The 144,179-nt window shown below is 42.9% G+C and overlaps 2 protein-coding genes across 3 annotated transcripts; both read right to left on the minus strand.

The window, feature by feature from the left end:
* Nucleotides 1-12,894: 12,894 nt before the first annotated feature.
* Nucleotides 12,895-82,556, minus strand: wnt6 (Wnt family member 6). 2 transcript variants are annotated; one of them, XM_062967295.1, is made up of 4 exons: nt 82,257-82,556; nt 29,638-29,853; nt 17,608-17,909; nt 12,895-13,961 (listed from the first exon to the last, which is right to left on the minus strand). In XM_062967295.1, exons 2-4 carry the CDS (start codon nt 29,834-29,836, stop codon nt 13,500-13,502), a joined length of 963 nt encoding a protein of 320 aa, XP_062823365.1. In that variant the 5' UTR covers nt 29,837-29,853; nt 82,257-82,556; the 3' UTR covers nt 12,895-13,499. The 2 variants fall into 2 exon arrangements, with proteins under 2 accessions (XP_062823365.1, XP_062823364.1); XM_062967294.1 differs by having other exon boundaries at nt 29,638-29,858; nt 82,257-82,442.
* A 31,785-nt stretch (nt 82,557-114,341) lies between these two features.
* On the minus strand, nt 114,342-116,808 carry LOC103278830 (A-kinase anchor protein 4-like). The gene has a single exon (XM_016994067.2). The coding sequence runs from the start codon at nt 116,446-116,448 to the stop codon at nt 114,886-114,888; it is 1,563 nt and encodes a 520-aa protein (XP_016849556.1). The 5' UTR covers nt 116,449-116,808; the 3' UTR covers nt 114,342-114,885.
* Nucleotides 116,809-144,179: the final 27,371 nt, after the last annotated feature.

The following is a 144,179-nucleotide window of genomic DNA, read 5'->3' on the forward strand; positions in this document are numbered from 1 at the left end:
TGGTTTCGTCAGTTTCCTTGCACAGTCTGCATTTTGGGTCATCATCTGACCTAATAATAATAATAATAATAATAATAATAATAATAATAATTATTATTATTATTATTATTATTATTGAAGGGGGAACGGCTGTGGGGTCTGCCTCGGAGAAGAGCTGCCTGGAGCAGAAGGGGGCCAAGGCCAGCAATGGCGTCTCCAGATTTCTCCACAGCAAAGTCGGAATCGGCGGCCATTTTGTGGTTGGATGAAGGCTCCAGTCTTAGACAAAGGACTTCGCTGGTCAGAAGGTTAGAGCTAAATTTTCTTGATTTCTATCTGCATCCAGAGACACTGGCCCACACCGACAATGGACCGGGACCAAACTTCGCACAGAGAAGCTGCATGACCAACTGAACATAATGCAGGGGTTTGTGGGAATGGGCCTTGATTTTGGGAGTTGTAGTTCGCCTGCATCCAAAGAGCATTGAACCCAGCCAACGACGGATCTGGACCAAACTTGGCACAAAGAGTCAACATAGCCTGCTGTGGATACTGACAGATATTTTGGGACAATTGCCCCAGGACTCTGGAAGTTGTAGTACTTCACCCCCATCCAGAGAGCACTGCAGCCAGGCGATGACCAGCCAACGACAGATCTGGACCACACTTGGTACACAGACCCAAAATGGCCAACTTCGAATACTGTCAGGGTTTGGGGAGGATTGACCCACAATTCTGGGAATTGTAGTTCACCCACTTCAAACTGAGAATACCTAACAATCAAAGACAAATACAGTAGAGTCTCACTTATCCAAGACTCGCTTATCCAAGGTGCTGGATTATCCAAGGCATTTTTGTAGTCAATGTTTTCAATATATCATGATATTTTGGTACTAAATTTGTAAATACAGTAATTACAACATAACATTACTGCAGGTTCTAACCCCGGGAGCAGCATGAGCGGCCGCTGTTAGCTCCAGCTCCTGCCAACCTAGCAGTTCGAAAACATGCCAATGTGAGTAGATCAATAGGTACCGCTCCGGCGGCAAGGTAACGGTGCCCAAGCAGTCATGCCGGCCACATGACCTTGGAGGTGTCTACAGACAATGCTGGTTCTTCGGCTTAGAAATGGAGATGAGCACCAACCCCCAGAGTTGGTAATGACTGGACTTAACATTACCTTTACCTAGTCAATGTTTATGTAGTCAATGTTTTCAATACATTGCAATATTTTGGTGCTAAATTCGTAAATACAGTAATTACTACATAATGTTACCGTGTATTGAGCTACTTTTTCTGTCAAATTTGTTGTATAACATAATGTTTTGGTGCTTAATTTGTAAAATCATAACCTAATTTGATGTTTAATAGGCTTTTCCTTAATCCCTCCTTATTATCCAACATATTCGCTTATCCAACGTTCTGCCGGCCCATTTATGTTGGATAAGTGAGACTCTACTGTAATGCCTTTTTCAAATAACCCGCGCATTGCCAGGTTCCCACGCTAGTCTTACATAAATGGTGAGCTAATTTTTGCAGACCTTTCTGTGACTGTGATTTTTTTTTTTCAGATGTAAAGAACGTTGGCTTTGGTTCTCCCTTTGGATTTTTTTGGGGGGCAGTGTCCTCTTTCCCCTTTTGGGGCGATTGGGGAGACCGATGCCATGCAGCATCCAGCAAGGAGAAAGGAGAGGGGAAGGCAATGTTACAGTTATTGCTGAACTGTGTAATGTTTATTCTTAAGCTGTGTCATGTTAGCCTTATGTTGTTTACTAGGCTTGATCGATCCACGAAAAATTTGATTCGAAACTCGTTGCAAAAGTAGAGGGGGGCAGCGTTTCGTTTTTGAAGGTATTTCCGAATTTTGCCCCCAAAAAATTTCGAAATTAACGAAAATTCGTTATTTTCTAAATTAATTCGTTAATGGCGGACGCGCATGCGCAATTCCCAAAAACAGCACAGAGGGAGAGGACTTTACAGGACTCTCCCACCCTCATTTTTTGAGTGATCTTCTTCAAACTTGGTACAGTGGTAGAACACATTTAACACTGATAGCTCACCAAAATTTGGAACGTTTCCCTTATCCTCTGATTTTTGGCGAATTTTCATAGCTTTTATAATAAACCATTTTTTAATAATTGCAGAAATCTGTTCCTGGTTTGAAAGTCTTATTTCCTGTTAAATTGGGTTGTCTTTACTGTGAAAGTCATTGTTCTACTTCAGAAACTTTGTTTTTGTGGCTGAAACTTTGTTAAATTGGTGTGTGTGTGATATATACTGTGTATATATATATAGTCCCTGCATATGTGTGTGTGTGTGTGTGTGTGTGTGTGTGTATAGGTAAAGGTAAAGGTATCCCTTGACGTTAAGTTCAGTCATGTCTGACTCTGGGGGTTGGTGCTCATCTCCATTTCTAAGCCCAAGAGCCAGTGTTGTCCATAGACACCTCCAAGGTCATGTGGCCGGCATGACTACATGGAGTGCCATTACCTTCCCGCCAGAGCGGTACCTATTGATCTACTCACATTGGAATGTTTTCAAGCTGCTAGGTTGGCAGAAGCTGGAGCTAACAGCAGGCACTCACTCTGCTCCCGGGATTTGAACCTGGGACCTTTCGGTCTGCAAGTTCAGCAGCTCAGTGCTTTAACACACTTCGCCATCGGGGCTCATGTATATATAATATACATACACATACACACAATGTGGAGAATATGTGGAAAGGTAGATAGATAGATAAGTTGGGAGCCACAGCGAAGGCACCTTCCTGGGAGCAAGGTCTAATAATAATAATAATAATAATAATAATAATAATAATAATAATAATAAATCCCTTACAATATCCAAGATGGCTCACTGCTACAGAATCTTGGGAGGTTTAGTTTGATATGGTACCATTATTGGCAGAGAAAGCTAAGCTGTAGGAGTTGAAATCCAATCATTTATCCTCCCTATAGAATCAATTTTATATGCATTTTTAGCTACAGAAAAGCTAAAATCAGGACAGTAAAAGAACAACACCCAGAAAATGGGAATTCCAGACAGGAAACAATCAGGGCCAGCTAATACCTCCCAACAAAGGATTCCCCCAGGTAGGAAGCAGCCAGGCTTTGAAGCTGCAAGGCTATTCAATGCTAATCAAGGTGACCAATTGCAACATTCACACTTGCCTCCCACAGACAAGAGTTCTTTCTCCCACCCTGGACCTTCCACAGATATATAAACCCCACTTGCCTAGCTTCGCACAGACGTCAAAACCTCACCGCCGGGCCCCTCTCTGTCTCTCTCGGTCTCTCCATTCCCGGCTCCATCCGCCGCCTTCCCGCCTCACAGAGAGACACCAGGCCTGAGCTGAGGCGAGGCGGCGGCGGCAGCGGCCATTTTCCCCCTCCGTCTTCCTCCTCCTCCTCGGCCTCCTTCCCCCTCGCCCCCTCCCATTGGCTGAGCCCGTGACGCCCCTTTTGCTGAGGGGCAAAAGGAAAGGGTCTGAATGGTGGGAGTTTGGGTGATTTGCAAAAGCTTTTTTTTCCTAACGAAAAAAACGACGACATAACGAAAAACGGCCTCTTGCGATTCGAAACCGCGATATCCAGACGTGTGGACAACCAATGCCATATATTGCTTCAAAACAAACGAAAATAACGAATTAATAACGGGTAACGGGGAAAACGAATTATTTGAGCAAGCCTACTGGAAACCTCTGTGGTGCATTACAGCTAGGCCCACCTGAAGAACACACTGCCCGGTCAGACCTACAGCCCATCCTGCCAGTGGGTGATCACAACAGCTGCTTTGAAAAGAGCAGATGTTTGTGTGGATCCTGAACACACACATCAATATCCAGTCAAATATGAAGGGAAGTGCTTTGATCTGTCTCCAAGCCTTAATGAGATAATTGGTTCCAAGTGAAGATATCCCCTTCCTGCTCCTGTTAAGTAGAGCCAAAGAACTGACTTCACAGTCACTCCAGCAACAAGTCAGCCTCCGTAGCACCATTCCTTTTAAAATTATTCCACCTTAAATAGTTCTTCTACCAAGCACTGACCAGTATAATTAATTTAACTAATTTAGCAGCACTACAAAGATGCAGCACTACAAAGAACACACCCTCACCTTCACATGGGCTCCCACCACAGAACTGTTTTTATGTCATTGTAATATCCTGGTATCCTCTGGTTATGGATATGTGATGTTGTACAGAACAAGTTTCTTTATTGGAAATAGACATCCCAGGATCACTCAGCTGATACAATTGGCATGTCCAAAAAGGAACATTTCTAAGTTCTGTTTTTTTTTATTCTGTGAATACAGACTAGTTTGTTGTTGTTGTTGTTGCTTTGTGCCTTCAAGTTGTCTCTGACTATGACGATCCTAGGGTGAACCCTTTATAACATTTTCTTGGCAAGATTTGTTCAGAAGGGGTTTGCCATTGCTTTCTCTGAGGCTGAGGGACTAACTTTCCTGAGGTTACCCAATGGGTTTCATGGATAAGCGGTGATTCAAACCCTGGTCTCCAGAGTTGAAGTGCTATATTCAAACCACTACACCAGACATGCGCAAACTTTGGCCCTCCGGGTGTTTTGGACTTTAACTCCCAGAACTTGCAGCATTAACATTTATGTTGAGTGAAAGGTCATGCTGTGTTACTGATCTACTGTGATTGTTATGTATTTTATATTGTTGTATTTTATATTGTGTATTTTATACTATTGTGCTTGTTATGTATTTTATATTGTTGTATTTTATATTGTGTATTTTATACTGTTGTATTTTATTGTATGTTGTTGGGCTTGGCCCCATGTGAGCCGCCCTGAGTCCCTTCGGGGAGATGGGGCGGGATATAAAAATAAACAACTTCTTCTTCTTCCTCTTCCTCTGGGTTCTGGCCAGCATTTAAAAATATTAAATAGTGCAGGCAGCATTTGCAAACTGTGCAAAAGGCAAATTGTTCCTTCTGGAGGCTTTCAGAAGAAGCAATTCACTCCAGGCTTTGGGTATATGAGGGAAAGAAAATTGCAATTTATGAAGACCAGGTTGGTCAAGGGCTGTAAAAATAGATGAACTGATCCACTGAACTGAAGTGATTGATGGTTCTGTAATTCCTGTGAAGAGATGACAAAACACCAGAAAGCAACAGCAAATAATTTTTCACAACTTGATCATTCAACACTTGTAACTGACTACTACGTGTCAGTATCACAGTGGTTCTCAACATATGGGTCCCCAGATGTTTTGGCCTTCAACTCCCAGGAATCCTAACAGCTGGTAAACTGGCTGGGTTTTCTGGGAGTTGTAGACCAAAACACCTGGGGACCCACAGGTGAGAAACACTGCAATATCAGATTGACCAGGTGTGGTCTCCCATACCTATTTTCAAATGGACTAACTCCCAGCCCATCCATGGATCAATGTGTATATGAAGTAGTGCAACTCGAAGTGCTTCTAGCCACTTGAACTGGACTTTTTGGCAGATCTTCACCAATTGTCTCTTTAAGGCCTGGTTCATTCTTTCTATTTATCCACCTGACTGAGGTCTCCATATAATTTCCAATTTATGCCCAATTGTTGGGAGACTTCTTTAGCTGTCCTTTTCATGAGAATCTTCAGAGCAAATGCATTCGATGCTGCATCTGCCCACTTATTTTCCTTGATGATACTTGAGTCTCCCTTTGAGGTGTATGACTGCTATCTGCTTAGGAAGTTTAACAGCTTCTAGAACTTCCAAAATCTGAAGTGTATGCTTGATAGCATTGTCTGCTGCATGAAGTGAGCCTTGTTCTTTCCAGAGAGCAACATAATCTTGAAGCACTCCAAATGCATACTTAGAATTGATATAGATCATAGAATCATAGAATCATAGAATCATAGAATAGTAGAGTTGGAAGAGACCACATGGGCCATCCAGTCCAACCCCCTGCTAAGAAGCAGGAAATCGCATTCAAAGCACCCCCGACAGATGGCCATCCAGCCTCTGCTTAAAAGCCTCCAAGGACGGAGCCTCCACCACAGCCCGGGGGAGAGAGTTCCACTGTCGAACAGCCCTCACAGTGAGGAAGTTCTTTCTGATGTTCAGGTGGAATCTCCTTTCCTGTAGTTTGAAGCCATTGTTCCGTGTCCTCGTCTGCAGGGCAGCAGAAAACAAGCTTGCTCCCTCCTCCCTATGACTTCCCTTCACGTATTTGTACATGGCTATCATGTCTCCTCTCAGCCTTCTCTTCTGCAGGCTAAACATGCCCAGCTCTTTAAGCCTCTCCTCATAGGGCTTGTTCTCCAGACCCTTAATCATTTTAGTCGCCCTCCTCTGGACGCTTTCCAGCTTGTCAACATCTCCCTTCAACTGTGGTGACCAAAATTGGACACAGTATTCCAGGTGTGGTCTGACCAAGGCAGAATAGAGGGGGAGCATAACTTCCCTGGATAGATAGATATTAACAGCCTGTCCTTTGGATACGATGAGGGCTCTTGTAAGGGCAGTCAGTTCAGACTTTTGGGCTGAGGTATTCACCACGCTAGTAGCAATCTTGCTTTCAGTATCTTCCACAAAGTAACATAATCAAATATGGAGGGTTGGAATCAACCTCAAGGAGCACGTATTGCCCACCCTTGCTCTAGGATAAAAATCGCTGCCAAAAACAACAGCTTGGTAAAGTAAAACACACAGAAGAGGAATGTTTTAAGTGCAAGTACCTGCCATTCCTTTGCATCTGTAGAAGTTTCCCCTGGTAGTTAAAATATTGTTATTTTGAAAGAAAAGTTGCACGCATCTGCATGGAACAAACATTTAGGATGGGAACTGAAGGATATACAGTATTCTGAGACAACGTATGGAAAGATTTAACAAGACTGAAGAGTGAATTTGAATGTTTTGTCACAAAGAACAGCTGCCTATCATTCCAAACCAAATATTGTAGCATTGCATGGATACCTCCTGCTCACACCTCCAGGCCAGATGGATTATTACTGGACATGTCATTGAACAGGTCAACCCTCTATATATTTGGAGATACTATATCAAGAGAAGTGCTCCTGGCTATCTCAGATTGCAGTTATTAAAGGCAAAGTTTAGAAAACATTAAGCAATAGCAAGCTTTACCTGGGGCAGAGGCGGAAACTTAATTTATCCAGCATCCAAAATATTCACAGGACAGATGACCTCTCAGCCCTGACATGAAGCCAAGATAAGTGGTCAAATGGGCATCTTTGAAATTCCTTCAAATTACCTTGTAAGATCTCTCTTCGGACACTATACTAGTTCATGTAAAAGGTGGAACAGCCTTCTGGTATGTGCTCTTAAAGCCCCCATTCTGTATTGAATTAAGTTCTGCCTTATGAAGGAGTCATTACTCCCTGAAATACACTTTCTGCTACACATACAAATGTGAACCAAATGCAGCAATCTGAACATTTAGATCAATATTGTAGCCTTAATTTGTATACTGACTTAAGCAAAAAAGTTTGATTGGGGATATGACAAAATTTGGTCAAAATATTTTCCATAGTGCCTTAGTAGATAACAGGATCTTATGTTGTAGAAACTCTTTTCCAGATTTTTAGAGCCTTTACCCCTCCTGGATTTTCAGAAAATGTCCTTTGTCCTTAATCAGTGTCGGTGTATATTAACCAAGTAAGCTTATTTTTCATTCTGTTTTGAGATGTTCCATTCATGCTTTGTGAGATCCCATGATTGACATTAAAAAATTAACATTTACTGAAATACCAAAATAAATATACATCATACAAAAAATGGTTTTATCTGAGAAACCTCACTATGTTACCCTAATCTGTTGAACTCATGATTTCTGTATATGTCCATTAGTTTTGTTTTATGTGTTGTTTTGTGTTTGTAATTACCTGTGGTTAGAAAAGCAAATACATTTGTACCCAAGGAGGCAAAAATAATGTTACAACTCTGGCATGCACGCCTAGGAAATATAAGTGATATTGGAAAAGAAGGAGCCACTCTACTTCCAGATTCAATGGCAAAAAGACAAAGCTAAATGCTAGTAAGCCCCTGCCTCAGATTTCATTGAATGGCCTTAGGCAAGTTGTCCACAATGTGGGGTTTCTATAGACCAGAATTATGTCATCATATATTTTGGACAGACAGTTGGTTATAACTACTATGTAAATCAGGGGTGGGCAGCTGCAGAAAGCCAGGGTCAATTGTTTGGCTCTTTGATCTCTCTATGCCTTGCAAGCCACTCTGTTATGTCCAGGCACAGTGTCACAGTGTACACTTTCCCAGTCCTGAGACCAGTAATAGTCCCAAACAGTTTACAGTATTATCCAAGCTGATTAAAAACCCCAAGAAGGTTGAAGATTTTGTCTCTATTCTTTCCAGTTTTATTTTGGAGATCCATACACATTTCATTTGCCTCATAATATTTTTGTAAGCTGCCCCAAGTCTCTTCGGGAAGATGGGGGCGGGATATAAGACTAAAGTTATTATTATTATTATTATTATTATTATTATTATTATTATTATTATTATTATTATTAATCTCCCAGTACATTCAGATATTTTTCATACCAGATCCCCAGGTCAGTTTATTTTAACCCAGTATACAACTGGAAAGAACTTTCAGTGTGCTTTTGGAGAATGAATAATGAATCCGCATGACAGGTTCCGTCTCAATGATAATTCATTATATATGCTGCACTTTATTATGTCCCATTAGTTTGTAAATAATTTCATTGTCTATCCCACACCAAGTCTCCCATTAAATACAGCACTTTATCCATCTTTCTCACCTATCAGGTTCACAATATAACCCCCCCCCCCCCGCCGCACTTTCGCCCAGTTTGTTCTAGTTAATTCTTGTTTTGGTTTTAAATTATGTTTTACCATGTATTGTTACTATTTTAGTATTTTATTATATTACTGTGTATAATTGTGTTTTTATCTTGACGTATTTTATCTGCTGATGATGTGTATTATGTATGCATTTTATTTTGGTTTGTTGTAATTAACTGGGCTTGGCCCCCTTTGGGGAGATGGAGGCGGGGTACAAAAATAAAGTTGTTGTTGTTGTTGTTGTTGTTGTTGTTGTTAACATGAGAAATATCTGGGATAGACCCTGTGTTGTTATTGTGGTGGCCCTTTTAATACAGTAGAGTCTCACTTATCCAACACTCGCTTATCCAATGTTCTGGATTATCCAACGCATTTTTGTAGTCAATGTTTTCAATATATCGTGATATTTTGGTGCTAAATTCGTAAATACAGTAATTACTACATAGCATTACTGCATATTGAACTGCTTTTTCTGTCAAATTTGTTGTATAACATGATGTTTTGGTGCTTAATTTGTAAAATCATAACCTAATTTGATGTTTAATAGGCTTTTCCTTAATCCCTCCTTATTATCCAACATATTCACTTATCCAACGTTCTGCCGGCCCGTTTATGTTAGATAAGTGAGACTCTACTGTATCTTTTAATAATGCTTGTTTAATGTGTTCCTGAATTCTACTGTTAGCTATCCAAGAATTCATTCTTATTCACCAGTAGTTATGTTAATCCAGTTGTTTCCTTATTTGGCAATCCTGTTGGCACACAACAGATGGGATTGCTATAGCTTCCTAGTCCATGTTCTACAAAAAGGCAAATATTTTGATCCAGGAATGGAGACCAATTTGCAAAAAGTAAACCAAATACACTTTCATTTTTACTTCATTGCATTCTCCCGTTCTCAATTTCCCCTTTCCTCCAATGGGCTTGAGTTGTCATTACTTAACTTACTAATAGGGTACACATAACTTGTCAGATTGCTGTTGTGGTTCCCTGACTTCACTGACACTGATAGGAAAAAATGTCAATTTTTGGAGCAACCGTATTGAGAGTGTCTCAAAGCAGGTTATCTTATAGATGTGGGCAGGGATGTGTTCCCCAAACCTCAAAGCCAGCTGCCTGCTATCTCTGCATAACCCTCCTGCCCAGTGCTAGGGAGTGGTCTGAAAGCCACAATCTAAGCCGGGTGAGGATGGTGGTAGGGGAGCTCCAGCATGACCTGCGGTGACCCCTCCAGTCATGACTGGGGCAGCAAGACCCAGAGGAACCCCCTTCTGCTGCACCCACCATGCGAGGAAGAAACCTCTCATTATCCTCCTGTGTTGTGGTGAGCCTGACACATGGCTTCACTTTGGGAGAATCAGGAATTCCTATCCTCGTCATGGTACACTGAGCTGTCCCCTCTGTGCAGCCCAGCTATAGCACACAGGAAGCAAAGAAGCAACCGAGGACAAGGAGAGGGCTAGGCATGTGTGCCTGCAGGCATGTACATATTTATGTGCAATTACACCCGTGCAGTCATGTGTAACTGTGAATCTCACATGAAGGCAGTCACAGTCTCCCATGATCCAATTAACAGCCGATCAAGAACTAAGGCATTTTGAGAGTTATTTTGGAAATATGACTTGAGCATCCCTTATTTGAAATTCCAGAATCTAAAAGATTCCCACATCAAAAATTGTCCATAAAGGTGACTAAGATAGTAATACTTTTGCTTTTTGAAGCTTCAAGATACACAAACTATTATTTTTTAAATTATATAAAATTGCCTTCATGCTATGTATAGAAGGTGTATATGAAACATAAATGAATTTTGTATTTCATCTAGGGTCCATCTCCAAAATATCTCATTATATGTATATATAATGGCATTTAAAAAAAAATCCAAGATCCAAAAGATTTCTGATCCCAAACATTTCAGATAAGGGATACTCAACTGTATCACAAATACACTGGTGTTACCTGTTGTTACTGGAAGGCTCAGAGGCTACTGAACAAACCAACATGCATTAGTGATTGTCTTTTGAAGGCCTGTGGTGCATTGAAATTAAAGTGCATATGGTTCTCATTGGAGCCCCCTGTGGCACAGTGGGTTAAACCGCTGAGCTGCTGAACTTGCTGACTGAAAAGTTGGCAGTTTGAATCCGGGGAGTGGGGTGAGCTCCTGCTTTTAGTCTCAGCTTCTGTCAATCTAGCAGTTCGAAAACATACAGAAGTGAGTAAATCAGTAGTTAAGAAGGTAACGGCACTCCATGCTGTCATGCTGGTCACATGACCTTGGAGGTGTCTATGGACAACACCGGCTCTTTGGCTTAGAAATGAAGATGGGCACCAACCCCCAGAGTCAGACATGATTAGACTTAATGTCAGGGAAAAACCTTTACTAGTGTTCTCATAGGTGTACAGATTCATTCTGTAATCTCGACTCACCCCACAGTATAAGGCTCTCTAAAACCAAAATTGGCATATACCCTTGCGTCTTCTTAGAAACCAGAACCCATGGAAACAACACAGGCATGGCTGCTCTCAATGACCAGGGACTATGTAACATTACTAAACATAAAAAGGATGCTTGAAGAAGTAGAGTTTACCAGAAGTGCAAGAGAGCTTTGATAATATTTAACTACATACATGGAGAGCTCTTTCGTTGATAGATCACAGTCTAGGCATCCAAGAGCAACAAAAAAGCTCTGCTGATCTCATCAAAAACAACACAAAGACTTTTAAGTGTAGCCATTTGCCAGATCTTAGCAACAAGGAACAATGTAGAATATTTGTGAAGAAAGGCGTAGGGATAGTACAGAATTTTGGGGTTGAGCAGCTAAAGTGTCTCTTACTTATAAGATGAAAGTAGAACATGGCTAAAGAAAGCATTAAATGATACATATGAATTTATCCTTTCTTTTTCTGGCACATACACCTGGGAAATCATTACAACAGAAATGTCACTGGCTGAGCTACTCAATTCGAGCTCTTCTCAGATGTGTGTGCAAAGTTATATTAAGTCCTTGGCGCCCTCTGCTGATGAGGAGAAAATTCTGTGCAAGTTGAGTAAGAAACAGAATGAAAATCAAAGGCCTGACATTAATTTATTCATATGAGGAAAATGACTAAAGTGGGAGGAAGAAGAATATTCAAGGAGAGATGATCCATGCTGACATTTTTAGAAGGAGACTGATGGAAGACAGTTCAACATTTGGGTATGCATTTGGGCATATTTCCCCAGTGGAGATGCTTCCAGGTGAAATGTTTTTTTCCCTGAAATAATATATCCAAATAATGTTGTCTTCAGTTTGTAATTCCACCAATTTTTTGCCTTTATTAAAGGTATCTTTTTTCAATCAGAGCAGCAAGGAAAGATGAAATAGCTATGCAATGCCTTTTTACTGCAAGCAGCAAGTATAGAGCAGGCATGGGCAAACTTCGCCTCTCCAGGTGTTTTGGACTTCAACTCCCACAATTCCTAACAGCCGGTAGGCTGTTAGGAATTGTGGGAGTTGGAGTCCAAAACACCTGGAGGGCCGAAGTTTGCCCATGCCTGCTCTAGAGTCTTTTCACATCTTATTGTGAGTTGTCTCTTACTACTTAAAGACATTGTGTTGAATTTAGCCTAAGAAGAGAAAATGCATGCATTTAGGTATTTATCCTTTTTTGCTGTGCTAATTTTAAGGAATCACACTGATCTGATTTTTTCTGTTATGAATTTAAAAGAAAATGCATAAAAAGAAACATACTTTTTGGACTATAGCTGCCAACCATCTTGGCCACTTGAATCTAAAAAAAAAAATAACCTTCCAAGCTCTGTACAAAACAAAGGTACAAAACTTACCATGGAGAGTAAGTTATCCCAAGCCCTATCCAGCCCTTCTTGACACTAAATACATCACCATTCAACCCCCCACGCCTGTGGCTCCATAGGAGTTAATTTCTGTTTGCAATAAACACTGTTATCTTAGTTACTAACAGAGATAATTTCCTCACACTTTAGGACATGCTCCCATGATTTTCTAAAGAACCTGTAATGGTAGGAAAACCCCACCTTTATATCACTCAGTGAGTAATTAAGTTACTAATGTTTATTTAATGCACTTAACACTCCATTTTTCAACAGTGGAAAAAGGCACTGCTAGTTTAAATAACTTTATTAATGTAGAGAGAAATGGCAGCCCAAGTTGATGGGAAGCAAGGCAACCATAGGAGTGAATAGTCTGGAAATCTCAGCTCCTCTCCCAGACACAGTAAAGGTCCATTAATACATGAGGCTCAACACATCCCTCCAGGCAATCTGTGCATGACCCATGGGCAGAGAAACCTACATACAGCCAAGCTACATGAGCCGGCAGTGAGAGAATATCAGGTGACATTGTTTCCATTTTTCTTTTCAGGAATTAATGTCTAAGTAAGCAGACAGGGTATGTGGGGCCTTTGGGGGCCCATAGCTTGGCAATGAAGGCCAAGGACCTGCCGTATGAGAGGCTATAACCAAGTGCTGGGAACTGTGCTGGACTCCAAGGACTTGGAGACAATCTTTTCTGAGGTTCCAAGGTGGCCTGCATCTGGGATCTGTTCCTGGGATGTCTTCTAGGCTGCTCTGTGGCTCCAAGCTAGGCCAGTTTTATTCCATTCATCCCCATGACAGCTCGATGACATTTCTGGGATTAGTGGCTGGTGGAGTACATTCTTCTTCTGTGCAACCTGTGCCATACCTGTCCAGTGTCTTTTCTTTGGTTTTTCAAATGCACAGGCTGAGCTCTTTGCGCACTGTGCACTTCCGGCATTGCACCACACAGCACCAGTGAAAGCGGCAAAGGCAATTCTCTTCCAGCAGTAGTGTCTCATCCCGGTGACCACGTCCACAGCACAGCAGGTCACATCCGCTCATGTCCAGGGCGGTGCTGTTACACACCCGCCCACGTGTGCCCAATGAACCTGTCTTGCGGTTAGCAACACAGAAATCAGGTGAGTCAGCAGAGTAGATGAGGTCCTGTCGGTCTGGTGGCTTGATGTTCCGGCCCACAGGAATGAGTGTTTTGCCATCATTACCCCCCATTACTTTGAAAGCCCCATTAAAACGTTCAAGCAAGCGGTCTCCCACCTCCCGGAAAGGGGGCATCTTTTTCCAGCAGGTGCGTAGGGCACAGGAGCCTGAAAGTCCATGACACTTGCACTCGGTCCTCATGTGGTCCTTCACTGCCTGCAAAGAGGAAAAGAAACAGCCACTGGCAAAATCAATTTGTATCTCCAATAATGTTTTGCTATTGGGAGATAATTAAAACATTCAATGCAATGAAGAAGTGAGAGCAAAATGCCAAAATGCCTAAAAGAGAGAGTTTGGAGGCATCCTGCTCCAAAGAGTGACAAGATCTGGTCTCTATTTGTCACCACTACCAAGACTCATCTAAGTATGGCAAGGAAATGTTTATAAGAGCTCAAGATGAGCGACACTAGTGGGATCAGATCAAAGGTGTATCCAGAGGAGCATTTTGTTCACAGTAGAGCTATTCAATTGCTGATGGAAAACTCACAAGAAGATATTATGCAACAGTACACACACATACTTGCACTCGATACGTACAAAGAAACAAGAAGGACTCTAAAGTAATACTTTAAAATTGATTCCCAGCTAAAACCTCTGGCATTTATGGCCTTAGACTATTATGGCCAACGAGCAGCCCTTCTGGCCAATTCTTTCTCCCAAAGGAATTTTATCTTGGCCACACTAAATCTTAACAATGATATGTGTTTTTTCTATCCTTAATTTTGATTTGAAGAAAAAGGAAAACCATGAATATGCTTTAAAATTGTATAAATAGATAATTATATTGCAATATAATTGCAAAAAGCTACCTTTTACAATGCATTTTTACTTCTTGGCCTCTTGATCTGAAAAGCTTCTAGTATTAATTCTATGTGTGTTTTGAAGCCTTTGAGTAGACTGCCAGATAGGCAATCCATGGGAGAAATTACATAAAACTGGTCTACAGAGCAATGTTTGGGGAATTAATTTTCCAAAAAATTATTAATTTTCAAAAAAGGTGTATGTGTATGTGTGTGTTGCTTCTGAAATCAGGTAATCAGGGGATTCATATGAGGAATGAAAAAGATGTCAGAACCATGCAAGTTGAGATATTCTATAAATTGTTGTCCACCCTGCTCAAAAAAAAATCATATTCTGTCATTTTTTTTCCATGTCAGGAGTGACTTGAGAAACTGCAAGTCGCTTCTGGTGTGAGAGAATTGGCCATCTGCAAGGACGTTGCCCAGGGGATGCCCGGATGTTTGATGTTTTACCATCCTTGTGGGAAGCTTCTCTCATGTCCCCGCATGGAGCGGGAGCTGATAGAGGGAGCTCATCTGCACTCTCCCCAGGTTGGATTCGAACCGGCAACCTTCAGGTCAGCAACTCAACCTTCAAGTCATCAGTCCTGTCGGCACAAGGGTTTAACCGACTGCGCCACCAGGAGCTGTCATGGAACATGGACCAGATAACTCTGGTTGGGTTAACATCTTCTGGAATTAACTTGCCATTAACTTGTTGCCTTCAAGGTTTAAAAAGATGGGAACATTTGGAATAGCAATAAAATGTAGCATTTATGTTGCAGTAGTAGAGGAGGCTTCATATTTATTATATTAAAAAGGCTTAACTTGGCCATATAAAGCAATGTTATTATTTTCATATTGTGATAATATACTTAGATATAGGCCAATTAACTAAATCTCCCTAGAGAGTTATCCTCCCACTCTCAGCTACTGCATCACACACATTCTTTATGCATGTAATCTCATAGATCTGCCTATTTTGGGCATCAGTTCATATATTTATTATCCCTTCTGGCTGTGTTTACTTATCTGCACAATTATCTATTGATGGAATGGAAGTGCTTGCTCTGCTGACAATCATGGAATCTTCTTGTTCTGGCAGCTAATATACTATTTGGTGGCAACTTCAGGATGTGTGCCAGGCTCGATTGTGGATATGGAAAAGACAGGCAGGGGCAGGAGTGAGAAGCTACCTCATGACTGCAGGGTAATTCAGGGAAAATTCAATACAAGCAAACTGGGAAAGGTGCCTATGGATGAAAAGAATATGGGCATCTATGGATGAACAAGGTAGTTATATTTATGCAAACTTGTAAGCAGGAAGAAGCAAGAATGAAAGCTGCATTCATAAACCAGAGTGCCAAATAAAGGTGAGGAATCAGTTTGAGAAAGCAAAACATGGGGAGCAGTTTGTACTCTGATGTGTGGCGCAGACATGATATCACTGGGCAGGAATTGTATGGTGGAAAAGTATCTCTCATTCTTTCAAAACATGTGTCAAATGATTTCATAGGTAGCCAAATAAATATACAACAGGTTACTGGGATGATAGATTTGACTACCTGGATCACAGAGGTGAGGGAAAGTGAGGTCAGGTTATGGCAACAAAAGGGTTGCAGTGACATCCTTGCCCTGTTTTGACCACTCACTGCCCTTGCAGTGATGTTCTCTTTGTATGCCAAATAAACTTTTACAAAAACGTGGGCATGTTCAGCTTTATACAAGAAAATGACAACTGTAAGAATTTCGCTGAAGAACAAGAGAAAGTATAGTTGCAATGGTGATACGATGTTCTGTCCCTTAGCATACAAAAACATACACAAGTGCCTACACTTGAATTACAGGTAATGCTCCTGATGTTCATGGATGGAAAATGAGTGGCCCGCCAGGTGCTGTTATACTATAATGCCCACTAGTTCTCACCAATGATGGCTACTTCAGCCCAACAAAACCTTGAGGGCCTCAATGCTTGTAGTAATGCCTGACCCAAGAATTGCAGTGGAATCAGGACTTCAGCTGTGGGTTACATTGGAGACATTACTCTGAGCATATGAAGTTGTCTGGAAAGGTGTGGTCACTCAGTGAAAAGGGAGAGAAAATGTGACAGGCAGCAAAGCAAGTTTGAGACACAAAAATACAAAAAAGCTAAAGGAATTTGTTGCATGCCATCAAGTCATTTCTGACTTATGGTGACCCTCAGGCGAACCTATCACAGAGTTTTCTTAGATTTGTTTGGGTTTGCCTTTAAGCTACAGGAAAATTTATTTCACCTAAACATTAGGAAAAACTTCCTGATGGTAAGAGCTGTTCAGCAGTGGAATACATTGCCTGGGAATACAATGGATGGTCATCTGATGGGGGTGCTTTGTGTTTTCTTGCATAGTACCACGTTTCCCCGAAAATAAGATAGTGTCTTATATTAATTTTTGCTCTTATTTTCAGGGGATGTCTTATTTTTCCATGAAGAAGAATTCACATTTATTGTTGAACAAAAAAATGAACATTTATTTTATACTTTACAGTAGTTCTCATCACAAACCAGCATAACCAGACAAACTGAATCCTATCAAGAATTTCTTGTTATTACTAATATTTCCATGTACAACTGGTATGTACATTTACCAATTCTACATGCTCTGGTGTTGTTTGGTAGGTGCTGGGCATGCTTCCAAACAAAACTTTGCTAGGTCTTACTTTTGGGGGAGGCCTTATATTTAGCAATTCAGCAAAACTTCTTCTAGGTCCTATTTTTGGGGGATGTCTTATTTTCAGGGAAACAGGGTAGGTGGCCTTTTTAGTCTCTTCCAACCTTTTGTTTCTATGAAACTGCATGTGACTTGCTCAAGTTCACCCAGTAGGTTTCTATGGCTGAGTGGGGCTTCAAAGCCTGGGCTCCAGAGTCATGGTCCAATGCTTAAACTATCACATCTCACTGTCTTATCAATAAAAAATGGGGATGGTTGTCTGTGGGGAAAGGATTCCTGATACTCAAACAGAAGGAGCTGGGAGTCAACCCTTACCAGACGTCCTGCTTCATTGTTGTGCAGGTCAATAAGGGTTCGGATGTCACTCTTGCCACGTTTGCGCTTAGCATCCATGAACTGGCGGGACTTCTCGTAGCCAAAGTCAACGTCGTCCCCACAGCCACCCCACTCCCAAGCAGAGCCTTCAGAGCCTGTCAGGGCAGGGGGCAGAGGAGGGCCTCGGCTCCGGGTTGCCTCGCAGCCGCACTGCAGCAGCTCGCCCATGCTGCAGGCCTGGGTCACCGCATGGCTCACACCAGCCGCCGTAATGGCATAGACAAAGGCTGTCTCACGGATATCTGTGTTGGATATGGAGAGAGAACCAGAGAGACAGCATTAGAGGCTGAGACAGGCTTTTAAACAATCACCGAACTACAATTGACAAGCAATAAGAAAGACCATACCATGGTTTGGGAGATTTCCTCTACTGTATTTCCACGTGGATTGCACCTGCTCATTTTCTGCCTCCTCCACTTCAGATTTTGTTACAGATGAGAGTGGACAGGAGAAAACCCTATAGCTTAGGGTGCATCTAAATTGTGGAATTAATGCAATTTGATACCACTTTATCTACCATGGCTCAATGCTACGGAATCCTTGGAGTTGTTGCTTGGTGAGGCATCAGCACACTTGGGCAGAAAGAGCTAAAGCCCTTGTAAAAACTAGAATTCCCATGATGTCAGAGCATTGAGGTATGGCAGTTAATGTGGTTTCAAACTACATTCATTAATGTGTAGATGTACTCTAAATAGATTTAGGAATCGCTCGAATCCCCTCCTCCCTCTGCAGTATCTGTGCTGAAAGGAGGCCCGGTTCTCCAGCCTTGACTTCACCCCTTTAGTGGGAGTTTGGCATTGTAGTCTTAATCACATTTACTTGTGCACGAAGCTCATTAAAGTAGGTTTTCTGTCAAAGGAAATGCAGGAGTGTTGTGAGGTTTCCAGGCTGTATGGCAGTGTTCTAGCAGTATTTTCTCCTGATGTTTCACCTGCATTTGTCGGTGGCATCTTCAGAAAATTCGACAACACAAAGAAAATACATATTTTAACAGGCTGGTTATTGTTGTTCTTGTGTGCCTTTAAATGGTTTCTTATTTATGGTGACTCTATTATGTAATAACTTTATTTTTTATAACCCACCTCCATCACTCTGAAGGGACTCGGGCGGCTTACATGGGGAACCAAGCCCAAGGGTACACAAAGTATAAAATCAAATAAAAACATAAAACTCAAAAACGTAACAACAAAATTAAAACAATAAATGATTAAAACCATAGAGTAAAGTTGTAGTACATTCATGGGTATCAAAACATGTAGGAGATAAATGGGGGGGGGGGGGATAGGGCTTGTGCAACCCACAGGACAATAGGACCAGGAGTGGGAATAAAGTGCTAAAAGCAAGACCTTAATCAATTCAAGCTAGGCAGAAATAAATTACAACTGACCTATTGTTCAAAAGCGCATTGACACATCCATATAGTTTTCTTGGCTAGATTTTTTCAGAGCCTTTGCCTTTCTCTGAAGCTGAGAGACAGTGGCCTCTTCTACACTGCCCTATATCCCAGGATCTCATCCCAGATGGTTTCATCCCAGATTATTTGGCAGTGAAGACTCATATAATCCATTTCAAAACAGATAACCTGGTATTAGATCCTGGGATATAAGGATAGTGTAGAAGTGGCCAGTGTTGGTTTTCAGGTAGCAGGGATTTATTTATTTATTTATTTACAGCATTTATATTCTGCCCTTCTCACCCCGAAGGGGACTCAGGGTGGATCACATTGCACACATAAAGGCAAACATTCAATGCCATAACATAGAACAGAGACAGAGACAAGACACAGTCACGGGCTGGCCTCGAACTCATGACCTCTTGGTCAGAGTGATTTGTTGCAGCTGGCTTGCTTTACAGCCTGTGCTACAGCCCAGATTCAAACCTTGGTGTCCACAGTGGTGATTCAACACTCAAACCACTTACACTGGCTCCAAACGGGCTATACAAAGACAATGTCACACTTAAAAAAATGAAGACCACTGGATACTTCCAGCCATGAAGAGGGGGCGAGATGACACAAAGGCATCTCTACAATGCAGAATTAATGCCATTTGGCAGCACCTGAACTTTTTTTTTCTTGTTTATTCATCCAGTCGCTTCCGACTCTTTGTGACCTCAGGGACCAGCCCAGGCCAGAGCTCCCTGTTGGCCGTCGCCACATTGCAGTTCCTTCAAGGTCAAGCCAGTTACTTCAAGGATACCATCCATCTATCTTACCCTTGGTCAGCCCCTCTTCCTTTTTCCTTCCATTCTCCCCAGCATCATTCTCTTCTCTAAGCTTTCCTGTCTTCTCATTATGTGGCCAAAGTACTTCATTTTTGCCTCTAATATCCTTCCCTCCAGTGAGACAGTGGGGCTTTATTTTCTGGAGTATGGACTGATTTGATCTTCTTGCAGTTTAAGGCACTCTCAGGATTTTCCTCCAACAGCGTAGTTCAAAAGTGTCTATCTTTCTTTGTTCAGCCTTCCTTATGTTCGAGCTCTCGCATCCATAGGCTGCTACAGGGAATACCATTGCTTTAACTATGTGGACCTTCGTTGTCAGTGTGCTGTCTCTACTCTTCACTATTTTATTGAGATTGGTCATTGCTCTCCTCCCAAGAAGGAAATGTCTTCTGATTTCCTGGCTGCAGTCTGCATAATTTTCATGCATAGAAATACAAAGTCTGTCACTGCCTCCACATTTTCTCCCTCTATTTGCCAATTATCAATCAGTATGGTTGTCATAATCTTGGGTTTTTCTATTTTTAACTGCAACCTAGCTTTTGCACTTTCTTCTCTCACCTTGGTTATCAAACATCAGACATCAAACATCTGGGTATCTCCTGGGTAATGTCCTTGCGGACAGCCAATTCTCTCACACCAGAAGCGACTTGCAGTTTCTCAAGTTGCTCCTGACAGGAAAAAAAGACCAGCTCCTCAGCTCCTCCTTGCTTTCAGCCATCAAAGTAGTATCATCTGCATGTCTAAGGTTGTTAATATTTCTTCCATCAATTTTGACTCCAGCCTTGGATTCATCAAGCCACGCAAGTCGCATGATGTGTTCTGCATACAAGTTGAATAGGGAGGGGGAGAATCTTGAACCTGTCTGTTGTTCCGTGAACTACCTTGATTCAATGTTGTGGAACCCTGGTAGTTGTAGTTTTACAAGGTCGTGAGCCTTCTCTGCCAAAGAGGGCTGGTGCCTGTCCAAACTGCAAATCTCAGGATTCCATAACATTGGGCACTAGCAGTACAATTGACATCGAACTGCATGTAGATGAAGCCTCAGACCGTGGATGAAAAGGCAGAGGAGTGAGCGACAACGGACAGAAGGACAGGACTCCACAACTAGTCGGGAATGGCCAGACGGAACGCTGCTCTTGATAATAATCGGGCATCGAGAGCGGTTTGATAAAGGGGAGACCCGCGATGAAACGCGGGAATGAATATGACAAAACCACTCAGCCCTTTGCCTGCCTTCCAAAGCCAGCAACGTCTAGGAGGGCAACTCCAGGCTGGAATGCCCCTTCCCTCCCTCCTTGCTTTCTGGATAATCTGGATGCTTCTTGACGGCGGGGCGCCAGTCTCCCCTCCGCCGCGGGACACGAGTTCCAGGCATCCCTGGCCGTGCTGGGACCTGCCACTGCCAAAGGGGGATTCTCCATTCTCCATTCCCCACTCTCTTCCCCCTTTCAATCTCTCTCTCTCTCTCCTCGCTCCGGTCTGCGGCGCCGCACCCGCCGAAGGCTCCGTCGCTCCTTCCCTTCCTTTGCCTTCCTGAGAAAAATCGGGGAAGCTGGCTGTGGATTCCGGGAGTTGCAATCTCAACCCCTTCCTTTCCCGGACTGCGACAGGCTATCGTTTCCCAGTAGTGCATTAATGTGCTCTGCATGTTGCACTCGGCGTCCCCTGTGAAGCTCTTCTGTGCTGAGCCTTTGCACACTACAGAAGGAGACCACTTTGGCTGGGTCTACATTGATATATATATATACAGTAGAGCAGGGGTCCTCAAACTTTTAAAGTGGAGGGCCGGTTCACGGTCCCTCAGATTGTTGAGGGGCCGAATTATCATTTGGAAAAAAAAAACCGAACAAATTCCTATGCACACTGCACATGTCTTATTTGTAGTGCAAAAAAAAAAAACACCCAACAACAATCATTTATTTATTTATTTATTTATTTGCTACATTTATACCCCACCCTCTCTCACCTCGAAGGGGACTCAGAGCGGCTTACAAGTTGTATGTACATACAATATATTATATTATTAGCATAGCACAACATTAGCATTATATATTACTGTATTGTACTATACCACTATACCGTATTATTATTAGTAATATTACATTTAATATATAATATATAATTAATATTATTATATTATACAATATTATTACATTGTATTATTATTATTATTATTATTAGCCGCCCTGAGTCCCCTACTGGGTGAGAAGGGCGGGGTAGAAAATACTGTACTAAATAAATAAATAAATAAATATTATATTGTATTACATTATAATATTATTATCAATATTATATGTATATACAATATATTCAATTATTGCCGTAGCACAATATTAGTAAATTAATGAACAATACAATATTTAAAAATAAAAACAATTTTAACCAACATAAACCTATCAGGATTTCAATGGGAAGTGTGGGCCTGCTTCTGCCCAATGAGATAGTCAAGTTAAGTAGGATTGTTGTTGTTGTTGTGCCTTCAAGTCATTTCAGACATTGGGGGAGCCTACATCTAAAACTGAGGGCGGGGGCCAGGTAAATGACCTTGGAGGGCCGCATCTGGCCCCCGGGCCTTAGTTTGGGGACCCCTGCAGTAGAGTCTCACTCATCCAAGCTAAACGGGCCAGCAGAAGCTTGGATAAGCGAATATCTTGGATAATAAGGAGGGATTAAGAAAAAGCCTATTAAACATCAAATTAGGTTATGATTTTACAAATTAAACACCAAAACATCATGTTAGACAACAAATTTGACAAAAAAAAAGTTCAATACGCAGTAATGTTATGTTGTAATTACTGTATTTATGAATTTAGCACCAAAATATCACGATATATTGAAAACATTGACTACAAAAATGGCTTGGATAATCCAGAGGCTTGGATAAGTGAGACTCTACTGTATATACAGTAGAGTCTCACTTATCCAACATAAACGGGCCAGCAGAATGTTGGATAAGCGAGTATCTTGGATAAGGAGGGATTAAGGAAAAGCCTACTAAACAACAAATTAGGTTATGATTTTACAAATTAAGCACCAAAACATCATGTTATACAACAAATTTGACAGAAAAAGTAGTTCAATACGCAGTAATGCTATGTAGTAATTACTGTATTTACAAATTTAGCACCAAAATATCACGATGTATTGAAAACATTGACTACAAAAATGTGTTGGATAATCCAGAACGTTGGAGAAGCGAGTGTTGGATAAGTGAGACTCTACAGTATTTGTATTTATAATTATTTACAGCATTTTACCCCACCTTTCTCACCCGAGGGGACTCAAGGCGGCTTACATCAACTGGCAAAATTCAATGCCCAAAACAATTCACTAAAATCAACAGCACATACAAATCAAATAACAATACAGAGTAAAAAACACATACAAAATTTAAAAACATATGTATATTTAAATCCATTCATCCGCGATCTGTATCCCAGGACGTGATCCCAGATTGTCTGCTTGATATGATATGAGTTTCCACTGCAAGACAGTCTGGGATAAGCAGATAATCTAGGATTATTATTATGTTTGTGTCAGGAGTGATTTGAGAAACTGCAAGTGGCTTCTGGCGTGAGAGAATTGGCCCTCTGCAAGGATGTTGCCCAGGGGACAGCCGAATGTTTTACCATCCTGTGGGAGGTTTCTCTCATGTCCCCGCATGAGAAGCTGGAACTGACAGACAGGAGCTCACCCTGTTCCCAGATTCAAACCTCCAATTTTGAGGTCAGCAGTCCTGCTGGGACAAGGGTTTAACCCAGTGGTTCTCAACCCGTGGGTCCCCAGGTATTTTGGCCTACAACTTCCAGAAATCCCAGCCAGTTTACCAGCTGTTAGAATTTCTGCGAATTGAGGGCCAAAACATCTGGGGACCCACAGGTTGAGAACCACTGGTTTAACCTATTGAGCCACTAGGGGCTCCTCTAGGATCAGATCCTGGGATATAGGGCAGTGTAGATCCAGCCTAAGATTCCACTTTAACTGCCATGGTTCTGTCCCATGGGATTCTGAGATTTGTGGTTTAAAGCAGGGCTTTTTCCATTTTTTCCGATCACAACCCCCTTTCCGCCAGAGAAATATTTACGTGACCCCAGGTATAAAGGTATATAAAATAGATATAAATAGCAAACATTTTCTGAAAATAAATCATTGGACCCCATATGGGGTTGTGCTCTATCTACATTTTAAGAAGCAGCAGTTTAGGGAGAGGCATTTAAAATTCTCAGACAGAAGGTTGGGTGCCTCTTCAAACTACAAATCCCAGGATTCCTTTTTTTAAAAAACTATTTTTATTCCAAAAAAGGAGAAATCATAGCAAAAGAACAATGAAAATACCAAGAGAAGCAAAATGTAAGTTCCTAAAATTAACTAAGTACTACAGCATAGCAAAAGGTCCCAGGTTCAAATCCCGGGAGCGGAATGAGCGCCCGCTGTTAGCCCCAGCTCCTGCCAACCTAGCAGTTCGAAAACTTGCAAATGTGAGTAGATCAATAGGTACTGCTCCGGTGGGAAGGTAACGGCACTCCATGCAGTCATGCCGGCCACATGACCTGGAGATGTCTACGGGCAACGTGGGCTCTTCGGCTTAGAAATGGAGAAGAGCACCAATCCCCAGAGTCGGACTGGACTTAACGTCAGGGGAAACCTTTACCTTTACTACAGCGTACTTATATACACAAACTATACTAACTTGCAAACAAAAAATGCAGAAACAAGTCACCGTTTGCTGATTTTTATCCCTTATTTTTCTACCCTGCCCCATCTCCCCGAAGGGACCTGAAAATCTGGATGTTCCAGCAAATTTTGAAGAAAGATTAAGTCCCTAGGCCCAGTCCCTAGGTAACTAAATAGCACTCCGTCCTGCACTTCGTCCACTTCCCCGGCCCTATGATACGTTGTTGCACTATCCTTAGCCCAGCCCTTTTATAGTTAGCCACATTCATCTTATAATCCTGGCCATTGGTTTGTTGAACATTTTACTGATGGAGCTACAATGAAATGGCGTTTTAATGTTTTATTTTTACTTTTAGCGTGTTTTAATAGGTTTTTGGCATTTTAGGATGCTGTTAGTTGTTATTTTGGTTGTTAAGTTAATTAGGTTGTGTTATATTGTTAAATGTGACTACTTCTATGTATTATCTGTATGGTTTTCTTTCTGGCAATTGAATGTTTGCCATACATGTTGGAAAACGCCCTGAGTCCCTTCGGGGAGATAGGGCGGTATACAAATAAATAGTATTTTTATTATTATGGTACAGTAGATTCTCACTTATCCAACATAAACGGGCCGGCAGAATGTTGGATAAGTGAATATGTTGGATAATAAGGAGGCATTAAGGAAAAGCCTATTAAACATCAAATTAGGTTATGATTTTACAAATTAAGCACCAAAACATCATTTTATACAACAAATTTGACAGAAAAAGTAGTTCAATACGCAGTAATGCTATGCAGTAATTGCTGTATTTACAAATTTAGCACCAAAATATGATGATGTATTGAAAACACTGACTACAAAAATGCGTTGGATAATCCAGAACGTTGGATAAGCGAGTGTTGGATAAGTGAGACTCTACTGTAGTTAAGTGGAATAAGTAAAGGTAAAGGTTTCCCCTGACATTAAGTCCAGTCGTGACCAACTCTGGGGGTTGGTGCTCATCTCCATTTCTAAGCCGAAGAGCCGGCGTTGTCCATAGACACCTCCAAGGTCATGTAGCTGGCATGACTGCATGGAGCCGCCGTTACCTTCCTGCCGGAGCGGTACCTATTGATCTACTCACATTTGCATGTTTTCGAACTGCTAGGTTGGCAGGAGCTGGGGCTAACAGCAGGCGCTCATTCCGCTCCTGGGATTTGAACCTAGCACCTTTTGGTCCGCAAGTTCAGCAGCTCGGCGCTTTAACACACTGTGCCACCAGGGGCCCCACAAAGTGGAACAGTAGTGTTATAATTGTGTAGTGTGGAAGGGCCTTTCTCTTTCTCCATACTACCTCTCTAGTGTTGCCCTGTGTCCCTTTACTCTGTTTCTGCTAAGGTGTTTATCCACCCATGGATTTAATTATTAACATAGTCATGTTAATGCTGAAGAATAAAAACAGTGTGTACTCCAGGGGCTCACTTGCAACTGGGCTATCACTTCTGCCCATCTCACTGCCTTGGGATTCCTCTTATTGGTGGGATAGCTGACAAGGAAGGATGGAGTCTTTGCTTCTTCCACCTGCCTGGCCCTTCTGAACCTGTTTTTCAGAGCTGTGTTGATTTGAAGGCCAAAAATATTCACTGGGAAAGGTGGCCTTACTTGGCCATTTTAGGAAATCATGGGATGACAATGGAAACACCTGCAGTTCTTGGAACATTATGAGATTTGACACCTCCATGTAGGTGTCCACAAATTCTGTTGATATTTCTTCATACACACTGATATTCATATAATACATTCATGTCCTAATAGGGGACACACATCTTGCCTCCAAAGGGACCTTTCTTGTTATTGTTATGAAGTTTCAAGTCAACTTCAGTTTTGTATGTTCCTTCAACTTATGTCAACCCCATGCATTTCATATTTCTTTTCTTAGGTAGAGAATACTCAGAGGTGGTTTTTCCAGTTCCTCTTATTCCAACGTATACTTCCCCTATCCTAGCATTTTCTTGACAAAATTTATTCAATGGAGATATGCCATAGCCTTCCTTTTGTGCTGAAAGATTTGCCCGAGGTCAATCAGGTTATTTCCATAGCTGAGTGAAGATTTGAGCTCTGGATATCTACAATCCTAGTGCAACCCTCAAACCACTACATCATATTGTCGATTTTTTTAAAACTGTTTGCAATTTGGCCTTTATGAGCCTGGCTAAATCCATCATACCTACAGTGAGTCCACTGGCACAAGAGCTTCAGAGGAGGAACCTTCCTGCCCTTTTGACCTCCCTTTTCCCTCTTGTTTGGGGTACAACTGTGGGGGGAGGAGGTGCCACCTTTCAGTATTATTATATGGCAAGGGGCCTTTCTGGGGGTCTGTATTATTTATTGCCCAGCTCCGTTCTTGTCAGGTTGCTGGGAAGCCTGGAGGAAACTATAAGGACATGTAGGAGCACAGTCTATGCGGAGGGTAGGTGGAGGGGTAGTAAATCACTCCCAGACAGGGATACATTCTTGGGCTTTATTAAAAGCTGCTGTGTTGTCTGGGAGCATCCATAATTGCTTCATTACAAGGACAAGGAGACATGTCACAGCAGTAAACCTTTGGCCTGTAGCAATAACCTGTGTCTTCCCCAAGGACCCAGCAATCCCTCTGCCTTACACTGGAGCAGCATTGGCTGTGCCTTTTGAAGGAAACAATGAAAACATTAATTAAAGTGTTAACGGAGGAGAGTGGAATGTGTGGTCAGTACAAATCTTGTGGCTGGACTGCAGTTCTCATCAGATCTATGTAGCATGTCCAATGGTGGCAGATCATTTGAGTTGTAGTCCAGAATGCAGAGAGCCACATGTTGCCCACTACTGTTGTGAAAGGAATGGTCAAGCAATGATTCCCTTTAAACAAAAGTAAAAGCAGTGCCAATTCTACTTGTTTTTAAGTGGGCAATCACTCCATTGAAGAAATTTTACTTAATTATAAATTTTATTAACATCATTAACTATTGAATTGAGTTGCTGTGAGTTTTCTAGGCTGTATGGCCATGTTCCAGAAGCATTCTCTCCTGACGTTTTACCCACATCTATCGCACGCATTCTCAGAGGTTGGGATGATGCCTGCCATAGATGTGAGAGTGAAACGTCAGGAGAGAATGCTTCTGGAACATGGCCATACAGCCTGGAAAACTCACAGCAATCCAGCGATTCCGTCCATGAAAGCCTTTGACAACTATTGAATTATTTACATGCACGTACATTTGAATGGGAACAAAACATCAATGATACAGGAAAATGTATTTGCTTGAGATGACCCATGACTGAGTCACAGGAAGAAGATCTCAAAAGGGCCGTTTCTTCTGTAGTGTAAGAGAAGGGGGAATGCATCTAATAACTTGTTATGTTCGTATTCATAAGTACTCTCAATTACAATAATTACAATTTGATTTAAAAATCGGATGCCTGGAGGAACTTTTTTTAATGGATCAAACGGTTTAAAAGCAATTAATCAACTAAATGTTGCAACCCTTAAATTCATATACATTCTCTTTCTCGATATGATCTAATATTTTCACTTGAAGGCTGTGGGCACAGAAAAACTTATTCGTACAGTTTCTTTGATGGAAAGCATTTGTTTGTAAGAAATAACCCAAAACTCACATGTAGTTCATTGTATGTGAAAATTGCACAGGTATATCCATTTTAGGATAGTTTACAGTGACAAGTGCAGTTCAGGGAGCTCAGGACTCAGAAATTTCAGCTGGCAGAAAGAGTTGAAAGCCAGACCATTCACTGGGACATATCACTCTCTTGTTACAATATGGCAGCAGCTACTAGTCCGTTTATGGGCAAAATTCAAAGTTCTCAATACAACCCATAAAGCCTTATGGCTTCATATAGCTTTTAGGGCTATAGCAGCAGGGTAACAAAATGAGGGCCTTGCCCTCAAATAAGGATTCTCTCCCCACACCAAATACAGTCTTCTAACAATTGCCAAATTGTTAGTATTGTAGTAACGTAAAATTTCAGTTGAGAGTGTAGCATTAGGGTTTAGATTTCTGTTTATTTATTTACTTTTATTTATTTAATTAATTCCTATTTTGCTTTCTCCTGGGGAAGAGCATTTAAAGAGAGGGGACAAATACGTTTATAAAGGGAATGTGAATACACCACATTTAAGTGGTTTATTGTGAACGAATGTCAGTGCCACTCTCTGCTATGTTGAAAAATTGGGGAATGAAGGGAAATGTCATGTGTGGGAGACACAGAAATATTATTTGGAGGGAATGCTCTGACGTCCAACATTTCACTGCCACTTCCAGTAGCTACTACTCGAGGCACTCGCCTTGCTACACCTAATGGTAGAGCCGCAGTAGCACAATGGGTTAAACCCTTGTGCTGGCTGAATGGCTGACCTGAAGGTTGGGTTGCTGACCTGAAGGTTGCCAGTTCTAATTCGGGAGACAGGGTGATCTCCCATCTGTCAGCTATAGCTTGCAAGGACACGAGAGAAGCCTCCCAGCAACACATCCGGGCATCCCTGGGCAACGTCTCTGTAGACGACCAATTCTCTCACCCCAGAAGTGACTTGTAGTCTGTTCTCAAGTCGCTTCTGACACCATTAAGAAAACCTAATGGTAATGCTCTGATCATATATTTGTGGAAAACATTTTCCTCCTAGAGGAGTCTGAGATAGCTATAAATTGATATCTAATGAGTAGTTATGAAAGGATTTCATGGTTCGGCTCAGAATAAGCTTCAGTTTGATAATGTCTTGCATATTAAGTAAAGCTGAGCTTTTCCCCAAGGCACCAAAACAATTCTACAGCTATCCAATGCTCCTATATTCCAGTGAAGCAAGCAATTTTTATCCTCCCACCATGCCTTGATATCTTGATAACTGAAAGGAGTTTTGTAGAATGCAATCTTCTAGGCCATTAGCACTGGCATTTCTGGAGCTTTTTTCTCATGTATGTGGCCCTCTCTTGAAGGATATTCCTTTTTCTTCTCTCTGTCGTTACAAGACCTCTTTTTGGATGAGCAGTTGTCTATCCTTAAGGCAAAAGGGAGAACTCTCAAGATAAAATTTGTCTCCTCAAGCAACATAATTAACTCACCTTGCTGCAAAATCTTGCCAAAATATTTGCTGTGACTGGTGCAGTTCCAGCGGCGAAAGCGGAATTGGTACTGGCATTCCCGCACACCCAGCTTGGCGCCTTTGGCCACCTCCTGTACAATCTCAGGCTCCGTCTGACAGAGCTCAGCCTGTTTGCCAGCCAGCCGCTTGGTCTTCCGGCAGATGCTGTTGGGATCCATGACCAATGGGCTGCCCACTGCCCTAGAGAGGTTGGAACAAAAAGGCAAGGAAACACTCGAGATGAAGTGATATGGTTAGCTCTAGGGGAAACAAGGCTTCCACTCTGCATTTTATTCCAAATTATTCCTTATTCCTGGTGCTGTTTGGGGGAGCAGGGACCATGGATGATGGGATTTGTAGTACTTTCATACGCTTCCGCTCCCACAGACCACTGTTACTCTAACTAATGACGAATCAGAGCCAAACTTGGCACACATACCCCTCATGACCCACTTTACACCCTGGTGCAATTTGGGGGAGGACAGACCAAGGATGATGGGACTTTCAGTACCTTCACTCACTTCCTGAGACCACTACAACTGCCACAAATGACTGATCAAGACCAAACTTGGCCCACAGAGCACCCATGACCCACTCTACACCTTGGTGTGGTTTGGAGGAGGATGGAACATGGATGATGGAACTTCTAATACCTTCACTCACATCCTGAGACCACTGCAACACCCACCAATGACTGATGAAGACCAAACTTGCCACACAGAGCCCCCATGACCCACTCTCCATCCTGGCACTGTTTGGAGGGGGGTGGACCACGGACAATGGGACTTGCATATGGGAGTTGTAATTCACCCGCACCCACTGAACCCAGCTGACCTTGGATTGAGACTACGCTTGGAACACCGGCAAACAATGCCTTTCTCAAATGACCCAGGCACTGCCGGATCCCCAAGCTAGTTCAGAATAAAAGCCAGAGTGGATACACAGTACTCTAAGCACCAAACACCCTGGCTCCACATGTAACTATCCACAGAAAGATCCAATGTTAATAATGATCAGCTGCCCAATGAACCCTTATATCTCATCTAGACCAGGGAATTTTCAGAAGAAAGAAGTACATGCTGTGTTGGCATGATATCTTTCCTCATTGTTGTGTAGATGTGTTATGTTGACTTCATGAGGTTTAGGTTTTCTCCCCAAAATGAGCAACCTCAACTAGGTCTAGGGGCATGTTTCTATCCTGGCATTCAGCCAAATGGACTGTCAAATATAACCAAACAAAAAAACTGAACCTAATAACAAAAACAAGGAGTATGAAACTCTATTTGTAGTTTGAAAACAGGGTATTTTAAAATGTAGTGGGGGGCACAACCTATTTAAAGTGAATTGCTGTTCCAGGAGGGTTGCAGGAAAAGATTAATTATTTTCACATGGAAGAGGGAGTGGGGAAAGGGCTGCTAGAACATTTTGAGAAGTTGAGACTCACATATACAGATCACTAAGGCTCCAGGACCTCACTGTGCCCACTCCTGTCCTACCCCCTCCAGGGCTTCAGAGAGCCTTGAGAGCTTTAGCTGAAGGCAGAAAAGTCTGGGACAGCCAGAAGCAGCCCAGGAAAAACTGAACCATTGAGTACTGTCTGCACGGGGTCTTCAGCTGCTGAACCAAAATAGGACAGGGCCCAGTAATACGAGGATTGAATGAAAAGTAATGCTTCCACTTTGTTACTTGGGTTTGGATGGGAATATTTTAATAAACACAGAAATTCACTTTTCCACATAATCACCAGACAATTGGATACATTTCTGCCAATGATGAACAAGTTTTCTGAAGCCGTCACAGAAGAAGTCGACACTCTGTTTCCACAACCAGCGTCTCACAGTACCCATCCTGCACAGATCTTCCGATAGCCAAGCAAAGCAATAATGTGACCCACACGTTCTTGTGAAATGCCGATTATGCTTGAAATTTCTCTCTGAGTGATACGATGATCATCCTGAATCAATCTGTCAAACTTTTTTTTGTGAAACTCGGTGGTTGCTGTCACAGGACGTCCAACTTTTTGCCACGCAAGTCAAATGTTCCCATCTCAACATCTTTAAACTTACTCTCCCAATGATGCACTGTACTCACATCAACACTATCACCATAAACAGCTTACATTCTCTGATGAATCTCCTTTGGGGTGACACCATCTGCTGTCAAGAATTCAATGACTGCACGTTACTTAAGTCGCATTGACCGACTGTCTGTGCAGGGTTCCATACTTCGCATTTTAACAACACAACCATTCAGTGCTAAGGCTTCCCGTCAAATGGAACTTTAGAGGAGAGTCTACTGAACAAGCCAGTACCTGCCGCATACCATCTGCTGAGGAGTTACGAAGGTGGAGGCATTACTTTTCATTCAACCCTTGTTCAACAAATTAGGTAGTGTTAAAGATTAGTGCCTTCCAATAGGTGGTTTTTTAAAGGAATGAAGGAGTCTTGTGGCATTTTTAAAACTAGTCCAATTTCTTCAGCATAATTTTAAATGGACAAGATTTGTCTTGTTGTATGTCTTTCGGGCTGTGTGGCCATGTTCCAGAAGCATTCTCTCCTGACGTTTCGCCCACATCTATGGCAGGCATCCTCAGAGGTTGTGAGGTATGGATAAACTAAGTCAGGAAAGGAAAGAATATATATCTGTGTAGAGTCCAAGGTGTGGCAAGAGTTCTTTGTCACTGGGGGCCAGCATTAATGTTTCAGTTAATCACCCTAATTGGCACTGGAAATGTTTTGTCCCTTGCCTGGGGGCATCCTTTGTTCAGTCAAGTCCTCATTGTGTTGGTTCCCATCTACTGTTTTGATTTTGGAGTTTTGTAATACTGGTAGCCAGATTTTGTTCATTTTCATGGTTTCTTCCTTTCTGTTGAAGTTGTCCACATGCTTGTGGATTTCAATGGCTTCTCTGTGTAGTCTGACATGATAGTTGTTAGAATGGTCCAGCATTTTTGTGTTCTCAAATAGTATTCTGTGTCCAGGCTGGTTCATCAAATGCTCTGCTATGGCTGATTTCTCTGGTTGAATTAGTCTGCAGTGCCTTTCATGTTCTTTGACTCTTGTTTGGGCGCTGCGTTTGGTGGTCCCTATGTAGACTTGTCCACAGCTGCATGGTATCCGGTAGACTCCTGCAGAAGAGAGAGGATCCCTCTTGTCCTTCGCTGACCGTAGCATTTGTTGGATTTTCTTCGTGGGTCTGTAGATAGTTTGTAGGTTGTGCTTCTTCATCAGCTTCCCTATGCGGTCAGTAGTTCCCTTGATGTATGGTAAGAACACCTTTCCTCTGGGTGGATCTTTGTCTTGACTCTCATGGCTTGTTCTTGGCCTTGCAGCTCTTCTGATGTCTGTGGTGGAGTATCCATTGGCCTGTAGAGCCCAGTTTAGGTGGTTGAGTTCACCTTGGAGGAGGTGAGGTTCGCAGATTCTTTGTGCACGGTCTGTCAGGGCTTTGATTGTGCTCCTTTTTTGACTTGGGTGATGGTTGGAGTTTTTATGAAGGTATCTATCTGTATGTGTAGATTTTCTGTAAACTGTGTGGCCCAATTGTTGATTGGGTTTGCGGATGACCAGAACATCTAGAAATGGCAGTTTTCCTTTTACAGAAAACCTACACATACAGATAGATACCTTCATAAAAACTCCAACCATCACCCAAGTCAAAAAAGGAGCACAATCAAAGCCCTGACAGACCGTGCACAAAGAATCTGCGAACCTCACCTCCTCCAAGGTGAACTCAACCACCTAAACTGGGCTCTACAGGCCAATGGATACTCCACCACAGACATCAGAAGAGCTGCAAGGCCAAGAACAAGCCATGAGAGTCAAGACAAAGATCCACCCAGAGGAAAGGTGTTCTTACCATACATCAAGGGAACTACTGACCGCATAGGGAAGCTGATGAAGAAGCACAACCTACAAACTATCTACAGACCCACGAAGAAAATCCAACAAATGCTACGGTCAGCGAAGGACAAGAGGGATCCTCTCTCTTCTGCAGGAGTCTACCGGATACCATGCAGCTGTGGACAAGTCTACATAGGGACCACCAAACGCAGCGCCCAAACAAGAGTCAAAGAACATGAAAGGCACTGCAGACTAATTCAACCAGAGAAATCAGCCATAGCAGAGCATTTGATGAACCAGCCTGGACACAGAATACTATTTGAGAACACAAAAATGCTGGACCATTCTAACAACTATCATGTCAGACTACACAGAGAAGCCATTGAAATCCACAAGCATGTGGACAACTTCAACAGAAAGGAAGAAACCATGAAAATGAACAAAATCTGGCTACCAGTATTACAAAACTCCAAAATCAAAACAGTAGATGGGAACCAACACAATGAGGACTTGACTGAACAAAGGATGCCCCCAGGCAAGGGACAAAACATTTCCAGTGCCAATTAGGGTGATTAACTGAAACATTAATGCTGGCCCCCAGTGACAAAGAACTCTTGCCACACCTTGGACTCTACACAGATATATATTCTTTCCTTTCCTGACTTAGTTTATCCATACCTCACAACCTCTGAGGATGCCTGCCATAGATGTGGGCGAAACGTCAGGAGAGAATGCTTCTGGAACATGGCCACACAGCCCGAAAGACATACAACAACCCTGTGATTCTGGCCATGAAAGCCTTCGACAACACAAGATTTGTCTTCTTTGGACACATCCGAAGAAGTGCATTTAAAGAAGCTGATTGGAGTCCAAACAAGTGCGTGATGGATTCTTAAAGGTGTCACCAGGCTCCCTCCTTTTTTCACAATGAGAAATATACTTGAGAACCATCAGTCACACAATATGTATGAATGCACACCAGTAATAATCCACATGTCGTCATGGGGTTATGCAGTAGGTAAATTTTTCCAACTTCACAATGCAAAAGTACAGGAAGATAAGCAGCTTGACTGACTGGAGACAAAAGAAATATGCTTCATTGTTGCCCCCTGCAGGATCTGCCTCCCTCCCTCGACTCTTGAGATTGAAGTGAGCTTGGCTCACTCGTCAAATTAGTGAGCCCTGGGCAACATCCTTGCAGACAGCCAATTCTCTCACACTAGAAGTGACTTGCGGTTTCTCAAGTCGCTCCTGACAGGAAAAAAGTGAGCACTCTCTTCTTTTTACTGGCTTTAATTTAAAAGCAATACAAAAACTTTGAGATCCAGCGGCCCACTATCCTTGCTGGCACATGTTTTTACTGAAGATGGTGATTGGGCCGGGCTGTGGCGCAGCTGGCTAGTAACCAGCTGCAATAAATCACTACTGACCAAGAGGTCATGAGTTCGAAGCCCGGGTCGGGTTAAGCCCCCGACCATTAAATATCCTGGCTTGCTGTTGACCTATGCAGACAGTTGCATCTGTCAATTAGGGAAATTTAGGTACGCTTTATGCGGGAGGCTAATTTAACTAATTTACAACATCATAAAACTGCCAACAAAACACGAGGAATGGAATGAGGAAGTACAGCCACTACTGGACAGTGAAGCAACAGCTCCCCCTGTGGCCGGAATCGTGAAGCTGGGAAAAAATGTTAAATGCCTCTGTGTCTGTCTATATATGTTGTTTGTCTGTTGGCATTGAATGTTTGCCATATATGTGTTCATTGTAATCCGCCCTGAGTCCCCTTCGGGGTGAGAAGGGCGGAATATAAATACTGTAAATAAATAAATAAATAAATTGGTGCATTTTGCTGGAGCCTCAAGAAGAAATTTATAGTAGACCTGTGGAATTTCCAGGGGATCTTTGTCCCAGAAGTAGCCACTTTTGGCTACTTGCGTTCTCATTTATGGCCATGTAAGGAGTCCTTGGTGATGCAGTGGATTAAACTGCTGATCTGCTGAACTTGTTGACTGAAAGGTCAGCGGTTCAAATCTGGGGAGTGGGGTGAGCCCCTGATGCTAGCCCCAGCAGTTTGAAAAAATGCAAATGTGAATAGATCAATTGGTACCGCTACAGCGGGAAAGTAATGGCGCTGCATGCAGTCATGCCATCCACATGACCTTGGAGGTGTCTATGGACAATGCCAGCTCTTCGGCTTAATAATGTAGATGAGCACCCCCCCCCCCCCAGAGTCGGACACATTAATATTAGGGGGAAATCTTTACCTTTACCTTTAAGTGCTCAGTGCTCACACACATTGAGCCATCTAATTTATGATATAGCAGGAGTTCATCAGTGCCCCACTTCAGAAAGGATCCAGTGGGATGCCAGGAAAGGTAGCTTTCAGGTCTCATTTCATTTTCTGGGATTTTTTTCCTCTGCATACTATAACCTCCACAATTTTTTACCCATTTTCTTATTGTGTAAATATTGAGAGAAATCAGTTCTGCCTAATGGTATGAACTGCCCCAATTGCCTTGCCTCCCTTTTGCCCTATGCAAGAACTAACTTGCATACTAGCTATTATTGAATACTCTCCCATATTTTAATGCAGGTAATAAACTTGAGCTGAGGGTTATACTAAATCCTTTCTCTAGGCATATACTCTCCCTCTCCCTCATTTCCATGTGGAATAGTATTTTTTTTAAAGTTCACACCTGCATCAACTGCAGTCTACGGTCTACATCAACTGCAGTCTACAGTCGATAAGCCAAAAACTTGCTCCTCTAAAGCCTCACTGTTATCTTTCTCTTGTCCTTAGACATAAACACTTCTATGGAATATTTTGGTAATATTGTCCCTCTGAAACAGGCAGTAAGGGCAGCTCAACACAGCATGGGAAAACAGGGGAGAGAATCACAGTCTGACCTTGGGAAATGATAAAGACTAGTAAGCAAATTCTGGGCCGATGCCAGCTTTCCTCCCTAGCTTCTAGGTGCCTCTTGGTGCAGGAGGAGTTTTTCCCTTGTGACTTGACTAAAAGAGAGATGAGTCCCAAGATGCATCCTCTAAGGCTAGAATCCAAGGACTGTTTTTGGAAAGCTATTTCATGACACCCACAACATTAGATTTTATCTCTCTATTCAACTGAATGTGTGATCACATGTAGAGCATCCCATTAATTGCATTTCTGAAAAAAAGTAGGGTTGGGCTTTTTGTTGATGTTTTGCTTCAGTTGTTACAGAAAAAGCCTGAAAGCATGCCAGAATCTGCTAAATTTCAAAGACTAAAGAAAGCTTTCTGGTAAATCTTCCTGGTGGGAGAACCTTGTGCAATCAACATGCATCCTTTCTAAAAAGAAGCTCAGTTCTACACCCCACTACTTCCATCCAAATTATTAACCTCCAGAGATCCATACAACTTCATCATTTGGCACTGCTAGCCCATATGTACATTGTACATTTTGCCTTGCTCTTAGATTAGATTAGATAACTTAGATTAGATAACCGACAAGACAATAATCCTGCCCTTGTCCACTTCCTGAATGGTGGAAAGTGGCTTAATAGGATGAAACCTTAAGCTAGAAGATTTTTGTGGCAAGGAAACTTCAGTATGGCAGCTCTTAAAATCCTGATGGCAGCTACCTTGTTCTGATGCCCAGGGGGTGCGGGAGATCATTTTTGAGCTGTGGAGTTTTCCCCTCCACTTTGATCTCTACCCATCTTGTTGAGTGATTGGCCATAGAATGGCTCCTTACTGCCTGCCACTAGAAGCTACAGGCAACAAGAGCTTTTCTTCTGTTTCTTCTGTTTCAGGCAGGTTTGGAAGCAATCAAAACAAATCAGATGAATCACTAGAGATATTGAGCCAGGGGATTCCCAACGACTGTTCGACCTGGCATTGAATTCCACAATACAGAAACCCATTGAGGGAGTTTAGAACCATGGCTGCACAGATGTGCTTTTGGGTGACTTTGTGCCTGTGATTGAAATTGATCAAAATGTATTTTTCTAACATTCTCACATTTATTTATATTTATGCAAAGAATTTTAAAATATTTGAAGCTGAGATAAAGTGAAACTGAGAAATTCATCCATCCAGGCTGTGTGTTGTGTGTTTAAAATCTTAACACTTTAGGTTTGGGTTCAAGTTTATTCTAATATATTAAAGCTGTCACCCCTGCTTTGTCTCCTGGAGGCTGAACTTTAACCCTATTGGGCACGCAGATCAGTAAGGTTTTTTTCTTCACAACCAAATATTTTGAAACTGGCCAGTGCAGCTTGGGAAGAATGTAGTCTTGGATTTATTTTTTTTTACAAGAATTTTCTAAAATTCAGGAAGTTGTTATTCTGCATAGTAGGAACTGAAAAGAGGTTTTAAAATAATACAAACAACCCCAAGAAAGACAAAAAGCAGCAAAATATCTAAACATAAATGTTAAAAACACTAACTATTGTTAGAATGATTACATACAACATATTTATTTAAAACAGTGGTTCCCAACCTATGGTCTGTGGACCACCAGTGGTCTGCAAGAACTAAAATATGGTGCACAGCCTCACCGTTACTACTACGGATAATAACACAGCCCAACCAAAAAAATTTTCTTGGTGTCTTTGTTTTTAGGCCTGTTCCTGGGGTTATTTGGAGTGCAGATTCAGAAAATTGCATTGGACAGACCACATCAGCTCTAGATTATTAAATATGGTTTTCTGTAGGTGACCAAATGGCAACTACTGGATAGCATATGTTCTGTATCAGAAACTAGATCTGGTGAGGTCTACCCAATGCAATTTTCTGAATCAGCACCGCAAATAACCAAACTGAATCTAAAGTTGACCAAAAACTGATTCGTAACCCTTTCGGTACAAATGTTGGATAGTGGTCCCTGGTCAATGTGGTCCCTGATGAAAGTGGTCCCTGGTAAAGCGGTCCCTAGTCAAAGCAGTCTCTGGTCAAAGTGGTCCCTGGTCAAGTGGTCCCTGGGTAAAAAAAAGATTGGGAACCATTGATTTAAAAAGACTGTTTTATGTAAGCATAAAATGGCCACTTGTTTTGTTTTATGGCATTTAAGTACCCAAGGAAGACTCTGCATAAAACAAGTGTAATATTGTGATTGCCACCATTTGTTTATATACTTTTGCCTGATAATAATTACTTAATGCACTTATTTCTTCTATTGTTCAGTATAGACATTTCTGTCTACTGGTAGTTACTTTGCTATAATGTATTGGGTAATGTATATTACAATAGTCTTTCTATGATGCTTGGTATATTTGTTAGTAACGTTTGCTACGTTTGGTTAGTTACCTAAGCATTTCACATTGCATTTTCTTTGGCTACATACATTAATTGCTTCTAGTTGTTGACTTGGACACAGTATATTTTCTAATATAGTAGAAGTTGATGTCCTGCTTTTGAATAACTTCACTGCATTTCATTGCCCTCTAAATTCCCTTAGTGCGTTTAGTGTTATATATTTTAAAAATCCAAAAACAAGATAAGTAGAATCTGATGGACCTTCTCATTCCTATCTTGTGAATTTTCATGAATCCCTGAAGAAGGCATTTAACTTTCTACCTAGACACCAATTTTTTTAAATCTTGGTATGAGCTGCTTCCTTCCAGCAATTGCTGGACTTGGAGAGCATTACTTTTGATGCTGAATACAGTACAAAATTATGATCAGATGGAACAAAACAAAGCTCCACCTAGTTCATCTTTCCATATGGGTTAGCCAGATTCCTCTATAAAACTGGTGAGCAGGGCACAAAGGTCATAGCTCTTCCCCCTACTATTGCAGAAGCTAACCAGAGATATCTTGCTTGCCTAGCCTCACACTAAAAGGACATATAAGTTAAATGAGTAAAATATAAAAGCATGCAGGGAGAATCATTTGTGCAGCACAAACATTCCAGATAGAATAATCACATGGCACAGTTCAATTGAAATCCAAGTTTAGTCTGCAGATGGAGACCGGAGACCAGGAAACACTTGCTAACTCACTCCAAGGACTAGTAGATTCATCCTTAAGGTCTTGAAAGTTCAACTAGAGCATCTTCCATCAATGATGAGCCGTAGGCTAAGAATAAATTAGCAAAGAGTGGTTGCCACGGGCATATGGGAATGACAGATACCCAAAAGCAGAGCTTCAGCTTGCTACCTCCCTATTATAATCACAAAAAGATATAACCAAACAAGCATGAATGGACATCATAAAAATATGGAAACCAGTCTCAAATCCCAGTCATGTTCCAACAGCAATGAGTCACCTCAGTGAAGTCTCATTTACTGATGATCCAGTAGATGGTACAGATCATATTGGAGATTTTAAAAAAAACAGGATCAAATGGACTTTTAAGCAAGAGCCCAGTTCATTCCAAAAACAAATCTCCCAGATGTCTGCTTTATGAGAGAAGAAGTGTTGCATGGGAAAGAGAAAAAGAAGAGAGGCAGAGATTGGATTCTGTACAAAGGACACCCACATTCTGCATCCAGAATAGAGAATATAAATCATGTGACTGTTACAAGTTGTTCCTTACTAGCAGAATTTGCAAGAGAAAGGCTGCATGGCCATAAAAAAGGGAGTCATGGGTACTGAAAAGTAGAGGGAAAGGAGCTAAATAAGCACCATGGAGAGAGGCACCCACCTGTTCAGGGCACTGAGGCTGCACTCCAGGAGGACTCAATGTATTGTCCAGCTTCCCTGGTACATCTGAAACACCTCTGGACCAACACTTTGCAAACATTTTCTTATAGCTTCCCCCATGATCAAGAGGACTAGAAAACACTATACCCAAAATCCTGCATTATGGACTACGTTACATAACTTGATTGTTGTTAGGCACTAAGAAACCCTGTCAGTCAATGGCAAAGACGTACTGTACAGTGGGACACTGGCAAGAGCGGTCCAATGCACACCAGTACTACCTAGTTGTTGTCCCAATGCAAAAAGGAAGCAACATAAAAAGGCCAATGCATTTCAGTCCCATATTACTTTTAAAAAATAGCAAAGAGATGAAATACCTACTACCTATTGAAAATTAAGGAAGAAATTCAAAAGCATGATTACAGTTTGTTACGAAAAACAGAACAATAATAACCACAGATGATTTACATAACTTTATGTATGCAAATGAAAACACTGAAATTGTTAATTATTTTCTGTATCTTGGCTTAATTATTCATCAAAATGGATATTGTAATCTAGAAATCAGAAGAAGACTAAGACGTGGAAGAGGAGCTGTAAAGAACTGATAAGATCTTCAAGAGTTAAAATAAAGCATTAAATATTAAAATCAGAATAATCCAGGCCGTTTGTTTAAAATGTGCTGGAAGAGAGTTTCTACAGATACTATGGATAGCTAAAAAGACAACTGAATGGGTATTAAACAAATCAAGCCTGAATTCTCATGAAAATCCAAGATGACTCAACTGAGCTTGTCATGTTTTGGACATATCATGACATGACATGACTCACTAGAAAAGGCAATAACTAGGGCATGCAAGAGTATACAGAAAGCTGAACACAATAGTCCATCTGGGTGAAAATCATCTCAGGCATGTAGAAGGCTATCTGCTTGTGGTTGTCCTCAATTATGAGGTGATCCGAGCAATCTGGTTCTTCCCCCACCTAAAGCACATTGCAATGGTCCAGGCTGCAAATTACCAGAATGTGAATTGCCAGTTGCAGTAATTCCTGGGATCACCTGACCACAGAAATCTAATCTCTCTATCTTCCTAGATGGATTACTACTACATGATATTTGGAGCTGGTCTGATAAATGAATCAGGAGCCCCACCCCAGGCAGAATTCAGTTGCTGGAATTTTAACCAGGACTGCCAAGTTGGTTCACATCAGGTCAACCCTAAAAGAACTCTATTGCATTTCTGGACCCAATTCAAAACTGTAATACTCCACTTTCAAGTTCCAAATGGCCTGGGACCCAAATAACTAGAGTGCCTCCTCTCATACCAGCCTGCCCATGCCTTAATATCTGCCTCTGGGGCATTACTCCAAGTTCCTTCCTTATCAGAAGTTGTGCCCTGGGTTTCTAAAGAAAAGGCAATCTCTGTAGCAAGACCCAAGCCCTAAAGAGGTACACCTGTTGCCTAATCTACAATTTTTTTAATGCCAGGAGAACATGGGCCTATTTATTGAAACATTCCAATGTGTTTGAGCGTCCTTTTATAACTGATCCCCTCCTGCCCCTTTAGTGTCTTTTGTGAATCCTGATAATGAAGAAAAAGGCAGGATACAAATATGGTGGATGATCATTATCACCATGTGCTATATTCTATTATTCTATAATTCTGTGTTTGTGTCTGTGTGTGCTTTCAAAGTGCTTGTTAAGTTATAGCAACCTATGAACTTTGCAGCATTTTCTGTGGCAAGGCATAGTTTTGTCGGTTTCTTATGCTGAAATGTAACCTACACCACCTGGAATTTGTTCCTGGTTTCCCATCCAAATACTAACTGGGACTAACTCTGTTTCACTTCCAAAATCAGGTGGCATCTGGTGATTTAAAAATGTACAAGAGTTGAATGAAAAGTAATGCCTTCACCTTCGTAACTCCTCAACAGATGGCAGTACTGCTATGCGGCAGGTACTGGCTTGTTCAGTAGACTCTCCACTATAGTTCAATTTGGTGGGAAGCCTTAGCATTGAACAATTGTGTTGTTAAAGTATGAAGTTTGGAACCCTGCGCAGACAGTCGGTCAATGTGACTTAAGCAACGTGCAGTCATTGAATTCTTGACAGCAGAAGGTATCACCCCAAAGGAGATTCATCAGAGAATGCAAGCTGTTTATGGTGATTGTGTTGATGTGAGTACTGTGCGTCGTTGGGTGAATAAGTTTAAAGTTGTTGAGGTGGAACATCTGACTTGTGTGACAAACAAAGAGTTGGATGGCCTGTGACAGCAACCACTGAGTTTCACAAGCAAAAGGTTGACAGATTGATTCAGGACGATTGTCATATCATTCAGAGAGAAATGTCAAGCATAATCGGCATTTCACAAGAATGTGTGGGTCACATTATTGCTTTGCTTGACTATTGGAAGATCTGTGCAAGATGGGTACTGTGAGAAGCTGGTTGTGGAAACAGAGTGTCAACTTCTGTGATGGCTTCAGAAAACTTGTTCATCGTTGGCAGAAATGTATCCAATTGTCTGGTGATTATGTGGGAAAGTGAATAGTGGTAGTTAAAGAGCACATTCTAAGGATCATTTCTGCGTTTGATTTATAAAAATATTCCCATCCAAACTGACGTAATGAAAGTGGAGGCATTACTTTTCATTCAACCCTCATATTATTCGTGTCACCAGTACATAGCAGCATGATCATTCAACCAGTGCCACTCCCCAAGCCATCTGATGCTGCTCCTTCCAGAACTTCCAGGAAACTAAAATGCAAATACAGCTGAGAGGAACATTTTGGAAAATGGCATTCATAACCTTTTGGAAAACACCATTTGGAGATCATAACTTTTTAGAAAAGCATGACCTTTCAGAGACCTTTCAGAGATGAGCCAAAAAACTTTGGAGTAGAATCTTCTCTTGTGGTATACCAGATATATTTGTGCAAGGCAATGTTTTCAGTTGTTAGACTGAATAACCTGTTGTCTCTGATCTGTTAGGAAAACAGAGATTTGCCAGTGCATATAAACAGCAGAGCTTTAGAAGTGTTTTTCAGTGCCCAAATATATATATACTCTCCCATAAAACAACTTATTTTATATCATGCACTCAAGGGACAAAAACGAAGTAGACTTTGATAAAAAAAAAATAACATATTCAGCATACACAGGTACAAAACTTATCAGTCCAGTTTCAGATATATTTGAGATAATTCCCTGTGCCATCCAGCCAGAACAAAATAGCTATCAACAGGACACATAGTCAAAAGGAGAGTTTGGGGGAGGGATGTGGTCTGCAGTCTGTCTGCAGTCTATAGTGATCATGTGGTCTGCAGCCCCTTTTACAACTTCTCAGGAACCATAAAGTAAAGAAAGCTGCATATCAGAACATACATACAAACAATAAGCAATAGTACCATAGAAGAAGGTTGTCATTTCCAACACAACAAACATGCCATGGACCTCTGGTACAATTGCAGCGAAGGAGCATAAATATAGAATGGACCCTTTGTATGTATTGGCACCCCACTTCACATAGCTTAAGAAACACTGATGCAGAGGCAGAGTGTTACAGACATAGAGGTCCTAATCCCATAGTAAGCCATGAAACTATTTGGGAATCTTGAACCCATAACTCAGCCTGACCTACCTGACAGCCTCATTGAACTCACTGGAAAAGCAAGATAACGAGCATAATAAATAAATGAATTGTACAATATACTGTGGAGAACTGGTATTATGTAGTGGTTTACATACTATGACTTTAGAGACCAGGACTCAGCCATGAAAACCCACTAGGCCATACACTCTCTAGCCCATAAAACCCTGCTTTAGGGTTGCCATATGTCTGAAACAACATCAGCAGAGTGAAATCATATGACTCTCAGAACACAATTATCTCATTAGACGTTAAAGAAGGGCTACATCAATCTTATGCTTGCCTTCAAATGGCTGTTTAGATTTTTAAAATGGTATACAGTAGAGCCTCATTTATCCAACACTCGCTTATCCAACGTTCTGGATTATCCAATGCATTTTTGTAGTCAATATTTTCAATACATCATGATATTTTGGTGCTAAATTCATAAATACAGTAATTCCTACATAGCATTACTGCATATTGAATTACTTTTTCTGTCAAATTTGTTGTATAACATGATGTTTTGATGCTTAATTTGTAAAATCATAACCTAATGTGATGTTGAATAGGCTTTTCCTTAATCTCTCCTTATTATCCAACATACTCACTTATCCAACATTCTGCCGGCCCGTTTATGTTGGATAAGTGAGACTCTACTGTAAATGTAACTATGTTGCCCTGGCATTGAAGGCCTTGCGGGTTCAAATGACAAGAAAGGAGATTCCACCTGAACATTAGAAAGGACTTCCTGACTGTAAGAGCTGTTTAGTAGTGGAACTCTCTGCCTCAGAGTGTCATGGGGGCTTCTTCTTTAGAGGCTTTTAAACAGAGGCTGGATGGCCACTTGGAATACTGTGTCCCGTTCTGGGCACCGTAATTTAAGGGGGATGTCGACAAGCTGGAATGTGTCCAGAGGAGGGTGACTAAAATGATCAAGGATCAAGTCCTATGAGGAGAGACTTAAAGAGCTGGGCATTTTTAGCCTGCAAGAGAGAAGTCTAAGAAGAGACATGATGTATAAATATGTGAGGGGAAGTCATAGGGAGGAGGGAGCAAGCTTGTTTTCTGCTGCCCTGGAGACTAGGACACGGAACAATGGCTTCAAACTACAGGAAAGGAGATTTCACTTTAACATTAGGAAAAACTTCCTAGCTGTGAGAGCTGTTCAGCAGAGGAACTCTCTATCCCGGAGTGTGGTGGAAGTTCCTTCTTTGGAGGCTTTTAAGCAGAGGCTGGGTGGCCATCTGTTTGGGGTGCTTTGAATGCGATCCTCCTGTTTCTTGGCAGATGGTTGGACAGGATGGCCCACGAGATCTCTTCCAACTCTAGGATTCTATCTGTCAGGACTACTTTGATTGTGCTTTTCCTGCATGGCAAGGGGTTGGACTAGATGGCCATTGTGGCCTCTTCCAACTCTATGAAAATTTCATAGTGGGCTTGATCTGGCCCATGGGCCTTGCGTTTGACATCTGTGTTTAAAATAATAGGCAAAGAGTGTGCATCTCACAGATGACCTCACCTTAAACTCTGTGGCTACCTTCTGCAGAATCCTGGGATTTGCAGTTTGGGGAGAGGCCTTTAAAATTCTTAGCCAGAGAGGTCCTGGGTGCCCCTAAACTAAAAAGTCCAGAATTCTGCATGAGGTAGCGACAGGATTTCAAGTGGGATGCACACTCTATATCAGGCATGGGCAAACTTGGGTCCTCCCTCCAGGTGTTTTGGAGTTCAACTCCCACCATTCCTCACAGCCTCAGGCTTCTCCCTCAGCCGCTTAAGCGGCTGAGGGAGAAAAGAAAAAGGCCTGAGGCTGTGAGGAATGGTGGGAGTTGAACTCCAAAACACCTGGAGGGCCCAAGTTTGCCCATGCTTGCTCTATACCTACCCTTTAAAGTGCAGTGTGATGAGATCCACCTTCAACCAACACATCCAGTTTGCCATGTAGTTTCCTGACCTGTGGAAGGGGTTTAATGTTCGGATGCAATGCAGCCCTGGTAGGTATCAACCAAGCCCAGAGGTGGGCTGGGCTTTTGGAGAGGCCTGTTCACCTCTCCGCGAGCATCCTGGCTTGAGACAGGGGTATCATTAAGCAGGGACAATTTGTCCTCCTTGAAACGCCACGACCAAGCCCCGGGGCAGAGGATCAAACGCTGAACTCCGCTTCACCCCGGCGAGATGCGACGGGGGAAGCGCTGGGCCGGGGGCCATCCTCGGGTGCCAGCCCCGGTGGTCCTTCTCACGGTCGCCTCTGCTGCTCGCTCGCCCGCCCGGCGCTTGTACCTAGAGGCAGCCGATGCCCATTCCACTCCTCTCCCCCTTCCTGCCCCTCCATCAACCCCAGCCCCCGGGAAGGAGGCGGCGGGGCTGGAAAAATGCTGCCAAACTGCTAGAGCTATTCCAAGGAGATGAGGGGAAAGGAGCCCTGCCTGAGCTTGTCCCAGGCGCACTCCGCCCGGCTTTGCTTTCACCGCGCCCTCGGCCCCGCCTGCCCAGAACCAGAGAGTGGGAAGGGACCCCAAGGACCATCCAGCCCAACCCCCTTCTGCCGGGAAAGGCACCCCCGACAGATGGCCATCCAGCCTCTGCGTAAGAAAACTCCAGAGAACGAGACGCCACCGCCCTCCCAGGCAGTAGATCCACCCCCGAACTGCTCCTCTGACCACAAACATGTAGACAATATCATCTGAAAGGAGGAAACCATAAAAATGAACCAAATCTGGCTACCAGATTTGTACAGTAGAGTCTCACTTATCCAACATAAACGGCCGGCAGAACGTTGGATAAGCGAAAATGTTGGATAATAAGGAGGGATTAAGAAAAAGCCTAGGTTTTCCCCTGACGTTAAGTCCAGTCATGTCTGACTGGGGATTGGTGCTCATCTCCATTTCTAAGCCGAAGAGCCGGCGTTGTCCGTAGACACCTCCAAGGTCATGTGGGCGGCATGACTGCCTGGAGCGCCGTTACATTCCCGCTGGAGCAGTACCTATTGATCTACTCACATTGGCATGTTTTCGAACTGCTAGGTTGGCAGAAGCTGGAGCTAACAGGGGCCGCTCACTCCGCTCCCGGGGTTTGAACCTGGGACCTTTTGGTCCGCAAGTTCAGCAGCTCAGTGCTTTAACACACTTCGCCACCGGGGCTCCAGAAAAAGCCTATTAAACGCCAAATTACATTATGATTTTACAAATTAAATACCAAAACATCATGTTTTACAAGAAATGGATAGAAAAAGCAGTTCAATACACGGTACCGTTATATAGTACTGTAATTAGTGTATTTACGAATTTAGCACCAGAACATCACAATGTATTGAAAACATTGACTACAAAAACACTGACTACTAAAAGGCAGACTGCGTTGGATAATCCAGAATGTTGGATAAGTGAAGGCTGGATAAGCAAAACTCTACTGTATATGTCAACTTTTATTTTAGGGCTTTGTTCCCATGTTTAGAAAAGGCAGAGGAACGAGAGACCGGGAGGCTGGATGGCCATCTGTCAGGGGTGCTTTGAATGCAATTTTCTGCTTCTTGGCAGGGGGTTGGACTGGATGGCCCATCAGGTCTCTTTCAACTCTATTATTCTATGATTCTATGTAAGCCGTCCCGAGGCCCCTTAAGGCTATGGAGATGGGATATAAGAAATGATGATGATGCTGATAATGATGATGATGACAATTACTACCAGTATTTAAAGAACTCTAAAATCAGGACAGTAAATAAAGAACACCACCCAGAAATCAGAGGAATTCCAGACATGATTCAATCAGGGCCAACTAACACCTCCTAACAAAGGATTCCTCCAGGCAGGAAGCAGCCAGACATTGAAGCTGAAATGGTATTCAATGTTAATCAAGGTGGCCAATTGAAACATTCGCACCTGCCTCAAACAGACAAGAGTTATTTCTCCTACCTTCCATTTGACTAGTTTCCAACAGATCTCACAACCTCTGAGGATACCTACCCTAGATGTGGGCAAAACGTCAGGAGAGAATGCTTCTGGAACATGGCCATACAGCCGGGAAAACTCACAGCAAGTGGGGTTTATATACTGTGGAAGGCCCAGGGTGGGAGAAAGAACTTTTGTCTGTCTGAGGCAAGTGTGAATGTTGCAATGGGCCATCTTGTTTTACCATTGAATAGCCTTTCAGCTTCAAGGTCTGCTGGGGGAACGTACTGCCTGGGGCAATCCTTTGTAGGGAGGTTCATTCAGCAAAGGACAAGAGGGATGCTCTCACCTCTGCAGGAGTCTACCGTATACCATGCAGCCGTGGACAAGTCTACATAGGGACCACCAAACGCAGCAGCATTGCTCAAACATGACTCAAGGAACAGAAAAGGCACTGCAGACTAACTCAACGAGAGTTAGCCATAGCAAAGCACCTGATGAACCAACCTGGGACAAGGCATATTATTTGAGAACACAGAAATGCTGGACCACTCTCGCAACCACCATGTCAGACTACACAGAGAAGCCATTGAAATCCACAAGTACAGTATGTGGACAATTTCAACAGAAAGAAAAAAACCTGAAAATGAAGAAAAGCTGCCTACCAGTATTTAAAAAACCTCTAAATTCAGGGCAGTAAATAAAGAACAACACTCTGAAAACAGGGGAATTCCGGACATTAATCAATCAGGGCCACCTAACACCTCCCAACAAAGGATTCACTCAAGCAGTAAGCAGCTATACCTTGAAGCTGAAAGGCTATTCAATGCTAATCAAGGAGGACAATTGCAACATTCACAGTTGCCTCAAGCAGACAAGAGTTCTTTCTCCCACTCTGGACATTCCACAGATATATAAACCCCACTTGTCTAGTTTCCAACAGACCTCAAAATCTCTGAGGATGCAGGCCATAGATGTGGGTGAAACGTCAGGGGAGAATGCTTCTGGAACATGGCCATCCAGCCTGGAAAACTCACAGCAACCCAGTTCTTTCTAATGTTTAGGTGGAATCTCTTTCCTGTAGTTTGAATCTATTGCTCTGTGTCCTAATCTCTAGAGCAGCAAAAAACAAGCTCATTCCCTCCTCAGTGTCACATCCTTTCGAATATTTCAACATGGCTGTCATGTCTCCTTCTCTCAGCCCTCTTTTCTCCAAGCTAAATATCCCGAATTCCCTCAGCCCTTCCTCACAGGGCTTGGCTTCCAACCTTTGATCATTTTTGTTGCTCTTCTCTGGACATATTCTAGCTTGTCAATATCCTTCTTGAAATGTGGTGCCCAGAATTGAACACTGTATTACTCCAAATGAGGTCTGTGTAAAGCAATATACTTCTCTTGATCTAGACTAGATACACTAAGCTCCTATTGATGTACCCTAGAATTGCATTGGCTTTTTAGCTGCTGCATCAGCCTTGGTGTGCAGCAATGGGGCTCCTATCATGATTACTTGTGAGGTAAAGACTTCATATTCTGCAAAAGTATCTCAGCACTTAAATTAGTCCTGGAAGCTTTTGGCAAAATTAGGAGGAATGGGGTTATGTATGTGCAGTAAGAGGCCATACACAAATCTCTACTTTGCATATCCCAAGGGTAAAGTGCATACTGAGCCAAAGCTAATTTTGCCTCAGAAATCTATACATTCCTCTTGAGGCTTGTGATAGGCTCCAGCAAAGAAAAATGTGCTGAAAATGAAACTTCACATGAACTAGACATTTGCACATTCCAAAGATGTGCACAAACATACACTTGCCAAAGGGAAATTTTGAAAATGTTGAAATAATTTCACAAAAATATGCACAAAGTTCTGCACAGGAAGGGTCATTTCTCATAATCTGACTTAAAACTAGTATAAGGCAAGAATATTGGTAAGATTTTGAGAATTACAATAAAACAAGACTACAAGTTTCCCATGTCCCCCAGTTCAGCAACATCTTCTTTTCAACTGAATTCATCCCAGAGCTAGGGAAAGATACTTTTTGAGCTACAACTTCTAGGATCTTCTTGTCAACATAGCCAATTGGTTATAGCTGAAAGGTGTGCACATATACAAATATTCACACATTCAAAAACAACATACACTAAAATGTAGAAAATTTATATTCCAGTGCAGGAGCAGAGAGGATATTATAAACAACTAGCTTTGCCTGGCCACACGTTGCTGTGGCATTGTCTGGTGGTGTTGGTGAGAAATTGTTGAGGTAGTGGTGGTATTGAATGTCTGTTGTATGGTTGTCTTTATGTTTAGTATGCACACTGAAGTGGATTATATGGCAGTGTGGAGTCAAGATAATCCAGCTCAAAGCAGATAATATAAGATTCTAAATGGGTTATATAGCTGTTTGGGAAGGGCCTTGAGTCTACACTGCCATATAATCCAGTTAAAATCTGATAATCTGTGGAAGAGGCCTAAGTGAGGCCTAACTGTGCCTGTCCCCTGGGCTGAGTAAGTTGCTAGGAGACCAAGTGGGTGGAGCTTAGCCTTCAAACTGGCAGCAATTGGATAAAAACTATTATTCCTCTCCCTGTAATTAGGACTTTATTTTTCTTTTCTTTTTGTTGTATCAACCTAGAGCCGTGAATGATGGGTTGTGTTGTCAAATTTTGAGGTTGGGGGGCCTGTAGTTTTGTTGTTTTGTCCGCTGCCCTGATGCCATCACTCTTTTATATATACTAGCTGTGCCCGGCCACGCGTTGCTGTGGCGAAGTATGGTGGTATGGGAAATAAAGTATTGAGGAATTGGTGGTAGTTAAGGTCAAGGGTAAAGGTTTTTCCCAGACATTAAGTCCAGTCGTGTCTGACTCTGGAGGTTGGTGCTCATCTCCATTTCTAAGCCGAAGAGCCGGCGTTGTCCGTAGACTCCTCCAAGGTCATGTGGGATGACTGCATGGAGCGGCGTTACCTTCCCGCCGGAGCAGTACCTATTGATGCACTCACATTTGCATGTTTTTGAACTTCTGGGTTGGCAGAAGCTGGGGCTAACAGTGGGGGCTCTCTCCGCTCCCCCAATTCAAACCTGTGGCCTTTCGGTCCAGAAGTTCAGCAGCTCAGCGCTTTAACACGCTGCGCCATCAGGGGATATTATTTCCTAAAGCTTGTGAATATACAATATTTCTGATTGGGTTTTTTTTGTTTGTTGGAGGCAAGTATGAATGCTGCAATTAGGAAAAATGATTAGGATGTAATGGCCTTGCAGCTTTAAAGCCTGGCTGTTTCCTCCCTGAGTGAATTTTTTGTTGGGAGGTGTTAGCTGGCCCTGATTGTTTCCTGTCTGGAATTCCCTTGTTTTCAGAGTGGTGTTGTTTGCAATATTTTATGTGCTTCTACTGTCTGTGGCCCTGAGAAAACAGAGGATTTGCCAGACTTTGATGATGGGAATACTTTGTTGGGAGGTGTTAGCTGGCCCTGATTGTTTCCTGTGTGGAATTCCCCTGTTTATTTACTGTCCTGGTTTTAGAGATTATATTGTTCTGCATTATTCTATCCCAGTAATTATTTCATATTAAAGAAGAATCTCACTTATCCAACATTCGCTTATACAATGTTCTGGATTATCCAACGCAGTCTGCCTTTTCATAATCAATGTTTTTGTAGTCAGTGTTTTAAATTCATTGTGATATTTTAGTGGTAAATTTGTAAATACAGTACAGTAGAGTCTCACTTATCCAACATAAACGGGCCGGCAGAACGTTGGATAAGCTAATATGTTGGATAATGAGGAATTAAGGATAACCCTATTAAACATCAAATTAAGTTATGATTTTACAAATTAAGCACCAAAACATCATGTTAGACAACAGATTTGTCAGAAAAAGTAGTTCAGTACACAGTAATGCTATATAGTAATTACTGTATTTATGAATTTAGCGCCAAAATATCACGATATATTGAAAGCATTGACTACAAAAATGCGTTGGATAATCCAGAACGTTGGATAAGTGAGACTCTACTGTAAATACTACATAGCATTACTGCGCATGGAGCTACTTTTTCTGTCAAATTTGTTGTATAATATGATGTTTTGGTGCTTAATTTGTATAACGATTACCTAATTTGATGTTTAATTGGCTTTTCCTGAATCCCTTCTTATTATCCAACATATTCACTTATCCTGCCGGCCTGTTTACGTTGGATAAGTGAGACTCTACTGTATATTTCTAATCTTATATTATCTGCTCAGAACTGGATTATCTGAGGCCCCTTCTTCACAGCTGTATAAAATGCCCACTGAAGTGGATTATATGGCAGTGTGGAGTCAAGATAATCCAGTGCAAAGCAGATAATATAAGATTATAAATGGGTTATATAGCTGTGTTGAAGGGCCTTGAGTCTACACTGCCATATAATCCAGTGCAAATTAGATAATCTGTGGAAGAAGTCTAAGTGAGGCCTAAATCTGCCTGTCCCCTAACTGAAACCTGGCTGTCCCTTGGTTGCTAGGCAACCAAGTGGGCAGAGATTAGCCCTGTAAACTGGCAGCAATTGGATAAAAAAAAATATTGCTTTCCCTCTAATTAGGACTTTATTTTTCTTTTCTTTTTGTTGTATCAACCTTGAGGCGTGGATGATGGGTTGTGTTGTCAAATTTTGAGGTTGGGGGGCCTGTACTTTTGTTGTTTTGTGAATTGCCGTGATGCCATCACTCTTTTATATATATAGATTTGCACTCAAGTGACTACTGTATTCCTGATTTCTGTGTATGGTTGCAAAAGACGATAGGAAAAGAATCAAATAATCTGAAATGTGAGGTTGGAGGAGAGTCCTAATGATGCCATGGACAGACAAAAAGAGAAATAAATGAGTCTGAAAGGAAATTTAGCCTGTACAGTGTTCCCTCACTTATCATGGGCCACCCGCAACAAGTGAAAATCCACGAAGTAGGGAGACTATATTTATTTTAATATTTATATATTATTTTAGTCATTACAGTAAAGTCTCACTTATCCAACTCTTGCTTATTCAACGTTCTGGATTATACAACACATTTTTGTAGTCAATGTTTTCAATATATCATGATATTTTGGTGCTAAATTCGTAAATACAGTAACTACAACATAACCTTACTGCATATTGAACTACTTTTTCTATCAAATTTGTTGTATAACATGATGCTTTGGTGCTTAATTTGTAAAATCATAACTTAATTTGATGTTTAATAGGCTTTTCCTTAATCTCTCCTTATTATCCAACATATTTACTTATCCAATGTTCTGCCGGTCCGTTTACGCTGGGTAGACTACTGTATACTCTACTTTAAGTCTTTATCAACCAATCATGTGTAGATAAACGGCCTCCTTCTCCTCCCGTTGCCACTTGGGCTCCTTTTCTCTCCCTTTGGCTTCTCCTTCCTCCCTTCCTTAGGCTGTAAATTGTAATTTTTTAATGATTTATAATAGTCTTTTAGAGTTTATTGAATAACTGCAAAACAGCAAATCTGCGAAAAGTGAACTGTGAAGTAGTGAGGGAACTACTATCTTTTTATGATAAAATGAGGCTATCATATTTTGACTATCTCAAAAGATGACATGATATTAGAAATAATGATAAAGCTCAATGAAGTGGAAGCAGTTGAGAAAGAGGAAAACCACATTACAGACAGAGAGACCTATTCATAAAGTTGCCATAAGATGAAGCTGATTTGACAGCATTTAATACTAACAAAGTTGTATTGTTGTGTACAGCTACACTGAATATATCCCATATGAGCCTGTCTGAAAGTAGATTCTCAAAAAAGCCCTGTTGCATGTCCCAGCACCTTGACTGGTTAGGCTGGTACGCACACATAGCAGGACTTTCTCTGTAACAAGACCTCAAAGTATAAAATTCTTTGCCAAAGTAAGTTAGGCCAGCATCATTTGTTTTGAGCTTCTGGCAGGCCGCTAAATTACTCTTCTTCCACATGGTCTGTGGCAGTTTGAAACTGCTATTTTAAAATTGTTTAACAATTATAGTTTTGGCTCATTTTACAACTTCTTTTAAGTTTTGAAATTGTATTTTAATTTTTTTTAATGTTTAGTTTTAACTTTTTTATGTCAGTAGTGACTTGAAAAATTGCAGGTCGCTTCTGGTGTGAGAGAATTGGCTGTCTGCAAGAATATTGCCCAGGGGATGCCCAGATGTTTTGATGTTTTACCACCCTTGTGGGAGGCTTCTCTCATGTCCCCGCATGGAGCTGGAGGTGATAGAGGGAGCTCATCCGCGCTCTCCCTGGGTTGGATTCAAACCAGCAACCTTCAGGTGAGCAACTCAACCTTCAAGTCAGCAGTCCTGCCAGCATAAGGGGGCTCCTTACAGTTTTAATGGGTTTTTTTTTAAATGTGGAGAGCCCTTGTGGGCTAGCAGACAATATATAAATATTTTGAACAGGCTAATTACCAGTATCTAATTGTACATAGCTATAAAGTGCTCTAATGAACATGAAAAAAACTGGACTTTAAACTCAGTTCTGCCCCTAATAATTTAAACCTATGCATATTTTTTCAACACTTTTCAGCTCAAAAGATGTAGCTCTCAGCTGAAATGCTCCATTTTCTACATAGTGGTTTGAGTGTTGCACTAAGACACTGAGAGACCAGGGTTCAAATCCCCACCTGGCCAAGCAAACCCATTGGTTGACTTGGGCCGTGTGGTACATTTTCAGTTTCAAAGGAAGGCAAAGGAAAACCCACTCTGACCAAACTTTGCCAAGAAAATCCTATGATAGGGTCACCTTAGATTCACCATAAGTCAAAAATGACATGAAGGCATACAACCACTACAATAACAACAGTTCAGTTCTCAGAGAACCAATGTGATGTGGTTGCTTTAGTGTTGAACTAAATCCTGTTGAATTCAGTGAGAAAAAACTTTCTGGCAATTGTTTCCTGATTTCTGTCTGGTTTCATCCCCTTGCATGTAACTACCCCCTCATCCAATACTCCCTTGTTTTGCAAGGTTAACAAAATCCTGGCATACCCTCCCCCAGCAAATCCCAAAATCCCTCCAGTCAACATAGCCAATGATCATACTGGTTGGGGCATCCTGGGAATTATAGTCCACCAAATAATATTTCCAAACTGTGCTCCCAGCATATCCGGTATGAATTAACATCTCCTTGCACCAAAGCAGAAAGCTAAATCCTGAATTACTTGGTAGTCAGCAGTGTGTAGTATGTGACTTGAAAATCACCTGCTGACTTAGGGCAATCCCTTTCTGAAGACACCAGATAGATTCCCTCTAATCTTTAAGCTAAGTAGGATCAGCCTGGTCAGTACTTGGATGGGAGACCACCAATGAATACCAGGTGTTATAGACTATACAGGCAGTCCACAAGTTACAAACAAGATAGATTATGTAGGTTTGTTCTTAAATTGAATGTGTACGTAAGTCAGAACAAGTACATTTTTAAAGTGTAACTTCAGTCATATGAGAAAGCTTTGGATAGCATAGGGAAGGGTTACCACCCCTGTGGTGTTTGTTTTGCTATCTGTGCCCCTGTTCAGAAGATTTCACTTCAATTTCTGTCTATGTGATAATTGTATTTTGAAAAATGTGGCTTGTTGTGGAAGCAAATATTGGTGATAAAGCCTCTGTTGAGATACACTTTTCCCATGATAACTCTTTCAGGAGTGAATTTTCCTTCCTAGGGCTAGATTTCTCTTACTTCATTTTGTCGCACCCCATTGTTAACTATGAGTCTTTTTTAAGTCCGATGTTTGTAACTGCCTGTATTTCAGATTAAGGAACTGGCAAAATCCCTCTGAGGATTCTTTGCCTAAGAAAACCTATGAAATTCATAAACTAGTAGGTGACTTCAACACACACACAGTGTAAACATCCCAGAGGCACCGGATCCCATTTTATCTTGGAAGTTAAGCAATTTCAGGCCCGGTTAGCACTTGGATGGACGACCACCATGTGTGCCAGGTGCCGTAGGCCATATTTGAGAGGAAGGAACTGACAAAACCACCTCTGAGTATTCCTTGCCTAAGAAAACACTCTGACAGCTGTGCGCAGAAACCGAGAGAAGCATTTTGTCTCCTGCTTGCCTTTGTGCCTCATTTCGTCCAACATTCCTCTCAAGAGCAGAGGGGGCTCAAGCCCAGACTTTGCATGCAAATGGGTTGGTATGCAAAATGAGAATACAGGGAGAGCAAAAGGCTAGAATGTGTGTGTGTGTGTGGAGAGGGAAATACCTTGAGAGAGAATTTTTTAAAAAAAATCACGCTTTTTAGTTTTGTTTTTGCACAATGGGTGGGTATTTCTATAAACACTGTGCCCTGAAGTTTCTGCTCAGCACTAGGAAGAAGTAATAGCCGCACCCCAGGAAGATGCGGGGCTCCTGGGCACAGGAAAATGACCGGGAGGCCCTCATGTTTGCATGTTCTGACCATGACTGAGAGTGTGATATATTTTCATTGGATGGGATTATGCAATTATGAACTGGGCACACCGTCAAAAAAGCTGTGCTAAGATTACATGTTGCAAACCCGACTTCAGTATTTGCTCCCTCGAGTGCTACCTTAATAAAGTATGCGGATATGTGCGTGTGTGCACTGCATACAATTACAGAGGAGGGGGGAAATCCAAATGTAATGTGAGTTGGGTGGAAGGAAAACAAACAAATTTTCAGATTTCATATAAATTACAGAAAGGCTTACAGCCTTCAGGATTTTGAGCAGCTGAAATCAACTCACACCCCTCCTCGCCCCCATGGTGTAGTTTAGATAGATAGGTTATGAATGCTTGTAGATTATTAAAGTTAGAGCTGGCCCTAGCATTGTGTAGAGCAGTGTTTCTCAAACTGTGCTCCTCCAGATGTTTTGGATTTCAGCGCCCAGAAATCCCAGCCAGTTTACTAGATGTAAGGAATTGTGGGAGCTGAGGTCCAAGACACCTGGAAGAGCACCATTTGAGAAACCCTGGTGTAATGTGAAGGACTGCTACATGTGGCAGATACTCAAGACAACATCAGCAACCCCCAATCATGTTTCCTTTTGCTAGTCTTAGAAGTTAGGATTGCATGTGTCCCACAAAACCTGTCCTCTGTGTAAAACTAGCCTGCTTCCCTTGGGATTGTAGAGTCCGGTGCTGAAGCAACATTCAACTAACAATCCAGTTGACTTCTGTATGTGGAATGAGGAAAGGGAGTTATTTTGTCCTTTGCCTCTGGCAACAAATGTCTTGCACTGGCTCTTATGAGAGTCATAGTTCAGATCCAATCCATCGAGAGGCCACCGGATTGGAAAAGGCTGAGTTGCAACAGCCTTGCCTTGACATGCAAGAGAAACAGCTAAGGGGTATTATTGAAGTAAATAATAGTACGGTTGAATTTAGAGATCAACAAATAACTGGCATCTCCTCCCACGTAGTTCTACAACTTAGGGTGGGGTTTCCTGATGAGTGACAGGTTTAAAGTCAACAAATGATCTCTCTGATCTTTCACACATATTTATTTCATGCAGCGTGTATCTAGAATGTGGAATTATTATTTGTGGGACTACTGATGATGACAGGATAAACAAACGGAAGACAAAAGATTGAAAGACCAAAATATTAATAGCTCCTAACTACAATTCTCAGTTGGTGTAATTAAGTACAGTGATTAAAATTTGACCATTGTAAAAACTGATATATTCATGCATTTCTTTTTGAATAACAAACAAAAATAAACTAAGCATTTTGGCAGCAAACCGGTTTTCATTTTATAAGGTTTATAGCAAGTCTCTTGTTGAACCAGAACAGACCCTGGAAATGTTACCTGCAAGCCACACTTTTTCCACCTAGTTTAATGCCATCTAAGCTAGCATCATCCCCATAACTTGTAGCACCAGATTCCACAAGTCCAAAGTTTGTGACTCTAGAACAGTGGTTCTCAACCTGTGGGTCCCCAGATGTTTTGGCCTTCAACTTCCAGAAATCCTAACAGCTGGTAAACTGACTGGAATTTCTTGGAGTTGTAGGCCAAAACACCTGGGGACCCACAGGTTGAGAACCACTGCTCTAGAAGCTATTTGTGTGCATAAAGAGACACAGACATTTGGTTTGCTAAGAGGACATCATGTATTCTATCACAATGGTTCTCTTACTTTTAATGTCCTCAGATATTTTTTTGAAATTTCACTTGTAGAAGTCACAGCATGGATAATGGACAAAGATTTTAGGAGTTGTGGTTCAAAACATAAGAAGGGTTGTCTAAGCATAAACTTTGAAGAAGGCCCTATAGAACTTGGTATGTTTATTTTCTAAGCAACCAAGCATTGGGTTGGTGTATAATGTATCCCTTTCAAAGTAGTGTGTTTTAAACCCCATTATCTTGTGAGAAAATAGTAGAATCTTTAGCAGTACTGAGAACAATATTTAAATAAGCATGGAATACAAGAACACTCAGAGTTTGGGACTGCAAACATATGATTTGCAACTGATGACTCTGATGGAGCAGAGGATCCAACAGCTCGAGCACCGTATTAAGACCCTTAAGGACATTCAGGCACTCGAGCTCTTCTTGGACACTGCACAACACGCTGCTGTAGATCAGCAGCCTGCATCACACCAACACCACCAAGACCATGATCAGGAACCTTATGGGGAGATCAACTCAAAGGTAGACAACCCTCAGGCTTGGAAGGAGGTCACCCATAGAAGGAGACCCAGGACCAGGCAGCCTCCACAGAACTCCTCTGCTCAGCTGCATTTACACAACAGATTTGAAATTCTTACATCATTAACATACAATCAGGAAACACATCTTGTGGAGGACCACAGTTTCTTAGATACCACTCAGTGGACCATCCTGGATCAATGCGCAGGGGATAGCCCTGACGGGGACAGTGCATCACCACAGTCACACTTATGTAATCATGCAAATGCTCCATCCCCAATCATAGACCAGGAGCAACAGGAACATCCTTGGGAGAGTAATGGGCTCTCGGATGTATCTCAATGGATTGTCATTGATGAATGCACTGGGGATGTTGAGGAGGAGGACAACACTTTACACCTACATGATTCACTTCAACAGGAACACTCTTCAGGGGACATACACACTGTCTTGCACAAAAGGGACCCTGTCAATCCTCAAAGGAAACAGGTCTTGGTAGTAGGTGACTCCCTCCTTAGAGGAACGGAAGCCATCATTTCCAGACCGGATGGGATGGCTCGAGAAACATGCTGCCTCCCGGGGGCAAAAATACACCATATCACTCAGAGGCTCAGCAGGCTCCTAAAGCCCCATCACCCTCCCCACCTTATGTTGATTCATGTAGGTACCAATGACACCGCTAGGCATACTTTTCAAAAGATCACAAATGATTTTCGAGCTCTGGGAACAAAGCTAAAACTGTATAATGTACATGTGATCTTTTCATCCCTCCTCCCCGTTGTAGGACATGGCTCTACAAGGGCCGGAAAAATAGTACAGGTCAATAACTGGCTCAGAAAATGGTGTCAAGAGGAGCATTTTGGCTTCCTTGACCATGGTCTACTCTTCCAAGAGGATGGACTACTGGCAAGCGATGGGGTGCATCTCACACAAGTAGGAAAACATCTTTTTGCACACAGACTCACAAACCTCATCAGGCGCACTTTAAACTAAATCCACTGGGGGAGGGGAACAACAGCCTGGCGAACACTATATTACCCACGACCACAGGGAACCGCCGTAAGGCTAAACGGAGGGCTGCACAAACACAGCAAGGACCAAGTACAGAGAGCACAATAATCCCAAATAAACAGTTCGAGGGGAGGTCACAGGGGCTTACATGTCTTTACACTAATGCTCAGAGCATGGGAAATAAGCAAGACGAACTCCAACTCCTAGCACAGCACCACACATACGATGTCATAGGCATCACTGAAACCTGGTGGGATGACTCCCATCACTGGAATTTAACCATTGAGGGCTATAACCTCTTTCACAGAAATAGAACAAAGGGGAGAGGAGGGGGAGTAGCTTTATATGTCAAAAACAGTTACGTTGCAGAAGAAATGCAAGACTGTAATCCGGGAAACCAGCTTGAAAGCATCTGGATAAGAATCAAGGGAACCGGGACTCAAAAAGATCTTGTCGTGGGTGTCTACTACAGACCTCCGAGTCAGGATGAAGGACTTGATGAAGCCTTCTGTCAACAGCTGACCAAACAGGCACAAAGAAGAGATATAGTAGTCATGGGCGATTTCAATTATCCCGATATCTGCTGGAAAACAAACTCAGCCAAGAGTACAAAGTCCAACAAATTCCTCACTTGCCTTGCAGATAATTTTATGGTCCAGAAGGTAGAAGAGGCAACAAGGGGATCAGCAACTCTTGATCTAATCTTAACAAATGTGGAAGACCTGATCAATACAGTTGAAGTGGTTGGATCCTTAGGGGCAAGTGACCATGTGCTCCTGCAGTTTGCAATACAAAGGAATGCTGAAACTAAGACAAGTCAAACACGCATTCTGGACTTTAAGAGAGCTGACTTCCAAAAAATGAAGGAATTACTGAGCGGCATTCCATGGACGCCGATATTAAAAAACAAGGGAGTTAAGGATGGATGGGAGTTTTTCAAAAGTGAAATACTCAAGGCGCAAATGCAAACAGTGCCAACAAAGAAGAAAAATAAGACAAGTGCAAAGAAGCCAGAATGGATGTCCAAAGAACTTCTAACTGAGCTAAAGCTCAAAAGTGACATGCACAAGAAGTGGAAAAGGGGAGAAATCACCAAAGAAGAATTCAAACGTATAGCCAACTCCTGTAGGGAAAAGGTTCGCAAGGCTAAAGCGCAAAATGAGCTCAGGCTTGCCAGGGACATAAAAAACAACAAAAAAGGTTTTTTTGCTTATGTTGGTAGAAAAAGGAAGAAAAAGGAGGCGATAGGGCCACTGCAAGGAGTAGATGGGGTGATGGTGACAGGGGATAGGGAAAAGGCAGAACTGCTTAATGCCTTCTTTGCCTCGGTCTTCTCACAAAAAGAAAGCCATCTTCAACCTCAGCAACATGGAATGGACGAAGGATTGGGGGAAATCCAACCCCAAATAGGGAAACAAGTTGTCCAGGAACACCTGGCCACTCTAAACGAATTCAAGTCCCCAGGGCCAGATCAGCTACATCCAAGAGTATTGAAGGAACTAGCGGAAGTTATTTCAGAACCACTGGCAATCATCTTCGAGAGTTCTTGGAGAACAGGAGAAGTCCCAGCAGATTGGAGGAGGGCGAATGTGGTCCCTATCTTCAAGAAGGGAAAAAAGAACGACCCAAACAATTACCGTCCGGTCAGCCTCACATCAATACCAGGCAGGGCCGGTTGTTACTAGGCGGCCGCTGACGCGGCCGCCTCGGGCGCTGGCTGCTAGGGGCGCTGTCGAGGCGTCGACAGCGACCCGTAGCGCCACCGACGCCTCCGGTGTTGGCGCGGGCCCGCGGGGCTTCAATCCCCGCGCCCGCGCCAAGCACCTAGGCCATTTTGCCCTTAGTAACAAACTAAGGGCAAAAATGGCCTATCTGTGCTGTGCGCATGCGCACAGCCAGATAAGCCATTTTTGCCCTTAGTTTGTTACTAAGGGCAAAATGGCCTAGCTGTGCTGTGCGCACACGCACAGCACAGCTAGGCCATTCGGGCCTGACTTCCTGGTCGCGGCCGGCGACCGCCCGGGCGATCGCCGGCCGCGACCAGGAAGTCAGGCCCGAATGGGCTATCTGCGCTGTGCGCACGGGCACAGCGCAGATAGCCCATTCGGGCCTGACTTCCTGGTCGCGGCCGGCGATCGCCCGGGCGGTCGCCGGCCGCGACCAGGAAGTCAGGCCCCCTTAGTAACAAACTAAGGGCAAATGGCCTAGCTGTGCTGTGCGCACGCGCACAGCACAGCTAGGCCATTCGGGCCTGACTTCCTGGTCGCGGCCGGCGACCGCCCGGGCGATCGCCGGCCGCGACCAGGAAGTCAGGCCCGAATGGGCTATCTGCGCTGTGCCATTTTTGCCCTTAGTATGCGCACAGCCTTAGTATGCGCATGCGCACAGCCAGATAAGCCATTTTTGCCCTTAGTAACAAACTAAGGGCAAATGGCCTAGCTGTGCTGTGCGCACGCGCACAGCACAGCTAGGCCATTCGGGCCTGACTTCCTGGTCGCGGCCGGCGACCGCCCGGGCGATCGCCGGCCGCGACCAGGAAGTCAGGCCCGAATGGGCTATCTGCGCTGTGCCCGTGCGCACAGCGCAGATAGCCCATTCGGGCCTGACTTCCTGGTCGTGGCCGGCGATCGCCCGGGCGGTCGCCGGCCGCGACCAGGAAGTCAGGTCCGAATGGCCTAGCTGTGCTGTGCGCGTGCGCACAGCACAGCTAGGCCATTTGCCCTTAGTAACAAACTAAGGGCAAAAATGGCTTATCTGGCTGTGCGCATGCGCACAGCCAGATAAGCCATTTTTGCCCTTAGTAACAAACTAAGGGCAAATGGCCTAGCTGTGCTGTGCGCACGCGCACAGCACAGCTAGGCCATTCGGGCCTGACTTCCTGGTCGCGGCCGGCGACCGCCCGGGCGATCGCCGGCCGCGACCAGGAAGTCAGGCCCGAATGGGCTATCTGCGCTGTGCCATTTTTGCCCTTAGTATGCGCACAGCCTTAGTATGCGCATGCGCACAGCCAGATAAGCCATTTTTGCCCTTAGTAACAAACTAAGGGCAAATGGCCTAGCTGTGCTGTGCGCACGCGCACAGCACAGCTAGGCCATTCGGGCCTGACTTCCTGGTCGCGGCCGGCGACCGCCCGGGCGATCGCCGGCCGCGACCAGGAAGTCAGGCCCGAATGGGCTATCTGCGCTGTGCCCGTGCGCACAGCGCAGATAGCCCATTCGGGCCTGACTTCCTGGTCGTGGCCGGCGATCGCCCGGGCGGTCGCCGGCCGCGACCAGGAAGTCAGGTCCGAATGGCCTAGCTGTGCTGTGCGCGTGCGCACAGCACAGCTAGGCCATTTGCCCTTAGTAACAAACTAAGGGCAAAAATGGCTTATCTGGCTGTGCGCATGCGCACAGCCAGATAAGCCATTTTTGCCCTTAGTAACAAACTAAGGGCAAATGGCCTAGCTGTGCTGTGCGCACGCGCACAGCACAGCTAGGCCATTCGGGCCTGACTTCCTGGTCGCGGCCGGCGACCGCCCGGGCGATCGCCGGCCGCGACCAGGAAGTCAGGCCCGAATGGGCTATCTGCGCTGTGCCATTTTTGCCCTTAGTATGCGCACAGCCTTAGTATGCGCATGCGCACAGCCAGATAAGCCATTTTTGCCCTTAGTAACAAACTAAGGGCAAATGGCCTAGCTGTGCTGTGCGCACGCGCACAGCACAGCTAGGCCATTCGGGCCTGACTTCCTGGTCGCGGCCGGCGACCGCCCGGGCGATCGCCGGCCGCGACCAGGAAGTCAGGCCCGAATGGGCTATCTGCGCTGTGCCCGTGCGCACAGCGCAGATAGCCCATTCGGGCCTGACTTCCTGGTCGCGGCCGGCGATCGCCCGGGCGGTCGCCGGCCGCGACCAGGAAGTCAGGTCCGAATGGCCTAGCTGTGCTGTGCGCGTGCGCACAGCACAGCTAGGCCATTTGCCCTTAGTAACAAACTAAGGGCAAAAATGGCTTATCTGGCTGTGCGCATGCGCACAGCCAGATAAGCCATTTTTGCCCTTAGTAACAAACTAAGGGCAAATGGCCTAGCTGTGCTGTGCGCACGCGCACAGCACAGCTAGGCCATTCGGGCCTGACTTCCTGGTCGCGGCCGGCGATCGCCCGGGCGGTCGCCGGCCGCGACCAGGAAGTCAGGCCCGAATGGCCTAGCTGTGCTGTGCGCGTGCGCACAGCACAGCTAGGCCATTTTGCCCTTAGTAACAAACTAAGGGCAAAAATGGCTTATCTGGCTGTGCGCATGCGCACTGCCAGATAGGCCATTTTTGCCCTTAGTTTGTTGACTAAGGGCAAAATGGCCTAGCTGTGCTGTGCGCATGCGCACAGCACAGCTAGGCCATTCGGGCCTTACTTCCTGGTCGCGGCCAGGGCACGGGGGGCGGGGCCAACTCTGGCCCCGCCCCCCGCACTATTCGCCCTGGCCCCGCCTCCCACACAGCGTGGGAGGCGGGGCCAGGGCACGCTGGGCGGGGCCAGGGCGTGGGAGGCGGGGCCGGTGGCGGGGGCGCTTTTTAGCCCCCCGCTTAACATTTAAAAATATCTCCGGCCGGCCCTGATACCAGGCAAGATTCTGGAAAAGATCATTAAGGAAGTGGTCTGCAAACACTTAGAAACAAATGCGGTCATTGCTAATAGTCAACACGGATTTACCAAAAACAAGTCATGCCAGACTAATCTGATCTCTTTTTTCGATAGAGTTACGAGTTGGGTCGATACAGGGAATGCCGTGGATGTAGCATATCTAGATTTCAGTAAGGCCTTCGACAAAGTCCCCCACGACCTTCTGGCAAACAAACTAGTAAAATGTGGGCTAGACAAAACTACGGTTAGGTGGATCTGTAATTGGCTAAGCGAACGAACCCAAAGGGTGCTCACCAATGCGTCGTCTTCATCATGGAAAGAAGTGACAAGTGGAGTGCCGCAGGGCTCCGTCCTGGGCCCGGTTCTGTTCAACATCTTTATTAACGACTTAGACGAAGGGTTAGAAGGCACGATCATCAAGTTTGCAGATGACACCAAACTCGGAGGGATAGCTAACACTCCAGAAGACAGGAGCAGAATTCAAAACGATCTTGACAGACTAGAGAGATGGGCCGAAACTAACAAAATGAAGTTCAACAGGGACAAATGCAAGATACTTCACTTCGGCAGAAAAAATGGAAATCAAAGATACAGAATGGGGGACGCCTGGCTTGACAGCAGTGTGTGCGAAAAAGATCTTGGAGTCCTCGTGGACAACAAGTTAAACATGAGCCTACAATGTGATGCGGCAGCTAAAAAAGCCAATGGGATTTTGGCCTGCATCAATAGGGGAATAACGTCTAGATCCAGGGAAGTCATGCTCCCCCTCTATTCTGCCTTGGTCAGACCACACCTGGAATACTGTGTCCAGTTTTGGGCACCGCAGATGAAGGGAGATGCTGACAAGCTGGAAAGCGTCCAGAGGAGGGCAACTAAAATGATTAAGGGTCTGGAGAACAAGCCCTATGAGGAGAGGCTTAAAGAGCTGGGCATGTTTAGCCTGCAGAAGAGAAGGCTGAGAGGAGACATGATAGCCATGTACAAATATGTGAGGGGAAGTCATAGGGAGGAGGGAGCAAGCTTATTTTCTGCTGCCCTGCAGACTAGGACACGGAACAATGGCTTCAAACTACAGGAAAGGAGATTCCACCTGAACATCAGGAAGAACTTCCTCACTGTGAGGGCTGTTCGGCAGTGGAACTCTCTCCCCCGGGCCGTGGTGGAGGCTCCTTCTTTGGAGGCTTTTAAGCAGAGGCTGGATGGCCATCTGTCGGGGGTGCTTTGAATGCGATTTCCTGCTTCTTAGCGGGGGGTTGGACTAGATGGCCCTTGAGGTCTCTTCCAACTCTACTATTCTATGATTCTATGATTCTATGATTCTATGATTTATCTAGAAAACAATACCTATATCAAAAGTCATCCTATATGCAGATTGCCAGATTGTTTAAACTAGGGCTTTACAAGCCCTTGAAAGATATGTGCTTAAGACAGATAGATAGGTTAAAGATAAATAGATAGATAGATAGATAGATAGATAGATAGATAGATAGATAGATAGATAGATAGACTGACAGCCAATAGATAAACTCTGCTAAGTGGCATCCTGTGTATTCATGCTTGATGCAAAAGATGAGAAACCTTGATTTTCACAGCCAGCATGGAGACATAGGACACTTGCTTGGTAGCAGAGTAATATCTGTCTGTCTGTCTTATCTGTCTGACAAATGTCTTTCATGGGGTTTTCAAGCTCAGAAACAGGAAAGCATGAAAACAGGTAAATTATTATAAACATCATATTTGGGCCTAGAGGAGATAAGATGGTGCTAGAATGGTCAGATACAAAAAAGGACAGGGTTCTGGTTTCTTTAATAGTTCTGTGATAGAGGTGATTTTCACAGGTAAAAGGCCCAGATCATGTCTGATATTGGATACTAACTTTTTTGAAGAGCCAAAATACCCTTGATCCCACCTGATATTCAGAGATAATCAAATTTTTGACTAAACACACAGCCATGGATTTAATGGGTCTACTTTAGCTGGGATTAGCAACTGAATTTTTACTAGGGATGCTTCTCATGTACACTGTATGGGACGTCTAGCATTTCTCACCATTGGGCACTATTGGGTCCAACAAAGACCCCTGATTTAGATGAAAGTATTCCTCTCACCAGCTGTAGACATTGTGAATGAATAACACAAGAGTGTTACATCTGCTTACATTTTTTCCTAGCATTCATTCAGTTATCCATTCATGAAAGTTCATGCAAATAAAACTGACCCTCTATTGGTTTTTAATACTGTATTGCTCTTGATAATATTAAACGCTTTTGGCACCTTGGGAAAAGATAAAAAATAATGTGTAAGAGCAGAATTTGGAGAATTTGCTACTTTGAACAATTCCCCATATTGGTCAAAAAATAACTGTTTTGAGCTTTCAACAGTTGCATGACAAACAGAAATTCAGCATGTAGTTTTCATGGTCCCTATCCATGCTGCAAACTAGTCTTTTAATTTCTGCTTCTCTGGGGGAAATGTGCTCAAAGGGCTAGCCATTTTGATGTACTCTCACAGTGCCATGTACCCTTATGCTTTTCTACCAACCTTCCCAGCCAGCCTTTCCAACCATATGAATTTGTTTCTCACTTTACATCATGTCTATTTCTACTTTTTTTTTCCAGAAACTGAGGTCTCAGATAAGACATACAATAAAGCAATAATGAAACCCACCAGTCAGAAGATAAGAGATCAAACTATTCCAAAAAATACAACATTCAGAATGACAAGTATAAACGAAGAGATAAATGCAGAATTCTCAAGGATTGTGAAAGCCTTAGTGGAAGAGATGATTTTCACTAATTGCCTTAAATGCACAACAGATTGGGTCACAAGAATCTCCCTTGGGGTAAATATTATCATAGCAGTGAATCTCACTTTTGAACCTGTTGTCCCTGAAGCTTATTCGGAGTCTCTGCCTTTACTTGGAAAAGTTACCTTTTTAGAGCTTCCAGAACTCTGCAACCAACATGGCTGCTTCTGGGAGTTGTAATCCAAAAAGAAACTTTATCAGTCTCTGTGCCTTTCACAAATAGTCGTTTTCCACAACTGCCCTGCTTTTCTTGGATATAATCCATTTGTTTCTTCCCAAGATCTGATTTATTTCAGATTGGATTCTACCAAAGACCCTGATCTTGTCAAGTTGCCAATGCCTGCCCAAACCAACCTCTGATACCTAGTTTTATTGCCAATCAATCTAGTCCTGAAGATGAGGGAACTGTCAAAACCATGAATTTAACTCAAGGCGGCTTGATCTTATTTTCTCAATCTCAATGAACTTTGAATGACTTTGAATAATTACATAGTTCTCTGTCATTAATATGTAACTTGGGGATGAATACTTTGCCATTAGTGGTAACATTTACAATGTGGCTGATTGTACTCAGAGTAGCCATTACAGTGTCACACTTGGTTTAAGACATTTGATTCACTCTCCTGAGGGGATTCTCTGTGACAGCAAACACAAAAAGGTGCCAAAGCCTGTATGCAATGCATCTGTGTGTGTGCGCGTGCTTAAGAATAAGGAAGAATGTGGGTTTTACGCACTGATGTAAGGCAACAATGTGGTTTGTATTTACGTAGTACCTTAAATTCTAGCTTTGTGTTGAATTATTTATAGGGAAATTATGCTGAAACTTGTGGACTCAGCTGAAGTTCTTGTCTGAATAATCCCCATCATCCCTGACTCTCAGATGTACTGTCTGGAGATGACGACAGTCGGATCCACCATTTGAAAGCGGGTTCTCCATTGTTGAATTACAGTAAGAAGGGGAAGAATATGTTAGGCCTTATTAGAAAACATGAATACATATTAAACTTTGTTTTATATGTGTGAAATGACCTTTCCAGAAACAATATAATATTCCTGGAAAGCAGCTTATGTAACAAAACATTCTTCTAGAGTATTAGAGTAAAATAATTATGGATACAGAACACTTTCTAAATCCAAAATACAACTGAATAATGTTGTCACCATCGATGTTCTACATTCAGATTGTTTACGCAGACGTTTTGATTTCTAGTTGCAAACTGGCTCATTAATGCCATAGTACTTGCTCTCTTGAGTGGTGTACTCAGCAGCCAATCTACATTTAAACCAGCTAGCCTGGACTTGAAAAAAATAAAGTACAACATTCTAATAAGAGGCTAGAAATGTCTTCCGATATTTCTGTGTCTCTGATTAAACACCAGGGATGGAAAAGTAAGGTCACGAGTAGCACCCAGATCCCTTTGTATGTGTTTGCTTTAACTTTGGAAACTACATTGTGTTTCAGTTTTGGAGAAAAGCGTGGATATAAATGAACAAGTACAACAAGTACAACGACTATTTATTATTAGAGTTCAACCCCTATATCTGCAGAAACAGTACCTATGATTTCATTTAACCACATCTGACAAAATATATTCTTTCTAGGTGCAGCATGTTAAAGTGCTGAGTTGCTGAACCTGCGGACCGAAAGGTCACAGCTTTGAATCCGGGGAGTGGAGTGAGCACCCGTTGTTAGTCCCAGCTTCTGGCAACCTAGCAGTTTGAAAACATGCAAATGTGAGTAGATTAATAGCTACTGCTCTGGTGGGAAAGTAACGGTGCTCCATGCAGTCATGCCAGCCACTTGACCTTGGAGGTGTCTACGGACAACACTGGCTCTTCGACTTAGAAATGGAGATGAGCACCAACCCCCAGTCGGACACGACTGGATTTAATGTCAGGGAAAAACCTTTACCTTTACCTTAAGGCATTTTCTAGGTCCACCAGCATGACTCTATCATATCCTGACACCAGAAGTCCTTCCTTTCAGTAGGGTTTACCATTATCCACAGCTTACATATCAACATGAAGTCAAGGACGCAGCAGTTGTACTGTATGATTATTACAACTACTGCTATTTTTAAGTGTCCCCTGTGAAACTATCTGAAGCCCCCAGACCATTCCAATTAATTAAACATCTTCTCATGTTCTAGTACCACCCAGGTACCCAGATTATCTTTTCCCCAAACTCTACAAATCTTTTTTTTTTAAAGCCTGAAAGAGAAATGCAAAATAATTCACTTCTACTCTATACTTCTACACTTCTACTCACCATGCCTTGCATCTTATGGATCTATACAAAGAACCATGGTGTAGGACAGTGGTTCTCAACCTATGGATCCCCAGATGTTTTGGCCTTCAGCTCCCAAAAATCCTAACAGCTAGTAAACTGGTTGGGATTTCTGGAAGTTGTAGGCCAAAACACCTTGAGAACTACTGGTATAGGAGTCTCACAGCTCAAAGGGAATCTTCCATTGCCTAGGATAATGACATATGCTCTCTGATGGGGCATTACAACAAACAAGAGATTAGTTCACCCAACCTCTCTGAGCAAAGCTGGGGATCCAAGGGAGGAAAACTTGTGGCTCCCCTAATGCTGGCAGACATACCGCAAATTCTAACGTCTGTACCTAACATAGCCAATGGTTAGGATTTTTTCAAAAAATTCAAAATACTAGTGGACTAGAACTTCCAGTATCCCTCACCAGTCATCCATCCTTGATCTAAGCATTCTTTACTGTTATTTCAAGCAGCTCTGGTTGCTTCTAGAGATGAAGGGTACTTGGCTCTCTACACAAAGGAACACTTCCTGCCTACGAGATGATCAGTTAAGATCTATGCCTGAAAAACTCAAATATGCATGACTAGTCAGTATTATAACCTCAGAATACACAAAGTATTCTTGTAATTCCTGGAATCAAAAATACTGCTTGTCATGAGTTTCTGTCCAATTCTAACAGTATTTTCAGGATCTGGGTGTAAACAGGCAGGAAAAAGGCAAACATTTATTTATAATGGGAATGATGGATGAACAAACACAAGCAGACAGGAAGTGTGTTACTCAAGATCCCCCGGAGAGTCACTGGCTAAGCTGGGAACCAAACCCAGATCTTTCACCAGCATCCTTGCCTTAGCCACAGGTTTCCCTCCTCCCAGTGTTTTGCAGTAGAAAGATGGCAAATAAATAAATGCAGGAACCACAAAAGCATTTCAGGTTCATCAGAAGAGTGTGGACATCAGCTAATCCACCGTGCTTGTAGGTGGCACAGGCAAAGTGACAAAGGAATGTGTGTCCAAAGGGGATGATTATAATCACACAAACGAACGATTGACAATCGTTCGTTTGTGTGTATAGATACTCTACAAGTATTCTGGGACTTTGTATAGTATGATTATAATCACACCACTAGACTCCAGCACCCTCGGGGCAAGGAGCCAGGCCTCCAGTACTTTGGGTTAAAGAGTTTCCTGGACGTCACTTGTGTGTTTGACTCATCCATGCCTTCGCAACAGAGTAATTAACTAGCCCAAATGTTGTACTGATAAAACCTCACTCCCACGATCCGGAACCCACAATTTGGGGCCAGCAGCTTGTACAATAAGAGATTCATTAAGCCCTGAACAGAACTTGGAAATGTTACTTTTGGGGTCTATAACCTCCCAAATCCTTCAACCAGTAGTGCCACTGAGGCCTTTCGTTTTGTAAAAAATAACTTCCCCAGATGCTATGTGGGTCATAATATTATCTCCAAAGCACCTATTTATTTGAGCTCTGAGGAAAAATGTAGTTATTCATTAAAGCCTTGGGGGCCTAACTGATACACTCTGAAATATCTGTGCACATGGTTCTAAATTGTTTTAGCCTTCTTAACCTGTTTTCACTTGTCAGTATAATTAAAATGTGTTCATTCTATTTCAACTATGTTCATGGTTTTAAAATGCTTGCATTTATTGCACTAGTATGCTGGCTTGGGATCCCATCCAATAGGGTGGGCGATAAATAAGTAAATAAATTAGCTTTTCCAGCATGCTGTAATTGGAATGGATAATACTTCCCAATATCCTCTGCCAGTGCTATACTGGTTAGGGATTAAAGAATGTTTAGCCCAATATAAGGTTACTAAATTGATGGAAATCGCTCTCACTGCAAGTAGGACTGCTTTGCACAACCAGTTGTTGGCATGGACCTCTGCTCTTCAAACAAACAAAGCATCCAGAGTAGATCTTCGTGGTTGGGGCATCAAGAAAAATGGTGTGACTTAAATATCACAGGATTTATGGACTGCAAGAACTCAAAGTAATTGTATGTTGCTACTCGTTGTTTCTTTGGCTGCCCTCTGCTGGCTATTTATCCCCTTTCAAAATGTTATCCCGCAGTGATGAAAGAAAGAGAACAGAACTTAGACCCCCTCTGAGGTCCAAAACAATCTCCTGGGGAACTGGCGATATTAAGTCTCAGTCTGTTTCCCACAAGTCCCAGTGTTGACTGTCAAAGGATTTATCTGTGTTGATAGAAATCCCCTCAAACTCAGATCAAGGAGGGAGTCCTCCTTTGCCAAGTTGTTTTTGTGGTGGGAATAAGTACATCTCCTTAGATCTGCAATGACGCCACTAGGCCTTTCTGGTCCCCCAAGGAGCAAGATGGTGATAATGTCAAAACCACTAGGATGAGATCAATCATATGTTCTGCCCAAAGACCATGGTAACTGGCCAATTCTTTTGAGTGATTAGATTACTCTTAGAAGGGCCAGCTCTCAAAGACCTAGCAAACAGTCCGGCCAGCGCTGTGCAAAAACCTCCTACGATTTTGCCCACTAGATCTAGTGAAATGAAATATATCCATCACTAACATACTTTGTGTCTTACTCCCTGGAACACAAAGGACATGTAGTGCGTGAGAGAATTGGCCTTGGGGCACATACTACATATTCAAGATTATTTGATTCAGATGAAGTTACATCGTCGCAATCTTCAAGTGGATGCCCTAACATGGGACTGGACAGAAGACAGATCAAGATAAAAAAATAACTGCCACTGTTCATCAGAGGGCTAAATTTCATTGCTGAAATCAGGAACGTTAGGACAACTAGGAGTGGGTTTTTGTGTGGGAGGAATGTATGGTTTGTTTAGTTATAGCACTCCAAAGCAAGGTTCAAAGTAAAACAGACTCATATCACACAAGACTCACATAATGCCTTCTATGTGCAGAATGCAGTAGCTAAAGTGTATCTTCAAGTTATGTACATATATTTCATAAGGCACTGGCTATGTATACATTATTGAACCATAGCCAGGGTTTTGTTATTGGCCTACAACACACTTGGCATCTCAAAACCAGGATACCCAGTAGATGGCCTGCCCCTATCTGGGCCAAATGAATCCTTCAGATCCTTAGCACAAGTCTTATTGGTTGTTCCACAGTCAATGTATTATGTTATACCATGGCCAGCCCTTCTCAATTTGACACCCACCCATTGGAATATTTTCCCCAATGTGAGCTGAGAGGTAGGCTCCATCTACACCGCCATATACAATCTAGATTGGATTATATGAGTCTACACTACCATATAATCCAGTTCAAAACAGATAATTTCAATTATTTGATTTGATAATCTGGATTATATGGCTGTGTAGAGCCATCTACAGAGACTGTATTCTGTTTTAATCATCTGCTGAAAACATACCTGTTTGTAAAGACTGACCTCAGTGTATCATACCTACTCTGTTTTTCTGTTGGTGTGTTTTAAAAATGTGTTGTTTTAAAATTGTTTTCATTTTTAAAATTTATATTACATCTGAATTTTAATATCAGGGTGGTTCCAGACTGTGTCAAAATGTGGGTTTAAAAAGTGGGGCAAAAAATCGTGGGTCTACACACAGCAAGTACACACAAGTCCTAACACCTTCCTTTGAAGCAGATCAAGATAGAGGCCAGACAGGGAACATCCAGCAGAAGTTGTTTTTTAATTCTCTCTGAGATGCACTGGACCTCATATGCGCAAATGTGGAGATCCCCATGTACTCACCACCAGATTTCTTATCTCTCTCTTTACCCAACTGTTAATTCAAGATCTGTTTAGTATTGTAAGAAAGAAAAGAATGGTTGCAGAGAGTTCTAATTGCTTTCCAATTGTGCTTCCCTTTAGCCACCTGGGTGTCCCTGACTCCATTTTTTGACAGCCCAATCAGCTGTTTCAGGATTTTAAAACATGTGTTATGGAGCAGTCCCCACAAGGGGATGGGAATGAATTCACATGTTTTTCATGACTGCAGGGATGTACATTCATGCAAAAGTGTGCATTTTTGGGGCAGACTTGGGTTTTAAGCACACCTTTTAAACACGTGTTTTTCAGCTGTTGATCTGATTCTGCCCACACTTTCCCCAACGTAGTTTAGCCACTTCCTTCTTTTATCCTGATTATGTCCAGGTTTTTACTGCATGTGTAGAAGAGCCCTCAGGTTTAATTGTTTGAATCAACCAGTTATTAACTTGAGCTATCCATCCATCCATTGGCTCAGAATTCTTTAATGCTATGTTTCTTCTTCTAGTCTCCAGTTGGTTAATCTTGAGGTGTGAGCTCAAAGCAAAAACTCAAAGTAGATTATCTCAGTCTGTCCAATGCAGCTTAAAACCTTATGAAAGCATTATATCACTGTATCCAGAACTGGTGATGCCCCCCTCCCCATCCTCCCTGGCAAAATTAGTCTTTCTTAAATTGCTTGCTATTCCTAGACACTTTTCAAAAATGCCTGCTGCAAGGCTATAAGGTGGGAAGGAACTGTTCAAGAAGATGAACAGAGGGCAGATGCTGCTGCTGTTGTGTCTGCTGCTGCCATCTCTCCCCCCCCCCCCCCCCACACACACAATTCTGTTCATTCTGCCAACCCGTAGGGCTGGCTTTGGCAGTTGTTCAGCACTAAAACACATGGCATTTTACAGCTGGTGTTACTATACTCATGTCCTATTTGTGGACTCTCCAAAGACAACTAAATGGTTGAGCACAATGTGAACAGAATGCAAGTTTAGATTGGCCTTTGATCTGACCCAGGAGGATTCCTCTTGTGTTCTAAAAGGCCACAGATCCAGCCTGTGGCATCAGCACTTAGGCTGGGCGAGACCCCTGTCTGAAATGGATCCTGCTTCATATAGAATATTGAGATTGATCGATCAATAGTCTGTTTCAATATAGCATAACATGTGCTCAATATTCTAAGATAATTGGGTAACACATGGGTTTGAATGTGAATACTGTCCAAAGTTGGGTCACATCCTTGCTAGCAGTACCTTCTTTGGATAATTCCATCAGGATCTTTTCATTGCTGAACTTCAGAGAACAAACAATGTCCTTTTAATTTAAGGACACCTATATTTCAATGATTAAAAAATATCCATCTCTTTATGGCCTAGATCCTATTGGTCAGTCCCAGCAAGAGTAGACCTGTCAAATAAATAGGCTTTATGTGTTCTATGACTCTACTTTATTTGGGAGTAGGAGCTCCTGGTGGCGCAGTGGATTAAACTCTTGTGCCGGCAGGACTGATGACCTCAAGGTTGGGTTGCTGTTCAAATCCAACCCGGGGAGAGTGCAGATGAGCTCCCTCTGTCAGCTCCAGCTTCATGTGGGGACATGAGAGAAGCCTCCCACAAGGATGATAAAAACATCAAAACATCCAGGCATCCCCTGAGCAACGTCCTTGCAGACAGCCAATTCTCTCACACCAGAAGCGACTTGCAGTCTCAAGTCACTCCTGACACAGAAAAAAATGGGAGTAATCAATAGGACTCAGGTTGAGTGCTTTTTAAAATGCCTATTTTAATTCTTGTGATGAACATTATCAAATCATATCTTTTCCATTCAGTGGTCTAATCCTTTTCATTTCCTTTGGGGATCTTCACCTCTTGCTTGAGCCCACAATGTGCATCATGGCACCAATTGCAGTGAATCAACAAATTGCATGCTTGTAATAAGCAATCACCAATACCATGGAGACAGAAGTATTACCAATCTGAGTTTAATTTTTAAAAAAATTAAATGTCCTTAATGTTGAAATATAAACAAACTGGGCAAAGGAAGCAAATGCGTATTCATTTGATTCTCCCGCATGACAATATCTTTCAGGACTCACAGCTAGCACATAGTCAAAGAGTTAGTGTGGCATCTATCAGATTCCCATCTTTTGATTATTGGTTACTCACAAAATTTCCAACATTTCTTCACTCTCTGAGCAAGTAGATGCCTTGGGGTTGTTGTATGGCAACTGGTGTTCTTGTGCCACTGAATTCAACACTTGCACTGTCCAACCTTTAAATGCCAGGCATTAATATTTCTTTCTTTCTTTCTTTTTCCATTATTTGGGCATCTAATCTCTTGGACCTTTTGGGATTCTGAATCACAAGCACATCCAAGCAACATGTACAAAAGTGTGATCCAGAGCTTGGAAGATGTCATTGTTTAGGGACAAGGGGCTACAACGCCCATAATCCCCCAGTCATGGCCACCCTGGTTGTAGATTACGGAAGCTGCAGTAAAATAAGTAATATGGTCATGTGCTGGATACGTACGTACCTGTTCTTTTGGCTGAAATGAGCTTTCCCATGCTACCACTGAGCTCAACAGGCAGAGCCTGGAGTGGCCGATTGTTCAGTCATATATATGCAGGGGGTTGTTTTCTTCTCTATTTTTCAGCTGAGTTATTTTTAAAAATCAATTTTAAAGAAAAGCCAGGAAGAAGCCAACCCAAGTTGAACCTCTGCCCTTCTCTGCATTATCCTTTTAAGCTTCCAGCCCCAGCTCTGCCAATACATACAAGACGATCCCAGCCTTTCTTCCAGATGAGGCTATAGTCCTCCTTTGCCATCCAAGATCTCAAGGCTTTAATCTTAAACATCCCAATTAAATTTCAGTTTTGTGTGTCCCTATCATATCCTTGTTGTTGTGTAGTTAAGTCCACTTCAGCCCTCCTCTGTCCTCAGGAACCAAATATTCCTGAAACCAGACCCAACTATACCCCAGAAACAGCTGCAATTTCAAACTAGTCTTCTGGAATGTCCATGTGTGTCTTAGAAGAGTATTAATATTTTGATAGGAAAGTGAAAGAAGTTCTAAGCCAAGCTCAGAAAGTTTACTTTTTGGACTAAAACTCCCCAGATTCCATACTCAGGATTGAGCTGGGTGGGGGATTTGGGGCACATTAAATTTCAAAGAAGTTAGTTTCTTCAGAGTGGAGCTACAAAGCGTGGCAACAAATGTTTAAATGTTGTTTGCAGTAAAACTTCTAACTTGTCAATTACAGAGAGAATGCTTAGCTCTAGAGAGTTAACTATTGTGCCTCTTGTTGACATATACCAAAGAACGCACAGAGAACCTCCTAGTCCCTTTGCTGACACAGACCCTCACATGCCAAAAAAAGAAATCCCAATCCCTTGATGTGTATTAAATTTGAAATTCATTCAGAAATCTCTCACAGCAGGAGGTCCTCAATCTTTGCTGTCATGAACCTGCCCGAAGTCAAGAAAACAATGGCCAAAGCCTTACCCACCACTTCTCACGAGAGGCCACCAGCCCAAGGAGGCTGCTTAATGCTAACTGCACACAGCACTTTTGAATGTTCTCATCTAACAGTTAGGTGAACTCTGTATTGCCATGATAATAGGTTTGGCAGCAAACAGAGCTTGGAGAAGTTACCTTTGGGGCTAATGCCACCAGACTTCCCTATACTGGCTGGAAATTGTCATGTTTCTAAGCTGTGGGATAAAGTGGTCTCCTTCAGAGGTATCATATTGAGCAGTGGCTGGGTAGCACTGTAGATAAATTAATTACTGATTCAGGCAGAGGGAGTGAAACTGTGTCTTATAGTCATATGGGCAAGTTTTGTCCAACTTGGAATGTGACCAAGAGAAACAAGAGTGGGAGACAAACAGATCTGACTAAAGAGCTTCAGGTTTGTGGGGCAGATACCTTCCTAAAAGCCACCAAGAATTTTGATTCCCCTTTTCAATGTTCCAGCATTGTTTGATTTGTACAAAAACTCAGTATTTTTTCAAAATCTGAAGTGAAATTTAGTTTCTTCTATTTTAAACTGAGGAAAGGGGAGATTTGTAGAGGTTTCCTGGTCAGAAACCTGGTCCTGGCCAACTAGAGTTACCCCGCTTCTGCTCCAGAGCAGCAGAGCAATGATAGTAAGGATCACAGAGATTTCTCCTTAATAATGTTCTGATCACAGTTGGGAGAGGGCAGATGGACAAGCAGGAAGAGGAAATAGGACCTAGATAAATCAGAAGACTCCATGCAGAAATGGACCCTTCATTGGCATGTGGTTCCTAGCAGTGATTTAACAATACCAATTCCTGGCCCCAGCATTACTGATGAGTTGGCTGGTCATCAATTGCCATTATTTTAAAACAATTATTATGACAGACACACGTATATATGTGCACACATGTATATGTCTCTATATAGTAAACACTATTTGCAGATGGAGCAGAAAGATGGGGTAGTCTTTAACAGAGCTTCTGAAACTTTTTCACTTGAGGTCCTTCCTGGGTTGAAATTTTTTATGTCACCCGAGATATATAGGTAAATAAAACATAGAAAAACAAACATTTGCTGATAAATCAGCATTTGCAAGCCCTGTAAAACAGGCTGATGTTCCCATTTTATGAAGTACGGCAGAAGCATCTTCTGCACAGTCCACTGTAGACACTGCGCAACAGAATCACTCAAATGTCTAAAACAGCCACTAGGTGACACTCAAAATACTTTTACTGTTGCCAAATTTTTCAGGACCTCACCATTGAGCTAAGGCAGTCATGGACAAACTTTGGCCCTCCGGGTGTTTTGGACTACAGCTCCCACAATTCTTAACAGCCAGTAGGCTGTTTTGGACTACAACTCCCACAATTCCTAACAGCCTACTGGCTGTTAGGAATTGTGGGAGTTGTAGTCCAAAACACCCGGAGGGCCAAAGTTTGCCTATGTCTGAGCTAAGGGGAGTCCATTTGAGGCCAGGGCCCACAGTTTAAGAACTAATGATTTAGGAGATATAGTCCAGTGAAACCAGAGGTAAAATACATGCAGAAAACAGTAACATTCGCAAGGATAATTACATTCTTAACATTGCCCACTGGGAAAAAAAATGTTTATAACCAATAATGTGAGCATCCCAGCACTAAGCAAGTCAACTGACACTTGTAGGGTGATAACAAATCTCTGGACAGACCAAAAGCTTTTAATGAACCAGAATTATGTGGCTGATATTTCCGTCTCCATCTCCACTAATGCACAAAAGTTGTGTTTTATGCCCACATTCTTCTGTGCAAGACCTTTTCAAGCAAACCCATGATTGTTTTCTAGCAGGATAGGATTGGTTTTCAGTATGAGTGGGACTTGTCCTGGCCTTTTCCTCTACAGTTGATGCTCTTGGAGTTTGTACATATGCAGTACATAACCCTCCATGGTCTGAGCCACCACAGCATACAAGCTCACTACTTGCTGGCTGAGACATCAAGGGACAACGTGTCCATGGGACCAGACCACCAGTGATCAAAGGGACACATGTGAATGGGCCACCAGGGATAACTTTGAGAAAGTTATGGAGAAACCAGACTCATGAGAGTGTTCGCATGGTCCAGCACCACATGAAATACTGCACTTTCTAAAGGTGTAAGTCCATTCACATTCTTAGCTGCCAGCGACCTATCACTGGGCCCTGAAGAACATGTGTATGTGAAATCCACCTTATGTATGTGGCAAACCTACCCTATGTTTTCTGGATGGATAATAATAATAATAATAATAATAATAATAATAATAATAATAATAATAACTTTATTTATATATATCTCTATCTCCCAGAAGAGAACTCAGGCCTGTTTCCAAAGAGTACAAATACAAATACAAATCAACATACAAACCCAAGTGATAAGTGATGGGGAAGAATAGGAAGCAGGAGCAATCAGGATATTGTTAGTTACGCCTCCTTCATATAGGTCTATCGCACGCCTCACAAAAGAGTTAGTATCTACCCTGGACACTGAGGCTAGACAGAACATGGGAGGGCATACTTGAGTCGGGGAACTCTATGCTTACCACCCCAAGAGCCTCAATCCAATCTCATAGAATCTTAGAGTTGGAAGAGACCTCATGGGCCATCCAGCCCAACCCCCTGCCAAGAAGCAGGAAAATCTCATTCAAAGCACCCCCAACAGATGTCCATCCAGCCTCTGTTTAAAAGTTCCAAAGAAGGAGCCTTCATCACACTCCAGAGCAGAGAGTTCCACTGCTGAACAGCTCTCACGATAAGGAAGTTCTCCCTAATGTTCAGGTGGAATCTCCTTTCCTGTAGTTTGAAGCCATTGTTCCACCTGCTAGTCTTCAGGACAGCAGAAAACAAGCTTGCTCCCTCCTCCCTATGACTTCCCCTCACATCTTGATACATAGCTCTCATCATGTCTCCTCTCAGCCTTCTCTTCTGCAGGCTAAACAAGCCCAACTTTTTAAGCCACTCCTCATAGGGCTTGTTCTCCAGACCTTTGATCATTTTAGTTGCCCTCCTCTGGACAGATTCCAGCTTGTCAACCTCTCTCTTCAATTGCCGTGCCCAAAAATGGACACAGTATTCCAGGTATGGCCTGGCCAAGGAAGAATAGAGGGGTAGCATGACTTCCCTGGACTCCTATTTATGCAGGCCAAAATCCCATTGGCTTTTTTAGCCACCATGTCACATTGTTGGCCCATGTTTAACTTGTTGTCCACCAGGACTCCAAGATCTTTTCACAGGGACTGCAGTCAAGCCAGGTGTCCCCCATTCTGTATCTTTGCATCTCATTTTTTTCTGCTTAGATGGAGGCTCTTGCATTTGTCTCCTGCTGGAGTTCTCATTCCAAACCACCTACATAGGTACAGCACTGGGGAGGGGAGGGCCCGGTGGAGTCTGGCTCTTTCCCAACCTGCTGCCGCCCTGTCCCATGGGCCCCATGGGGGTGCCAGGCCTGCCCATGGGGGTGGGAGGCAGAGGCAGGCCAGGGGTTGGCCCGGGCTTGATCGGGGAGGCCAGGCCAGCGTGTGTGACAAGGGCGGAGATGAATCACCTTCGCTAATGAATTATGTCCCGGATTGCAGGGAAGGAAGCGAGGCTGGAAGGGGGAAAGAAAGCACTTAAAAAGGGATCAAGACAGGTTGGGTGAAATTCTTAATAGATTTAAATAGGTCATGTTTCGACAGATACCTGGGCTCCCCCCCCCCCCCCAAGCGGGGCTGGTTGGTGTAATGAACCCTCTCTGGAGGCCTTGCTTCCCCCGCGCTGTTTGAGGAAGGGGCGCAGAAGGGGAGGGGGCGCTTCGGGAAGGGCTGGGCCTCGCACCCGATCTCCCCCCTTTTCTTCTTTTAATTAAAGTTGACTTACTGGATAAGGGGGGAGTCCAGGTGCCCCCGCCCGCCTCCCCAGAGGAGGGGTCTCTTTCACTCCCCCTCTTCCTTCCCTCTCCTTCTGGGAGGAATGTAGCCCCAGGACAGCTCAGCGCTCGCCGGCTCCCCATCCCGACGAGGAGCGCCTTTACCTGGCGGTCCCCGCGGGCTTGGGACGGGGCGGGGAGGGAGGGAGGGAGCCCAGGCTCAGGCTGAGCCAAGAAGGGGGCCGGGAAGGGAAGGCAAGGGAAGGAAGGGGACCTGCCTCTCCAGAGCCCCCGTGGTGTCCGGGGGGCGAAAATGGGGAGACAGGAGGAACCCAGTCCGTGCCATAAAGATCCCTGGTTTCAGGGAGGATCACAACCAGCTTCGGGAAAGGGCGGTGGGCATTTCGGGAAGACTCTGGGCACAAGGCGGGGTCACAGATGGAAGAGACCAAAGGGCCACCCAGTCCAAGGCCATTCTGCCATTCACACAGGCAAAGCTCTCCCGACGGAGCAGTGGTTCTCAACCTGGGGTGCTCAGGTGTTTTTGGCCTACATTTCCCAGAAACCAGTTTACCAGCTGTTAAAATTTCTGGGAGGTGAAGGCCAACCTGGGGACCCACAGGTTGAGAATCACTGTGGTAGAGGGCCATCCACCTTGTGCTTAAAGCAGTGGTTCTCATCCTGTGGGTCCCCAGATGTTTTGGCCTTCAACTCCCAGTAATCCTAACAGCTGGTAAACTGGCTGGGATTTCTGGGAGTTGTAGGCCAAATCACCTGGAGACCCGCAGGTGGAGAACCACTGGCTTAAGGGGAGAAGGAGACTCCACCCCATTCTGAGACAGTGCAGTTGTGCCTTGTTGGGTTTCATCCCTGGACTGCACAAGTTTTTGTGTCCATCAAGTTTCTAGTCCTCAATGAGTAGCTCGACCAGAGACAGGGCTAAGCTGAGGGATTCCTTTCCCCCACATTCCTATGCATGTTTTCCTGAAGGGCTTTGTCTTTACTTAGTTTATCCATACCTCACAACCTCTGAGGATGCCTGCCATAGATGTGGGCGAAACGTCTGGAGAGAATACTTCTGGAACATGGCCACACAGCCCGAAAGACATACAACAACCCTGTGATCCCGGCCATGAAAGCCTTCGACAAGGCTTTGTTCTTTCCTGCTAGCTAGCTCCAAGACCCTTTTCTATCAAGAATGTATTTCTTTTACTTTAATAAAAGTTTTTGAACTAAAGTTCTGACTCTGCAATCCTGAACCATCCTAAGGAATAGTAGCTTATCCTTTCGCATCACAGGGGCACTTCTGCCGGTGAAGGCGTTTAGTCCTAGTACTAAACTCTGCTATATTTTGGTGGAATTGCCCCGACTGAGGGTTATTTTTTAGCCTCACAGCTGGGGCCCCTTCCATACAGCTGAATAAAACCCCACATTATCGGTTTTGAACTGGAATATATGGCAGTGTTCACTCAGATAACCCAATTCAAATCAGATATTGTGGGATTTTCTGCCTTGATATTCTGAGTTATATGACTCTTTGGAAGGGCCCTGTGTGGACTAGCTCCAATGGTGATGAAGTTTTTCCTCGTGTTTAGGTGGAATCTTCTTCCCTGCTATTTGTACCCAGGGCTCCGGGTTCCAGTCTAGACTGGAGCAGTCGGAAACAAGTTCACCCCCGGAGGGTTGTTGTATGTTTTCCGGGCTGTAGGGCCATGTTCTAGAAGAATTCTCTCCTGACGTTTCGCCCACCTCTATGGCAGGCATCCTCAGAGGTTGAGAGGTATGGAGAAACTAAGCAAGGAAGGTTTATATATATCTGTGGAAAGTCCAGATGTGGGCGAAACGTCAGGAGAGAATTTTTCTAGAACATGGCCATACCGCCCGGAAAACATACAACAACCCTGTGATCCCGGCCATGAAAGCCTTCGACAACACATTTATCACCCCCGGAGAATTGCATGGGGAGCGGGAGCAAGAGGACCTGTGAGGTCCCTTCAAGGGTCTTCTCGTCGCCTTTCTTTCAAAAGGAAAAGACGGGACGGGACCTGTGGTCGGCCTCGGCCCCCCTCGCCCCTCGCCGCCCCCAAGGGGCCCCTGGGTGCTTTCCCCTCGACCCCTTCCCCACTTCCCTCCGCCGCGCCACGTGGGCTACTCACCACCAAAGCCCGATGATGTTGGCCGGGCAGAGCAAGATGAAGAAAAGCCCCAGCTGGGTGCGGGAGGGGGGCAACATCCTGCCCCGGGCCCGGGGAGGGGGGAGAGGAGGGGGAGGAGGAAGAGGAGGGGGAGGAAAAGGAGGAGGAGGAGGGGAGGAAGGGGGCGCGAGAGCCCGGCTCCAGCGCCGTCGGGGGCTCTTCGGGCGAGGGCGAGCCTCGAGGGTGGCTGCCGCCGCCGCCGCCGCTGCTGCTGCTCCGAGCCCCGTCCCGGGTTGAGGAGGCGAGGAGCCAGGAGGCAGGCGAAGCGAGAGGGAGGGAGGGAGGGACGAGGCTGACAGGCGGGGAGGGGACGCCGCCGAAAGAAGACACAGCGAGCGAGGGAGGGAGGGAGGGAGAGGGAAGAGGGGGCTGAGCCAGTGCCAAGCGGCGCATTCCCGGCGCACCGCGATTGCCATCTCCCTCCGGACAGAGGGACCGAGAGGGAAAGAGGAGGGAGGCCGCGAGGGATATATTGGGGGGGGGGGGCAGTCGCGTATATAGCGCCCCGTAGTTCCTAGGAAAGGAACGGAATGTCGCCCCCCCCCCCCCCACACACACACACCAAAACTCCAGCAGGAATGCAGTGGGTTGCTGTGAGTTTTCCGGGCTGTGTGGCCATGTTCCAGAGGCATTCTTCCTGACGTTTCGCTCACATCTATGGCGGCAGGCATCCTCAGAAGTTGTGAGGCGAAACATCAGGAGAGAATGCTTCTGGAACATGGCCATATCGCCCGAAAACTTAACAGCAACCTAGGCAAGGGAGGTTTCTATATCCGTGGGAGAAAGAACGATTGTCTGCCACATTCACGCTTGCCTCCAACAGTTATCATTGAAAAGCTTTGCAGCTTCTAGGCCTGGCTGATTTCTGCCCGGGGGGAAATCCTGAAAACCACTGCCGACTAGCTCAACCAGCGAAGTCAGCCATAGCAGAGCACTTGACGAACCAACCTGGACACAGCATATTATTTGAGAACACAGAAATGCTGGACCACTCTCACAACTATCCTTTTAGACGACACAGAGAAGTTATTGAAATCCACAAGCATGTAGACAATTTCAACAGAAAGGAGGAAACGATGAAAATAAATATAATCTGGCTACCAGTATTTAAAAAACTTTAAAATCAGGACAGTAATATAAATAAAGAGCAACATTCAGAAGAGAGGGGAATTCCAGACAAGAAACAATCAGGGCCAGCTAAAACTTCCCAATAAAGGATTCCGTCAGGCAGGAAGTAGGCAGGCTTTGTAAGGCCATTAAATCAAGGTGCTCAATTGCAACATTCACACTTGCCTCAGGCAGACAAGAGTTCTTTCTCCCACCCTGCACCTTCCACAAATGTTTGAACCCCACTTGCCTAGTTTCCAACAGACCTCACAACCTCTGAGGATGCCTGTCATAGATATGGGCGAAATGTCAGGAGAGAATGCTTCTGGGACATGGCCGTACAACTCGGAAAATTCACAGCAACCCAGTGATTCCAGCCATGAACGCCTTCGAGAAGAAATAAAAGTTTCTCCAGATACACAGCGCTCCGTCAGCTGTGTATCTTTCAAACCGGAGCAAAGGGGCTGATTCCGATCGTTGAGGCTTCGCCGGTTAGAGTTGGTTTGGGTTCCAGCTGCTCAAAAAGGGGCGAGAGGAACACTGGTTTCCCCTGCTTTGGACCCCAAAGCCTCGACGCCAGGCCTCTCCCACCTAGACTCTGCAAGTGAGTGCCCCACAGGCCCTCCTTCCTTTTCAAGGACCTACTTTCCCTGCTTCCTTACACAAAAAGCGAAAATTCTTCCTCGTCGATTTGAGGCATTACTTCAGGCGACATGTCATTTCGATAGATTCTGCTTAACTCGGAACTCAACCCAGTCGAGCTCCTGCATTTCTTTTCCATCCTAATAATGGAGGACTATGAACGGAGATACCAATAGCAGTCTGAGCATGTGCAGAGTGGGTCCTTGTCTAACCGAGGAATCCCACCAGCAAGTGTATCACTGGGTAGCTGTGAGTTTTCCGGGCTGTATGGCCATGTTCCAGAAGCATTCTCTCCTGACATTTCGCCCACATCTATGGCAGGCATCCTCAGAGGTTGTGAGTTCTGTTGGGAACTAGGCAAGTGGGGTTCATATATCTGTGAAAGGTTCAGGGTGGGAGAAAGAACTCTTCCCTGTTTGCAGCAAGTGTGAATGTTGCAGTTGGCCACCTTGATCAGCATTGAATGGCCTTGCAGCTTCAAAGCCTGGCTTCTTACTGCCTGGGGGAATCCTTTGTTGAGAGGTGTTAAATGGCCCTGAATGCTGGACCACTCTAACAACCATCATGTCAGACTACACAGAGAAGCCATTGAAATCCACAAGCATGTGGACAATTTCAACAGAAAGAAGGAAACAATGAAAATGAACAAAATCTGGCTGCCAGTATTAAAAACTCTAAAATCAGGACAGTAAATAAAGATCAAGAAGACAGGGGAATTCCAGACAAGTAACAATCAGGGCCATTTATCACTTCCCAACAAAGGATTCCCCTAGGCAGGAAGAAACCAGGCTTTGAAGCTACAAAGCCATTCCATGTTAATCAAGGTGGCCAATTGCAACATTGCCTCAAACAGACAAGAATTGTTTCTCCCACCCTGAACATTCCACAGATATATAAGCCCCACTTGCCTAGTTTCCAACAGACTTCCCAACTTCTGAGGATGTCTACCATAGATGTGGGCAAAATGCTTCTAGAACATGGTCATAATGTCCAGAAAACTCACAGCAACCCAGTGATTCCGGCCATGAAAGCCTTTGATAACAAATCGTATCACTACTATCCAAAACAAGAAGCAAAAGGCACACATCTAGATATTTCGAAAATTCTACTTTCTGCTCTTAATCCTCCATTGTCCTCAGCCTAAATACCCCAAAAGCACCGCAAATTTTCTGATCCTGGGAACTAAGCAGGATCAACCCCAGGTAATGCTTAAATGGGAGGCTGCCAACGAATATTATCACCAGGTTCTGCAGGTTGTCTGTCAGAGAGAGGAAATGACAAAATCTCCTCTGCTATTCCTTCCTAAGAAAACCCTATGAAGTCCATGGGTTTACCAGGCCACATGAAGGCAGATATAGAGATAGGTATACACACACTTACATACAGAAAGAACTTCCTGATGTGTTTCAGCCCTGGTAACCTAGCAATGATACAATCACCACCCCCAAAAGCCCATCCAAACTCCCTAGAAACTATACCCAGCTAGATAAAGTTTTAATGGACAACTTGTTCTGTTTTGCTCCAGTGCTTGGAACACTTAGAGTTTGGAACTACAGTTCCCAGAATCCCCTATACTTGATGGGGAATTGTGGGAATGATATCTAACAAGTAAGTTTATTAAGCTCTGCTTCTAAACTAGAATGACTGCATTCTGCCATCCTTATTATGGACTGTCTAACTGGTTCCTATATCACCCAGACTAGTTTTTTATCCCTGCCTCAGGATGCCCTTCAGCTTGTCAAATGCATGCTGAATTCCATCTCTTGCACCAATGGATTTACCACCCTCTTGCATTTCTAAGGCTGGATCTAGGTAAGGTAAAGGTTTTCCCCTGACATTAAGTCAGTCGTGTCTGACTGGAGGTTGGTTCTCATCTCCATTTCTAAGCCAAAGAGCCAGCGTTGTCCGTAGACACCTTCAAGCTCATGTGGCCGGCATGACTGCATGGAGCGTTGTTAGCTTCCCGCTGGAGCAGTACCTATTGATCTACTCATATTTGCATATTTCTGAACTGCAAGGTTGGCAGAAGCTGGGGCTAACAGCAGGCGCTCACTCTGCTCCCTGAATTCGAACCTGCAACCTTTTGGTCTGCAAGTTCAGCAGCTCAGCACCTCGGCACTTTAACACGCTGCGCCACCTGTGGCTCCTGCATAGGGCTGGATGTACAAAGCCCTAGATCTTGGGATCTGATCCCAGGTGATCTGTTTATCCCAGATTATCTGGCAATATAGACTCATATATTCCAGTTCAAAGTAGATAATCTGGGATCAGATCCTGAGATATAGGGCAGTGTTCAGCCTGAGAAGCAACTAGGACAATTTAGGCCTAATACTCAATAGCAATGACCTGCATTTCCAAAAGCCATGAACCCAAGCATTTCTCTCCAGCTGCCAATTCCTTGTAGCCATTGAATCTCTTGCTCACCTGGTTGCCAAATGCAAGTTTCAGCCTTTTATTTGTAATGTGCAGATGCTAATAATTATCTAGATTATATGTCACTCTGCAGTAGTTCTCAGCCTGTGGGTCCCCTGTTGTTTTGGCCTACAACTCTCAGAAGTCCTGGCCAGTTTACCAACTGTTAGGATTTCTGGGAGTTGAAGGCCAAAACATCTGGAGACCCACAGGTTCAGAACCACTGCGAAGAATGTATGTGAAGATTCATAGGCATGGTTTTGGGAAAAGGTGAGATGCCAGTAGAAGTTTAAAACAAAGAATGAAGCATCAATGAGCTTTCCTCAGATTTCCCTCCTTATAATATTATCTAGACTAAAAGTGAGGGGGGTTCTTCCTTTTCCTAAAAGGAACAGATATATTCTGGAAAGAGAAGTCTAAATCTGACATCTATTATTGCTAGAGCAGGCATCAGTAACATGCTGCATTCTTTTGTTGCTTCTGGGCAACTAATGCACATTTAACTTGCCACAAAGCACATATACATATACTAGTTGTTCCTAGCTACAAGTTTCTGTGGCTTATGGGAATCATTTGTTGACCAGGTGGAATAGTAGTGAATAGCCTTGCAGCTTCAAAGCCTGGCCGTTTTCTTCTGCAATGGAATAGGCTTGCTGCTTGGAAGGCTGGATTCTTGCATTCTAGGGGAATGGTTTTTTGGCCAATTTGAATTGCACTAAATAGCCTCACTGCTTCAAAGCCTGGCCGCTTTCTATATAGGGGCATCCTTCCTTGGGCAGATTGAATGGGATGGAGTAGCCTCGTGGCTTCAAAACCTGAGGGTTTTCTATCTAGGGGAAATCTTGGTAGGTCAGGTTGAATAGCATTGAATAGCCTTGCTGCTTGCAAGCCTGGCCACTTTCTACCTTGTGGAATTCTTGCTTGGCCAGGTTGAATAGCAATGAATAGTCTCAGTGCAGCAAGTATGAATGCTGCAATTAGTCATCTTGATTAGCATTTAATGGCCTTGCAGCTTCAAAGCCTGGCTTGCTTCCTGCCTGGGGGAATCCTTTGTTGGGAGGTGTTGCTGGCCCTTGGCATTCTGGGTTATATAGGTGTGTGGTAGGGCCTTGAGTCTACATTGCCATATAATCCAGTTCAAATCAAATCATCTGTATTTTATAGGCAGTGTGGAAGAGGCCTAACTGAACCCTGGCTGTCCCTTGGCCAAGGGGATTGCTAGGAGATGAAGTGGGTGGAGCCTACCCTTCTAACTGGCAGCAAGGGGAAAAACAGTTCTTCCTCTTCCTCTAATTTGGACTTTATTTTTCTAGGTTTTTTGTTTGTTTGTTTGAAAGACATATTTTGGACAAATTTGGTGTGGTTTGGTCCAGTGGTTTTGTTGTTTACTCCATAATAAAATGCACATTACATTTATAGATAGATAGATAGATAGATAGATAGATAGATAGACAAGAGAAGACTTCTAGTGTGGAAGCCCCACTGAAATATATCTGGTTGACTCCTGAGCAAACATGCATGGGCTCCTACAGTAAGGATATAGTCCCAGTTACTTGTCATTATCTCACTACACACAGGGCTACTCACTCCTGAATAAACATGCACAGGTTGGCTGTCTTTGTACAAAATCCTTAAGGGACTGGAGACTTTTCCTCAGACCTTGCAATCACTGCCTGCTTAGTAGGCCACCCTTCTGCCCACTTTGCAGAGAAGAGGGGGAAACTGACTGGAAAGATACTGATTTGCTCAAACCAGTCCTGGCTGCTATGCTGGCAGAGGAAGGCAGGTCTCCAGGTTCAAGTGCAACAGTTAATCCCCCTTTGCAGTGTGTATATTTTTGTCAATCAACCCATCCCCATTTGTCTTCTTTGAAGCCTTCCGGCTCTGTTGGCACAAAAAGCAAGATATGGCACACACACAGGCAAGAGGCATACCAACCCTTCCTTGCCTGGTGGTGAACATTGAGTCCTGGGCAGTAGAATTGTTGTGATGTCCTTTTTTCTTTTAAAAACACATTCACACTTAGCATAAAGACTTTCCCAACATTCTTTCTCGTAGGAAAGCTTCTCTATTATCTTTTTGCCTCCCAACATTGGAAACATTTATGGCCTTGAAGTGAAAAGACCGAGCATATTTCGAAGGGGCACAGTATATTTTGCTATTTCTGAAAATGGTGCTTGTGTTCCTATTTATGGCAGTGTCCTAAAGTGCAAGGCCTCCTGGGAATATTTGTTCAGAAGCTGACCCAGGAGATTTTCAGGGCCAAGTGGGGATTTGAACCCTGATCTCAGGGAGTCTTAGCTTAACACTCAAACTACTACAAAAGTTGGTTCTGAAAGCACTCCCACTTTATCTCTGAAATACCTTAAGGCAGTGGTTCTCAACCTGTGGGTCTCCAGGTGTTTTGGCCTAAAACTCCCAGAAATCCCAGCCAGTTTACTAGCTGTTGGGATTTCTGGGAGCTGAAGGCCAAAACATCTGGGGACCCACAGTTTGACAACCACTGCCCTAAAGGCACAAAATCCTTCTAAGCAGGGTCAGCCTTGGTTAATACTTGGATGGGAGACCGCCAACCAATGCCAGGTTCTGTGGGCTATATCTCAGCAAATAGGAGCTGTTAAAAAAATAAATGGGTTGGCCATCTGTGGGGAATGCTGTGATTCTGTGTTTTTGCATAGCAGAGTGGGGTTGGATTGGATGGCCCTTGGGTGTCTCTTACAACTCTATGATTCTATAGCCAAACAATCTGCTATAGTGTGTTGTTGCAGGCTTTCACAGCTGAAATCACTGGATTGCTGTGAGTTTTCTGAGCTGTATGGCCATGTTTAGAAACATTCTCTCCTGATGTTTCACCCACATCTATGGCAGGCATCCTCAGAGGTGAGGTTGTTGGAAACTAGACAAGTGGGGTTTATATATATGTGCAATGTCCAGGGTGGGAGAAAGAACTCTTGTTTGTTGGAGGCAGGTGTGAATGTTGTAACTGACCACCTTGCTTTGCACTGAATGGCCTTGCAGCTTCAAGGTCTGGCTCAACACTCAAACACGGGGATTCCAGACATAACACAGTCAGGGCCAAATCGCCTCCCAAAAAAGGATTCTCTCAGGCAGGAAGCAGCCAGGCCCTTCAATGCTAATCAAGGTGGCCAGTTGCAACATTCACACTTGCCTCCAACAGACAAGAGTTCTTTCTCCCACCCTGAACCTTCCACAGAGGTATTGGAAACTAGGCAAGTGGGGTTTATATACCTGACAACCTCTGAGGATGCTTGCCATAGATGTGGGCGAAACGTCAGGAGAGAATACTTCTGGAACATGGCCATGCAGCCAGGAAAACTCACAGCAACCCAATCTGTTCGTATGAAACGGAGGTTGCTGTTTTGAAGATGCAGAGACACAAACCCACAGAAAGCAGTGAAGCACCCACCCTCCTTTCTTCCTCGCCTGGGCATTGAGCCTTCATTTTACCCTCTCCCCATGGAAAATGGGCAGAGCGCTCCCTTCCTTCTATAAGCTGGTGGCTATATATTGGGGCGCCCCCCCCCCCCTTTACACTGGGGGCTGCAAAGTGCGCTTCTTCCCGAGTGGAGCTGGCTGGCCAGCCGGCCGAGCGCCTCTCCCTCGCCGGCGGGGCAGGTGAAGGCCCTTTATCTGATTTCCTAACAGGCCAAACATCCCTTTGATGCCCTCGGTCCCGGGGAGTTCAAAGCGGGAAGAGAACGAAACTCTGTTTGAGGCGGCAGCAGGTGCGTCCGACGGCGGGGCTCCATTCATCATCGCCAGGGCGGAGGAGGGTAAGGGGAAGGGGAGGGGGCACACGCTGGTTGGATGGCGGGCCACTGAGCCAGCCCCGAGAAAAGCCCCCCCCCCCGGCCCCACGGAATTGATGCGCTTGGATCCCACTTCCATTGCCAGGGCTCACTTCTGTGGAATCCTGGAGTTTGGAGTTTAATGAAGTGAAGGCTCAAGACCTTGCAAAACTCCAACTCCCAGGATTCCATAACACCGAGTGTCAATCTGAATTAATTATCCAGTATAGATGCACCCCAGGACTCTTTGGCAGTACTAAAAAGGGCATGGGAACTTCCTCTATTCCTTAGGATTGCAAAGTTAAAACTTTGATTCAAAACTATTTATTGAAGTAAAAAGAAATACATTCTTGATAGAAAAGGTCTTGGAGCTAACTAGAATCATAGAATAGTAGAGTTGGAAGAGACCTCACAGGCCATCCAGTCCAACCCCCTTCCAAGAAGCAGGGAATCGCATTCAAAGCACCCCCCGACAGATGGCCATCCAGCCCCTGCTTAAAAGCCTCCAAAGAAGGAGCCTCCACCCCACTCCGGGGCAGAGAGTTCCAATGCTGAACAGCCCTCACATTGAGGAAGTTCTTCCTGATGTTCAGGTGGAATCTCCTTTCCTGTAGTTTGAAGCCATTGTTCCGCATTCTAGTCTGCAGGGCAGCAGAAAGCAAGCTTGCTCCCTCCTCCCTATGACTTCCCTTCACATATTTGTACATGGCTATCATGTCTCCTCTCAGCCTTCTCTTCTGCAGGCTAAACATGCCCAGCTCTTTAAGCCTCTCCTCATAGGGCTTGTTCTCCAGACCTTTCATCATTTTAGTTGCCCTCCTCTGGACACATTCCAGTATGTCAACATCTCCCTTCAACTGCGGCGCCCAGAATTGGACACAGTGGGATTCCAGGTGTGGTCTGACCAAAGCAGAATAGAGGGGTAGTATGACTTCCCTGGATCTAGACACTATACTCCTATTGATGCAGACCAAAATCCCGCAGCCGCATCACATTGTTGGCTCATGTTTAACTTGTTGTCCACGAGGACTCCAAGATCTTTTTCACATGTACTGCTGCCTAGCCAGGCATCCCTCATTCTGTATCTTTGCTTTCCATTTTTTCTGCCGAAGTGTAGTATCTTGCATTTATCCCTGTTGAACTTCATTTTGTTAGTTTCGGCCCATATCTCTAGTCTGTTAAGATCGTTTTGAATTCTGCTCCTGTCTTCTGGAGTGTTAGCTATCCCTCCCAGTTTGGTGTCATCTGCAAACTTGATGATTGTGCCTACTAGCTTACTAAGTCTCATCTTCTAAAGAAGGTGAAAATATCCGTGCAGCTACATTTTGCCTAGGTAAATTTAAAGGTTTTCCCCTGACATTAAGTCTAATCAGTCCAACTCTGGGGGTTGGTGCCCATCTCAATTTCTAAGCAGAAGAGCTGGCATTGTCCATAGACACCTCCAAGGTCATGTGGCCTGCGTGAAGCACCCTTCCCTTCCCTCAGAAGCAGTACCTATTGATCTACTCAGATTTGCATGTTTTCTAACTGCTATGTTGGCAGAAGTTGGGGTTAACAGATGGAGCTCACTCTGCTCACGGGATTTGAATCACCAACCTTTCATTCTACATTGTAGAATGAATGCAGTTTGACACCACTTGAACATGGGATCCTCTCACCTCTGCAGGAGAGTACCGTATACCATGCAGCTGTGGTCAGGTCTACACAGGGACCACCAAACACAGAACTGCCCAAACACGAATCAAGAAACACTAAAAGCATTGCAGACTAACTCAACCAAAGAAGTCAGCCATAGCAGAGCACTTGATGGACCAACCTGTACACAGCATATTATTTGAGAATGCAGAAATGCTGGACCACTCTCACAACCACCATGTCAGACTACACAGAGAAGACACTGAACTCCTCAAGCATGTGGACAAGTTCAACAGAAAGGAGGAAACCATGAAAATTAACATAATATGGCTACCAGTATTTAAAAAAACATCTAAAATTAGGACAGTAAATAAAGAGCAACACTCCAATTCCGGGGGAATTCCAGACAGGAAACAATCAGGGTCAGCTAACACCATTCAACAAAGGATTCCCCCAGGCAGGAAGCAGCCAGGCTTTGAAATTGCAATGCCATTCAATGCTAATCAAGGTAACCAATTACAATATTCACGCTTGCCTCAAACAGACACCACCCTGGACATTCCACAGATATATAAACCCCACGTGCCTAGTCTCCGACAGACCTCGCAACCTCTGAGGACGCCTGCCATAGAAATGTCAGGAGAGAATGCTTCTGGAACATGGCCATACAGCCCAGAAAACTCACAGCAACCCAAACAAACTACATCTGGGGGGAAAGTGGAACCTAGTATACTCCTCACACATTTCAAACTAGAGAATGGCAAGCATCTCTCCCAAAAAAAACCATTTATACAAATCAGTTGTGTGCAGTGTTTACAGTGGACTCTGCAGAAGATGCGTCAATTGTACTTAATTGAAAAGGAAAAGCAATCTGTTTAGCAAGCCTTACAAATGCTGATTTGTTATCAGTAAATATTAGATTTTTATATGTATTTTATAAACCTACGTATATTCCTGGGCTTGTGTAAAACTTTCTTGGGTGGAAAGGGATCATGATTGGAAAAAGGTTAAGAGACTCTGATCTAGAGTACAATGGAAACCCCATATTCACAGGACCAGTATCAATGGTTTCATTTGTCCAACAAATATATATAATCTCTAGGTATTATCTAGGTCTTCCAGCATAATTCAGTATTCATTGACCATAAGCCTTTCATTTCAATAGGATATGCTATTATTCATGTTTATATGGAAACACCAAGGATGCATCCCATGTGGATATGGGGACTGTAGTGCAGTTGCATGACAGATGTACTATCTACACAAAGGATGTACATGTGGATAAAATCCAGATACTTCCAAGTAGTTCTGTGTGCTTGCTGCTCTAATGTGATCTAAGAACAGCTTTGCTATCTTGGATTAAAAAGTCCACCCTCTTTTTTTCCAAATTGGCAAGCTGAAAGGCAAGTCTATTAGTTGCCATTGCACATGGAAGTTCCATTTAATTGCCATGAATCATGGCCACTGAAGCACACATTCTCTATGAATTTGGTCAATTTCAGGATAGGGTGGGCACTTCGAAATTAACAGGATGCAGTATCCTTTCTATTAAAAACCCAAAGGCTGACAGGTGGAACCATGGTAATTCAGGTAGAAAGGCAGTTTTATGCTGCATCTTAAAGTTGGGAGATGTCACCTTTTGGACTGCATCTTCCCAAATCCCCCTGCAGCATGGCCAAGAGTAATATTGCTGCCTGGGGTTTGGGGGCTATGAACAAAAAACTTTCCCGAGCTCTGCTTTATTCTGATATTAATATGCACAACATCTCAGCTACAGCAGAACACTGAAAACTTGTGTTTTACAGGCAGGGATCACTAAGGGTGCATCTACACTGTACAATTGATGCAGTCTGACACCACTTGAACTGCCATGGCTCAATGCTTATGGAATCCTGGGAGTTGTAGTTTGGTGAGGTAAAAGTACTTTTCGACAGGGAAACCTTGTAAAAACTGCAATTCTCATGATTCCAGAGCATTGAACCACTGCAGTTAAAACAGTGTCAAGCTGCATTCATTCTACAGTATAGATGCACCCTAAGGCTAAGAGATATGCAAATAGCATATAATCAGCCAATAGCAAATTCCTCACCCCCTTTTTTCCAAATTGCTTTTTTATATGTGTTTATTAAACAACTAAGAGACAGAAAACCCTGTTGTTGTTGCCCTGAACCTTCAGTTACCTTCCTGTAACTGAAAAAAAAATGTATGGCCCTGTGTTTGAACCCTGAAGATACATTTATTGTTTTTCTCTGAGGCAGAGAGTGATCTATTATTGCTATTGGTATATTTATTTCTATTCCACCTTTCTCCCAAATTTGGGACTTAAGGTTGGTAAAACATTTAAAAAAGTGAACATTAAAATGGAACTAAACTACTGAGAACATTAAAATGATAGTAAAATAATGTAAGTCACCCAGAGATCTACCACTAGATGGACCCCCATAAGAAGCCCTGTTCTAAAGTTATAGACTGAATCTAGCATACAGTCTAAATTCATTCCCAATATGTTCTCTAGATGTGTTGAATCACCATACCCATCTTCACTCAGCCAGGCTCTCTGGAGGGCAACAGGCTGGAGTCATCTGGAATAGATCCCTACTATATCATAGAAGCATTGAGCTGGACTGGATGACAATGAGTAGCAACCAGTTCAACCATATTATACCATGCAGGGTCTTACTTGAGAAAATAAAATGGTACATTAAATGAATATTCCTGCATGAAACATGCAGAGCGTCTTTCCTTTTTCAGTACATATCTGAGATAATGAAAAGAGCTTTCTGAGCAGAGGAAGTGACTTTGGGAGCTTCCAGACAGCACCAAAATCCACGTTTTAAATAGGTAATGGTAAAAGTTTTCCCCTGACATTAAGTCTAGTCGTGTCCGACTCTGGGGGTTGGTGCTCATCTCCATTTCTAAGCCGAAATTGTCCATGGAAACCTCCAAAGTTATATGGATGGCATGATTGCATGGAGCAGCGTTACCTTCCCATCAAGGGTGGTACCTATTGATCTACTCACATTTGCAGGTTTTTGAACTGCTAGGTTGGAAGAAGCTGGGGTTAACAGTGGGAGCTCACCCCACTCCCCGAATTCGAACTGCCAACCTTTTGGTCAGCAAGTTCAGCAGCTCAGCAGTTTAACCCGCTGTGCTACCAGGGGCTACTGCATTTTAAATAAGGGGTAAAAAATCCCAAGTCCTGACTGCGGGTACCCACACAGACCTGTTAACCCTGGGATTGGGTCCCCTGCCAGAGATTTCCAATTGTACTCCATTTGTGCTTCCTTTAAACCAGCTGTGTGTCCATTTGACAGCTCAATCAGCTGATCAGCTGTTTTGTGCTTTTTAAAAGTGTACCTGCACAGGAGCAGTCTACACTGGGGAGGGAAGAAAATCACGTATTTTTCGCGAGTGCAGGGATATACAGTGATGCGAATGTGTACATTTCCCAGCCAAAACTGGGAACTTTTTATCGCGTGTTTTTTGTCAGTTGCAGGCTTACAGCAAATCAGCACTGATTTACTGCGAGCGTCATTTAGTTACATCCTGCCTTTTAACCTGGTAACTTCTGCATTTTAGGTGCTGTGTAGGTGGGGTTGACATTAATTAAATAAACATTGTGAGAGAGGCAACAAGGTGATGGAGCAAATTCTGGGGTCATTTTTAGATTAGAACAACAAAGTCCTATTTTTAAAAAGAGCATGCTTTAAAACAGTATGGCCCTGTGCTTGAACTTCTTCGAGTCTCACAGCGAGAGAAAGGTGGGGTACAAATGAATTAAATAAGTAAAGAAAGTGAATGCGGAGCCTGGGTTGCTGTGAGTTTTCCGGGCTGTATGGCCATGTTGCAGAAGCATTCTCCCCTGATGTTTTGCCCACATCTATGGCAGGCATCCTCAGAGGTTGTGAGGTCTGCTGGAAACTAGGCAAGTGGGGTTTATATATCTCTGGAAGGTCCAGGGTGGGAGAAAGAACTCTTGCCTGTTTGAGGCAAGTGTGAATGCTGCAATCGGCCAGCATTATTAGCATTGAATAGCCTTGCAGTTTCAAAGCCTGGTTGCTTCCTGCCTGGGGGAATTCTTTGTTGGGAGGTGTTAACTGGCCCTGATTATTTCTTGTCTGGAATTCCCCTGTCTTCTGAGTATTTCTTTATTTACTGTCTTGAATTTAGAGGTTTTTTAAATACTGGGAGCCAGATTTTGTTCATTTTCATGATTTCCTCCTTTCTGTTGAAATTGTCTACATGCTTGTGGATTTCAGTGGCTTCTCTGTGTAGCCTGACAGGGTGGTTGTTAGAGTGGTCCAGCATTTCTGTGTTCTCAAATAATATGCTATGTCTGGGTTGGTTCATGAGGTGCTCTGCTATGACTGAGTTAGTCTGCAGTGCCTTCTATGTTCCTTGATTCATGTATGGGCAATGCTGCATGATGAGCTTTCAGCTCCAGCTCCATGCGGGGACATGAGAGAAGCCTCCCACAAGGATAGTAAAAACATCAGGGTGTCCCCTGGGCAACGTCCTTGTAGATGGCCGATTCTCTCACATCAGAAGTTACTTGTAGTTTCTCAAGTTCCTCCTGACACGGAAAAAAAATATGCTGTGTTTGGTGGTCCCTATGTAAACTTGTCCACAGCTGCATGGCATATGGTAGACTAATGCAGCGGTGAGAGGATCCTTATTGTCTTTTGCATTTGTTAGATTTCTTTAATGGGTCTGTAGATAGTTTGTAGGTTGTGTTTCTTCATCAGCTTCCCTATGCGGCCAGTGGTTCCCTTGATGTATGGTAAGAACACTTTTCATCTGGGTGGATCTTTGTCTTTACTATTTTGGCTTGTTCTTAGCCTTGCAGCTCTTCTGATGTCTGTGGGGTCTCCCAGTTTAGGTGGTTCAGTTCCCCTTGGAGGAGCTGGGGTTTGCAGATTCTTTTTGCACGGTCTGCCAGGGCTTTAATTGTGCTTTTTTTGGAGTTAAGAATTTTTATATCTACCAGTGTGTGTAGGTTTTCTGTAAACTGTGTGGCCCAATTGTTGAACCTGTTGATGCGGGCGCAGGGCGCAGCGCCCCCTAGCGGGCTCCGCGGGAAAGGGACAGAGCGCCGCGCCACCTTCTGCCGGCCCCTTCCCGCCTGCCTGCCTGGGAGCGGGGCTTTCTTTGGCTTGCGTGGGCTCTGCTGCTGGCCGAGGGAGGGAGCGAGGGAGGGAGGGGCCGAAGCGGACGGAGCGGGGAACGGCGGGGAGCGCGCCTCGGCCTCCAAGGCAAACAGCCGCCCGCCCTCCCGCCGCATACTTTCCCAGCGCTCCGCGTCGCCTCTCCTGCCGTGAGGTCATCGAGGCATGTTCGTGACATCCCAGCCGTCTCCATAGCAGCGCGCTGTGACATCATCAGCACCGGGTTGCGACCTCCCGGCAGGAGAGGGGCTGTGATCTGATTGGAATAACAACAAAGAGGGAAGTGGGGCGGGCGGCTTTGGATCTTCCCCGCTGGGAGGGGCAGGTTTCGGGACTGATCTTCCCTCGCCCTCCTGACTTTTAGGGCGCACCGAAGGAAGGAATGGATGCAGATTGGCCCCACTCTCACTGGCATGGCTCCACGCTCGGGAATCATGGGAGTTGTGCTCTTTGGCCCTTGTCAAACCACAATTCCCATATCCATAGAATCATCGAGTTGGAAGAGACTTCATGAGCCATCCAGTCCAACCCCCTGCCAAGAAGCAAGAAAGCACATTCAAAGCACCCCTCACAGATGGCCATCCAGCCTCTGCTTAAAAGCCTCCGAAGAAGGAGTTTCCACCACACTCCAGGGCAGAGATAGTCCATGACATTGAGCCATGGCAATTGAAGTGTTACAGGGTAGATCAGGCATCCTCAAACTGCGGCCCTCCAGCTGTTTGGGCCTCCATCTCCCAGAATCTCAGGCCATCTTGTTCAATGGTCAAAAACACTGGGAGTTGGATACCCAAACAGCCAGAGGGCCGCAGTTTGGGGACGCCTGGTGTAGATGCATCCTCAGACTTTGGGCACTTCTACACTGCCATTTAAAATCTCAATTATCTGCTTTGAACAGGATTATATGGCCATGTAGACTCATATAATCCAGTTCAAAGCAGATAATCTGGATTGTCCGTCTTGATAATTTTGATTATACGGTAGTATCGAAAGGGTCTTTACCTGGGGATCCTCTGAAGTGATATGGACATCCAGAGCCATGAGGACAATTAAAATTTCCCCAGGCAGGAAACAGCTAGGCTTTGATGCTGGCAGGCTATTCAGTGCTAATCAAGCTGCCCAATTGCAACATTCACAGTTGCCTCCAACAGACAAGAGTTCCTTCTCCCACCCTGAACATTCCACAGATATATAAATCCTACTCGCCTAGTTTCCAACACTTCACAACATCTGAGGATGCCTGTCATAGATGTGGGTGAAACGTCAGGAGAGAATGCTTCTGGAACATGGCCATACAACTCAGAAAACTCACAGCAACCTAGTGGTTCCGGCCATGAAAGCCTTCGACAGCACAATGAAAAGTCAGTTGACTGAATCAGTGGCCACAACAAGCAATGTCTAATTATAATACCTTTAATTTAGGCCAGTCTTATTTTGGGGTCTTCCTGATGTTTTGGAATCTCACCATCCATCATCACTGACCGTGTTAACTGGGGCTGATGGGAGTTATAGTCCTGCAAACCTAAAGGAGAAAATTGGTGTGGCGTGAGCATTGCACTTACACTGTAGAAATCAATGTGGTCTGAGATGATTTTAACTGCCATGACAATGCTATGGAATTACAGGTGGCAGTGGCACCAGCACGCTTTAGCAGAGAAGATAAAAGGCCTTGTAAAACTACAACTCCCGAAATCCCATTCCATTGAACCATGGCTGTTAAGGTGGTGTCAAACTTCATTAATTCTACAATGTAAATGCACTCTTTGGCTCTGGAGATCAGGGCCCCTTATAATCCATTTCAAAGCAGATAATCTGGATTTTATGGCAGTATAGACTCATATAATCCAGATCAAAGTAGGTAATATGAATTATCTGCTTTGATAATCTGGATTATATGGCAATGTAGAAGGGCCCCAGGATTCAGTTCCACATTCAGCCATGGAAAGACACTGACTTTGGGCAAGTCACAGCCCCATGATAGGAGGCCCCTAACTCAGGAAGGAGCTGAAGGCACACAACACCTGAAAGGCTGAACCTAGACATGAATTGCATGCCTTGTGCTTCCTACCAGCACTCTGCCCCACAAAGTCTGTTTTGGCTTGCTGGACATGAAGCACAGCTGTTGAAGGAGTTGGATCTTTTCCACCTTGCCCTACCCACTTCGTATGGGAGGGGAATCTCACAGAGGTGCAGCGTATGCCTTTCCCCAAGCCCATCTCCAATGGATGTTGTCAACACCAGACATTGGGAGGGTTTCCAGTGGGAGAAGGTTGCCCAGAGATTCAAGGGTTAAAGGAGAAAGGCCAAAGAAAAGGCATCAAAAGTGAAGAGGGTTGATAATTGCTTTGTACAATCAGTGGTTAATAAACAGTTCTTCACCTTGCCAAGTTGAGTTATTTATAGAAGACATCTGAAGCTTGAGGTGAAAACACATGGTGACTGACAGCATACCAGCTCACAAACCAATGCTGGCTGAAACAAAATCAGAAAAAATGAAGAATTAGAAAAAGGCTATCAGATACATACACAATCCTCACAGAGTAGCCTAAATAGAGGCACAGATTTGAGCTGTTCTAGATAGCTTCATAGTTAAGCCACTGCTTCCATTCAAGTGAAGAGCAATTCTTCTGAGACCGACTGTATTTATTTTATTTATTACAATACTTATATCCCACCCTTCTCACCCATAGGGGACAATGATGGAAGCATTTGAAAGGCATTTCATTGGTAACTCCATATGATTTATGAACAGGCAGTGTTTCATTCATGCATATGAAATGAAAAATCAGGTGGGCATCATAAGTGTTAAGAGAGCTTTGCCATGCCGAAATGCTCTTCTCCCAAGTTTCATCAGGATTTCTCTGGTATATCAAAACATCTGCTATGCTGCCCTGTACTTTTGTGCTGCTTCCCTATATCATTCAAATATATATTTGCTGATCAAATGATTGGGACCTAAATTTCTCAGCTTCTAGGGCAATTTGATGTACTCACGGAATCCAAGAGTTGGAAGTGGCCTCAAGGACCATTGAGTTGAATGGGCTCCCAGATTATATCCAGCAATCCAAGGGTGCTTCCAGATAGGGTAAAACCCCATTAGACCTAGGCCTTTCAGGTATTTAATTCAAAATAACCAAGGTTATGCCGAATGAATTAATTTTTACCAGGAGTGTCATTTGGACACTCCCTGTAAAAACCCAGACAGGTCCTGGGATATGGACCTGTCTGGATGGGCCCTAAGTTGTTATATTTCCATGGGAAGCAAACATAGATTCCTTTCCTGCTGGTACCAAAATATTTTCTGCTGGCCCTAGTGATTGAAAGAGATTCACACTCAAGTCTTAGCATGAATGAAAGGGCAGCCTACACAGTTTATAACTGGCATGCATTCCTACCCTTTTCTTTGCTCCGAGAAATAATGATCTTCATAACTCATTTGCATTCTCACAGTTACTTAAGCCACCATGCTTTTAGCTAATAGCATTTTTCCTGCATCTTTGTGCCCTGTGGCATGAAATTCAGAATTGGCCTGCACATTTTAATAATACCAATAATGTTAATAATAAAATACATTTTTGACAGTTTAAAGCGCTTAATCTTTCTGTAGGTGTAATCTTACTGTAATCCTTACAGAGACACTGCAAAATGGGCAAATATAATTAATCCCCTTATTGCAGATGGAAGAAAGGAAAAAATGCTCAAATACTTATTAAAGGAGAGTGGTTTGTGAAAGGGTAAGTGGTGAGTTCACATCAAAAGCAAGATCAGAATAATAAATAAATTAATAAAACTTTATTTATACCCCGCCACCATCTCCCATAAGGACTCGAGGTGGCTTACAAAATAGCACACAAAGATGCCACACATAAAATACATAATACATAAAATAAAATACATCAACATGGAAACAATACTATCATTACATAAACCAGATATATAAATTGGATAAAACAACCTCTATTAAAATAGAATTAGTTAAAAGATCCAGGAAATCCATATTACTAATGACATGATTCTTGGTTCATTTTTTAGTGTCTTAGCCAAAATGATAAGAACACCATTTTAGGAGATGGTACAGGCTGAGTGACTTGAAGGCCCCGTGGCATGACATGAGGCTCATTTGCCTAACATATTGCAACAGGGCACTTCTGTGGTGATGAATATTTTCACAGAACCAGCCTGATCATTAGGCAGAATAATGATAACCCATTGGACAGAGGAAGAACAGCTTCAGACAACTAGGGTTGACCATATTCCACTTGGGCAAATAGAGCACCTAATTGGTGCATCATGCAAATTAATCTAATATGCAAAGTAATCTGATTTGCATTCAGATCATGCAAATTAAGCACGTCTTTTGTTGCATTTCCCCCCACAAAAATGCCCTATCATTTTTACACTGATCTATAAGAACCGGTATACAGTAATGTTTGAAGTGTTGGAATTGGAACAGGGAGACCCAAATTCAAACCATTACTATTGCTAAGCATTGGCCCAATATATTTTGTTGCTTGAAGCAATGGATGAGATGATGCTCCCTTTTCCTCCCATGAACAGAAGATGACTGGACTAGCAGCTTATGAATAGGGCATCCTCTATAATAAGCAGGCAACTAAGAGCAGGCCAGTGGCCAATTTTCTTCCAATCTTCAGAACTTAGTCATGCCAAGGTCAGCATGAATAGCACTGAATAGCCTTGCATAATCAAAGCCTGGCAAATCCTCTGTTTTCTGAGGGCCACAGCCTTTCTTTTTGAGTGTGCGCTCTCAAGCATTGCACATGGGTGCTTCTTCATCTACACAGACAGTAGAAGAACAGAAAATATTGCAAAGTACAACACTCTGAAAACGGGAATTCCAGACATGAAACAATCAGGGCCAGCTAACACCTCTTAACAAAAGATTCCCTCAGGGAGGAAGCAGCCAGGCTTTGAAGCTGAAATGCTATTACATGCTAATCATTCTGGCATTCCTACTGGTCTCCAACAGACAAAAAAAGGAACAACCAGAAATATTGTATATTCACAAGTTTTAGGAAATAACACATACTAATTACCACAAATTCCTCAATACTTTATTTCCCATACCACCACACTTCGCCACAGCAATGCATGGTCGGGCACAGCTAGTCATTTATAAAAAAAAGTACATGCAACTTGGAGAGTTTCAGAACTGAAGGTAGTTTAAAAAATAATTTTAAGGAAATAATGTATAATGCAGCCTGAGACAATAGCGAGCTATTTAGGATGGTCCCTTCCAAATTTGGACAGTTGCAGTGTTTAGGTGATGGTGATGGCCCCAACTAGCATTGCTGAAAGATAAAAGTGAGGCTTCTGGAATGTGTGATTCTTGTGGGTCTGATTATTGCAAGCCAAATATGAAGCAGTATGGAGAACATTGTCATCTAGAGTACAATTTTGAGGGGGATGGTGGAAATTGGTGGCAAGGGCCAAAGCTGAGGGACCAACAGTGAGTAAATAAAGAAATATGTAAACCAAACCGTGGCCATTTTATTTGGGCAGTTGTAGCATAGAATTATCACCTTTCTTTGAGAATAAAAATTCAGAGAAAGGAAGAGGATTAATCATTCTGTTAACTGTTCATGAACTCCAAATCAGCTCCTTGAAGTCACCACCTCAATCTTCTTAATGATAGGGCCCCAACCTACTCTTCTCTCCATCTCTTCTCTGAATCTCACTTTTCTCCAGTCTCTTTTTGTCCAGTTCATTCTTCCTCCCTCCCCCTCCCTCTTATCTTCTCTCCTCCTTACTGAAATCCATTGGTAATAAACACACAGTGGATTCTCTCTCCAAGCAACATACACTCTGAGGCAATCTGGCTGGATGCAGCAAGCTGCGAAACCTGTGCCAATTCTCCCCTGTGTGAGTCCAGGCAGAGGAGGAGCCACATTCCTTTATCCCCCATCCCAACTGCTGATGGGCCTGTGGGGGCCGCAGATGTTCCCACAAAGGGAAGGGAATGGGTCGCAAGGGGACGGAAAGTAGGTGTTTGGAATCCCCCTAGAGGGGACGGCACTCAGCCCATAGATATTATGTTGTGCTTATTTTACGATCCTCTCGGAAATTCAATCTCCAAAGTATTAAAGAGGATGGCCAGGGCATTATTCCTCTTGCCAAGGATGTCCCAACCCATAAGACTTCAGGAGCTGGAAATGATCCACTTAAATTGGAATCCTTTGCTACTGCCCTGCACTGCAGGCGCACAGAAAAACAGATGATGCAGCAGACCGGGAAAAGCAAAGGCTCTCCTGTGGACTGGTTTAGAACAATCCCTTTTACCCTAAACCAGCCTCCCTCCAACTTGGAGCTCTCCAGATGTGTTGGGCTCAGGGCTTGGAAAAGTTCCCTGTTAGATAACAATTCCAGAATCCTTTAATCAGGTTGGGAAATTTGGAAAGTTATAGTCCGAAAAAGGAACTCCCCAAGGGCTGATAGGACTATAGCATGCATAACCCACAGCTACCATGACTGGGGATAATGGGAATTGTGATCCAATAGGCATTTGAAGCACTCAAAATTGGAGGAGGCTGCCCTAAACATATGAGCTCAATTTTACAGGTACAAGTTATTCTTGTGCCATGGACTACATGTAGACATCTGGAGAATAACAGAGTGCATAGCTAACCTAGGTGGATAAACCCCCCCCCCTCTCTCTCACTCACACACAGAGCCGGTCCAACAATGAGGCGAATTAAGCGGTCGCTTGGGGCGCAAAACACACAGGGGTGCAGTCGAGACTGCTTTTTCTGTTGATATGTTGTAAAACATGTTTTGGTGCTTAATTTGTAAAATCTTAATGTAATTTGATGTTTAATAGGCTTTTCCTTAATCCCTCCTTATTATCCAACATTTTCACTTATCCAACGCTTTTATTTTTCAGTGATTGGTTTGGGGGGGAGGCGCCAAAATTCTGTTCGCCTACACTTAAAAAATACCTAGGGCCGGCTCTGCGAGTCACACACACACACACACACAAACTGAAAGCACTGCAAAGAGGCTTGGAGATATTGCCATAATCCCTCCATTTGGCCTCAATACATTTTTAGGAATAAACAAGTGGGAGCTGCACATGAGTTTCAAACAGGAATGATGGGAGGCTCTGGAGATTGTTAGATCTTGTGAAAAACCATAGCCTTTCCTTCTCAGCTAAATTAAGATACTGTATAGGGAGAGATGCAGAGATATGTGGTAGCATTGTTGCCCAATGGCTGGAGAAAAGGTCAGGAGATGGCAGAAGGTCTTATGTTCAGCTCTGTAGAGAGACAGCTCTTCTCCCACCATACTTCTGAACTATTCAGTGAAGACTTACACTGTGTCCATCTTCTTACTTGCTTGAAGTAGAACCTTATGAGGGGAAACATCCCCCTCCTTCTTCTCCATGTCTGTTTTAGCACTGTGAATGTCCAGACATCAAAGCTTACAAACCCTCCACGCAGCTTCCCCCTGTCCCCATTGTAATTTGACAATTACAAGCTAGAGGCCTCGCCTGCGTAGGAGGCATCTAGCAAGGGAAGGCGGCCAACTCTGACTGGAGATTGAGATAAAAATCAGGTTTGTTTAGGGCTGGAAGGCAAGCAGCCATGTGCAACAGGGGCAGGGATGTTGCTTCTGCCTCCTTGGCTCAGCAAATTCACTTCTCCCAGCCCCCAGCTCAGAGGGTTTCATTTTCCTCCAAAGAAGCTAGAAAAGTATTTGGTAGGATGAAGGAAAATTCTTCTTCCCCACAACTGTATGGAGTGGATGTTGACATCGAAGGTAGTGAGAGCAGGGAGGTGGGAACTCATAATTCTCTCTTTAACAGACTATACAGCTCTGGGGTGGAACTTGTCTGCAAAGCCCAGGGGTCAAGAGGCTCGTCCCACTCACTAGAAGTAGCAGTTGCTCTGTGACCAGGCATATTGCCTTTTTGCTTTCTTGGGAAGTGCCTTTTTCATTGATAATTGTTTGGAAGCACTTTAAACCTAATCAACCCACTTGAAAGGGAGACACAAAACTCTTGGGGGACTTGGCCTTGTCTCAGCAAGCATCTTCTAGTTGATGGGTGGTGTTACCCTTCTCCTGACCTGATGTCCTCCAGGAAGGTTGGGCAATCACTCCAAGAATCAACTGTCAGCACTATTGGTAAACCATCCACTGAGCTTCCTCCTATGTGTAATGGTGTTCCTAGTTGTATAGCTGGCCATGGGATTCTGGATATTATAGTCCACGATATCTGGAGGGCATCTGACTAGAGAAGGCTGAGCTGGATTAGGGGTTTTCAGCTTTGGAAAACTGTTGGACTCAGAAAGGTTTAGAAGCCCCGGTCTGCTTGGCCAATAGTCAGTGATTCTGGGAAGTTTAGTTCAAAAACTCAGAGTCAAAGGTTGGGAACTACTTGGGCTCCATGCCTTGCTATATGTCCACATCCCACCCCCAGATTAAAGCAAAGTGGGGTGTGCTCAGCAGGATTTTGTTGCCCTTGTTACCATTTATCCCTAAATATCAACGAAGAATGAGACCAGAACAACACAAATAAAAACCCAGAGCTGATTATAGATTTCAGAGCAATGATCCTGTGCTTGTTATCTCATCCACTCAAAGAACAGCAAGATAGGGGGAAGCCTGAGGACAATAATCTGAGATATTTCTGGCAGGAGGTCACCAGCCAATGCTGTTGAGTAGGCTTAAATCCACAGAGTAGCAGCTGCAGCGTGCTATGGTTGTTGAGTGTCCCGTCCCCCCTTCACATGTACTCTCCATTCTGCACCCCCTGCATGCCTGCTCTTGTTTTTGAGAGTGCTCTATATTACAATAGAATAAGAACAGTAAAAAACAGGGACTAAAATTAGTTCTCAGTGCCCAATTCTTTTTTGACAGGCACTGATTTGTAGTGCCCTACATCTTATTTGTCGTTGTTGCTGGTATGGTTGAAGGTTATTGATAACAGAGTAGCTTGGGGGAGGGTCTCTCATATTTAGGATCACTATAAATCAAAGTCAACTTCACATCAGTTAATAATACCAACACCTTACTTGGTGGGTGCAAACCTTTAGTTTCTTATTATTTTGTTCTGATCTTTGCTATCATTAGCATGGGCACGGATTAGACTGCAGACTGCATCCTCTATGTACCATTGTGACTTTGGGTTGGGTGGCTCTCAGTATACATATACACTTTGGTATATTATAGTGGGCCAAAGCTATACTGCGATGTGCAAATGCAGTTCTATATGATTATCACCTATAAACATACAATTGTGAGGACTTTGTTGATAGGAAAGACTCATCATTGCCATCCTGAAGGAGACATGAAAATAAGTAACAAAGGGGTCGTGCAAAGCTTAGTTCAGAGTACAGAAGAGACAAACGTTAGGTCCTTGTTCAGCTAAGTTACTGAGCTGCATTGTGAAGTTTTGCATAAACAAGAACCCTAAAGGCCTCAGATCCCATCTGATCTTGGAAGCTAAGCAGTCAGCCCTGGTTAGTACTTGGATGGGAGATTGCCAAGAGATACCAGGTTCTGTAATCAGAGAAGGGAAATGGCAAAATGCCTCTGAGTATTCCTTGCCTAGAAAAACCCTATGAAATTCATGGAATTACCATAAGTTGACAGGAGACTTAAAGGCACATACATATGCACACAGAAGAAGCAAAGTTCCAGGAAAATAATTTCAGCATCCTGGGAACAGTGAGTAGCAGACTTGCAATGAAATAAAATGTGGTCCTCTGCCTCCCTCTATTGGCTATTGCTGGGGAAATGAGCAGCAGTGGTTCTCTGCCCTACTCCAGGATCTCGGTCCTTCATTGGTAGAGCTGGGCCTTTGGCTGGACCTCAGTTTGGCCTAAGATCACTTGGATAAGCACTAATACTACCATACATATATCATAGGAAATGTAGGGAGAGATTCCAGAAATACATGCTTGGAATGAAAGTTGATCTCAAAATGGGCTCCTTGATCATAGCTGGGTTCCAGGGCTATGAATCAATTACTCTTCATTGTGATGCAAACTAACAAATGGTTAATTCCAAAAGGAATAAATCAGTGGGCTGTGCCTATAGGCTGCTATATTGTTCAATATTGATTCAGCAGATTTATTCTAATTTGAGACTACCAACAGGATTTGGACACCAGTGTGCCTTATAAGATTAGATATACCACAAGGAACAGGCTTTTTTCTGAGCACCCTCTATAGACTACCTAGAAAAATACACACTTAGGAATATGACAAAGCCTCATTCTGACATTTCACACTGCAAATGGCATTTCATGGTTCCCATTCCAGGATTCGGCTAGCCTTAAAGGAGCTCTCCAATGTGCTGAACCTAGGTAGTAGTGGGGTGTGGGACCTTGGGGAGCTCCTTTAAAGTTTAGATTGCAACTTAATACCTTTTTCTGCTGCGGCTGAGAGATATCTCTTCCTAGTTCCATATACAGTAGAGTCTCACTTATCCAACACTCGCTTATCCAACATTCTGGATTATCCAACACATTTTTGTAGTTAATGTTTTCAATATATCGTGATATTTTGGTGCTAAATTTGTAAATACAGTAATTACTACATAGCATTACTGTTTACTGAATTGCTTTTTCTGTCAAATTTGTTGTATAACATGATGTTTTGGTGCTTAATTTGTAAAATCATAACCTAATTTGATGTTTAATAGGCTTTTTCTTAATCTCTCCTTATTATCCAACATATTCACTTATCCAACGTTCTGCTGGCCCATTTATGTTGGATAAGTGAGACTCTACTGTACTAATATTAACTGGAATTGCTGTTAACTTTATGTCCTAAGAAGGACATAAAGAAAAAGGTGTGTATTTTCATATGGAACATGGCATCTCATATATAGTTAAGAATAAAGTACAATAAAACATTTTGTATAGAAATTTTAAAAGCATTAAACAAGTCTTAAAAAAAAAACCAAAGTTACAATAGCTAAAAACTCATTAAAACATGGTAAAATATAATATACCCCATTATGAAAGATCTTTTTGCCACAGTAACCTAAATGCCAAATGCCTGTCTAAATTATAAAATGCTATTTATTTAAAAGCCCTGACAGCCATTCAAAGAGTGCACTGTATTAACAGGAGTGACTCTCATCCCCCCCCCAAATAAATAATGTATTGCTACTGCCCTCATGTGGCTGTCCATTGACTGTGCATATTGCATAATATATGAGGATTCCTTTTACCATGTGTGTATATATTGTGTGCGTGTGTGCACACATGCTTTTTCAGGTTGCTGGTTAACTGATGGAGAACCCATGAATTTCATAGAATTTTCTTAGGCAGTCATGCTTGGAAGCACTTTGAAGCCAGCTGCATTTCTAACCAAAATTCTCTCCCAGTTTGGAATAAAAAATTGAAATCTGTGTCTGCAGAGCTTGCATTTATCAGCCGATACCCCTCACAATCTCACAGCTGATAATTGGGACACATGGCCGCAAGCAACATCGAAATATTGCAAAATGCTATGAATGAGGAAGAATACCCAAACGGGAAGACGTTGCAACAGTTCGTTTTTATCTGAGCCCACTGGGAACTCTCTTCTCCTCTCTCTTCTGCTAGGTTTATTGAGAGCAAACTATTTTTATGCTGAACTTAGTTTATGCAATTGGCATAAGCAGAGGAACAATGGGGAAAGAGAAAGAGAAAGATTCTGGGACATTTTAAAAGTGAAAATGGGGTAACATGTTAATTGGAACTGCTCCTATTCAGGTGAGAGAGTTGCAGGAGCTGGGATGTGTAGGTTGTCAAGATTTTTTGCAGTCACCCACCTCCAGTGGACCCTTACTGTAAAAAATTTATTTGTTTATTTATTTATTTCCAATATTTATATCCCACCCTTCTCACCCGAAGGGACTCAGGGCGGCTTACAACACTGGCACAATTAGATGCCTATACAAAATCAATCAACAGTACATAAAATCAGTTTAAAAAACAATTAAATACAATATAAAATTACAGTATATAAATTTTAAATATATATATGCTAAGATCCGTTCATCCAAAAACCTCGTGCCTTATCCATAGGTCAGTCTGTGTCATCGTTTATTCGTTAAAAGCCTGGGCACATAGCCATGTTTTTAGGGCTCTTCTAAAGCCCAAAAGAGTTGGAACTTGTCTGATCTCTCTGGGGAGGGTGTTCCACAGCCGGGGAGCCACCACCGAGAAGGCCCTGTCCCTCATTCCCACCAGCCGCGTTTGTGAGGCAGGCGGGACCAAGAGCAGGGCCTTTCCAGATGATTTTAAGGATCTTGCTGGCTCATAGGAAGAGATACGATCAGACAAGTAGATTGGGCCAGAATCGTTTAGGGATTTATAGGTCAAAACCAGCACTTTGAATTGGGCTCGGTAGCATATCGTCAGCCAGTGGAGCTGGCTTAGCAGTGGGGTGGTGCGCTCCCTGTATGCCACCCCAGTTATTAATCTGGCTGCCGCCCGTTGTACTAGTTGGAGCTTCCGGGCCGTCTTCAAAGGCAACCCCACGTAGAGAGCGTTGCAGTAGTCCAAACAGGATGTAACCAGAGCATGGACCACCGTGGCCAAGTCAGACCTCCCAAGGTACGGGCGCAGCTGGCGCACAAGTCTGAATTGTGCGAAGGCTCCCCTGGCCACCGCCGAGACCTGGGGCTCCAGGCTCAGCGATGAGTCCAGGAGAACACCCAGACTGCAAACCTGTGTCTTCAGGGGGGGGTGCGACTCCATCCAACACAGGCTGTAACCCTATACCCTGTTCAGCCCTGCGACTGACCTAAAAAGGTCTAACGTACAAACAACAGAAGTCTCTTGTGCCACACACAAGATAGAAGATTGTGTCTCTTGGGTACAAAATGAGTTTGAACTCAATCAGCTCAGCATGGGGGAGATGGAAGAAGATGGGATGGTATCTTGCACTTCTTAGTAGACTCAGGCTAAAGCAAACTGCTGCAGCCTCTCCCCACTTGAACACAAACAGGATTGATGGAGGCACTTGTGAACACATGCAAGTTTCCATAAATCTGTTCTTACTTGCAGTTTGGTGTCACTAAAATTACACTTTTATACAGACGGGATCCTAAATGGCCACTTTTAAATCTCAGCTGCAAATTGATGGGATTATGGAGTTTACCAGTAAGGCAAGTTCAGCATGCATCAAATTCTGTGTTTATTCTGATATATGCACACATTTGCCTCTTTGTGTTTTGATGAGCACATATACCTGTCTGAGTTTCTCTTTTTGATTAAACATACGCACGCACGTGTGTCATTCATGTCTTGAGGCCCCAGCTCGCTTGGCTGGAATCTCTAGCCGCCAGGCCCTGTTCTAGATGAATACACTTGAAAGCATTTTTTCTCTCTTACCTACTAGATTTCCCTGGGAGGAGAAAAATTGGCTCACTTTATCTTCATTAGTGTCCAGAAGCCTCTCCAGGCTGCTTTTGTTGAAACATCATGACTTCCAGCCTCTTGCTTGGGCCCTCTCTCCTGATTCACAGCACACTCTCCAATGTTTCACAGGTGAAACTAGAACATGTATGGTTGAGCAACATTATAGTCTGATCGAGACAACAAAAGCTACAAATGCGGAAGGAAGAACACACAAGATAGAGGAGGCTGCAGCTGTCTGCATTCTCCCAAGCCTATTGGGAAGGGCAAGTTGCCTCTTTCTCCTCTTATTTTCCCCTTGCTGAGTTAACTGAGCACAAACTACTTTTACACTTTGAACAAAGGACAAAGGGGGAAAGGGGAGAGGAGAGAAACATTATAAAAGCAGGTGAAAAAAATGGTATGACAGAGGATTAGTCAGGATTATCCCTGTCAAATCAGGACAATTGGAAGGTATGTCATTGGCCCTTTGGGTATAGGCAGGGTGCCAGGAAGAGGCAACTTACTGTCCCTGGTCTTTCTCATGCTTCGAAACGTCACCCTTTCATTTAAAAACAATAGTTAAATAGTGGACATCTAGGTTCATATCTCTTGATGGGAAGATCTGCTATTAGTCCTCTGAGTGATTTGAAGTAGATCTCATTCAAGTCTCCTTCGTCCCCATTTGCTTAGCATCAGTAAAAACAAAATTGCTCCCTTTCCCCACAAAGTTGTTGTTGTTGCTGTTGTTAACTGCTATGAAATACACTTTGACTTATGGTGACCCTCATGAATGAGAAACTCCATTGACAGCACTGTTCATGGCTTCCTTGATTAATCATATCCACCTGGAATGTGGTTTTCTCCTTTTCCAAATGCCTTCTGTCTTAACCAAGCATTATTGTTCTTTCTAGTGAGTCATTTCTTTTCGTGATGTGAACAAAGTACGATGGTCTGTGTAGTTATCTTGGCTTCTAGAGAGAGTTCAGGTTTGATTTGATTTGTTGTTGTTGTTGTCATTGTTGTTGTTGTTGCTGCTACTGTTGCTGCTACTGCTGCTGTTGCTGTTGCTGTTGTTGTTGTTGCTGCTGCTGTTGTGTGCCTTCAAATCATTTCAGAATTATGGTGATCCTAAGGTGAACCTATCACAGGGATTTCTTGGTAAGACTTATTCAGAAGAGGTTTGCTTTTCCCTTCCTCTAAGATTGAGACACTCCATGCAGTCACGCCGGCCACATGACCTTGGAGGTGTCTACAGACAATGGACAAAGGGGGAAAAGAAATGGAGATGAGCACCAACCCCCAGAGTCGGACACAACTAGACTTAATGTCAGGGGAAAACCTTTACCTTTATCCTTAAGACTGAGAGAGTGTGACTTGCCCAAGATCACCCAGTGAATGTCCATGACTGTTTATTAGTCTTTTTAGCAAAACCCTTCTCTGGCATCACATTTCAGATGATCCCTCCCGCATCCGCTTCTTATCAGTTAATTTTCTTTCTATCACTTTTCTTCACTCCTCACGAAGTGCACTACTGAAATGAAGAAAGCAGAGGGACACAGGTGCACATCTGTGTGTGGAAGGACAGTGAATTCTGTTCACTTATCAAATACAAATTCCTTGGCTCATATATCTCTCATGTTAATCTATGTTTTATGTACCAAGCTCCATCTAGGTAAACTCAGGGTTATGGTGAAAAAAATAAAATATTCATCAATCCGCATAGCCTATGCAGCCAATCTGTTGCAAGCCAGATTTTGCCCCATCACCAAGGTATTAAGAACAATACAGAATCAAGCCCTTGGCAATTTTCATAGCTTCTTCCCATCCACCTCTTCCCTGAATGGTTCTTCCCAACACCATAAGACTGCTATTAATTGCAGAGGAGCCTTGGCATGTCTTCCATGGACATGATCTCCTATGTGGGAAAACACCTTCAAATCCTAAAGTTATGAAGAGAGGAAACACCATACAAAATTTACCTCTTTTTTCGAAGCAACCCTTACAAAAGCAATTCCCTCAGGTGCACCCAGTCATATGAAGATACTGAAAGCAGCAATTTGAGCTTTTTGTGTCACATGTAGCCTCTGAGTTCCCCCAGATATGAATGCTAGGAGTACCATGGCAACATTGTTGTCTGGTTTCAGATAAACAGAAGTGGGAGGACTGCATCATTTCTTTCCATCACTGCTAAAGACAAAATGTCAAGAGAAGCAAGCAATCAGCCCAGCTCCCTTCTTCTATCTATCTGCAAAGTCCTCCAATGGATTCTCTGCAGTATTAACAGGGAGCTTGTTTATTCCTGAACCATATTCCTTTGAGTGTTGCGAGCCACATACTAGAGATAGCTATGGATGGAGTCAAGAATGTGTGACCATCTCACATGCTTTTTCTAACTCTCTTTCACACGTGCCCCTCCCATCCACCTGCTCATCCATCCACCTGTTAATTCAAGAGGAGAAAGCAATGTCCAAGTATATCTTAGTGATAACATGAAGAGTGTGATACACCCATTTACAGGTATTTCTGGGTATGTAGGGGAAAATGGAAGTGCCTATAGCAGTAGTTCTCAATCTGTGGATCCCCAGATGTTTTGGTCTACAACTCTCAGAAATTCCAGGCAGTTTACCAACTGTTGGGATTTCTGAGAGTCAAAGGCCAAAACATCTGGGAACCCACAGGTTGAGAACCACTTGCCTATAGCATAATTTTTAAAATACTAAACACAGCTGTCCCTCCTTTAAGATGCCTCATGCATTCCACTCATTGGGAAGTCCTTAGCCTCTGCCTATTTTAGCAGAACTGAGCACATCAGTGACATCACTAGTTGCAGGAGGTGCATTGGGTTACACCTTCAGAGAGGCAGGACCCCAAACTGCATGTCTATAAATGTTTGCCCAGTGTTTCAGCATCAAGTTATTATTTAGCATCACAGAATCATAGAGTTGGAAGAGACCACATGGACCATCTAGCCCAGTCCCCTGCCATACAGGAAAACGCAATCAAAGTACCCTTGACAGATGGCCATCCAGACTCTGTTTAAAAGCCTCCAAAGAGCTGTCGTTGTCCGTAGACACCTCCAAGGTCATGTGGCCGGCATGACTGCATGGAGCGCCGTTACCTTCCCACTGGAGCGGTACCTATTGATCTACTCACATTGGCATGTTTTCAAACTGTTAGGTTGGCAGAAGCTGAAGCTAACAGCGGCCGCTCACGCCGCTCCCCGCATTAGAACCTGGGACCTTTCGGTCTGCAAGTTCAGCAGCTCAGTGCTTTAACACACTTCACCACTGGGGTTCCTGATTCAATAAAATGCATATATTAAAACACATTTCTGTGAAATACAGATATTAAAATACATGGATCAAAGATTAAAACATAATAGTCATAGAATGCAAATTTAAAACTCATGGTTTAAAACTGACTAAGTAGACCTGCCGGAAGAAATAGGCCTTTAGTTGTATCTTGCATTCTGACAGTAGATTTAGCTGTCAGATCTCTTCTGACAGGTCATACCACAGTCTCAAGGCAGCTGATATCCTCTAAGTAGCCATTGCCAGTTGTGTTCTGGCTGGCTGGAGTATATCTGTGGTTATGTCTGACTATAGGGATGTTTTAATAAAAAAAAAGTTTCTGCTGAAACACTGCACAATTTTTTTTAGTTAGTTATTTTGGTGTCACGCCCTCTGATGGTATCACCTTTCACACCCTCCACACCTCTAGTGATGTCACTGCTGGGCAGTGCTTGAAAAACTTAGTTTTTTGGGATAACAACTCCTAGAATCCTCCAGCCATCATGACCATTGCGGAAGCAGCTCCTGCCTGGCTCAGGTGAAGTGAGGCAGGGAAAGGAGTGTAGGAACATTAAATACACCTACCGTGTATTCTGGGTTCATGAACTATAATGCACAACAAAACATGAACCTGCTTAGGAATCATAAAGCAGTTCCAGAAGGTTTAATAAATTGCACTTGTGTTATCATCTCATCCTAGAGAAAATCTAGGATGGGTCTACTAAGACCTTACAGGATGATGAGATAATACACCATCTGGACCTATCTCACCTGTTAGATGATGTGTATTGGTCACTACCACTCCTTTGGCATAATAACAATCTAGTTGCTTGTTTCACCTGGCTGTTTGTTATGCTCCGATGAAGCAATTAAGCACATAGCCTTTCTCCTCTTCTTATTTTTTAATGTTTGCTTTTAATTGATGATCTTTTCCAGCTACTATTTGGTCAACCAGTTGTAGTTCACTCCACTGCTGCTTGCAGCAAGGGCTGTGATGATGGGATGACTGGGTAAAATCAGAGCAAATGCCTTTCATTATGAATAAAGTTATCCTTTTCATCACAGTGGTTATCAACTGGTTAACAAATGTGCTTGTCCATTTGCTCCATATTGTCATACAGATCTAATGATCCAGTGGGCCTCTTTCAGAAGGTTCTTGCTCTGCTGAGACCTCTGCTTCTATCTTTGGTTTTTGTCAAGGCACTGGCTGTCTAGATTTAAACCAGCTTCACGCAGGATCTTCTGGACCATTGGCAATATGAGGTGTCCTCTTAGGCTGTCAGAGATATCTGCCCTTCCTTCACTTGGGTTGGAGGAGTACTTTGGAACATCAGCACCATCATGATTTGTGTCTCGATGTATGTAGCCAAATGAAGACATATTAGATTCACCGTCGTGCCTGTTCTCTCTGGTTTTTTCCAATAGATGTTGCTGTATCTGTTTCAGTGCTGCTACAATGAGCTCTTTTGCATACAGGTCCATTGATGCCTTCTCTGACCTTCTGCTATCTGTTGGAATAGACTTTCCCAGACCACAGACGTGGTCCTTCCCTTGACTATGAGATTCCCTTTTCAAGGATGCAAACTGAAAGTCCTGGGTTCTTTGGTTTGACTGGGCACCAGCTTTATACGCTGTAAATGTATAAGACTTAGGCCTATCATCCACTGAAAGAAGTTTAAACAAACGTTTCACCATGGCTTCCATGACCTCTGATGTCTTCTGAGTTCCCACATTGTAAAGATTTCTCTTCAGTCCATAAACAAAATCAGAGTCCGTCATGAGGGCCCCTGTAATATTGTGCAGATTTTTCATAGAGGAATCAATTAAGTCTGAGACAACTTCCTTAGCGTGCCGTAGGAGCACCTCTTTTAAAACAGTACATGCAGGCAGAGGACGCCGACCTTTTTGGACTTTCATGGTCTTCAGAAATGATAGCATCATGTCTGAGGCAACTTGGTTTGCATACACCATCATTCCTTTACTTACAGAAGTGCCATCATCCATCCTAAATTTGTCTGAATAGGTTGTATCTTGCATCTTTTGGGCATTTTCACTGGTGAAGGCATCTTCAATCTTGACTGACCGTTCTTGAGGTGGCTTTTTGCTGACATCAGCACCCTCAGAGGCAGGAGATTTTGCCTCGGCACTATAGGGACTAGTAATGGTGTGTCGTGTGCACTTCCCTGAACTTTCCCATTTTTCTTTGATCTCCTTCCGTGTCATTTCAAGGACTAAATTGCAGAGCTTATTGGCATAATATGCAAGGTCTTCAGGGTTTGGTCTTTCACTACTAGATTGGCTTGGAGCAGTGTTGTTGTTGTTCTGGGATACTGTGTCAAACACATTGGCGTTGCAAGGCATTTCTGAAGGGGACAGTGCATGTTGGAATCCTAGTGCATATTTCTGAAGGTCATTGCTGAGCCAACTGACCACACTGGTGTCTTTGGAGAAGCCTGGTTTTAAAAGGCAGACTGATCCCTCTGCATTCACATGATCACTTTGCTCATTGTCCTTGATGATGACAACCTCCTTATCTTCAATATCCACTAACTCACCTGTAGAATCAGAGATGTTGCTGGGCTGGTCAGTAGGTATGTTTAAGCCTGGAAATTTGTCTTTCATGTCAGCTACATCAACAAAGCAAACCACTTTACATTGCTGGTCTTTCGGTCCATCAGGACTGTAGAAGTTGACCTTACACATACCAGCTTGGCTGTTTAGCCAGTCGAGTTCATGCGGCATCTTTGTTGGCTAAAAGTGGAAATGTCTCAAAGAGCTGTAGTGTGCTCTCCTTTTGGCTGAGCAGCTTGGATGACCCGGCCAGACTTAGGATGTTGTCTCCTCTTAGTTTCCCATACTCTCTTCCTTCCTACCAGTGGTGTTCTCACTTAGGTGGACACATAGCAGCAGTGACTTCACAAAGCATCACTGTTCCCCACCAACCAGCAATGAGTTGCCAATACTTGAACACGAGAGTGTCTTTCTCTCCCTGCTGTACCCAAAGCTGCCTTTATCTTTCAGCTGAGCAACCTCGGTGATGACCCTGCCAATCTTAAGATGTTGCTTGCCTCAGCTTTCCATGCTCTTCTGACAGCAAGGGACATTTTTCCTGGTATGGACATGTAAGCAGCAATGACATCACAAAGCCACCGATTCACTCACCAACCAGTCAGGTGCTAATGTTTTAACAAGAGATGGCTTGCATTTTTCTTCTTTCAATGAATCATAAATATTCCAAGTAATTAAGACATCACTTTTGATTTGTCAGGTTAACCAGAATGGAAATATATAGCAGCCAGTGAAGTTCTGGGTCGATAAGAGAGGACTGCTAGAAGGCAGGATAGGACGATGACTTTGGTGAGTTTGAATTTCAAGTTTGCCTGGTTGTATTAAAATTATTTTCACCAACAATCACCTTGGAAGTAAGGAATTACAAGTAACAAAATAATCTATAACAAGGTATGCTTTGGAGGGTTGCAATAAGAGCAATAACATAGTCATATTTAAAAAATAATGAGAGGCATAGATAGACAACATGTCCCGGTCCCCCACCACTCACCACTGTCACCCTTCATCCTCAGCTTACATCAGTTGCTGCACATTGAGTTCAAAGGACAGAAATGGACCATACAATGGGCTTATGAAAGAGCCTCTAGGTTTTTTTCTGTTTTCTCTGATATGGTCTGATTTATTCCTGGGAATGTTTCCTCATCTCTGTCACCAAATCAGATCCACTCCCTGGGGTTTTCATTGAAATTGCTAACACCCTGAGCACCTTTTGGTTTAACTGACTGGCACCCATTGTATTAACCAGAGCTGAGATATCAAAACCCATTTCAGCCCATTATCTCTTACCCTACCGCATTCCTTTCCACTCACACCCCTCTCCTGGGCAAATCAATAAATGGAGAGAAGTCTTCAAAATAATCCGATAACAGTTTATTAAATTTATCACCACAACTGGAGCCAACCAGTGATGGCAACAGACAGAGCCCCAGACCAACTAGGGAATGTATTCTAGCCAGCCACTTTTTGGATCAATAAGGACTTAGCTTGATAACTGCCTTTCTTTTGAAGAGCTGTCGAAGTGCTATAAACAAACAATAAATTTTAAAACAGGAAAAGAATCATCTTGAATTGGAATTTCAAGCTAACCAAATTAAATTTCTGAAACAACAGTCATTTGAAAATGCGAATAAACCTGGAAAATAGTTAGCCAGATAAGTTCGAAAAAAACAACAATCAAGACAAATTACGAAGATCAAAGTGGGAGACAAACTCATCTCAACAGACAAAGAGATAATGGAGGAATTTAGGCAATATTATAAAAAATTGTATTCAAAAGATAGTATAAGTAAAGAAGACATAACGACCTATATAAATAAATTTAGATTTCAGAAAGTGGACGATGGAACCAGGGAACAATTAAATAAAGATATATCTGAGGAGGAAATAGAAAAAGCGATTCAAAAAATGGATTCAGATAAAGCTCCTGGCCCAGATGGATATATGGCTGGGTTTTACAAAACATTTAAACAAGAATTAACACCTTTATTTAAAAAGGTACTAAATGAAGTGATGACAAAACAGAAAATTCCAGAAACTTGGACAAAGGCAGAAATAGTTTTGATTCATAAAGATGGAACATGTGAAACGGAGATTAAAAATTATAGACCAATTTCACTCCTTAATACTGACTATAAGATTCTGCCGAATATCCTGGCTGAAAGAGCTAAAAAAAATTAAGAAGATGGATTGAAGATGACCAAACAGGATTTTTACCAAATAGATTTATGAAGGATAACATAAGGCTAGTATTAGATTTAATAGAATATTATGAACTGAACCATCAGAAAGAATTTGCCATACTGGCTTTGGATGCAGAAAAGGCGTTTGATAATTTAAATTGGGATTTTTTTAAGACATTAATACAAGAATTGGATATGGGAGAAAAATTTACCAATGCAATAAAAGCGATATATGATTGACATAAAGGCTAAATTAAGAATTAATGGACAGATGACAGAGGAGTTTGATATACTTAAGGGAACTAGACAAGGATGTCCCTTGTCACCATTGATATTTATAATGTCATTAGAGCCATTAATGAAAGCAATAAGAGATGATCAAACGATTAAGGGATCTAAAGTTGGTAAATATGAATATAAGATAAGAGCCTTCGCAGACGATGTACTTGGGATAATGGAAGACCCAAGTGAAAATATAATAAGATGGATGCAGAAAATAAAAGAATATGGAGGAGTTGCAGGATTTAAAGTTAGTAAGTCAAAAACGAAATTACTAATGAAGAATATAGAGAAGAAAAAACAGGACATGATTAAAGAACAAACAGGCCTGGAAATAGTTAAGAAATTTAAGTACTTTGGAGTATGGATAACGACTAAAAATGAACAATTGTTAAAGAATAATTATGAAGAAACCTGGAAAAAAATACAGAAGGATTTACAAAAATGGACTTATTTGAAGTTGTCACTATTAGGCCGCATATCATTAGTTAAGATGAATATACTACCGAAATTGATGTTTCTTTTTCAAAACCTCCTGATAATTAGAAGTCAATCACTTTTTATAAAATGGAGAAAAGAAATTCTAAAATTTATATGGGCCGGAGGAAGACCAATAATAAAATATGATAATTTGATTGATAAGAAAAATAGAGGGGGTCTGGGCCTCCCAGACTTTAATGCATACCACAATGCATGTGCTATGACTTGAATAAAAGATTGGATATTACTGAACAAAGAAGACTTTTTAAATATAGAAGGGAATGGCTTAAGAGTAGGATGGCATGCCTATTTATGGTATGAAAGAGAAAAAAAGGAAAAAATTTGGCAATCATTTAGTGAGACCATCCCTATTAAGAGTTTGGCAAAAATATAAAAAATGACTTTATTCTAAAACACCTTTATGGATCTCCCCTATGGAAGCGCACCAGAGAAGACTTTTAGGATGGAGAAAATGGCCAACCTATAAAGATTTGTTAAATAAAAGTACAAATAATATTAAAACATATGAGGAACTAAAACAAAAATTCCCTAATATTACTTGGTTACATTATATGCAAATCAAAGATTATTATAATCAAGACGAAAAATTAGGTTTTAGTTGGGAAGAGGTGACTTGGGATAGGATTTTAAAATTAGAAAAGAAAATAATATCAAATATTTATAATATATTACTTACCTGGCAGACTGAAATGGGACAGGTTAAAAATTGTATGATAAAATGGGCCCAAAATTTAAGAAGACCAGTTCAAATGAAAGAATGGGAACAAATGTGGAACAAAAAATTAAAATATACATATGCAATGGATTTGAAAGAGAATTGGATAAAAATGTTCCACAGATGGTATATTAATAATAATAATAATAATAATAATAATAATAAACTTTATTTATACCCCGCCACCATCTCCCCAACGGGGACTCGGGGCGGCTTACATGGGGCCATGCCCAGAACAATACAATTTAACAGAATATAAAAAGAGCAACAAATCATAACACATTGAACAATACAGTAAATGATAATATATATTACAACGCAAAATCAGAAGAACAATAAAAACAAGGGAGGGCCACATGAACACTAAGTTAAAACTCGGGGTGAGAAAGAAATAAGAATAAAAACCACAAAGAACAGGGTCATAAAATAGTGGTGCAATCTGGAGGATAGATATTGGAGGAGAGCAACAGAGAAGATGTATGTAGTGATTACTCTCCAAAAGCACAATGGAAGAGCCATGTTTTCAGGTCTTTCTTAAAGGCTACTAATGTGGGGGCTTGCCTAATCTCAACGGGCAGTGAGTTCCACAATCGGGGGGCCACAGCAGAGAAGGCCCTCTCCCTTGTTCCCACAAGGCGGGCCTGAGATATTGGCAGTGGCGACAGGAGAGCCTCCCCTGACAATCGAAGGGATCGGGCAGGTTTATGATAGGAGATACGGTCACGAAGGTAGGTGGGTCTCAAACCGTTTAGGGCTTTATAGGTGATGGTCTGCACCTTGAATTGGGACCAGAAAATAAACAGCAGCCAGTGGAGCTCCTTAAACAATTAGCCAAAATGTATAAAACAGTTTCTGATAAGTGCTGGAAATGTAAAGAACAAGTTGGCTCCTTCTATCACATGTGGTGGACTTGCAAAAAAGCAATAAAGTTTTGGATGAAGATTCATGAAGAATCACAAAAGATTTTAAAAAGAACATTTATAAGAAAACCAATGTATTATCTATTAGGATTTACAGATTTAGACTTACAATTGACGGAACAGGAAGATAAACTTTTTACTTATATTACGACTTCCGCTAGACTTGTTTTCGCTAGAGAATGGAAACAGGAATCAGTTCCACCAATTGAGGAGTGGGTGGAGAAGAGAAGAGAAATAAAGGATATGGACAAACTGACTTTTTTGTTGAAGAAAAATACAGGCAAGATAATGAAAAGAACGAATTGGGACGATCTTCAGGACTATTTGGATAATTTGAGAAAATGAAGATTACGAGAGACAATTTTGCTATATTTTTTTTCTCCTTAGCAAGAAAAAATATTATTGAATAATAAGAAAATATTATCCAAGAAGATGGAATGGAAGTCATTTGTGTGTGTGTGTGTGTGTATTTTTGTAGATCGTAGACTTTTACCTTTCTCTCTTTTCCCTACTTTTCTATACCTTGGTTGTTCTCACTCTTTCAATGTAGTATAAAAAATTTAATAAAATTCTTTAAAAAACAACATATCAGTTCTTTGGAGTGCAGACTCCACTGACATCCTCTTTGGCCATTGAGAATAAATACCTCTGATTTTACCTTCTACCCGCCTGTGTCTCATTCAATCCTTTGGGATCTAGACACTCCAGTCCCAAAACTCGCAATTTTAGTGGAGCTGAAATCACAAAACAAAGGCAAACTGCTGCAGCCTCCCTTAGCTTGTATGATCTTCCTCATTAATAACTTTTGTCATCCTGATCTCACCGTGATATAGCTTGGCCCCATATGTTATGGTTTTGTCCATAGATTTTCCAATGAAACTATGTTTAGTCACTAACACTAAAACTGAACTGACATGACATATAATGGATTTGATAACACCCAGTGTTAAAGAGATGATTTAGTAGACTACAATGGAGACTTTACAGCTTCCCAAGTATCTATGTAACCCTGTATGCTGACATTCGTGCTCTAAAATTCCAAGTGAATCCCGACTGATTTTTGTCTTGTCCCTGGACTTTCATAGGAAAGAACCAACAAGCTTTTACAAGGAAAAGACAAACAAATACTTTGACCAGAAGAGAAGAACGTATCTGTCTCCTGATGATATACTCTGAGAAGTACAGGGAGCAACACTAAGGTCTTAGACGTGGATTTGCACTATCTGCATACATTGTCATCTAATTTTCATGTTTCTCTGGAATTACACCCTCAAGAAATTGCTTTTATTTAACTTGATAATGATACATTACTAAAATACTTTACACCTAACCCAGCACCTGGGATAAGTTGCTTTGGGAAATCTAACACCCAGAATCCACAAATCAGCATAGCCAACAGATTTGCTGAATAGGGAAATTCTGTGAAGAGTAGTCTGATCTCTCTCTCTCCACACACACACACACACACACACACACACACACACACACACACACACACACCTATGTCTGTGTGTGTGTGTGTGTGTGTTCCCCAAAGTCTGGTCTTTGGCAGTATCCAAGGGAATACAGAGACTTACCTGGCATACTCTTATACATGTTTATGCAGAGTAAGCTTCAGGTTGTATCTATACTGCCCTATATCCCAGGATCTGATCCCAGATTATCTGCTTTGAACTGGATTATATGAGTCTACACTGCCAGATAATCTGGGATAAGCCAATAATCTGGAATCAGATCCTGGAATATAGGGCAGTGTAGATACAACCTTACTTAACTTATTGGTAGTTTCTTTCAGATGAGTGGATCACAACCTTGAAGTGAAACTCTAAAAGAAGAGATATATATATTTTCAGAAAAGCTGGGAGAATGTGAGAGTAGAAGTGTATCTGGAATTATGTGAACTTTCAAGTCACTTGTTGATTTAGGGTGACGCCATTAATTTCAAAAAGTTTTCTGAGGGTCCATCTACACTGGCACTATAATGCAATTTTGAAACAACTTAAAACTGCAGTGGCCACAAAATGCATGGCACCAATGTATGCTGTAGCACTCATTTAAGCATATAAAGTACACTTGGACTGGATGGCCCGTGTGGTCTCTTCCAACTCTATGATTCTATGATTCTACTTAAAAAGTCACAGGAAAGTTCAAGTTCAGCCAAATGATATACTTCAGCAGGGGCCAGCGTACGGTATCCCAGATTCAGGGCAAAATTGGCTCTGAAAAATGTGGAGCACATAGTAGACACCCACCCCTGCTGAAGCAGATTATAAACTCCAGAATGGGGGTTACCCAAAAACTCCCTAAGGGCATGGCTAGGCAGCAGGAAGCTAATTGGTCATCTGGGAGGGGTAACTGATTAACTCTGCTCCTACCTGACACTTTCTCCCTTTTTTCTGCCCATATGCCTCCAAAGGACTGATGCACATCTCTCCCAGAATTGGGAGGGGGGATCTCTGCAGAGCAGTTTGAGGCCAGGTTCTGTGGTGAATGTAATCACCCACCTGGCCTCAAACTAGTTCCGGACCTTTCAATCTAACACCCACACAGCAAACCAGTTTCTCCCAAACCTGTTACAACCTGCATTTTAGTGTCCGTGTAAATATGCCCTTGAGCAAGGAATACTCAGGGGTGGTTTCACTAGTTCATATAGCCTACAGTACCTTGTATTGATTGATGGTCTTCTATCCAAATACTAATCAGGGCAGATCCTTTTTAGTTTCTAAGATCAAATGAGATCTAGTGCATTTAGGATATTTGGGCTACTGGTAAATGTAGGAATGTAATAATAGCCCTGCCAGATCTGAGCAAAGGACTACACGATCCAGTTGTCTGTTGCCTTTTTTTTTAATGTCAAGAACGACTTGAAAAACTGCAAGTCACTTCTGATGTGAGAGAATTGGCCGTCTGCAAGGACATTGCCCAGGGGATGCCCGAGTGTTTGATGTTTTTACCGTCCTTGTGGGAGGCTTCTTTCATGTCCCCACATGGGGAGCTGGAGCGGACAGAGGGAGCTCATCCACGCCCTCCCTGGATTTGAACCGGCAATCTTCAGGTCAGCAATCCAACCTTTAAGTCTGCAGTCCTACCGGCACAAGGGTTTAATCAATTACCACTGTTGCTATAGTGGTAATACAAATGCTTCATGGGACAGCCACAAGCAGGACATGGATGCCATATGTTCCAACTCATCTTCTCCAGCAGTTTGTACTAGGGGTTATACTGCTTCCAATATCTGATGTAAAATATAGTAATCATGACTTTTTTAAACAATATTTTCCCCCACAGTTGCATTGCAGATATTCAAGATAGAATGCTATACAGAAGTACCCTTGCTTCCTCTCCCTCCCCTCTACTTCTTGGTCTTCTAGGTTGGCTTCCTCTTTCCTCAACAGGAGGCATATTGTTTTGAAGATTTATGCTAAGTATATTCCAAGATAGGAACTCTAGACTGGACCCCCTGACTAATTGTTGTATCTAGATAATTTTGAGGTGAGTTTTTCCTGGCTCAGTTTTATTCAGAGCCTTCTGTCCATAGTTGTGAGTGTTTTTTCCCCCCCCTTTTTGGATAAACTTTTAAAAAATGGTTCCCATTCTCTTTTGTGATTGATTTGGGTTTTCCCCTGCACATCACTGCCAATTTATCAATTTCTCCCAAATTAAAAACATTTGTAATCCACTCTTCTGCTGTTGGTTTTTGTGTGTTTTTCCAGTTTTAGCCATTATGACTTTTCAATAGTTTTCTCCTTCATGAATTTCTCTGATTGTTATTGCACACCTTTAAGTCATTTCCAACAAAAGGCAACTCCGTTGCTTGGTTTTCATGGCAAGATTTGTTCAAAGGGGGGTGCCATTGCCTTCCTCAGAAGTCACCTGATAGCTTTCAATCTCTAGGTTTGCAAAGTTCTACTCCAACATTCAGGGAACTAAACCACACTGGTTTGTTATATCTCTTCCCTTTCAAACTACCCAAACTGTTGACCAGGCATTTGAGTTGATTGCAGCTATTCAGTATCAAACTTTCAAAGGTAGTTCTCTTCATCCTTTAAAAAATTCTGAGAAAGTCCATCATCCCCAAAATTGAGTTGCATCTTTGAGTAAACAGAATTTTATTCTATGTTCTGAAGCGCTGCTTACATTCTCAGGGATGTCTCAGCCTTTTTGAACTTTCAGTAGTGTTGTGCATTTGTATGGAATTGCTATCCATTTCTGTATGTTCCATTCGTATGGTCCCATTTTCATTTTTGGGTGCCGCTTCCGAAAATGGGCACCTATACAAAAGGTGTTTTGGAAAAGATCCGAAACAAAACAAATATTTTTGTGCCTGCCAGGGCTGCAGGCCCTGGGAGGCAGGGGCGCTTCTATTTTCTCTCCCCTTGCCTATGTGATTGTTTTAGTCAATTGTTATGTTTTGTTTTTGTTTCTAATTCTTATAGCATTTTATAGTGTTTTCAGTGTTTTATTGTACAATGTTTTATGCTGATTTTATATTGGAAACCGCCCTGAGTCCCTTTTGGGAGAGAGGGCGGTATACAAATAAACTTTTACTTACTTACTTTTACTATGTAAAGCAAAGGAAAAAAAAAACCTTACTGCAACTCCATCGGCATGTGTGGACACAGAGCATCTTCAGGGTCTGGTGCACACACACATTTTAGGCCTACTCGCTTGGGAAAAGGCTGTGTCTGGCAAGCAGGCCTGCCAGCAGACCCTGAAACAGAGTGCCGAAATAGCGTATCTTACTTGCCGCTCCATTGCAGGCCAAACGCCAAGCGCATCTTCAGGGTCTGAAGTGGAGCGGTGATTAAGATATTCTATTTCGGTGCTCCACTTCAGGGCCTGCTGGCAGGCCTGCTCGCCAGACGCAGTCTTTTTTCACTGAGAGTGGCGAGCAGACCCAAAAACTGAAATGCAAAGATACAAAATGGGTAATGTCTGGGTCTACAACAGTCCATGTGAGGAAGATCATGGAGTCTTTGTGGACAAGTTGAAAATGAGCTAACAGTGTGATGCAGCAGATAAAAAAGCCAATGGGATTTTGGCCTGCATCAAAAGGCGTATAGTGTCTAGATCAAGGGAAGTCATGGTGCCCCCTCTTCTGCTTTGGTCAGACTTCACCTGGAATACTGTGTCCAATTCTGGGCACCACAGTTCAAAAGAGATATTGACAAGCTGGAAGGTGTCCAGAGGAGGGTGACTATAATGATGAAAAGTCTGGAGACCAGGCCCTATGAGAAGCATCTTAAAGAACTGTGTATGTTAAGTCTGCAGAAGAGAAAGTTGAAAAGAGATATGATAGCCATGTATAAATATGTGAAAGGGTGTCATAAGAAAGAGGGAACAGACTTGTTTTCTCCTTTCCTCAAAACTAGGACTAGGAGCAATGGGTTCAAATTACAGGAAAGGAGATTCCACCCGAACATTAGGAAGAACTTCCTGACTGTATGAGGTGTTCAACAGTGGAATTCTCTGCCTCGGAGTATGGTGGAAGCTCCTTCCTTGGAAATTTTTAAACAGAGGATGGATGGCCATTTATCAAGGATACTTTTATTGTGCTTTTCCTGCATGGCAGGGGATTGAACTAGAATGGCCCATGTGGTCTCTTCCAACTCCATTATTCTGTGATCCTATGATTTTATGAATTCTGGTCCCAGAATCCTGCAACTAGTGTATCAGGCAGCAGTGGACTGGCTGGGAAACCTAAGAGTTGTAATTCAAAAACCACCCCAGTTACTTTGCCAATCTGTGGTCAGCAATGAGGCTCTCTCTTACTGGAGCAAATAATGTATCCTATGAATTTGAACCCCAGTTCAGCTGCATGAGGAAGCACATTGGGGGAGGGGGTCATTCTCCCAGTGACAGACTTTGATGCCAGAAGCTGGGAGAAGGAGGAAGTGGCATCCCAGGGCCAGATTTTTTCCCCCAGCAGCTCCTATGATATCTTCTTCTACTCACATCTTCCATCTCTTCCCTTGACATACTTTGCATTTCTCTCTCTCTCTCTCTCTCTCTCTCTCTCTCTCTCTCTCTCTCTCTCTCTCTCTCATCTTGTTCTTTTTCTCCCTCTTCCCTCTCCGCTCGTCCCATGGCCCCCCGCTGTTTTCTGGTTCTCAGCCCTGAGCCGCAGCTGGTTCTCCACCTGTGTCCCCCACCCGTCCTGTCACTCCCTCCATCCTGCTGAAGGAGAAGATGGCAGTCCACCTTGATAACAGGCAGACAAAACAAAGACCCTTTGTGTCATTGCAAGGGAGTGAGAACTAGGGGGAACATCGTGTACACACTAGACAAAGATAACAGGACCAGTGGAATTTTTTCATGTCTCATGTCTTGTGTGTGTATTAGGAAAAGATATATATATATAAATGGATTGCAAAAATTCTGTGGCTTACTTCTAGGGATGATATATTAGGCCAGCCCTGGCACAACTTCATTTCCTGTCTTCCTCAATTTCCATTCTGTTAACTGAGGAAGAGATCATGTCTTGTGCAAGCAGATGGAGGCATCCCTCAGCACAAACCTGTTGCAACATGTCAGCAGTCATCTTAAGTGGACTTAACTAGTCATACTGTGCTGGCAGGACTGATGACTTGAAGGTTGGGTTGCTGACCTGAAGGTTGCCGGTTCCAATCCAACATGGGGAGAGCGTGGATGAGCTCCCTTTGTCAGCTCCAGCTTCATGCGGGAACATGAGAGAAGCCTCCACAAGGATGGTAAAAACATCAAAACATTTGGGCATCCTCTGGGCAATGTCCTTGCAGATGGCCAGTTCTCTCACACCAGAAGCAACTTGCAATTTCTCAAGTCGCTCCTGAGACAGAAAAAAAAACTAGTCATAAAAGAGTCCAACAACACCTTAAAGGCAAACAGATTTATTTCATAATGAGCTTTTGCCAATTATAAAACTTTTCCTCCTTGCAATGTATAATCATGTATACCAGAGGCTGTAATATTGTACTATATGCATGCAGACCGAAAAGTTGCAGGTTCAAATCCCGGGAGCGGAGTGAGCGCCCACTGTTAGCTCCAGCTTCTGCCAACCTAGCAGTTCGAAAACATGCCAATGTGAGTAGATCAATAGGTACCGCTCAGGTGGGAAGGTAACGGCGCTCCATGCAGTCATGCCGGCCACATGACCTTGGAGGTGTCTATGGACAACGCTGGCTCTCTGGCTTAGAAATGGAGATGAGCACCAACCCCCAGAGTCAGACATGACTGGACTTAACGTCAGGGGAAAACCTTTACCTTTACCTATGCATTCAAGAATAGGCATAACAATTCATGAAACCTCTTACTGAAATAAATTGAATAGTTTTAAGCATCCCACAAGGTTCTTTGTTGGTTTTGGCTCGGGCAGATTAGCAGTTACTGCTTTGGTAGTACTGTAAACTGTTCTGTAGGTATTATATTGTATAGCTTTGCATTTCTAAGACAACCAGGGTTAGCCTTGGAAGCAGAAGAATGGTCCTGGGAAAGTTAACCACTGACTGACGTTACCCTTAAAGCAAAAACTAATCCCCAGACCTCTTCTCAGAGATCTGTTCCACTTGGTGAAAAGTGTCTCTGAACTAGACTTCAGCAAATCTTTGAACAGAAGTCCAAAACAAGGCTTGCTTGGGTGATAAAGCTCCCTCCTCCCCCTTCCTTTGCCGTTCCTCCTTCTCCACTGTGTTTAATATTCCTTGCAATGACAGATTCCTCTTTTTATCCGCTCCACATTCTGGCCAATTGTTTAATCTCAGAACAAGTGGCAATTATTTCCTGCCCAGCTGTCTGAAGGTAACGGCCTTGCTGCAGAGGCCAGCGGAGAAATACCAGAGCGTTCTTCAGACCTGGCCTCCTCCTCTCTCTCCTCATTAAGCAGCTCTTGGAAAACAGCAGGGTTGGGGTACTTCACCCACATCCTTCCTCGGGGGTCTTTCCTGTTCTCCACCCTGTAGTGCCATCCCCACGCCTTTTCCTTTCCCCCTCTTCCAAAATCCACTGCTCTATGTTCCCCCTCAGAAGCCATTGATTTCTCTCCCTCATCTGCCTTCTTGTAGCATAAAGCATTAGCTGTCCCCATGCCTTCAGATCTGTGGTGGAATGGGTGGGTGGTTGTGCTAATAAATAGATGCCTAGACAACCTTAGAGGTGTAGTGTATTGTTAGTGATACTGGCTGCATTGTGTACTAAAATAAAGATAACCCAATGTCTTTAACCCTCCCATCCTATGAATCCATTGGGCACTAGCGCACACTCTCAGCTGCAGAGGAAGGCAGTGGCAAACCTCTTTGGAACAAATCTTGCCAAGAAAATCTGGCGATAGGGTTGCCAGAGATCAGAAATTACTTCAAGACACACAAAGAAGCAATTACTGCAAGAACAAACTTCCTATCAAAATGACCTTCTTGTTTTTAAGAATTATTCCCTTTTCATTTTCCAATTCAATTGCCTTTTACTTCTAGATAAAAACCAGGAGCACAGCGTTTTTGCCTTGAAGCAACACCACGAAGTACTATAAATAGTACACAGTGTAAATACAAATTGTACTGAAGGCCTGATGGGAAAGGAGCACTACGAGTACTCCTTTCTTGGGGCATTAAATATTTATTCCAGAACCAAGTTGCCCCACATACGCCCATATTTTGAAAGTTCATAAGGGATCCCCATGACCCATCCTCAATCCAATTTGACTAAGATCTCCTTCACCCTATACAATTATAGCTTTTGGTATCACTTTTGGCTGCACCCTATGAATCCTGGCATTTGTAATTTGGTAAGCCACTCTGGCTGAGAGTACTTGGCAAGACTACAAACCCAGGATTGCATAGAATTCTGCTATGACTGTTAAAGTGTAATCACAGTGCAAGAATTATAAAATGTGAAAGAGACCTGAATCATAAGAAAAGGGAAATGAGAGAAAGAATGCTTAGCCCTGCAGCCATTGTCCTGTGGGGTCCTGCAGGGTTCAGTATTGTCCCCCATATTGTTTAAAATCTACGTAAAGCTGCTGGGAGAGATCATCTGTACGCAGATGACGTTTGACTCTATTACTCCTTTCGACCTGCTGCTAAAGAGGCTATTTGGGTCCTGAATCAGTGCTTGGCAGCTGTGACAGTCTGGATGAGGGTGAACAAATTGAAATTGAATCCAGACAAGACAGAGGTCCTGCTGGTCAGTCAAAAGGCCAAACAGGATATAGCCTGTGCTGGATGGGGTTATACTCCCCTGAAGACAGGTTTGCAGCTCGGGAGTCCTCCTGCACTCATCGCTGAGCCTGGAACCTCAGGTTTCGGCGGTAGTCAGGGGTCTTTTGCACAATTAAAACTTGTGTGCCAGCTATGTCCGTACTTTGGGAAGTCAGACTTGTCCACGGTAGTCCATGATGTGGTTACCTCCCAAATAGACTACTGCAACACACTCTACATGGGGTTGCCTTTGAAAACTGTTCGGAAACTTCAAGTGGTCCAATGTGTGGCAGCCAGATTTCGCACCGGAGTAGGGTACAAGGAGCACGCAATCCCCTGTTATGCCTGCTCCTCTACCTGCCAGTATGCTACCAAGCACAATTCAACGTGCTGGCTTTGGCCTATAAAGCCCTAAACGGTTCCATCCCAGCTTACCTGTCCAAATGTGTCTCCCTCTATGAACCATCTCAGAGATTAAGATCGTCTGGGGAGGCCCCGCTCTCGGTCCCACCTCTTTTGCAGGCATGATTGGTGGGGACGAGAGACAGAGCCTTCTCAGTCATGGCCCCTCGGTTGTGGAAATCCCTCCCCTAGTGAAATCAGATCAGCCCCTTCTCTCCTGACCTTTCAGGGGAAAAAAAATTAAGACATGGCTTTGGGACCAAGTTTTTTTCAAGTAATTGGAGCAGTGCAATAAGGAGTCTATAAAACAATGTGATTGACAAATGGAGTGGCCCTGGATTATGTTTTTGGTTGGTGTGATTTTAATTGTTGTTTTTAATCATGTTTCAATTGTTTGGTTTCAATTGTAATTGTTTATATTCCATCAAATTGCTGCCTGTTGTAAGGCTGCCATGAGTCCCCTCTGGGGTGAGAAAGACAGGATATAAATATGGTAAATAAATAAATAAATAATGGTATTATAAATAATAGTATTATTGGGTTGTTGTGTGTTTTCCAGGCCGCATGGCTATGTTCCAGAAGTATTCTCTCCTGACGTTTCGCCCACATCTATGGCAGGCATCCTCAGAAGTTGTGAGGTATACCATATACCTTAAAACCTCTGAGGATGCCTGCCATAGATGTGGAGAATACTTCTGGAACATGGCCATGCAGACTGTCAAGGACAGAACGCCACAAGATTCAAGATAACAGAGTTTATTGGATTACAGAACTCAAAAATGCCCGTAAAATACAAGGGCCAGGCAGTATTAGCCTTTAGGAGCAAAAAGGGACAAGGAAAAACGTTCTAAAGATAAACCGGATTAAACCGGAGTTTAATCCGGGTAAAAACAAACTGCTTGCTTCAGCCTGGGGATAAACAAAACAAAAGCCGAGGAACAAAAGATACAAAAGAATGCAACTAATTGGCAGCAGATTCCTCTCTGCTGCCAACACTGTGCTTAGAGTAACTTGCGTCGCTCCCACACACACAGCAGACAGGATTTCCAACACGAACAGATCAGCCAAGGATTGTAGCAGTAGAGTAGACCCAGTTCCTTTCCGTAGATCAAAGCCAGAAGCAGACGTTTGTAGTTTCCAAGTCCAAGAAGGGGGAAGTCAAGCCGTGGTCAGTTCAGTCCGAATTTCAAAGCAGGAGATGGCGTCCGTCAAGAAGACGACGGAAGGTCAAGGTATCAGCACACGAAAACACACCAGTCTTCAGGAAAGCGTCCCACACAGATCCCAAGCGTTCGTCCAGATTACCTTGCCCAACACAATTTGCAATTGCTCCCAAGCCCCATTTTATGCCAGTTACAAATCCTCATCACTGTCAGCTGTCCTCCTTAACCCGGGCGTTTCTTCATCACTTTCCTCATCAGAGCTGGAACACCTCTGACTACGCCCCACAGCATCTCCAGCTGTGGATCCCGTCCCATCCCTCCAGCTTGACCATGGGTCTAATCCTGAAGGTCCCCATTCATCTTCTATCCCATCATTACCAGTGGCACCCAATTCCTCCCTCACCCGAGTCCAATCCATCTCATCCTCCTCCGAGCTAACCAGCCCCTCCTCCATTCTCTCCGTAAACCCCTCAAAAGACTCTTCGTCAGATGGTGCTGCAAAAATGTCTCAGTCTTTTTCTTTCTCGCTCCTCGAGAGTATCTGACTCTCGAGGAGTCTTACGCCCACGTCTGTCAGTAACAGAGCCATGAGGCTCAATCATAACACAGACTGGAAAACACACAACAACCCTGTGATTCCAGCCATGAAAGCCTTCAACAACACAACAGTATTATTCCTCTTGGTCAATGGATCCCAGCCAGAGCAATCAGGAGATGGCAATATCCTCAGTATTATCTGCCAAGGCCTTATAACAATTTTTCATTTTAATTCATGGCATTCTAAAAGAGAGTTAAATGCATGGTATAGAATAGAACAGAATTAAAGGTGTGTGGGGAGGCTGACACATTATTTACAGGGATTCAGTGGCTCATGACAAGGCAAATCCTTACTCCCTGGTGTGTGTGTGTCACCTGTTAATTTATGGCAAACCCATGAATTTTATGGGTTTTCTTAGGCAAGGAATTCTCAGGCCCCTTCTACAATGCCATATATCCCAGGATTTGATTCCAGATTATCTGTTTTAAATTGGATTATATGAGTCTCCACTGCCAGATAATCTGGAATAAACAAATAATCTGGAATCAGATCCTGGGCAACGTGGAAGGGGCCTCAGACATAGCTTTGCCATTAAGCGTTCCTGTTTGAAGAAGTGTGAGATTGTGGCGCCACCTGTTGGGCATGCTGAATTTTAAATACATGCTATATGCCTCAATGGAAGGAGCAAGGCACTAAGAGCATTGCCAAATCTAATTGTTTAAAAACTTTCTGCTTGTTTAGACTACATAAATATTCCATTCATGTAATAATAAATAATAATAAACTTTATTTACACCCCACCCCATCTCCCCGAAAGGACTCAGGATGGCTTACAACATAAATAAATACAATGAATAATATATGCAAACTGAAAATAAACCAAATAATAACATGACAAATCAATGTAAAGATAAATAAAAATAAAAAATAAACAAATGAATCAATAGGCAGTATAAAACATTAGTTAAAACACAGTGGTTCCCATAAGTTAAATAAAAGTCAAAGAACAGCCAACAAACTTGAACTTGGTGATTCATATTCACAATAAGCCCAAGACATTTTGCTACCTGAGACAAGGATCATGTTACCCTCCCCTTGCCCCATCCCATTCAATGTACTGAATCTGACTAGACTGCAACAGAACAGTTGATGGTATTGTTTGTGTATGTATCTTCAAGTAAACTTATGACCACCTCTGAGTGGCCTACTTTGTATATTGTGCTTGGCCCACAGAAGGCATGCCAGAGGCGGGGGAGAGTTGTGAAGGTTGTTGAGCAAATCCTTGTTTTCACATTTGTGTGGCTGCATTCTCCTAATCCACTGGTTGAGGTTAATATTACTGATTTCCATCTTAGCCCTGGAGTTCATGAGAGGCCTGACACCATTCGGCTGCATTGCTGGAAGAGTCACATGAAGCATTTTACTTCATTGCTGCAATGCCACCACCTTGCCCTGGTGTGTTATTTCTTTGGGCCATGCCCAACTTGTCACATGCTAGTATGCACCACTGTTTTGGATTACAAGAGGTAGATCCAACATCTGTGCAGAAGGGACCAGAACTGCACATGCATGTATGTATACACACATAATTCAAAGACATAGTCTGGGTCAGTATGCAAGGGGATGTCTGTATCTGATTAAGTAGACTCACTTTATGAAAAATGATGTTTCATTTCAAACTTCTCTCAGTTTCAAAGGTGCTACAATATCCCTGTGTGTAAATACACACATACCGTGTTTCCCCGAAAATAAGACCTCCCAAAGAATAAGACCTAGCAGGGTTTTGGGGGGATTGCCAAATATAAGGCCTCCCCTGAAAGTAAGACCTAGCAACTAAGGCTGCAGCAGAGTTCCATTGGGAAGCATGGCTGCAGGGCAGAAGCAGCACTCATTCATACACCGGAGGGAGGGAGGGAGGGAGGGAAAGTGCTTGCTTTCTGTGCCTCCCTCCCTCCCTGCCTTGCCTTGCCTTGCCTGTCCCCCAGCCGAGGCTTGAAAAACCTTCCGTGGCTGCTACTGCGCTGCCGTTTCTTCCTTCCTTCCGTCTCCCTCCTGGCCATGCTGCCTTGCTTCCCAGAGGCTTCTGATTGGCTCCTGGAGCCAGGGCAAGGGAGGGTGGGAGGGAGGGAAGGAAGAGGGCTTTCGTCCTGCTGCTTTTAATCCTTAAAGGTACAGGACGCATTGGGATTCTCCTCTCATCTTCCTATCCTATGCCATGAAACTGATTATTTTAGACTATTATTCTATTGCCATATTATTATCATCATATTCTGTTACTATTATTATATCCCATTATTATATTATCCTATTAATATATTTTAAATCATTATATTATATTTTCTATTATTATTATTATTATATCATTATATTATTATTCTATTATTATTCTATTATATTTTCATATTATTATATTATTTATTCTGTTATTATTAAATTCCATTTTATATTACCCTATTAATATATTTTATATCATTATATTCTATACTATTATTCTATTATATTATCATATTATTATTTTATTATTATTAACATATTCTGTTATTATTATTATATTCCATTTTATATTATCCTATTAATATATTTTATATCATTCTATTCCATTCTATTATTCTATTATATTATCCTATTATTATTATATTATTATGCTATTCTGTTATTATATCCCATTATTATATTATCCTGTTAATACCATATTATTATCATTTTCTGTTATTATTATATCCTATATTATATTATCTCATTAATATATTGTATATAATTATATTATTATTATATTATCATATTATTATTATAGTATATTATATTATTCATCATTCATGACTACATTGAAACTAGAATAGAGAGAAATCAGTGTGGAAACCTTGTGAAACCTAAATTGCAAGAGGTACCATAGATTGTTGTACATGTAAATAATGGTAGTAACAAGAAATTCTTGATAGGATTCATAGTTTGTCTGTTATGCTGGTTTGTGATGGCAACTACTTTACAGTATATAATAAATGTTCATTTTGTTGTTCAACAATAAATGTGAGCTCTTCTTCATGGAAAAATAAGACATCCCCTGAAAATAAGACCTAGTGCATCTTTGGGAGCAAAAATTAATATAAGACCCTGTCTTATTTTCGGGGAAACAGGGTAGATGCTTATATGCACACTATGCATGCACACATACACTTCAGAGCCCAGATATGGGCAGATTTCACTTCCCACTCCCTATGGATAGCAAGTATCAGTGGAAATATATGGAAATATTCTGGCATGCTTCAGCCTGTTTTATAAGTATGCACGGCAATACTTTCCTTTTGCCAATACTGATGACTTTCGCTGTCCTATTTGCTTTGCCCAATTAATTATGCTCACATTGCCCCTGCTCCAGGCCTCTCAGGTATGGATGCTTCATCACGAAGCAGCTTTCTCCTGGCAGGGTCATTCACTGTCTGGATCTCTCTGTCTTCTCCCTCCCTGCTCACTTCACCCTCCACAAATGAGAAAACAAAATCTGCTGTTTACTGCCGCCTTCCACAAATCCTTTCTTTTGGACAAGTGCACAGCAAGGCTACTGGTTACAAAATAGATGGGAAAGCAGCCAAGGACATAGAGTGCTAAATTAAGTGGCAGGCAAGGACAAGCGCTGGGTGGGGGCTGGTGTGGTGCCGGAGTGAAAAGGCCACTCTCATCCCCATCTTCATCTTTACTCGTATCCTCATTATCCTCATCCTCCACATGTACTAAGTTCTGGGGTCACCTTGAGCATCCTAGAGAAAGCCAGCATTGGCACACCTCTGTATTCTTGGGGTTTCCCCCAAAAGTCCAAGATATAAACATAAATAATTGTTTTACAGAAACTATTGAAAAATAGTCATAGAACTCCAAGGGAGAGCTCCAAGGGCTCTGTTATCCTATAATGCCAGTGTACTGTGGAGGTTGTAAAGACACCATTATGGATGGGTTGACTGGAAAAGTATGTGTAAGAAGCTGATTGGCTGAGCCTGCGGACAGCTAGGAATCTGATTGGTCAATTTCTCTGCCATGCTACTGGGGAACCTGTTTGAGCAGGTTTTTACCTCAGAGTGAGTGTATGCTGACTGGAAACAGCCAGGAGAGAAGATGACTGCTGGCTGTCAGAGGCCCTGTTATTTCTAAGGCACTCGGGTAATTCTATTGACTATTTAGAGCTATTTATTCCTACTGTTCTCTGTAAGCAATCAGGGAGACAATTGTAAATATTATTGCCCTGTTTGATCATTTTGAAGACAATAAAGTTCCTGTTAATTGTTCTACAAAGCTGAGTGGCACATCTTTACCCTGCACTTTGGGTCACAGGTGGACATAAGAGCTTCTATTTAACATCATCTACAATCCTTAACATGTACAACTCCCCTTTTTTTGAATATATTACTCTTTTTTTGACAAAGATGACAACTGGCTTCAACAAATACTGCTTTGAGTCCCAAAAGGTGCTGCTCTTGCAAATAACAGCCACAATCCCCAGAGTCTTCTAATGGTACATTTGTCCATTTTGAGGTTGATTTTTTTTTTAGCAAAAGTGAAGTTCTGCGGGCCAGATGTGTGGTATATGCACTACATAGTTCCCATCCCTGTCCAATGAGATGGAATATTTCCCTAATACATATCTTTCCAGAAATGTGAATTGTGAAATTCACTTTCCCTTCTGGACATCTTTCTGTCTTGACTTCAGTGAGATTTAAGTATCATATGCAAGACTACAACTTCACAGCATTCATGCCATACCCAGAAGTAAACACCACTGTGTTCATTGACATTTCCTTCCAGGTAAAATGGGAATGATCAAAAAGAAAGATGGCAAGGACCTAACAGAAGCTGAAGAGTTCAAGAAAAGGTGGCGAGAATATACAGAAGATCTGTATAGGAAGGAGAATAATATAGAGGATAGCTTTGATGGTGTGGTGAGTGAATTAGAACTAGACATCCTGAGGAGTGAGGTTGAATGGGCCTTAAGAAGCATTACTAATAACAAGGCAGCAGGAGATGATGGGATGACCTGAATTGAAGATAGGAAAGCTTTGAAAAGATCTTGGTGCTGGAGAAAATGGAAGAAGAAAGGAAGAGAGGCCGACAAGGGCAAGATGGATGGATGGTTTCCTTGAAGTGACTGGCTTGACCTTTAAAGAGTTGGGGGCGGGGGCGGCCGACAGGGAACTCTGGGATGGACTGGTCCATGAGGTCACGAAGAGTCGGAAACAACTGAGTGAATGAATGAAGAAGAAGAAGAAGAAGAAGAAGAAGAAGAAGAAGAAGAAGAAGAAATAGAAGGCAGCAAGGTGTAGTAGTATGAGTGTTGGGTGGCGACTCCAGAAACTAGAATTCAAATCCCCATGTAGCCTTGAAACCCACTGGAGCCCCTTGTAAAAGTCACATTCTCTCAACCTCAGAGGAAGGCCATGGCAAACAAATCTGTGATAGTATTGCCTCAGAGCTGTCATAGATTGGAAATAACTTGAAGCCTCACATCAACAAACAACAACAACAACAACAACAAATAAGGTGAAGAATACATCTGGGTTGTAAACTCAAGTCTTCACCCCAGTCAACTTTCAAGGGGCCTCTGATATCATCAGCTCCTCAGAGTTTGGGATAGGAACCCCTGCTCTGTCCTCTGTCCTACACATGGAGAAAGAAGAGCAAATGAAGGCTGGGATCAGGGCCGGCCGGAGATATTTTTTGATGTGAAGCGGGGGTGCTGAAAAGCGAATAGTGAGGGGGGCGGGGCCAGAGTTGGCCCCGCCCCCGCCCAGCGTGCCCTGGCCCCGCCTCCCACGCAACGTGGGAGGCGGGGCCAGGGCACGCTGGGCGGGGGGGCGGGGCCAGAGCTGGCCCCGCCTCCCACGCTACCCCCGCTCGCCCGTCTGGCCATTTCTAGCAGGCCAGAGTTAAGCGGAGGTTCCTCCAGGCCGCGATTGCGCCCTAATCGATAGTTCAGATACACGCATGCATCCATATGGATCTACTGTAAAGTTGAAGCAAACCTTCACATTAGTTCCCATTTAACTGCTGAAATAAATTACACAAATATTGTAAATGTTAACATTTGTTTATTTAATTTGTTAATTTATATTCTACCTTTCTCCCATTTATTGGACTCAAGGTAGCTAACAACAAATTTTAAAACAATATACAGTAGAACCTTGCTTATCCAACCTTCACTTATCCAACGTTCTGGATTATCCAATGCAGTCTGCCTCCGGCCCAAATCCACAGCTATTTCTCTAGTCAGTAAGGACTGAACTGTTTATGGATTTAACTTCTGACAATGTGTTACTGTAAATTCATTTTGTGCAATTCTATCTTTATTTGTAGTCAATTTTTAGTAGTCAATGTTTTTGTAGTCATTGTTTTCAATACATTGCGATGTTTTGGTGCTTAATTCATAAATACAGTAATTACTACATAATGTTACAGTGTATTGAACTGCTTTTTCTGTCAATTTGTTGTAAAACATGCTGTTTTGGTGCTGAATTTGTAAAATCATAACGTAATTTGACGTTTAATAGGCTTTTCCTTAATCCCTCCTTATTATCCTACATTTTCACTTATCCAACTTTCCACCAGCCTGTTTATGTTGGATAAGTGAGACTTTACTGTAGATTAAAGCTATACAAAACTTTTAATAAAATATGAACCTAAGAATTATTTTTAAACTGATTAAACAATGTATAATATTAAAATGTTAAATGTTAAATATTAAAATCTGTTAAAAGACCATATTTAAACCCACCAAACTACTCCGAGAATGTAATGAGATAGAGAGCACAACCTCTCTAGAAGATCTTAGAACTCTAATAGGCTCATACGGATAGATACAGTCCTTCAAATAACCTGGACCCAAGGTGTATAGGGCTTTATAAGTCAAAACCAGGACTTCTAATTGTGTCTCGAAACAGACCCATAGCCAATAGTGCTGTTATGGGCTACAGGGAGCACCCTGGTTATTTAAAAGAGTCACTGGTGAAACCTGAATCTCCAGACTCAGAGTTGAATCCAGAAGAACTCCTAACTGCAAATCTGCAATTTCAGAGAGAGTACAATCCTATCTAACACAAGCTGAATTCTTATTTCCAGATTACCTATTGACTGCTGTCTTGTTTGGCGTAAGCTTCAATTTGTTCACCCTCATACAGTCCATCTCATCTATGAGACACTTGTTTAACACAGGAACAGTTTCCTTAGAATTAGGCAGAATCATAGAATTATAGAGTTGGAAGAGACCTCAAGGGTCATCCAGTCCAATCCCCTGCCAAGAAGCAGGAAACTCTCCTTCGAAATATCTCTGACAGATGGCCATCCAGCCTATGCTTAAAAGCCTCTAAAAAAGAAGCCTTCACCACACTCTGGGGCAGAGAGTTCCACTGTTGAACAGCTCTCACAGTGAGGAAGTTCTTCCTAATGTTCAGGTGGAATCTCCTTCCTGTAGTTTGAAGCTGATGCTCCGTGTCCTTGTTTCCAGGGCAACAGAAAACAAGCTTGCTTCCTCCTCCCTATTATTTCCCCTCACATATTTATACATGGCACAGTGTGTTAAAGTGCTGAGCTGCTGAACTTGCGGGCCAAAAGGTCCCAGGTTAAAATCCTGGGAGCGGGATGAGCTCCTGCTGTTAGCCCCAGCTCCTGCCAACCTAGCAGTTCAAGAACATGCAAATGTGAGTAGATCAATAGGTACCGCTCCGGCGGGAAGGTAACGGCGCTCCATGTAGTCATGCCAGCCACATGACCATGGAGGTGTCTACGGACAACGCCGGCTCTTTGGCTCAGCAATTGAGATGAGCACCAACCCCCAGAGTCGGTCACGACTGGACTTAATGTCAGGGGAAAACCTTTACCTTTTACCTATCATGTATCCTCTCAGTCTTCTCTTCCGCACGCCCAGCTTTTTAAGCTGCTCCTCATAGGGCTTGTTCTCCAGACTTTTGATCATTTTAGTCGCCCTCCTCTGGACACGTTCCAGCTTGTCAACACAGTATGATTCCAGGTGAGGTCTGACCAAGGCAGAACAGAGGGGTAACATGACTTCCCTGGATCTAGACACTAGACTCCTATTTATGCAGGCCAATGCAGATGGAAAGGAGTAATAGAGCTTTATATTATATATAATAAATTAATACTATTTAACTTTATTATTTATAATGATAATAGTTATATAATTATAATGTTCAGTTTTAACCTCTCCTTTTAAAAATCAGGACTTTTTTCTATAAATCTCATGGAACTTTTTGTGGGGAAATCAGTGACAGCTGATGGTGGCCACATTTGGGGGACAGGAAACCCATCCCAGGTTTTGGCAGACTTTAAAGCTCCTCCAAAGCCATCAATAAAACAGTGGTAGTGTTAATATAAGAACTAACAGCAACTGCTGTGGAAAATTGCATTTTATAGTTTCTCTCTCTCTTCATTCAATCTTTCTTTTTTAAAAAAAAAAAATTAAATCCAAAGTCCCTTCACTGAAAACATCAGTACACATAACAGTACTGCTTGACTTAGAAAGTTAGACTGGATGGCCCATGAGGTCTCTTCTAACTCTACGATTCTATGATTCTATGATTATTGGTTCATAATAATAATAATAATAATAATAATAATAATAATAACAATAATAATGACTTGAGATTTTATGATATGAAATCCAGCATATATATCTCGTTTGCTGTGTCATACTGTGTCAAGAAGAAGAAGAAGAAGAAAAAGAAGAAGAAGAAGAAGAGGAGGAGGAGGAAGAGGAAGAGGAAGAGGAAGAGGAAGAGGAAGAAGAAGAAGTTGTTGTTGTTGTTTGATACCTGCCTCTCTTCACAGCTTGTGGTGGACCACCACACAGTTGAAACACATCACAATACATCATGTAGACCCATTTGTCTACTTTGATAGCAAGAACTCTCTGAGATCTTTGCTTCACCGGCTTCTTTGGTTAAGTTATAGACACTAAAGACTGAACCTGAGATGGGACTTCTGCATAGTAGGCAGGTATTCAGTTGCAGAGCTATGATGCCTTTCCACCCATCATGCTTTCTGCTGCTTTCTGTTGTGCCATCATTGAACAGAATGTCACCCTAGTTCAAGGCTTGGTTACCTGTAGACCACCATGTGTTCTTGGCCACCAACTCTCAGCAGCAATTCCAACTAGTTAGGAAGGGGTTAAAAGAGTTGTAGCCCAACCTGGTGTGAGGGAGGCCAAAACTTTCCTATTTCAGCATCACCAATCATTCTACCTAGACTAGCTTTTTGATGTTGGTGGCCAGCTGTATCCACCTGACAACAAACCAGGAGGACATGGAAACATCTCTGAAGATTAAACTAGGATAGGGAAAGTTATGTCTGTTATGCCTCCTAGTTCCTTCAGATGCCCCAAAGTTAGCTAGGGCTGGTTGGACTTGTATTCCAATAACAACCAGAGTTTTGCATAATAATAATGTGCTATTCAGAACAGATACCCATACCCTCTAATTGTCCTGGTTTGGCAGGAGCAGTTCCAATTAATCCCTTGTTATTATATTAGAGTCTCACTTATCCAAGCTAAATGGGCCGGCAGAAGCTTGGATAAGCGAATATCTTGGATAATAAGGAGGGATTAAGGAAAAGCCTATTAAACATCAAATTAGGTTATGATTTTACAAATTAAGTGCCAAAACTTCATGTTATACAACAAATTTGACAGAAAAAGTAGTTCAATACACAGTAATGTTATGTTGTAATTACTATATTTATGAATTTAGCACCAAAATATCACGATATATTGAAAACATTGACTACAAAAATGGCTTGGATTATCCAGAGGCTTGGATAAGTGAGGCTTGAATAAGTGAGACTCTACTGTATATGCGTCCAGCTGCTTTTTAAATGTTCTAATTTCTCTCTCCTCCTCCCATATTTCCCCTTTGTCCTCAGCTTACTTCAATTGCTGCAAACAGAGTTCAGAGTACAAAAATTAAGCATTTGCAGTCACTTAACTGAGGCGGTGGAAAGAGGAGAGGGAGTCCAGGATCTTGCCCTTCCCTAAAGGCGCAGGCAATATTGAACTGCTGCAATCTCACCTAACTTGCATGTTATTCCTTATACATAACTCTTAACATCTTGACCATACACTGATTTTGCTTAGCCATACATCCCGATTTTCCATGGTCACTCCCTTCCCATACATGATTCACTGTTCACTTCACATTCTGTTTTCATGCTCAAAGGGGAAATGCGAGAGGAATAGTGTATCTTTGGATTTCCTCATCAAATGCTAATAATATCAAAACATAAACTAGAGGAAGAAATAGGTCAGAAACCACTTCAGACTACAACTAGATCATTAGTCTTATTTCCATATGGGAGATGGGAGCCATGCACCCTCCAGTTGTGGTCTATGCTTAAATTCCTAGCATCACTCTCCTAGGGCAGCTGGGAGTTGAAGTCCAAATTGCACTTGATATTCACCCAATGGATATCAATAATACTTACAAAACAGTCTGTGTTCATGTCTAAAAATTAGCACCAGGGATGATCACTTCATCTAGAATTTTTCTCCCCAAAAGCATGATTTCAAAAATTGCAGGGAGATTTCTAAATATGTAGGAAAGGAACCTGAAGAAAGGGAAGCACTGATCTGGCATCTGAAATGATTCTATGGTCTGTTCAATACATTCTGCATTGTACATAGATCAGTCCTTGTTTTTCATAAAATCTATGACTTTAAATCTGATTCTTTGGATTATGCCCAATATCTTTCCTGACTACTATACATTTTGATCATACCAAGGAATCCCAAGAGAGCAGTGCTACTAAAGCTCTTAAGCCTCTCTGGCAGATATCTAGATTTAAAAAACCTGTTAATTAATTGTTTTACTAATCCTTCATTTTGTTTCCAGTGTAATTTTAATTCTCTTGCACATATGCTTTGCTAGCCTACTTTTTTCTTATTATAAGTATTTTGCTTAAAGATTCTAAAAATGTGAACACAATGGGCCCTTGGTATCCATTGGGGTTTAAGTCCAGAACTGTGGATAGCAAAATCTCTGGATGCTCAAGTTCCATTATATATAATGTTGTACTAAAATTATGCTACTTACATAAAATGGTAACATGAAGATTTGATTTTTGGATTGGGGTGATGGTATTTTCAAGCCTTGGATCATTGCATCCATGTGTACACAATCCATGCATATGGAAGGCTAACTGTGTTACCTTGAAAAACATCATAGTTCATATAAAGTGCTAGTAGATAGCAATACTGGTCTCTAGGGCATGGTAAAATAGCTTATTATTTGCATTTGTTGTAATACTCTTTTTAAATATAAGGAAGCCATGATATCCTCAATAACTGAACAGTGAAATCATATATAAACACACACACACACACACACACACATATGGGTTGAATGAAAAGTAATGCCTCCACCTTTGTTACTTGGGTTTGGATGGGAATATTTTAATAAATCAAATGCAGAAATAATCCTTAGAATGTGCTCTTTAACTACCACTATTCACTTTTCCATATAATCACCAGACAATTGGATACATTTCTGCCAACAATGAACAAGTTTTCTGAAGCCATCACAAAAGAAGTCGACACTCTGTTTCCGCAACCAGCATCTCACAGTACCCACCCATCGTGCACAGATCTTCTGATAGCCAAGCAAAGCAATAATGTGATCCACACATTCTTGTGAAATGCCAATTATGCTTGAAATTTCTCTCTGAGTAAAGCAACGATCATCCTGAATCAATCTGTCAAACTTTCGCTTGTGAAACTCGGTGGTTGCTGTCACAGGACATCCAACTCTTTGTCACGCAAGTCAGATTTCCCACCTCATTATCTTTAAACTTACTTCTCTAACGGCGCACAGTACTCACATCAACACAAACACCATAAACAGCTTGCATTCGCTGATGAATCTCCTTTGGGGTGACACCTTCTGCTGTCAAGAATTCAATGACTGCACATTGCTTAAGTCACATTGATCATCTACTTTGCACTTTAACAACACAACCGTTCAATGCTAAGGCTTCCCACCAAATGGAACTGTAG

This window comes from Anolis carolinensis, chromosome 1 (assembly GCF_035594765.1).
Source record: "Anolis carolinensis isolate JA03-04 chromosome 1, rAnoCar3.1.pri, whole genome shotgun sequence".
In the NCBI taxonomy this organism is placed as follows: domain Eukaryota; kingdom Metazoa; phylum Chordata; class Lepidosauria; order Squamata; family Dactyloidae; genus Anolis; species Anolis carolinensis.

Excerpts from the sequence above, each read along its gene's own strand:
- wnt6 (XM_062967294.1), bottom strand. The coding sequence starts at position 82,333 with ATGTTGCCCCCCTCCCGCACCCAGCTGGGGCTTTTCTTCATCTTGCTC. Across the intron at positions 17,910-29,637 it reads TGGCAAGATTTTGCAGCAAG|ATATCCGTGAGACAGCCTTT; the intron begins GTGAGTTAATTA and ends TATCCAACACAG. Across the intron at positions 13,962-17,607 it reads ACAATGAAGCAGGACGTCTG|GCAGTGAAGGACCACATGAG; the intron begins GTAAGGGTTGAC and ends TCCTCTTTGCAG.
- LOC103278830 (XM_016994067.2), bottom strand. The coding sequence starts at position 116,448 with ATGCCGCATGAACTCGACTGGCTAAACAGCCAAGCTGGTATGTGTAAG.